The 120181-nt window shown below is 39.9% G+C and overlaps 4 protein-coding genes and 1 long non-coding RNA gene across 7 annotated transcripts in view; 4 read left to right on the top strand and 1 right to left on the bottom strand.

Annotated features, from left to right (window-relative positions):
* NUCB2 (nucleobindin 2) overlaps positions 1 to 15983 on the bottom strand; it is a 29139-nt gene extending 13156 nt beyond the window's left edge. Inside the window, exons 1-4 of one of the 2 annotated variants that reach the window (XM_017812336.1) lie at positions 15855 to 15983; positions 4263 to 4406; positions 3517 to 3636; positions 2138 to 2264 (exon numbers count right to left, since the gene is read on the bottom strand). In XM_017812336.1, the coding sequence (XP_017667825.1) occupies positions 2138 to 2264; positions 3517 to 3636; positions 4263 to 4406 (391 nt within the window). In that variant the 5' untranslated portion in view covers positions 15855 to 15983. The remainder of the gene's footprint in view (positions 1 to 2137; positions 2265 to 3516; positions 3637 to 4262; positions 4407 to 15854) is intronic. The other variant, XM_017812345.1, reaches the window with a different exon arrangement.
* Positions 15984 to 16281: 298 nt separating this feature from the next.
* Positions 16282 to 27109, top strand: LOC108493637. The gene is made up of 3 exons (XR_001873549.1): positions 16282 to 17720; positions 19245 to 19313; positions 26632 to 27109. It is a non-coding gene; the product is annotated as an uncharacterized LOC108493637 (long non-coding RNA).
* Positions 27110 to 34023: 6914 nt separating this feature from the next.
* Positions 34024 to 85458, top strand: PIK3C2A (phosphatidylinositol-4-phosphate 3-kinase catalytic subunit type 2 alpha). Of its 2 annotated transcripts, XM_017811586.1 has the most exons (33): positions 34024 to 34113; positions 45335 to 46503; positions 52316 to 52416; positions 54091 to 54248; positions 57140 to 57260; positions 57987 to 58098; positions 58676 to 58755; positions 58860 to 58923; positions 61394 to 61537; positions 63514 to 63556; positions 63644 to 63857; positions 63940 to 64062; positions 65607 to 65774; positions 67938 to 68046; positions 68798 to 68940; positions 69458 to 69646; positions 70117 to 70210; positions 70475 to 70569; positions 70894 to 71074; positions 71653 to 71757; positions 72371 to 72463; positions 72792 to 72921; positions 74413 to 74549; positions 74974 to 75143; positions 76261 to 76417; positions 76832 to 76941; positions 78145 to 78352; positions 80140 to 80264; positions 80670 to 80787; positions 80880 to 80961; positions 81394 to 81503; positions 81742 to 81867; positions 82412 to 85458. In XM_017811586.1, exons 2-33 carry the CDS (start codon positions 45415 to 45417, stop codon positions 82592 to 82594), a joined length of 5082 nt encoding a protein of 1693 aa, XP_017667075.1. In that variant the 5' UTR covers positions 34024 to 34113; positions 45335 to 45414; the 3' UTR covers positions 82595 to 85458. The 2 variants fall into 2 exon arrangements, with proteins under 2 accessions (XP_017667075.1, XP_017667082.1); XM_017811593.1 differs by lacking the exon at positions 61394 to 61537.
* A 95-nt stretch (positions 85459 to 85553) lies between these two features.
* RPS13 (ribosomal protein S13) lies at positions 85554 to 89735 on the top strand. Its single transcript, XM_017813478.1, has 6 exons — positions 85554 to 85653; positions 85909 to 85957; positions 87540 to 87618; positions 88391 to 88560; positions 88924 to 89024; positions 89657 to 89735. Exons 1-6 carry the CDS (start codon positions 85631 to 85633, stop codon positions 89688 to 89690), a joined length of 456 nt encoding a protein of 151 aa, XP_017668967.1. The 5' UTR covers positions 85554 to 85630; the 3' UTR covers positions 89691 to 89735.
* A 27302-nt stretch (positions 89736 to 117037) lies between these two features.
* The window catches only part of LOC108495475 (pleckstrin homology domain-containing family A member 7-like), a 176492-nt gene continuing 173348 nt past the window's right edge, over positions 117038 to 120181 (top strand). The window contains exon 1 of the mRNA XM_017811219.1: positions 117038 to 117044. The gene's annotated coding sequence lies outside the window, so the exon portion shown is untranslated. The remainder of the gene's footprint in view (positions 117045 to 120181) is intronic.

Genomic DNA, 120181 nt, shown 5'->3' on the forward strand with positions numbered 1-120181 from the left:
AAAAAAAAAAAAAAAAAAAAACCCACAATTTCAAAACTGTCTGTTTTACATGGAATGCTGTGTTTGTATTATCACAAAACAGCAAACACTGGCCAGGGCAGATTTCAGCCATCATTCCTCCTTGGTGAGATCATGATTTCTGTTGAAATATATGTGCCTTTGCCTGGTTTTGAAACATTTTTACAAGTGTAATAATAGACTTAAGAAAAACAAACAAACAACAAAAAAACCAGCCCCCAAACCGATTTCCCTCCATTTCTTATACTTAGGGGAAAAGGTTCATTTGATTTGACAATATTTACTTGCCACATTACTGTATTATCTGAGATCCAACCCCTAGCATTCTTCTGTCCTGTACTGATTAGTCTAGTAGGATCTTGGTGAAAATATTTAAAAACACATCTGGATGAAGAACTGAATATATGCAGAATATAATCTCAGATTTGTTTGGGATTTCTTTTTATAAACCTGATCCATCTGAGAGGGAAGAAAACATGGGAATTTGTATGCTTTTTTTTTTTTTCTTTTTTTTAGATCAGACAGAAGACTAAGCTATTAAGTGGTATTCTAGGGCAAAGATTACCAGAACAAATAAAAGGAAATCAAACTGTTCTGCCTGCTGTTATTACAGAATGCTCTTTGTACCTATTCTAAGATGTTGTCTAGGCATGTGGATGCAGCTGTACTTTGTAGGTAATCTGGCCATACTTCTTGTATATGATGCAAAGTACTCATGGGCAAAGCTGACTATAAACTTTACAAAATGTTTTCACATCTTAGTAGTCACCTGAATATTCTGAACTGCAATAATCTGTTCCCAAATTTAAGATCCCACACTTATTTGGTAACAGATCTGAGCTGCTGGGGGGAATTATTTTTCTAAAGCACATTCTGTTAGTTACTATTGATTTATGACAGTAGAGGGGGCTAGAAGTAATCAGTCCATCAAACTTCAAAATACACAAAATTACTATGCACACAACCATTAAGTGCTGTCAGCTGGCTCACTGTGAATGTCACCAGGATGCAACAGGAGCAACATCCCCATAAACACTTATTTGCACTTGCACACTTCTTCAGTCTATCTCCCACCTCTGAATTTGGCTTAGCCTGGAAGACGGATCTTCATGCTTGGAGTATTTTAATTTGATACGTTATGGATTCAATTCCATGGGATCCTTCCCCGTGACTTGCAAAGATTTTTAATAATAAAATAATCTGCGTAGGCAAATTGAGACTTTTTTTATAAGAGTTTCTTTGTGAAAACACCATTTCAGAAACAAGATCATGGAGTCCATCATTAGGATCTTTGTTTATGAGCAACTAAATCTCTTTAAAAAGAAACCACTAATAAGAAATTTACAGAATTAGTTCTAAATGCATACTTTAAAAGTTCTTCAGTAAAAAGAAATAAAAAGGGATAGCACCTATTCCCAGACAAACATGCAGCAACTAGAATAATTAGAAACTTGTATACTTTATTCACTAAAAGAAACTGCCTGAGTTTGTAAAATTTCACTAGAAATTAAGCAAATGAGCAAATGCTATGGAGAATTTTTTCACTCCAAACATTTTTCCTTATTCAGGAGCTTAAAACTGACTCCAAAATAAGAAAAACAATCCTCTAAATATAAATATTTAATGTTTGCTTTAAATCTGTACAATAACTCCAACTAGTGGAAAGGGGGCTAAAAGATGTCAAAGAGGAAAACTTTCATGTTAACTGACTGTCCAACAATAAATTTTCTACCCTGCAAAGTCATGAAACGCTGTGTCATGTGTTCTTAAACATAGTCCTACTATGTTACTGCTCTCAGTGACTAATTGTGAATTACAAAATAGAAAAGAAGTTGAAAAACAATTAGAAGCATCTAACAAATTTATTTATAAGTATCTAATGTATTTATTTATAAATAACTGAACTTGTTTCTGTCAGTGAAAAATCACAGATGGCTCTTCTCTTATCCCCAGTTTCCTATAAAGACAGGTCTTTACTGGCCCTAGGCCAGCTCAGAAAGGACACTCACTTTCAGCTTAGTTATTATTGTTGACAACAAACAAAGCACAACTAATGGACTTTGGCATTTCTCCAACACAATTGTCCCACAGCTCACCTCGGTAAATTTTGTATTCTTACCTTGAACAGAATCCATTTTAGCTTTAATTAACATTCTTAATCTTGCCACCTCTTGTCTTTTTAGTTCATCCAGCCGTGTTCTCACATGGTGGCTTACTAAATCAAGCTCTCTGCTTAGCTTTCCGCTCTGTTGAAAAACAAAAGTTATGTATAAAAACTGGAAGAAAGTAGTTTTTAGGCTTAGACATGAGCTGCAAGACTGTAGCAATACTGTAGCACTCACTGTAAGAATCTCAGTATTTTTCCAAAGAGCAGATTTAAAATTTTTATGCCTATGGTTACAGAAACAGAAAGGAATCCTATAAGCTTTCTGAAAAGAGAATTTCTATCTTGCTCCTCCAAAGAGCAAAACCATAACCTTGAAGGAGCAATGCCTAATAATGTTTGTGACAAGTTTCTTGATCAAATGTTCTCAACTTAGTTCACAAGAATTGTGAGAAACACACAAAGTGCTGTGTTCTTCATCCCCTCGATGAGGGCTGTAAGACTTCAGGCAAAGTACAAGCACGGCAACAGCCACCAATGTGTATTCAAGAACCTTGACATGAACAGCAATATTCAAGGGTTACACTAGATGGAGCACAAAAGAAGCTGAAAGCTGCCAATGCCAACACGAGGGATTAAAGGAAACACAAAAGGCAGGATGTCCTCTTTAAGTCTGTCACTTTAGACTGTTTCCTACTCATCCCTTGCAGAATTTCTAGCTTATAAAGGAGGAATGCAGAACAGCCACCACCTAGAGCCAGGAACCAAAGAGTAAAAGACAACAGCGAGGTGAGGTTTTGGACAGAGTGGTATGTGGATTGGCACAAAAGATAGGACAGCAGCAGAGAAATCCAGAGGTCTGGTTTATTCCTATATACACTGACTTTACTTCTAGCACAACTCCTCAGTATCCCCAGATGTTAAAATCTGTCTTGTAATTCTTTTCCACGTCATCATATACATTTGTGAATTACTATCTTAGTCTCAGAAAGCAAATATACCTCTGTGTTCAAAACAGCGTTCCAAATTACTCAGCAAGCAACTACACATGAAAGCTACAACTGCAGCAGTTTTGATGTACATGAAGGTTCACCTATCTGCATAAAGTCTGAAACTAGCTTTTTAGGATATAGGCAGCAGGTAGAAACTATGCATTCCAGTGTATATTGTTGCTAGGGTTTCTTATGCTATGGAATATTCTTTAACGAACAGAAGTTCTGCTGTCCCTTGACTACAGACAAAGATCTAGTAAAATACTTAATTAAATAAAAATTACATTTAAGCTCACAAAAATTGAGAGGAGTATGGAAAAAAAAGGAAGAAAGAATACAACATACATGGCTCAAGATGATGGATTTACTTAACCTTGATTTAACTATTTTTTTTGAACCTACCTTTATTTCCTCTATGTCAGCAGTCTGGAGTTTCTCCCTGAAATGTTTATCAGTTTCCAAGACATCTATCACTTGCCTGAGATATTCATCATAATAAAGTCCTGTATCCTTCAAAAAAACCCAAAAAGTGAAATTGAAAAAAGAATATACTGCCAAACATTTAGCCCTGTTTTAATACAATTATTGAACTGACACACTAATCTCAGCAACACAGGCATTATGCTGTTTTACATCTCTTTGTTTTTTCCTATTTGCATCACTGCCCTATAGCAACTTATGATTCATTTGTTTCAGCAACTGACAAGAGGAGAAAATTGTTTAGGAACCCACCACACAAACATCTGTCTTGTTAATATAGTGTAGCTTTTTTAAATCAGTGCAATTCATTCATTACTGTTCTGTTTGAAACACGGAATTGGAATCAGCGAGCAGAATTTCCTAGGCCACCACCCAGTCCTTTGAAATAAGTCTCTGTGGAACAGTAAGTTCTTCCTACTGTAAACTGGGGAATCCCTTCCACCTGCCACCTCACCTTTAGCAGCTCATTGAAAAAAAAGGGAAAAACAAATTTAAGCAGAACCTCCCCGCTGTAGATGGCAGACCCTGTGACAATCCTGGCTAACATTAGTTTCCTTCCTGGAAGTAACTCCAGTAAAGAACATGTAAATTCCAGAAAGGGAGTTTCCTACCCCCAGATTACTGGCAATTAGGAAAAACTCTTGGCAGATAAATTTCTTTACACTTACTGGATTTTCTACCTTCTCTCCTTCTACATGGCCTTCTCCTTTGACTTTTGTCTTATCTATGTCTATAGGTACAGCTTCCAAGGCCATTACGAGACATGTCATCAGCAAAAGACACTGCTGGGGCAGGACAGATAGCCACTTCATCTGAAATGAGACCAAGTCACAAAAATTAATATAAATGATGTTATCATACTGTACTGATTAGAATTGGTTGACATTCCTACACAGATACCTGTAATAACCCCCTTTCCACATGATGTTCTGCTCTTCAAGGAACACTAAAACCCAAAGAATTAAATACAGCTTTAATTTTTAAAGGCCATTATTATGCAAACATACTTCCTCAGATTAGAGTTGTGTGCCAAACCTAAGTTGTACTGTAAATGCTAAGAGATTTGTAGCATGTGGAGGTATTATCAATAACAGGTGGGAACACCTGTTTAGGATGTCCAAGTCTCACATAACTAATATTGACATTCCTACTCTGATCATGTCTTTGCTGAATTTATTGACAAACTCCTAAAGAGAATCATCGACACGGAATCAGATCTTAGTGTAATAATGCCAGTGGTTTTTATGTTTCAGTAATGGAGTAGTTTGCCTAATTTGGAGTCAAGATTCCTTCCAAAATTTATTTGCAGGAATAGTATTTTACAATCCATGTTATATTCGTATTTCAGGTTGACAGACATTAGTGAAAAGAGTATTGCTGAGGCTGGGGCTTTATTCAGCCAGTCTCTTCTAGACTTTGTTGTCTTATATGGATCTAATTCACACATAGTTTGATGAACATTGAGCACTCTGAGTTCTTGACCTCTGTCTTCTTTCCCTCCATCAAATCTGGTTGAAAATAGCTCAATTCAGCCAGAAACTGATAAGACGGAATACTTAAATGGTGTGAATATAAAAATCCAGGTAAAAGAAGTAATGATGGTGATCCAGCATCTGACAGCAAAGTCAGGCTCTTGAGACGATCTGGCCAGTTCAGCCTGTGACACTCCACGGTCTCTGGATAATATATAAAAAGTTTGAGCAAACTCCAGTGCTACATTAGTAACATAATTCACCTCCTGGAACATGAAACTTGCCAGTCAAAGACTGTCTAAAATTAGCTTAGATATGCCAAAGAAAAGGACATAACATTCAAGAAATGTGCAGTCAAATCAAAAGTATAACTGCTACAAGGCGAATTTCTGTACAAGGGCTTTAGCTGGTCATGCAAGTAGTTCTGTCAAAAGTACTTATGTCCACCAGCAACAAACCTCTTTTTAGGAGGAGGGGGGAGAGGGACAAACTGTAATTACAGTGTCAGTGCCAGTTTCCCTGACTACATGATCTGGTACTTGACAGTGAAACATTGCTTTTGCTTGGATTTACTACAGCAACAAATACACATAATGTTATGTATTCAATATTAAGCATTGCTGACACCCTTTATTCACCCTTATGCAACTGCTAGGAAAATGAAAGCACTCTTATAACAAAAAAAAAATAGAAGAGGCATACAAGATGTGCAGAGATACTCTTTCTTTTGTTAGGGATGAGGAAATAGCTGGAGATAAAAATATATTCACTTATCCATCTATTGTTTTATATGTCAAAGGTTCAAGAATTACAACAGTTCCCTGAAACTGTTTTTTCTTAATCGCATCTTCAGCAGAAGGAGCCTAAATGGATTATGCTCCGCAAATACCTGTTACTTTCATTTAAAAAATGACTAACATCTGCTCATTCCCAGATGGGACAGCAGGAGCTATTGTTGCTGCCATATTGAGCACATGAGATTCAGCATCAGCACTACTGTCAGATCCACAACAAGTCTGATTAGCTTTGCCTAGGTTATGACTTTACAACAAGCACACAAACACAAAAAAATCCAGACCCAGACTGATTTGCTGGAACTGGTAAGGTAATTTCTATACTTCTACACAAGCTGTTGGCTTGCAGGGACTTACAGAGCTGATGAGTGAAGGACTTATTTACTCACTATTGCTTTTAAAGATGCCAAAGTTCCAGTACTTTGGATGGTTTTAATTACAGAGCATTGTATAAATGCTGGGCCTAGGTTTGTTAATTTCAACAGGATTTATTCCCAGGAAATGATAATATCAACTAACAAATACTAGGTTTTCAAGTCACCTACTCTTGATGTAGATGCCAAGACTGAGTATTTCTGAGTACCAACTGGATAACTTTTGTAAATCAAATTGCCAAGTTAACAGACTTGTCCAGAAGTCTCAGGCCAGGCCAGGCTACAAGGGCAGATCAACAATGCTGTTGGAAAGTCCCAAACTAGAGCCATCAGTTGAGTCTGTATCCATTAGTAGCACAGCTCATTTTATGTATGGATAACAATAGTGAGTTAATATATCTTATGCAGGCCCTCAGTTCTTTCAGCTGGCAGACAATCATCAGCCTACTGTCACTTAATTTCTTCTGTCTTGCATGGACAAGATCAATTGATTTTGACCTCTTTTTTCCAAAAGTAGATTGACTCTGACACCAGACATTGCATTCTCTGAACACTGATGCTTGTTATTTTATCCTTGCCAAGGCATGTTGAAGTATCTGTCAACATACAAACACAGCTAGATCACCACATGGGCTTTAATACAATGAATTGAAGTGGAAATGGCTTAACTTGAGCAGCAGGTTGGATAGAAATAGATAACAGTGTTTCTGTAACAGACTACCTATAACATAATAAGTATGGCATGTAGTTGCACAGATAACACATGTTGTGTAAACCATCTCCTCTCTGAACCTGTCATCCATTTATCTCATTCAATTACCCCCTTAGTTTTTGTATTGGAAAAGATGTAAACAATTTATTCTTAATTACCATTTCCATATAATAGCTCTCCAAGAGCAATCAGACATCAGCCTAAAGCTTTTACGAAAGCTTTTCTGTACCTTTGATCATGCTTGTTACTCTTCCCTGAATCTTTGCTGGTCCTTTAATGCCTGCTTTGAAATAGAACCTTGGGTGGCCTAGGCTACGCTACAGATTTTATTGGAGCACTGTTTCTTAAAAAAAGTTTATAAACTCTATAGGTAGGACTAAGAATATTTGCAAGGTGATGGTTCCCTTTCAAAGCAGACTGAGACGCAGTTGTGAGGAAGCCATTGCACCTTTCAGAGGAAAGAAAACAGGAAAAAAAAGTAAAAGTGAGGCAAACAATTCAGTATCTGTCAGCTCTGTATATTTAGAAAATCAACAGGAGATAACTGAACCTCAAAATCCACTTTGAAAGATTCTGGATGAGCAGCCTAGGTAATAAATTCAGTAGACACAGAGCACCACAGCCAAAAAGAGGTGCAGGAAAAAATCCACCTTGCTGAAATTCTTGAAGACTATGAATGGGGCAGTCTAGTAAATTGTAAGTTAAAGGCCATAAGCATGTATGAAGTATAGGCAATGCATATGAAACAAAACTAATAAAACTCAAAATATTTATAAAGTATGTGAGTATAATAAATATATACTCAGCATTTTTAGAACCATTTTTAAAAGATTATGTATATTTGAAGTATTCCTTTTTAAAAAATAATAGCCTTCTGATAATGCTAAAAATTTGGACCCCAATAGATGGATATTTTTCCAACCAAACTATTTTCATATATACAAAATTATAGTAATAAAAGTAATTTAATATTATTATAGACCACTCTAGTTATGTAAGCTGTGTAAACAGTGTTTTAGAAAATCATTATGTGGCTATAAAATGAGCATGCTCATTTCAGGTAAGACCAACAGGTGAGATGTAGTGAGATGAAGAGAAGCCAGAAACTCAGGTGCTCACCATTGTTCTGGTGTTGACTCATTCTTTGCCTAAGGCAAGTACTAAAGCCAACACTCTCAACAATGACACCCAGCCTTTGATCCATTTTAAAGACATAACTAACCTCTTTAAAGCTCCTGACCCACAATTTCTAGTAACATGAACAGCTGTGGAGACACAGACTCCTGGTTTAGGCTGCAGGGGGACACACTTAAATTTTTAAGACTTTTTCCCTTACAACTCAGGAAACCTGATATATAAAATGTCCGCGCTCAGTGAAACAACTGAGATAAAAGTAACTGTGTTGGTCTGCCAAACCTCATATGAGGGAGCACTGATCACCACCAAATTTAGGATGGGCAACTGGAGCTATATCATCCTTAACTACCTCTGCAGTAGAATCAACAGAACTTATCTATCAAAAGCCCTAATCAACGTGCCATTGGGTCTGCTGACTCTGTGAAATATATGCTCATGGGCAATTTGGGTTTCCTTGCAAATACCAACCTTTGTAATTACATGCTGTCGTACATAATGGGAAATACTGGATGATATCACAATATGTTCTTCATATCTATTTGATGTAATAGGCTGCTCAGGAAAGATTACATCAGGCAGTTTCGTCTCAGGTTTTGCATAGGGTGTTTTTACTGCAGCTTTTTTGATAAAACGGGCTAAAATTTTCACACATACCAGGAAGAATTAAAAGCAGAAGAGTCCAAAATGGATAAGTAAAAAATATCTCTCTCATTGCAGCTGACTTTGCAAACTACTATGCCTAACACAGGATTTCCCACAGTATTTTGAGGAACCCAACTGTCATGTAACAAGTAAATTGGAAATACATTTATTAGAATAAAAAATAATTATCTAGTGAATACAGAATTATTGTATTTAGGTACCTATTAGTCCAAGACTATAGTCATCAAAATTGCCTTAAAAGCAGGTGACTAAGATTTGCATCAACTTTTAGAGTGTGACAGTCACAACTGAGTCACTGAGCACATTCTACTCTGACCTGTATTAGAAGACAGAAACCAGGCCCATTGCAAATTCTAACATTAATCAGCTGCCAGAAAAAAAACCCAGCATGATACTCAAATTCAGCAGCTACAGGGAAGAGTGAGGAAAGGCAGGATGAGAGGAAAATTGGGGTTCCAGTTTTTGTTCCACTAAGCACTTTACTATTAAGAGTTCATTCCACTCTCAGCCTGCTACCAGCTACCTTCAAGAGTTCTGGACTTCTGAGAAACCCATTCCGTGATGCCCATCCCTTCCCAGGTATTTTGAGTGCATCCATGTGTCTGACCCAGGAATGTGGTTTCCTCTGTACTAGAGACACCAAGTCAATGCTGGTGCTGCAGAAGAGAAGCAGTTGTCAATTTGCTCATTGCCATAAGTGGTACATAAAGCACAGCAGACACGCTCCTGCCCTGCCATGGGGAATGTTATTACTATTCTTCCTATTCCTGCACAGTTTAATAGAAATATAAGCAGTTATGGATCTGCCCAGCTAACTAGTTACTTTCCTAAAGACAGATGGAGAGAGTTAATGTTACAACTGTCATCTAGAAAGTAAGTGATTTTAGTCAGACAGGTAGCCCACCTGGATGAAAAGGTAGCACAACTGTAATCTGCTGGTATCAGAAATCAATCTCATCTTTCCAATAGGGACAAACCAACATTTCTATTTGTAATACATAAAGAGAACTAATCATAAAAGTAGTGCTCTAGAACTGACAAATACTGTAGTTTATAAACAAGGGCAATATCATAAGCTTTCAGAGAAAAGCAAAAATAAAAACTTCTCCGACTATAGAGTATTTTAAAAAACAGACCGAGAGCCAAAAGAATGAGACAGTCAGCAGAAAACAGAGACACCAATGTACTTGCATGAACAGAAAAATACAATTGAAAAAGGAAAGCAGCAGGCTGTCTGCCAGCAATCTTGATCTTGATCCTACTAAAGTTAATCACAAATTCCTATCAACTTCAGTGGAATAAGATCGAACATTTGAATTAAAAAGAGCTGCAGGCTTTGAAAGGTAACTACAAAATGCTGCTTCTAAAGTTTGTTCTAGCAACATTAACACAAGCTGCTAAACATAGCATTAGCACACCTCTTTTATATGGCTGCCAGGCGTTACTAGTACAAACCCCAAAATTTACTTTTCATTAACACCTATTGCCCAGAAAATAACATAATTTTGGTACTGACATCTCCATCACCTTCCAAAAACATATTTGTGCTTTGCAAAGAAGTAACACTCCATGTCAAATTTTCTAAAATTGAGATATGCAAAACCATATAGTGATACCAGGGTGCATATGTAGAAGCTCAGTAAGGTGAGTGATTATGAAGCAAGAATAGTGCAACATTGTAAATGTCATATTGCACACTTGCACTTGCCAAAGCCATGTGTACCATGGTGGGCAATGAAAACATAAATCCATACTGACATAATGCACAAATAAGCCTACCTATTAAAAAAATATTACATATGCCTGCTATATCTGATATGGAAGTAATTAAACCTGTGTGAGACACAGTGCAGACGTGCAGGATGACAGCAATGTTCTCTGTGGTCATGTACTGTGACTTCCTATTTTTATGCTGTAATTCAGAGAAATGAACAATCTTCATAGGCAGTGCAGACTAAAAAAAAATAAAGCCCAAACAAGAAACAGATAAAATAGATCTACTGATTTTCATCTTTCTAAGAATATTCTAACCTCAGTACTAGAATGAGATCTGAGCTATGTAATGTACTCCTTCAGCAGGCTGAGCCAGCAATGTAGCACCTTGAATCTGTTTTCACCTCTCTGAATGATATACCTGCCCATATATCACAGTTTAAACAGGGAATGGTTATTGATACATGGGCTTTTCCTTTTCTTTAAAAATTATTTGCAAATATATAAACCGATTTTACATTAAATGTTTGAAATTAGGCAGAAACAGATTATTCTTCTGCCATATTTTCTGTTTGGAAACATCAGTGTTAGTTCCTCCCAGTTTTTTCAGGAGAAGGAGTTGCCACACACACACTGTAAGCTATCATACCTTAAGAAAGGACAAAGTCAATGAATCAATAGTTAATGCATTTTCTTCACACTGTTTGTCTAATGAGTTAATCTGGCACTAGCACAGATGAAATGTGGCAATAATTTTGAGAAGCAAGTGGAAAAACCTGTTTCTGCTCACAATGTTAAGCTAAACCTCTGGCTGTGGTGAAGGTGTCTCTTCACCGGGTCATCAGTCCATAGATCCAGGTTGCTCACTGAAGACATGAGCAGCAAATGACATGAAAAGGGAAATGGCTACAGGCTGCAGTAGTTTTCCCTTTACAAGTTAACACTCAAAATACAGAAACACCTGCATACCTCCCTTCCCAAATGAAAACTCATCCTTTAATAAGTTAATATGCAAGCTATTAACTATTACAAGCTAGCTATTATTGCTATATAATTAGAGTATTTCATTATCCTTCAAGTATTATTTTCTCTTCTGTCAAAGTTGTCTACTAACACTATGATTCAGATGTTGCTTTTTTTTTTTCTAGCCAATATCCAACAGGTTTCACACTGGACATGCTGTCCTAATCTTTTGTTTGAGCACATCCCACTCAGTTCTCTGCACCAGGAGACATTCCTTACTTTTTCAAAGAAGCATTTTGATCTTGCATGTAAATAGTTTTATATAAAACAGTACCATTTAAGTACATAAAGGCAGCAAAATCCTTTTTTCTCATCCTGTTTACTTTGCTTAAATTCTTTTCTTTTGAACTGGAATTGTTGTATTTTTTCACTGCACTTCAGTTGCTTCATTCTCTTTACAGCTAAAAGCTGGCTGATGATACAGCTTCTTTTTTCAGCTTCCCAGAAAAGAGAGCATGCCTTGACCATGCCCAGTACAACGTTTGCTGACAGAACCTCCCTTTAAAAAATGCACTTCAGCTGCTTTATTAAATGAGTCACCCAAATGCTGGGGGATACTATATAGCAATACAAACTATGACTGCTGGAATGAGAAAGAAGCAATTTTATGTTGAAACAACATAACAATGTAAGATAATATCATGAAACAATACAACTGTATGTCCAAAACCAAAGTGGCATAGAACCAAAATGTACATCTGCTGCTACATGTGCTTAGCTCTGTGGTAAGTAAAGTCTGAAAACTATTTTTCTTCTTGTTGCAGTGTTAACTGTTTATTCTTTAAAAACCTGTGTGCACGCACACAAATACACATACACATTTATAATAGCACCTGCCTCCAAGGAACTTCCCTATCCTTGCTTCAAAAAAACCAAAACATCAGCGTCTACAAAGCTGCCTTACTAACTGAAGAATGATGAAATATTAGTTCTTGTTTCTCAAAGCAACTTGCTTGATTTTATCAATTCTTTCCAATAAAGTTGGCTCAGAAAAAGATTTATGAAGCCATTAGTCAAGCAGAAACTTGTACTGAATTCAATACATACTTGATAAAAATCTTATCGACTTCAAAAGCAAATAAAAAAATATAAATTACTGGTAGAAATACAGCTTCCTGCACTATAGTTTCAGTTCCCACACAGAACATAATACAGCGGCACACCTGGAACATCAGAAATTCCTTTTTCATAAATGCAAATGGCAATTTTGTCAGTGCTGACGTAAAAGCAACCTCAAATATGCTACTACATGCAACCAATGTATTGGCTCAAACTCTGTCTCCAATCAAAAAGTATTTCAATTATTCTAACAATATGCATTTTGCTCTAGTCAACAACAAATGATGATGCTTAAGTAAACCTTGAATGCCCCAGGAGTTCAAGGTACTGTTTTCCCCTTCCGAAAAAAAATACAGAATAACTATCCAGAATAAATCTTGATCTAATATGGAGCCAGATTTTAAAAATATTTAGGCACTTAATGATAGCTGCCTAATGAGATTTATGTCTGCAATTTGCTAATTCCCATTGATTTTCGCTTGCTTAGGAATCCAGATGCACATAAATGTCCCACTCTTGTTTTATAAAGAATATAAAGCAGGAGAAATGCAATCATGAAAAGGGTGTATATATTTTATGAATTACCTATGGTGAAGAATAATATTTACAACTTAATATGATTAAAATGAAACGTTCTAATGAAATGCAGTTTCTTTCATTCTTCCAACTGTCAGATCATGTAGAGTACGTAAGAGCAAAAACTGTTGAAATGAACATGAATTTTGCCTCTGATTTCATTCGGTCTGGCGTTAGCACCTGGTCATGATTTTAGCTACATAAAAGCACACCCCTATCCAAAGGGCTTGTGTCTACTATGTATCTAACAGGAACTTCAGAGAAATCTCTTCTGCTTACTGAGCAATCAAACAGCCAAGAGCACAATACCTCACTAGATAAAACACCTCTGTGCACAAGAGTTCAAATCACGGCAGCTCTGATAGAGGCTTTTAACTTAACAGTAAACGATTTTATCTTTCTTATGTAAAGTGCATTTGTTTAGTCAGCGCAGCACTAGAACTGTGCATCAATATTTCCACATCTCTAACATTTGAGTCAATGTATTTTACATTTTTTATTTTCTCAGAGGACTACTGCTCTCCCCTTTCATGGCTAGCATTTCATTTACATATGTGTCATTAGGGGGGTGCAGCCTTTGACAGAAAGCCTTTAACTTGGCTTATACGAACAGAAAGTTTACGTCAGCAGCACTGCCAGTACTGTGCAGCCAAGGTATGAAAACTTGGCTTTAGTCTTATTAGAAGAATAATTCTTTTTGTTCTTATTGCTTGGTTTTATTTGCCCGATGGGGTTTTCTGAATACAATTTCAGATTCCAAATAAATGTAGCTCAAGCAGTATTACAGCATCAAACAAATTTACACCGCGTGCCTTTTTATCCAAGTACTAATGTAAGTTCTAAGCAGACCCAATGGGCAATATTAATTTATAATTTGGTTTCCCTGGGGTTTTTTATTTGTGTTAACTATCTTGGCTAGAAGTGAATGAGATTCACATTGTTCTACACCAACACAATTTGTTTACGGATAGACTTATGCTACTCTTTTTTATATAATTACCTTTCTTATCCTGAAATAAAATACTGCTACCATCCAAGAGATTACAGTGGTGAATAAAAGGTAACCACGGGTAGGAGGTAGGGTATGTAATTAGGTTAGTAATCTGCAGTCATGGTGGACGTGGCACTATGACTGCACAAGACCATTGTGTAGCAAATGACAATTAGAGATACAACTGAATCCTAAGCGCTCACAGAAATGCAGGCTTCTCCCATAAACTATCCATAAAGGTTACAATAAAACCTAGGTTCAAAGTTTTTGAATGGCTCTTCCCTTCCTACCCAGTGTTCACAGTAGGAATCTTCCCTGTGCTGCTCTGTTTGGTTGAGAGGGATGGTCACTTAGGAATTCAGACTAGAGCTGCACCAATACTGAGTCAACCACAGGACTTTTCTTCAGAGTGGGAGAAAACAAAATGACCAAAGAAAAGCCCACAAAAGCTCCACAGTGAAGTTGATCCCATGGGTGCACAGGTGCTTCATTGTTCATATGTGATGGTCTCGTGTTGAAACTACTGGATGTTATCTGTCCACAGCAAATACTTGCAACTCAAACAACAGAGGCTTTTTTCTCCTATGGGCTTCCTAAAAAGTGTTGCCAAACACAAACTCTTTTGAAAACCTCAGACATATTCATTTCATCCAAAAAATGTTACCTGTCTATAGCCATATCTCAACTTTTTTTCCTCTTCTGGAATATTTTCTGAGTGCAGTGGCCAGCCTAGCACTGGGGTATTTTATGGAACTCCTCCAGTGGTATTACAGTAATAGTACAGTAAGACATTTAGCTTTGGGGTCCCCAGCACAAGGTCATGGATCTGCTACAGCAAGTCCAGAGGAGGCAACCACGATGATTAAAGGGATGGAGCACCTCTCCTACGAGGAAAGGCTGAGAGAACTGGGATTGTTCAGCTTGGAAAAGAGAAAGCTTTGGGGTGACCTAATTGCAGCCTTTCACTACCTGAAGGGAACCTACAGGAAAGAGACAAGGGAGATGTATTTACAAGGGCATGTAGTGACAGGACAAGGGGGAATGGCTTCAAACCAAAAGAAAACATGTTTAGATTACATATTAGGAAAAAATTCTTTACTGTGAGGTTGATGAATCACTAGAACAGGTTGCCCAGAGAAGCTGTGGATGCCCCATCCCTGGAAGTGTTCAAGGCCAGGCTGGATGAAGCTCTAAAAAACCTGGTCTAACTGAAGGTGTCCCTGACCAAGGCAAGGGGGTTGGAACGGGATGATCTTTAAAGTCCCTTCCAACCCAAACCATTGTGTGATTCTATGACAGTAACGCCGAAAAGCTCTGCCCTTTCTAATGAAATCAGTCGAGTCTCCTGCCCAAGTTTCCCCTGCGGTTGTGGAATTACCAGCCACCCAACATTTTCCCGCTGCAGCTGCTGCCGCTGCCAGCTCTGCCTTCCTTTCCCCTGGCGCTCTACATCGCTCTGCAGCTCACCCACCGCCCGGATCCGCGGGTACCTGCGGCCGCAGGGATGGAGCGAGGGATGGAGGGGACACACACACACATCTGGAGCCGCCCGGAAAAACTTCAGCTGCGCTGCCCCGCACGGGAGGCAGCCCCGCGATTTCACCGTGACCCCCCTGGCTTCGAACCCGGCAGGCGGGAGGGCGGCGAGACCCCCGCGACACGCACCCCACCCCGCCTCCCACCTGGCAGCCGCCCCGCCGCCAGGGCCTCCGCCACCGGCGGGGGCACCGGGACGGGCGGCGCTACCTTTGGGTCCCGCTGCGGCGGGAGAGGAGCCGCTGCTTCTCAACGCTGAGGTGCCTCCTGAGCGCGGGGGCGGAGGGGCGAAGCGTGCCCGGGTGTCCCCCGAGCGGCCGCGGCTGCCGGTGCGGTGCTCGGTGCGGCGCTCGGTGCGCGGCGCGGGCGGAGCGGTGCGACAGCCCCGCGGCGGCCCCGCGCCCGTTGCCATGGGCACAGCGCCCGCCCCCCGGAGCGCCGCCATTGGCCGGCGCTGACCCCTCGCGGGCGTCGCGGAGCGCCCCGATTGGCCCGGCCGGCCCCGCCGGCGCGCCGTGACGCGCGCGCGCCGCCGAGCAGGGACGTGGCGGGGCCGCGGGGGCGGGGCCGGGCCGGGCCGCGCGCCGCTGACGTCACCGGGGGCGGGAGACGGGATGAGGGATATGAGGGATGAGGGACGAGGGAGGGATCTGGGTGTTCGGTGGGTCCCCTGTATCCTCCGAGGCAACGCTGGCACTGTCCTTGCACCTCGGGAGACAACTCGCGCCTTACACCCCGTAGTACCCTGTGCGAAGCTCTCCGTCGCAGTAAATCGCTGCTGTTCCCTGTCCAGGCGTGAGCTGGGATGTAGAAATTCGAAAATGTATCTTCGGGCACACTTCTTGTTTTTCCTGTTTCTTTTCACTCATTTGAGCCTTCAGACCTGGTTTTCCCTTCCTCTTAGGGGAGAAAAGTCTTAAGATCCATGCAGATCAAACAACTTAGGAAATTATTTTCAGCTTGCACATTTGTGTAAGGTTTGATTCGTGTATTTCCATTCCTACCTGGTTTCAGAGTATGGTATCTGGGTGGGGTTTTTTTGGCAATTGTTTTCTGTATGCTCTAGGCGTTTGTTTTGCACTAGAAGTGCTCAGAAAATACTCAGAAAAGTTGGTTTTAGTGGGTAGGTAAATGGTAGCTGTGATAGCAAATGCACTGCACTTCCTATGAAATACCAATTTCTGGAATAAGCAGTGATGGTGTCTCAATACTGTGAGCCATTTAAAGAGATGTATTGATATGTACAAATTATTGAAGAACTTTTATCACTGTGCATTGTATTTCTGTTTCTCTAATTTACAAGATAAGCATCTAGAAGTTAATTTTTTTTAAGAAACTGTTGCAATAGTTTATACAAATCAGAAGAAAAAATAAATTATTGTGGGATTTACTCAGCCTAGGGAAGAAACTCAAAACTGCCACAGGGTTGAGACTTAATTATAATGGGTCCAAAGTGGTGGTTGAAATTTTAGCTTCTGGGTTATGCAGGTAAAATAAAATGGGGCTGTAAACTGTCTATGATGACATCTGTGGTAACAAAGCTGTTAAAGTAATAGGGCTGACACTACTTGGATGTTTCCCTCTCTCAAGAAGATACTGTTACAGACTAGAAAATCATTTTCCTACCTACAGTTCACTTTAGAAACAGTTTTGGGGTCAGTCAGCATTCTTTACCAGTTTCCTGACTGTCATTTTGGGGACCTGGAAGCACTGGAATTTAGTCAGCTGCAGGCAGTTTGTGGCCTGAAAGATGCCCCGATGTGGGAGAAGGACGAGGATTGAGGGGGCTGAGGTCCCCTCTCTTGGGTCTCGCTCCCACCTGCTGTGCTGCCTGTGTGAGACTGGCTGTCCCTTGGGCACAGGGACCACCCCCTATCTCTCCTCAGGAGCCATTGGCTCCAGCACCTTCCTCATCCCATGCCTGGGGTCCCCTCAGCGACACCGTGGCAACAACATTCTGAGGGGGTCAGGGGTCCTCAGTGACACCCCTTCGACACAGCATCCCGTGCTGGACAGTGGATGAGAGGGGCGAAGCATCCGGACATGCCACTGGAGAAGGGAAAGAAGGAAAGGGAGGTGAGCACTAGAACTGCCGATTGCCAAGCATTGCATGGACTCTTCTTCCCTGTGCCTCGGCTCCGCCCTTGGAGTGTGGAGAGCACAAAGCCCGAGGGAGAGGTGGGCACCTGGGAGTGGGGATGGGTTCGGTCAGAGGTGCACCCTTACTCTTTGCCTGTATGAAGGACAAAGCTTTTGTGGCCTCTTGTTTGCCCATTCCAAAAAGGAGCTCTCTCTGCCTTGTTGGAAGAATTGGAGGCAGGTCCTTTGTGGGAACCTTCCAGCAGGTTTCCAGGAAGAACCTGCCCTTCTCAGACGCCTGCCAGAAGGTGGCTTGAAGGCACATTGCAGGGCAAGGTGACATCACTGAACACCCAGCACAGCTTCCCCAAGGACAAGCTGTGGCAGGACCAACATGGGCTTTGCTTGGAGGAATGTCCTCATGGGACAAGGGGAGAGCAGTGACAGCTGTTTACTGTGACTTTAGCAAGGCTGTGACACAGCCCCCCACAGTGTCCAGGTGGGTGAGGCACGGACAGGAGAAGGGGACTCCTGTGCAGTGTGCCTTGTGCTCAGCAGAACAGATTGTGGGAAGTAAGGACAATGGTGCGCACAGCAGGAGGGACAATTTTTTTCCTCCTCCCACTGTTCCTTGGTAACCTTGACCCTCCCAGCCTTCCCACCTGGGTTATGGTAGGGTGGGATGTGCTTCCCAGGACCTGGAGCAGCAGGGCACTGGCACAGGGAGGATCACGCTTGGGACCCTGGAGGTGACATGTTGGAGCTGCTCCCCTCCATGCCTGCAGCTCAGCATAGTTTTCCTTGGATGCTGCCTTTGCAGAAGAGCTGGGAGATAGTTAATACAAATGAGAGATGTGGTTCAGGCAGGTGGGTGGTGCCAGGGGGCTGGAGCAAAGCCCTTCTGCTGGTGGTGCCAGAGGTTTTGAGGCTGGTGTAGTGCACGCGCGTGCATGGCCAGTGCAGCGTGTCCGTGTGCAGGATGGGTGCAGTGAGGATCAGGGTGACTGTTAGTTGGTTTTCCTGGAGATGCAGCTGTTCTCCAGCTATCTGTCTTCTCTAAAATAGTTGGGGTTATTCAGCCTGGAGAAGGGAAGGCTCCTCAGAGATCTTACAGCACCTTCCGGTGCCTAAAGAGGGCCTACAGGAAAGCTGGAGAGAGACTTTTTTGCAAGAGCAGGTAGTAGGGTAATAGTAACAGGACGAGGAGAAATGGCTTTAAACTGTAGAAGGGTTGATTTGGATTTGAAAGAAGAAGGAAGTTTTTTACAATGAGGGTGGTGAAACAGTGGTGAAACAGATTGCCCAGAGTTGTAGATGTACATTTAGATGTAGAGGTCAGGTTGAATAGGCTCTGAGCAACCTCATCTAGTTGAAGATGTCCCTGCTCACTGCAGAGGGGTTGGACTAGATACTCTTTAAGGTTCCTTCCAATCCAACTCCTTCTATGATTCTGTGATTTTGTAGTTTTAGAAACAAATAACCAGCTCCTGAAAGATAATAATTTCTTTTTTTTCCTCACAGGCCCCATGCTGTTGTCAGGCCTGCTGCTTTAGTGGAGAAGATTTCAATCACAGCTTTAACTGTTTTCAGGTTATTTTCACCCTCTCCCAATCACAAGCTGAGAAGCACTGTAGCCTAGTTAATCCTGCTACTTATTTTTCTCTCTCCAAAAACTATGTGGCTGTTTCATGTCAGGCTCCTTTAACTGCTTTAACTGAAGGGTGGAGAACCTCTGGGTAGGGTGGATCCCCAGCTTTCTGGGGCTGTGTCAACAACCCCTCCAATGATGGTAACTCTTAAGCTGTGCTAAGGCACATGGAAAATGAGGTGATTGCTAACAGCCAACATGGCTTCATTGGGGCAAATCATGTCTGACAAAGCTACATTAGTAACACAGAAGGAGATGTATTCAGAGAAACAAGCACAATCTTCCTCTAAAATACTTTGAGTTAGAACTGGGGCAAGACCCATAATACATTCAGAAGGCAAGTATAGAGTAAGTTGAGGGAGAACTGTTCTAAAGGTGTAGAAAAGTATTAATGCTGGTACAGGACACGAGGATAATTTTAGACTTGAAGCAACATGGAGAAATCACAAAGAGAAGACAGAAGAGGAATGATATCTTGTGTAAGAAGGAGGTAAGACTTGTAACTTGGTACAAGCAATTTTGATACTCTTAACTGAAGAGAGGGTGCCTTGAAAATGAGATGATAATAACGGACACCAAGAAAAACAGGAAGTAAAAAGTAGGGTACTGTGGTTGCAGCAGGAAGTGTATCACTTACAGCACTTTTTTGGCTTCTCATTTCCAGTAATGGAAATACTCTTCAAAAGTAGAAACAGAAAGTCTTGTGGTAATGGACATATAGGGCATATGTATGACACAAATCTCACATGCAACAAGAAATAATAGAAATGTCTCGTTAAAGGAAAAGGTAGCACTTGATTTCTGATGCAGTTTTTATTTGATTTCTCATGCAAATCAATATTTCTTTACATTTTATTGTATTTTTTTTTAACTTATCTGCAGTTTCTATAACGCCATTCTCTCCACAAAGCAGATAAGTAGCATCTGAATTTTTGGCAAAGGCTAAGTATCAACCAGATATTTACAAAATTGTGGTATTAATTTTAAGAAATGCCTGTCTTTTAAAATTATATCTGCTTCTGTCTTGTTGTAATTATATGCGTGTGATTATCACTCAATTATTGCAGGGCGAAAAGGAGCAGTCAACATGTGGGCTTTATTCTTGTGATGTTTAGGGGTTCTGGGACTTTATTAACTGTTATTTTTTTATAAACCTTGGACTAATGTGGGGTGGAGAGAAGTCAGCAGTGATGTTTCCCAGGAATTTATGCCAGGTCTCTGTGCTTCAGCGTTATCATAGATGTTCCCAAAGGGGGGTACAAAATGATGTGAGAAAGTTTGCTGATGACAGGGAATTACTTAGAGCAATAACATTGCAAGTAAAGCTTTTACTTTGGATCTGCAGAGTATCTGATGATACTCAGTAGCTGAGTGATGAAGCAATAAATTATATGTTAGTAATGTAAACTGATTTGCCTTGAAGAAATGGCAGTCTTGGCTTTTTTAACCCAAAATGGCAAGCTTTGGACTAGCTCTCTTACTGCTCAGATAGTGGATGTGTAATAAGAAGGTTCTGTGAAAACATTGCTGCAGTGCTTAGTGGAGGTCAAAATAGCAAGTATTAGGAGGAATGGAATTGCTAGGAAAATAATAGTATGAAAGGAAAAGAATTGTTATATTGTGGCATAAATCCATCGTACATCTCTATGGTAAGTATGACACAAAGGTCTACCCTTGTAAAGGGTAGTAAAGAGTGGTATGATGAAGGTAAATAGAAATGGTCACTATTTTTCATAACACACGAAAAAAGCAATGCAATCATGTGGTAGATTCAGAGGTACATGCTGAACGTTGCTGCCTGTCTTCCCTTTGTATATCGCGTGCTACAATTTCTCAACCATCATCTGCTCTTTGAATTTATCCCACCTTTTGGATTGCAAATCAAAGTTAAAGTATAAGCTTTCTAACTGCTTTGTGGAGAAAGATGAGGTAGGATCTGATTTATCTTTAAGAGATTAAAGTCCAGGGCAGACTTTTCCCTTTCCTATGCATGTTGTGAAAAGTGCAGTTTTGCTCTTTAGGCACTGTGGGTGGAAAGTGCTATTACCTTTGATGCCGTGAATTGTACAAGCCAAAGGTCTGCCTTTTCCTTTAGGTTTTTAAATGTGCACCCTCATTAAGTTCACAGATGACACTAAGTTTGGTGGGAGTGTTGATCTGTTGAAGGGTAGGAAGGCTCTGCCTGCCGTTCCTGATGAGAGTTTATCTTTAATTGCAAGACTTAGTCTATATGTTTTCCCCTGCTACTCTTCTGTGGGGAATGTGCTGAAGACTGAATCTTTCAGTCAAAGGGTAGCAAGAGCATTTTGGTCTGGAAGCCATTTCCCCAGCCTTTCTAGACCCTGCCCAGTGTGAAGCACCCTTTTATCCTCTGTTACATCTGATTACATCTGAAATGAAATGTACGTGTTTGTGGACATCTGTAGAATGGTGCTGACAGCTTTGGAAACTGAAAACAAAACACCCAAGTGTATCTCTGTGCTCAGTGGAACAATGAGGTATAGACTGCATGTGTATTTGTTTCTCACACTGAAAAAGAAAAAAGTATTTATTAAAAAGTATTGTTGATGTCCTTGTTGGGCCCTAATGTTATCTCGTTCCTGAAAAACTTGCTGAGGGAATTTGAATGTTACAGGAATGGGAGGATATGGTTGCAAGTTCTGCTCCATCCTGTGTTGTTTTGGACCCTGGCCATCAGGAAACATTTTGTCTATCTCAGAGATGAAACACTTTCTATTCAGAAGTATTATTATGAGCAAGATGTGTAAATAATCTGTGGCAAGGAGCTACTTTGTTACAGAAAGGGACATCATCCCAACTTTTCCTTTCTTTGATGAAATTTTAAAGAGAGATTTCTACAAAAGATGTGCCAGAGGGGAATTTGCAAGGTTTGCATTGACCTACATAAACCCTAGCTGAACATAAAAGTAGCTTAAAAGTTGTTTCACTCTGTTTCTGTCTCCCTTTGTACTTTATCAACCACTGATCTTTATTCTTTGTTAATTCATACATGTTTAATGCAGCATTGCAAATATTTTTCCTCACTTTCAAAACTATTCATAAAAATAAGATTGGGTAAGAATATTTGAAAGAGCATTGTTTGTAATTTTCTTGCCTCTGCCGAGCTTGTATCTAGAAAATGGAAATAGTCTTCTACCTACCACAGAGGAATGGAAATAAATCATAATGCAAGTGCTTTCAAAAGCAGTTACATATCCTGGAGTAGGAAAACTAACAGATCAGTATAACACTTTGTTGCATGGCTTGAGGTTTATTTCAAAAGATTGATTCTGTGTCGACATTTGCTTTTGTATCTTAACCAGTAATTTTACCAAATGTATCTAATTTGGATGAAAAGTTATGTGGTTGGCCTGATCGATTCCTGGCATGGGGAGGAGGGAGGGAAAGCAGGAGAAAGACGGTTTGAAGCAAAAGGAACAGAAAACCTTGTGGAGAAAAAAAAACCAAGATTGCCATATACTTCTGCAACTAACAGTCTCAAGAATATGTTTTTGCAGAACCAGAAATTAAATAAGGATAGAAAAAGAATAGTCGTGCCTTTAAAATAATTTTGGAAACCCAACATGAATTAACTGTGCAACTAAATGACCATCACAGTTTCAATATTAAATATTTTATGGTGGTTAGTGTTCATACTTAGTTTGTGAAATAGGGAAATATTAAGCCAAGAGTTCCATAGATTGTGAAGCAAAGAAGTTATTACAGGTTGTGGAGCAACAGCCACACTGGATATAAAAAGCCAATAAAATTCAAAACCTGTTGATACAACGTAGAAGTGGAAAAACTGCTCTGGAAACCAACACCTAAGATCTTCCTAGCATTGGTTAGCTACATGCTGCCCAGTTTTGTGGTATTGACACTGGATTAAAGGCAGCTAATACAGCCTTTCTTTATGGCATTTGCTGTGGTTCCTGCGGTGTTTACAGTTGTGAAAGGGAGTGGAGATGGAAATACCTGAGAGACAGACTGAGCTGTAAAATAGAGGAGGACAACAACAATAATTCTTCTGGACCTTGTTTTCTTTACTTATGTTGTCACATCTTCTGGCCTCACTCCCACATCGTTCCGTATTTTATCCCCTCCCCCAATAAAAATGTAACATCCAAGGTAAAAGTTTTCATCAGTCTATCTGAAAGCGCTCTGCAATTGTTCCTTGTTGTAGAAGTGTTATCAAACTCCTTCTGTGAGCCTCAAGATGCAAGTGTATAGTTTCACTTAAGAAATGGCCAGTACCAGGGGACTGAAAGGCATGTCTCGCCACAGTCCCTTTTCATCTCTCCTCTGGTGTGTCTGAGCCTCTCGCTAAAACTTCTTGTTCAAAGGAACACAGGGAGACCCTTCAAACCCTTCTGAAGGGTCATCTTTCCCCAACCTACCCAAAAAATCATGCAGTCTCCATGCCGAATGGAATGACTGACTCTACATGCAGAGATGGAAACAAATATTATTTCCTATGTTATTTTTAAATTAATACTATTCTATGATGTTTTAAGAAACTTTACCAACTGAAGAGACTGCACAAATTTGTTTTAGATACTCGCAGTCTTAAGACTTCATCATCTGGTAAAGGTGAAACTTCCTTCATATTAATGACTGCAGATATAGGGTCCCTCATAGGGCTCAAATTTTGGGCAAGAATTGATGTCTTGCATCAAAGTAATCTGACTTGCATACCACTAAGTGTGACCAGTAGACTGCAGTCAAGTTATTTATTAATTTCAAGGTTTTCAAAGCCAGTGAAGATATCAGCATCAGATTCTTTTAAATCCTCCTTTACTACAACAGTCCAAAACATTAATTTCCAGTGCTTAATGATCACAGAGGGGCATATGGTTTAAACATGGCTTTAAAAAAAAAAAGCTTTCAATACAAGCTTTACCTCTGTCATCACATCTGTCTGCCTTTTGCCATTAGGCAGACAGTGTATTTACCTTTGAAGTCCTAAGTTTGCAAAGGTGCCAGTCATGCTCTATTAGTACTCCCTAATCTCCATGTGTGCACTTAGTTGAGAGAATAATGCAATATTTGTTCTGTAATTTTAAACTAATGGTTTCTAATGAGTGGCAGGGTCTTCAATGTTGTAAAAGCCTGTTTTCATCTTAAATGACTGAGGCCAAGTCACTAAAATGGTAGATGGTGAAATAACCTAGCAAGCTTATTTCAGTTTCCCTAACCTATATAATTAATTAGGAGAGGGAAAAAATTAAAAATGTGGGAAAATGTTATTCACTAACTCCAAACAGTGAATTCTCTGAACCGTGATATCTGAAAGGATTAAAGTATTTCTGAAGTAATTTAGGGTTAAAAGGGACTTTCTGGAGACGATCTAATACTTACAGAAGAGCCTGTGGGAAGCTGAATATCTGAGCTCTGGTTTTAACCACATCCCACCGTGTGGCCTGGTTTTTAGGGGCTAAATATACTCCAGGGTTTGCTGCAAATCCCCTTTATTGAGTGGTCAGATGGAATGTTTACAAATTACATTATGATACCCACTGTCACAGAAACAGATAGTTTAAGCTTTTTGCTCTGGTTCTTTCTGTTCAATCTTCCTTCCTTCCTTCCTTCCTTGTTTCCTTCCTTCTTCTGAATGCACCATAATACCTTTTAAGACCGGCCATAACAGATTCCAAACTCCCAGGGATGTTTTAATTATCCATGGGATCAACGCTGTCAATTTTGGTGCTAGACTAGAAAATGAGTAAAGCTTCATTTCTACTAAAATCAGATTAAAGAAGGATTCTTTAAATGCCTTCAGTGTAAGCCCTCTACAGCTGTAAAGCTATCTGTCCTTTTCCTTAGAAAACAGTGCATTGACTCCAGAGCTCACGAAACTGTGATGTGAGAATAGGATTTTTAGACTATTTTAGCCAATTGCATTGCATTTGTGATTGCAATAAATTTAGGGAAAAAAAGAACCCCATCTGTTTCACATCTGTACCTTCTCCCTTTAGTGAAAGCTGTTATGCATACTTAAAAATACCCAGGGAATTCTCTAAAAGGCTGGGTATGTTTCATATATTTTCGAGGTTGAAAAAAAGTCGACTTCTTGTCTGTCTTCAGAGCAAGCTATTAAAGTCTGTCTCAACCAAAGAGAGAGGTCAGGGATGATCAGTACTGTGTGTTCTCTGCTGCTCTAGAAAAACGTTCCAGAACCACTGCATGGTTGGGCCATTTTATAAGACTAGCACGTTAATCATTTTTCAGGTTTTAAATGTCACCAGGTTTTAGAAAAATACTGGCTTTTTTACTTAAACCTTGTGGATTTTCAAAGGTTTTTAATATTAGATAGGAGGAGGGCACTTTACTTCACAGTCTCACGACTGAGAGTTGGACTTGTTTTTTAATAATGTGAGACTAAGGAGGACAGGATGCCCTTGCTAACAGAGAATGCACAAATAGCTGGAGGATCTAACTTTTCATTAGTGTGGTATTTTAACACAAAGCTTTCACGAGTTAGGGATTCATCCAGGAACCTTTGGGAGATGCCAAAACACTGCAGGTGGATTCCTCCATTGGTTTTAGTGGTAGGAAGCAAAGATAATTTGGGGGGTTTAAGGCTATGCTTTCAGTGAAACTACAGCAGAATTTCCATTGATTTAAACACAAAACCAAGATCATGCTTAATGCCATGCTTAATGATGGATTCCTGACTGGAATGATTAATTTCTGCTCTCCCAAAACACTATACAGTATTCTAAGAGAAGTAGTATTTGCAGGTGCCGTATACACAGTTTAATATTTTTTTTCTGAAGCCTTTTTTTCTGAAAGGCTTGGGATTTAGTTAAATATTCACTTCTATTAGAAGTAATATTTGCAAGTGACATATACACAATTAAATCTTTTTTTTTCTGAAAGGTTTGAGATTTAGTTAAAATGAGGTAGCTAAAAATGTTTCCATTTAGTAATTTCTAACAGTCATTAGACCATTCTATACTTTCACCACACGCACATTAACTTAAATACTTGCTGCACTGTTAGATTGGTATCATGGGCAGAATTACCCAATGGCACTTCTGAAATGTCATTCCTTTATCTATATCCTTCAGCTACTCTTCAGTATATTTCTCAAGCAAAGGCCAATTAGTATTCAAAACTTCATATTACAATTATATTTGGAAAATAAGCAGTTTTCTTAACATTAATACTTCCGATTTCTTCAATACTGCCTGTGCTCTGCTTACTTAGGACAAAGTGCTGTATTTCTCTGTAGCCTGATGTATCACTGTTTCATTGCAGAAGGATGACTGTGGATCCCAAAAAGGTTTGCTGACAGGTGATTTCTCTGACACCTTGGAAGACAAGAAAGGACATTCCCAGCATGTTCTGCACACCTACACCTGGGCGCACAAGCTCAGTCCAGACAAAGTTCATTTATTCTGATGGATGGAGTATCCACAAAGACTGGGTTTGTAACGAGGCCAGAAATGTGTGGTGTGACAATCAGCTGTCCTCCTCCTGGAAGTTTCTCAGTGAGCTGTGCATGCATGAACACACATTTCTTTTTTTCCTCCCACACACAAAAGCTCTGTGTCAAGTTGTTTGAGTGAGTTGTGACACGTATTAATGTTGTTGGCTCCTAATGTTGTTGGGTTCTTTCCACTGGGGGCTGACTACTGCAATCCCATTGGAAAAGTTTTCCACCAAACTCAGAAATAACTTTCATTAAAACTCTATCCAGACACCCTCAAGCATGAGTGTCTTTCTACTCATGAATGTAAGCAGCAAAGAAAAGCAATAAATCCCTTTGAATAATGTGCCAGTGCTCTACTGTTATGTAACTGTCATTCCTAAGTAAAAGATGCCTATTTACCAATTAAAAAATAATGGCAAGGATTTAAGGGATTTTTAATTAATTCTGCTGCTTCCAGAATATCTCAGATAAAATCTGTTGAATTTGGATCATTGACCCTTAACTTGAAAACTGTTTTTACAAATGTTCTCCAGGAAATACATGGAGTACTTAACTTCCCCTATGAAAACCACAAAAAACTGTATACCAAAATACAAGGATTAAGGGCCAGAGCCATGACAGATCCAGACTTGGACGGGGATATGAAAACACCTCATTGAATGTACTTGATAGGATAATTTCTTTTCACCAATATACACTGTTTGACTACAAATAAATACAGGACATAAGGAATTGTTCAATATTTTTATAATAGTACAATATTTCCATTGTCTTGAAATGCTTAAAGAACTGTTAAGTTGTGTTACTGATGAACATAGGGTTACTACAAGAAGCTTCACGCAATTAACTTATACAACAAAGGAAACACCAGCTTTTGTCAGGGAGGACTTGGATCTTCCATGGAGTTGCAGAAATTTGGGCAGCTGGGAGAAGACCCTGTAGCCTCTTTCTTAGTAGACTTCCAAAGAGATCACCGTGGAAGTCTCTTGTGTAAGACTCCTGCAGGTAGTGCTGGTCTGTTTGTTTTAAACTCTTTGATACAGGATAATTCAAGTGGGTAGTCAATATGAAGTTTTATCATCTTCTGTCCTTGGATGTCTCATTAAGCATGACCTGCTGTCATTGGGATTTTAAATGCCAGAAGGCTTCTCAATTACCTCAATTATCTTTGCCCAAGGAATGATTGCTATTTCCAGGCACGCATCCTGTTGCCCGCAGTTTCTCACTCAGGTTTTTCTGGCATCATTCTTACATTAATAGCCCTTACCACAGCATACATCAGACTAACAACTATCCCATGGTACCTCCTGAGCACACTGCAGCACTGACACAGTTCCTGCATGTGTTCTCTAACTCTCCTGCTTCCACCCTATTCTAGGAACTATTGGAAGCTTCATTTTATTTAAACCCCTCAAATTATAGAAATCGTGCATATCACATAGAACACATTCTATCCAAAAAACATTTATTGAAATTTCTTCTCTGATTAAATAGACCATCTGTAAAAGGGAGTTATATGGGGGGAAAAAAAGTAGATTAAAAAGTTATCACAAAGTATTTACAGAAAAACAAGGAGTGAAATGTGTCAAATTGTTTCTGTTCAGTTCCCTGTTCTAGTAGCTCATCTGGACATAACTTATTTGATAAAATATGGGTGAATATGAAAAATATTTTATGAATTTCAAATATAACCACAGCCTAATTTTTCTTTCATTCATTACTAACACTGATATCCCCTTTCTCCCTGAAAGAAATTCACAGCAAAATATTAATAGGAACATACTGTTGACTAAACATCTGCGGATCTAAGAGCCATCTAAGCTTGGATAAACACTGACACAAAGAAAAAGAAAAGTGAGTATTAGAGTTCAAATTACCAAAAAAAGGCACTGAAAGAGTAATCTAGGAAATTATACTGAATTTTCTAAAGTTGTCGTTTTTGAGGAAGCAATACAGTCTTTTGCTTTCTTTAGGAGTAAAAAAGAACCTGTCTCCCTCTGCTGGTTTTTAGAGAAAAAAAAGTTTGTAGATACTAAAAAAGTCCTAGCTGAACTTTTGGTACAAATCATCAGTTGTTCCAGAATTAGGTCTTAAAACTTTTTGCCTTCAAATACATGGGGGTCACCTTGAGGACATCAGTGTATTGATTAGCTGAGGATTGGTAGACTTTTGTAGTATTTTTTCTGGTTAACCTTAGTTTCTCAGTATATTTAACAATTTCTTTATATGTACATCTTTAAGAAAATATAATAAGATAAATTTAAGCTGTTTTGCCTTTAATTCAAACATCCTGAGGAGCAGTCTAACACTGGAGTCGTAGTTGTAGACACATAATTTTCCTTTCCTGCATTGTCTGGAAAGGACTTTACAATTCAAGTAAAGCCTTTCTCTTTCACATATGAGTTTCTAAACTGCTCCATAGCTGTAAGTCACAGGTCATAAGGCTTTTGAAGACCCCCCCACAGAAGAATGGCTACAGCACTGAGCACAGCTCGCTGGCTGTGACGAGCGCAGGAGGGTTCTTTGGGATTGCAGTGCTGAGGTTGGCTGCTCCCTGCTCCGGGGGGTGCTCACACCTGGCTGCCACGAAGCGATGCGCTCTCCGCCCCTGCCGAGCTGTCACCTCGCCGTGCCATTCCCCCAGACCGCTCCACGAGGCCGTGAGACACCCACACGTGGTGTGTGCCACGGAGAGTGTATCAGCAGGTGAACTTTGTGTTGCAATCTGCATCCCGATGAACGAATGCTCGGGAATTTCCACGCTGCACAAAGTGAGCACCACGTTCTGGAACACGTCATGGATTCTGCGAAAATGTTTTTGTCCCTGGTACAATACGCTCCGTCTTCCTACTGCCAGAGGAAATGTATTTGTCCTTTAAGAATCCCTGTGCTCCTACAAACAATTTCTTGTTCAGAAAAAGGATACTCTAACATTAGACATCAAGTTTATTCCTTCGAGTTAAAGGCAAGTAGCAATTCCAGTAGTTCAACTGAGGCATTCATCTGTTAAATCTGAAGAGCTTACCTGAAAGCATTTTAGGCTGAGAAGAAAATTAAGGAAATTTTGGGTTTAAAGTGGGTTGTTTTGGGGTTTTTTTGTATTGTTTCTTTTTGTTTTGATGGGTGGGGGCTGGTTAGTTTCTTGTTTTGTTTTATTTTGATTTTGTTTTTTATTGTTATTGTCACCAAAACACATTCGTTAAGCTTTGTTGTACATAGCCATCCTTTTGGTCTAGGTATACATCAAGCTTCCTTGTATCCTAAGTATTGTTTTAAAAGGCATCTGCTAGCTGCAGTTTGTTGCATTTCCAGTTAATGCCAGTGTCAGTGTTGTTAGTTACACAAGTTGATTTGATTTTTGCATATGTTGTGTGGGAATGCTTTTGGGATGTTTGAGTATCAACACAGTGAGCACGGTGCTTACTTTCTCCAAATATTTGACCAAAGTCTCTCGTTTATTCTGCCTGCGTTATGCAATATAAATTTTCATAAGAATGGTACTTAGTAACTTGTGGGTTTTTTGCAAGATATAGCTTTACCCAGTGTCTCCTGAGAGCTACTGTGGCATTTGGTCAGTGTATCACAGACAAGACACACAGTAGCAAGGCAGTGAGCCTGCTAAGACACACATATTGTGCACTTATTTTACACGGGTGTATTAATAACTTCCTGTATGAGAAATACTTTAAAACTGATGTCATGTTTGCATGTGGGAATGTGTAACTTGTAATCATCCATTCCTAAGCAAGTCTGCAGGCTATGCCATTGTTCCCTTCCTTGACTCAACTCTCTAGGGTATAGAGTCACTCTACCTGGAACCTGAGCTTCCAATGCCAATCAATTCTCACTTGAGAGTTATTTTGGCAGAGTTATTTTGGCTGCCCAGCTATGGAGAACACTGCATGGCATCTGATATACAAATGCTGTTTCTAAAAATGGCTGGTACTGGCTTTGGAGTGCACCCAGTAATCGGTACCTATGTAATGTGAATTTAACTGAGAAACAATGAAAGCAGAGGCAAAAGTACTGATGCTGGGGTTGCTCTTCAGTGTAAGGTGCTGGCCTGTATCAGCACTAGGGAAGTGATTGCCCGCTGTACTCGGCACTGGTGAGGCCACACCTGAAATCCTGTGTCCAGTTCTGGGCCCCTCAGTTCAGGAAAGACACTGAGGTTCTGGAGCATCCCCAGAGAAGGGCAACAGAGTTGCAGAAGGATCTGGAGCACAAGTCCTATGAGGAGCAGCTGAGGGAGCTGGAGGTGTTTAGCCTGGAGAAAAGGAGGCTCAGGTGTGACCTTATTGCTCTCTACAACTACCTGAAAGGAGGTTGTAGCCAGGTGGGGGTTGGCCTCTTCTCCCAGGCAACCAGCAACAGGACAAGAGGAAATGGCCTCAGGCTGTGCCAGGGGAGGTTCAGGTTGGACATCAGAAAGAATTGCTTCACTGAAAGGGTGGTCAGGCATTGGAGTGGTGGAGTCACCATCCCCGAAGATGTTCAAGAAATGAGTGGACTTGGCATTTAGTGCCATGGTCTAGTTGACAAGATGGTGATTGGTCAAAGACTGGACTTGGTGATCTTGGAGGTATTTTCCAACCTTAATGGTTCTGTGAAAGCAAATGAAGGAACAGCACATTCAGTTTGTGTTCAGAACAATAAAAGGAAATCAATACCTATTTAACATAAAGTATCTTTAGAACATTTTGAAAGAAAAAAAAAGGGATAATGCTAAAAAGCATGGGTTTAAATTATTAAAATAAATGCAGAATAGAGGAAAAATTTCTGACAAGAATGAAATAATTTCTAAGGAAAGACATGGAAGGTTCTTACAGTTATTGTGGCACTGGGAGGCAGGGTTGATAATAGTCTAAAATTCTGCACTAATCCACAGAATGAACCAAATCATCTTTCCTATCTCAACTAGTACAATTCATATTTGACCTGCTTGTACTGTCACATATTAGGTAACCTTATGGATAGTGATCAGTCAAAGAGTCATGATTGTAGAATCATAGAATTATAGAATGGCTTGGGTTGGAAGGGACTTAAAGATCATGTTAGTTCCAACATGATCTTGTTGAAATTGTTGGATATAGCAGCTGCCTTTTGTTCAGTCTAAGCAGATTAATGCTCCTTTGGTTAGAGATGGATGAAACATCGACAAATGGTTGTCCCAGGGCTAAACCATGTGGCCAGTGAGTTGGAGGTATAATTGGGAGCAATTAATGTGACCTGCATGTGAAGGGGAAAGCAGCATAAGCACCATGGTACTGATTTGCACCAGGAGCTGCTGATCTTTGACAATTCCAGTAAGAAAGGCACTGGGCCTCTGTGAAGTATCATTTGAATTGCTATTTATTACAACCAGCACTATGAGGAAAGAGAGGATAGCACAGATAATCCTACAACCCTATACATGCTGGGAACCCTCAGCTGTGCAGCATCAAGTGGGCACAGAACCCATCCCTGGAAAAGAGTTTCCCATGTCAAGTGTTACAGGATTCTCTTGCAAGACAATAATTCTGTCCATTATTTCTACTGAGGAACGGAAAGGGTGTTGACATGGGAACATCTCGCTGCACTTTTGGATAAAGCCAAGGACCTGCAGATGGTGCAATCACTGGTACCAAGTGGGAGCTGCCTATAAACTCTCGGTATAATGGGCTACAAAGTTTATCCTGTGGCCAAGGGAGTTTGACAAAGCAGGTCTGAAGGCCAGGCAGCATATCACAGTCTGATTGTTATGTAGGTCGCTAACTCCTCCAAACACAGTGCTCTTGGGGCCAGGATCACCACAGGAGCCCAGCAGAGGAGGTGGCAAGGAGACATGACTGTCAGGAGAAAGACTCTAAAATGCAGTCTGAAAAGAAGCTATATTTGGACAGACAGTCTGGAAAGAAACCTGGAGCTTGAGAGAAAAGTAGTTTTCTTCTACTGTATTCAAAACTGGAGCAGAACTGGCTTATTGATTGTCAGTACTGGAATGGCACTAGAAAGGATTGATATCTCCTCTTAATAACTGACAGCCTGAAAAAAGTCTGATCACAAGGGTAGTAAGAACTCTGGTAATTTTTTAATCTGTGTAATTAAAGAGTCATGCCTATGGTGCTTCTCCAGGAACACATTTTGTGTCAGCCTTCCAAGTTTACATTTTGCTCTTGTTGAAATCACCTGCAAGGTGATTGGCCTTACTGGTGCCAGGTCAAGATTTATTCAACAGAGAATGCTTAGATGCTATAATGGTGGGGCTTATATACAATCACACAGAATCACAGTCAGCAATGTATTTCTGACTAATTTTTGTTAATTCATTTATATGACATTTTTTCATGTGTCTTCTACGCTTCATTAAGTGTTTTGTATTTTTCAGAATTTCGGTGTGCTAAAAGTGCTGAATAAAATACTGAAATCTTTGCTTATTTTCAGTAGTATCCTCTGAGTGGATGGAATATAAAGTTATTCCCTCTGGAACTCTTTTACATCTACATTACAAATCATATTGTTTCTTTTAAATGCCCATGACAACTTTTAATTTGATCTTATGAAAGGCCCATTGTCTAAACTTTGTATAAAATCCCACATGCAATACTTTTGGGCATACCCAAAGCGTTATGTTCTTTTGAAGCTATTGTGAAGGTCAAACCAAAATATTTGGTCTTTTTTTGAAAAGCCTTGGTATGTCAAGAAGGTTGGAGCTGACAACCGGGATCTGCCCGTGCCGGATAAGAAGTTTCATAAGTTAAACCAAGCAAAATTCTGTGTAGTGGAACAGAACAGAACGCAGCGGAACAAACCACCGGGGTCGGCAACTGGCGAGCGGTGAAAGCATTTATCCCTCCAGCCAAGCCCCGTGTGCCGGGGGCTCCTCCAGCGTCACTCCCCGGCCCCGCCGCGCCCCGGCCCTTCCCCCGCTCCCGGCGGCTGAGGAAGTCCATTGTGTCCGCGGCCCCCCCGCCCCCGACGGACATTTCTGGTGCGTTGAGCAAGTTCCCAGCCATGCCGCGCATTCCTGGGAAGATCGGGCGATAAGGGGAGGAAATGACGGAGAGTCACCCCAGCGCCACCACCCGTCCCCCGCGGCCCAGGGGCTCGGCCGCCCCCGCGTTGGGGCAGGACCCCCGGGCGGGGCCGGGCGGGCCGGGGGCGGGGCTGGCCCAGGTGAGGCGGGGCCGGGCCCGGGGCCGGTCCGAGCGCAGCGCCCGCCCCCCCGCGCGCCCGGCGGAAGTGAGCGCACGGCGGCGGGGCGGGGGGAGCCGCCCGCAGCCTGGAGCGCTCCCGGCGGGAGCCGCGGGACCGGGGGAATGGCCGAGGTAGGCGCGGGCAGCCCCCGCCGCCGCGGGTCGGGCCGAGCCGGGGACTCCGCGCTGTCCCTGTCCCGCCCCGCCGCGCTCCGCTTTGCTCCCCGCGCCCCGTGCCCCGCGCCGCCCGCTCCCCCCGGGGGTCGCCCCGCCGGGACCCTTCGGCCTCGGGGCGCTCCCGCTGCCGGCCTGGGCTCGGCCCCGGCCCCGGCGGCGGCCGGAGCTGCCCGCGCTGCCGGGCGGCACCTGCGGGCGGCGGGGCCCGGGGGTTGCGGTCCCCGCACGGCCCGTCCCGTCCCCGCCGCTCGGGGTCTGTGCGGGCTCTGCCTGCGGGACGTGCTGCCAGCGGGGAACTGCGCGTCTGGAGAGGCGCCGCTCCGGGCGCGGAGCCGTCCGGGGGAGCTGCCCGCGCCCCGCAGGTGCCGGAGGTGGTTTTTGGACCCGAGGTGAAGTCTCCGGGGTGCGGGGAGCTGTCACCGGCACGGGGCAGGGAGCCTGGGGAGGCTCGCCCTGCATAGGGGGCACCTTGGCGGTCGCTGGAAGAACGCACCAGGTTTACATTTCCTTTTCTTCGTCTCCTTGTTGGCTTTTGAGGGGGTTCGCTTGCCCCGGGTTGGTGCGTTACTGTGGTTTCAGAGAAGTTGGATGTTTACAAAGCTGATCCTTAAACAGCTCTGCTGTTTCCTTCGGGAGCTTTTCCGAATTACTAGTGATGGATGAAAGTGCGTGACTGGCTTACTGTTCTTGACTCGATGGAGTTTATTATTCTGCATCAACACAATAAAAACGGTATACCTGCACCTTTGTTAGCACAAGTAACCTCCCAGTCCTGCTATGCTGTTTTTGGGAAAAGGATGTGGCGTAAGATGCACTCAAAAGAAAAGTTTGGAATTAAAAAAAGATGGTTTTCCTAGTCATTGTATTACTTATTGTAAGTGTGATGCTAGAGCATAGCACAAACTGATTTGGGGTAGAGGAGAGTTGCAGAGGTTTTAAATAAGAACCTTGCGTGTTTAATGCAGATCTCTTTCCAAACGGAACTGAAAATTCAAGAAAAAACGTGTGATGTTTGTACAAGATATTGTGCAATATTCGTTTAGAATATAATCTGTGTTCAGGAGTGGTAGTGGTGGATGATTTATGAAGAATCCAAAGGGGAAGCAGAAATGGGGCAGGGGAAATGAAATCAGACACACAAAAGTATTTTGTTAGTTGGCTTTGTTGTCTTTGAAGGCAATTGTGCCCTTCATTCCCCTGACACTGAGAGTGGGCCTGGAAAAAACTTTTATTATGTATCTGGGAGAAAGAGAAGTTGCTTAAATTGAGATCACTTAAATTGGAGATCACTTAGCATATTTGTGGGAGGGGGGAAAAGGGACTATAATTGCCACCAAGTTCTGTTGTTTGTGTTTTGGGGTTGTGTTTTTTGTTCTAAAAGCGAGTTGAAGCAAAGCTAGTAAGAGAAAGTGGGCAGTGAAAGAAAGTTGCATAGAAGATAAAGGCACTGAGAGAAAACACGGAGAGACTGACAAATACTTGAAGTAAAATACCCTTTTGAGGACAGGACCACAAACTAGGCAACTAATAGGTTATTTAGAGTCCCATCTTCTTAAATGGTGTACTGTATTTGAATTTTCTTTTATGTTCAAATGTCCTTTACATTCTTTTACATCTCTTAAAGATGATTGTTTTTAAAAAGTACATGGGAGATGTCAAAAAAGATTTAAAATTTTGACTGATTTAATAAAATAGATTTGCCCTTCTTGATTACAATGCAACAGTAATCCTGATTTAGATACTTGAGGTTCCTCTCTCCTTTGGGTTATTATTGTCATTGTTTAGAACTCAAACATAAATGTTCATCAGTATAGGTAATCAGTGTATTTAAATTGATTATTTAGTTATTTTTATCTGATTTGAGTATCACTCTGTGTCATAACAAAGATAATTGAATGCCTTAAGTAGAAAATGATGCACTTCAAAATGTCAAGTAAAAAAATATTTTCCGAATTTGCGTTCCTTTGTTTCTTACTTCTCAAACTAAGTTGAAACTGATGATATTTCTTATCCGGTGCTGCTATTATATCTGCTGTCTAGCTGGAGAAACTTGGATTACATTGTTTTAGAAATAAAAATTCTGAGATGATGTTTTGGAGCTTTTTTTTTTTTTGTCGTGTTAGACTTTTATGTGGGATCAAAACCAGACCAGTATGGGATTATTTAGAAAAATGAATGCTAGATTTGAATTTTATTTGAGCAGGATTGTGTATAGTTTGCCTTTAAACTCCTAAAGTATCTTTAGGCTGACTTATGGGAGCTTTAAAAATTGCAGTAAATTAGTACTGGTAGGTAGGCCAGTGTAAATATAATGCTAACATGACTAGAATTCATAAAATATAGTACATGTTTTAAGGTCAGCCTTAATGACATTCAGATGATGACGTTCCATTTTTTTATTTTAGAAGTATTGTCTTTTAGTGTTTACAGTCAGTGCAGAAATTACTTGGTATTTGTTTATTTTTAGAATAGTACAACAAACTTAAAAATGAGGCAGTACAGCACAAATGCAAATTGTTTGCTTCGTGGAAGTGTAATTGTAAACATGTTGCTCCATGTGAAGCAGAAGATGTGGATGTGTGACTAATTACCAGAACCAGAGTTCAGTTTTTATCAACAGTGGTCAATAAAATCAGTCATCTAAAGAGCATCATCCAGCCTCTTTGTAGGCGAGGAGGTCACGGTGAAGTCAGTTTCTGCAGAAGAATGATGAAGTTGTTTCCAGACATGGAAGGGAAGGAGGAAATGTTTCAAAGCGTTCCAGTAATGATAAACCTCACTCAAGCTATAGAAGTTTCAGAATAAAATGCTTTCCTCAAAGCTCACATTCAGAAAAAGCTATGAGAAATATTACTTTAATCTGTACCTTAGTCTGTACCTTAGAAATGCCACCTGACATTATTTCCTTAGATTAAGTTTAGTTTGTTCCAAGCGATGGTCACTTGTGAGTGCTTTCATAGAAGAGATTGAAATCCAGGGCAAAGGTATGTTTGCATGTTTCATGTAACTTGTAATTTGAAGTTTACAAACAAACCATCACTTACAAAAGCCCAGCCACAGTTGGAAACTTGCAGTACGTAGTGTGTGAGGGCCTCATGGTATTTGTGCTGAGAGGATATTCCTGGTTCCCGTCTGGAGATTGGGCAGTGCATGATGATCTAGAGTAAATAATTTAGCTAGTAGGTTTCGATATTGTAGTTGATATTTTTAGGAGGTGCATTTAGAACAGGTCATCAACAACTGATGTGATTTTCTGCTTAGATTGTAGTCACAGTGAAGAGCAGAGCATGGTGGCAGTGCTGAGTTATGAGGCGAGTGCTGAAAGTTTAGATGAGTTCAGCATGCGGCTGGACAATTTGTGGATGAAAAAGTTCATCAGGAGTCTTAATCTTAGAGAAGTTACCTCAGGATTCAGGAAGTACTTCAGTGGCAAATCAGTGGGGACTAGAAGGGTATTTTGAGGAAGTGTCATTACATGCTTGTCTTGGTTTAGGTTTTTCCCATTTGCATTTCTGAAGCCACCCTTAGAGACAAGATAAGGATGAGATGAACCTTTGGTCTGACAGGGTGTAGCCACCCTATTCAGTTTTCTACCTGCGTATTGTTAAAAAAAAAACCAAACAAAAACAAAACCCAAACAAAGCCCTGTGATCATTGAATCAGTACATGTAATAAGCACTTAGTATTTTCTAATGGATAAAGCAAAAAGGTACATGTGAATTGTGTGTTTGTTCTGTCAATTAATAATCAGCAATTCTGCTTCATAGTTCTATGAATGCGAGGTTTGTTGACTGAGAAGCATCTGCTGGTTATAACTGAAACTTTGCAAGTTTCCTGCCTGAGGGGAAACTCATCTGCTGAAGCAAGTGGTGGAAATAATTTGGCTACTGCAGCAGAATCGCATTTGGTTAGACTGGTAGGGTGATACTAATACAGTGATACAGACTTAAACCTGGGCCAGAGCTGTGGTGTCAGTGTTTCATCTCAGTGCGTGTTTTTGATTATGTTTGGTTGAAGGTGTGTACTATGCCCTGCTGCACAGGGAGTAAAATTGTGGTGGAGGGTTGTTTTCATCTCCCTGTGTTAACAGCCACTGTACCTTGCATCATGAACTTCCTGCAGATGGCTGCATTTTGAATGTTTTGTGACATCAGGAGGATATCTGCAGGGCTTACTTCAGCCATGTAACTTAAGAAAAAATGTGTTTTAACATGGTCCTCTGTCTATGCTGTAGAACGTTATAAACCTATATGAAAGTTGTTTGGGCATTGCTGCCTGGATAAAGCCCTGAGCACCCTTGTCACCTTCTCATAGCTGACCCTGCTTTGAGCAGGTAATGAAACTAGAGACCCCCACCAAGGCCCCTCCCAGTCTTAATTGTTCCACCAAAGTGAAATTCCAGAATAAAGTTACTTTGCAAATCAGGGATTACTGCACCGATTATTTAGCTGGGGAATCAAAATATTTAAATAGAAATGGAAGAATAGAAAAAACCAAAACACCTAAGCCAGTAGCTAACGTTGACTCTGTATTAAATATTTTGTGTTGCGTGAGTGTTTTCAAGAACCCTTTGCAAAGAGGGGTTGGTGGGAAAAATAGGGAATAGTCAGGGTGACATGGAAAAAAGCACAACTTCAGAGGTGTCTGTAAAGCAAGAGAACCAGTAAAAAGTTTGTAAAGCCAACTTTTGAAACACGGGGAGTGCAATTGAAAGTATTATTCTGTAAGGAGAAACATTGCAACAGTACTAGAATTCTTAGCCTTTGTCAAACAATGCTGGTAATAAGCTTGGCTGTAAGGCATGGAAAAAAAAAATCTTGGCCCAGTACATCAGAATGAAACAGCCTGAGATGCCATCAGTTTGATTATTGCTTTTTTCTGGTACCTGCATCAAGACAATACTGGGCAGGAACAGAATAGCAGGTGTGCTGCTAGAGAGCTGAGAACAGAAGAGGGAGAAATATAGGGAGGCAAAGGTTGATGAGAGTTCTGCAGCTGATGGAACTGATGCCAAGTTTCCTGTTGATTTGTGTCTTCACAAATTGGCTTTAAGGACTTCTTACCACAGTTCAAGTATTTATAAAGATTATCCTGCTAATAAATCTGCAGTGTCCAGTAATATGAGCACACGCTACAGTTTTCTTCTAGCTGTGACACCCAGTGTTCTTGGCGGAGTCTGGCTGCTTGCTTTTATAACACTTATATAGAATTTAAGACCCCCATCTCTTTAACAGACTTAAATGAAATGGTGATTGGATTCAGAATTTGAGGGGAGGAGTATAACAGCACAAATATGCTGGATAAGCTTGCAAACCTGCGGTGGCAAATCTGGATGTATCCACATCTACTGATGGAATGGCTTGCAGGGGCTAATGATGCAAATGCCTGGTTCCAGAAGGGGAAGAGTACTTTGTGGCAATGGAAAACACATGATCTGTAGGTAGCTGTGGCTGCCTACACTGAGGTTTGGCTGGAACATCATGACAGATGCTTGTTGGAACATTGATCAAAAACTCCAGATTCTACAGTTAAAAAGTATGCCATATAAAATAATGGTCCTCTGCACAGTGTCCTGCATGAAAATCGATTTCAGTAGAACACTTCATAAGCTTTTATAAGCACTGAAAGAGCAGGGGGTGTATTTTTCAAGGGATTTGCTGCTGATGTTGAAAGATCTTGAAGTTGGAGGCTTCCTGTTCTAGTGCTAGAAACATCCTATTCTTGCCTAGCCTTCAAGATCAAAGGTTTTGTGATGAAATTTCAAAATCAAAGTTGAGAAGCAGTTCCTGCTTTGGTATTTATGAGCTGAATGATTTGAGTAAAACAAATGAATTGAGTGTTGGTTCAGAGTTTGTGCCCAGTTAAAAATTGCACCTGTATTTAAGCTAGTGAAATTTAATTTGAAGGTTCTGTAGATGTGACATGAAACAAAATAGATTCAATCTTCTGGTTAACTGTCTTAATCTCATGTGTAAGGGGGCACTTTCTAATTTTTCTAAATGACTGGATTAAAGAAGCTACTAAGTTTTTAGTGGAAAGATAGCATGTTAGAACTATATAGCTTAAACACTGATCTTTCGGAAGTGCATGTGTACACATGATTGAGAAACTTCCAATTTACATTTAACAGTATTTTAAAAGAATAACAGCCTTACTTCAAGAAGTCATGGCATGAATATCTGTTCATTTTTTTTTCTCTGTTTGTAGCAATTTGAGTGCATCTGGCAGAGAGGGCTTTTGAACATCAAAGTGCTTCTGATTTTTATTTTTTTTTCTTGCTAAGGAGTTTTCCTGCTGTGGCAAATGTCTCGCTATGAATTCCTTTGCAGATGGTTAGTACTTTCCACAGTATATTACTGCTGTCGTAGTTTGCTAAGTTTTCCCTGGTATCCCATAAAGCTGCTGCTGTCTCTGGTATGCAGGCAAGATTTGTTAATTCTTAAGTTAGCTGTCGTTCCATGTTAGGCAAATGCCTCAAATATTTTTATTTTTTTTTGTAAGTAATGGCAAAATAACTTCAAAGTTACTGTGAAAATTGCACTTGTTTTGAGGAAGCTTTGGCTACTGTATGCCAGGGCATTACTTTATAAGGAATGCAGGAAATGGCCTGACTTGTTATCGTTGCTTCTGTATTTAGTGCTTGGACTCCAGGGAATTCATGTGCACCGATTTGTGATAACTATAAAGTACTTCTTGTGAATAAATTACCAAATAATATGTTCTGTTCCTGCATAGCACTAGAACAAATTATAAATAGAATATTACAAGCTATGGGTTTTTTTTGAGGAGAAAATTGTGCAACTCATCTTAAGTAGAGAAGAATGTTAACATGTACATGAGCATATGGTGAGATTACCTCTGCTTAAGGTAACAGGATTTATGTCTAACAAATTCATCCCTGGATCATTAAGATAGGAAACTAATTTACATTTTGGGAGTCTTTGTCCTGGTAGAGGTGGAATGTCCTGTATTGGTTCCCCTGAAGTTTCTTACCACAGACCTATAAATTCCTTATTGGGAAAAAATCCATTTTATGTATTTGCTAAGTTAGTATACGTGTAATTTTTTTTTAATGTAAGCCACTGTAAATGAAAATCTGGTTTGAAATTAATTACCATTCCATGCAGAGGCTTTGATCTGAAGGAGATGATTGGACATCTTGTAGTTTCTTGGTTCTTGATATTAATAAAGTTTTGTTGCTGCCTTTTTTTTTAAGTGCATTTTACTCCTTTGAAATAACGAATGGTGTGCAATACTCAAAATTACATAGCAATACACAGGTACTTGAGTGATATAAAATTAACTTTAGACTCTAAACACGTTTATCTAATATTGTCACCAATTTTTTGCTTTTATGGAAACTCTGCTAGGCTGGAGCCTGTAAACTCATGTCTGATCACAACTGGTCAAATGGTTAAAGGAGAATTTGCCTGAAGTTAATGAAGTCTCACTGCAATAGACAGATTATCCTTCATCTAGGCTGCAGATAAATTGGGTGGTTGAGATTTTAGACCCGCTTTTAAACAAAGCAGGCAGTATTGGTGAGGTATGGCTAGAGCAGCGTAAATGTGGTGACTTCATACAAAGTATGAATGTGTCTGTTTAATTTCAACTTTAGGGGAGAAATATGTGGTGTAGCAGATTATAACAGAAATTCATAAGTGATAAAACAATCTCTTCAATTGCTTCTGGCTTTCATTGAAAAGAAATGAAATGTTTCTCACATTCTTTGAGTGCTTGGCAAGAGTAGTGCTCTTGAAGGTGAATAGATTGGCAGCTGAAAACTGATTATTACTGTTACTTAAAATAGCGTGCAGCAGTCGAGATGAGAACAATCCTGACTCTCTAAGGATTACTGCTAGGTCTTCTGATGACCTCCACTTGTTGCAAACTTCTGATGAGTTCCTGTGGCACAGTCAGTAATGGTTCAGGCTTCTGGAATTTGAACTGAAACATAGTCTTCTGAGTGAGAGGAGTTCCCTGCTGATAGATGGTCTTAATGGAATTTGCCCTTCTGTTTGCAAATATTGGAGAAGTTTAAATTCTACTCACTCTCTGCTTTGAACTTGGATGGCTACAAAGTGAGAGGTTCAAAGCTAAGCTGAACTTACATGAAAATGTTAACTGGCGAGGTGTAGTTAGCATTTAAAAGAAGGTCTATCGGTATTTTAATCATGCTTATGCCTAGGGAGGGAGCTTTTCTTCTTCTGATGTGTTGTGTGGATTTACTGCTTAAAACTGGCATGCAAATAGTTTTTACCGAAACTATTGCAATTTTATCAGATTTTTTATCATTTTTTAAAATCTTCGAAATGTTTGAAAAAACCTGCAGTCTACTTATAAAATGTGACAGAAATTTATACACTGATTTGATTCTAGAAATTTCCCAAGGACAGGACTTAAATACAGCAATCAAGTTAAGTATATGTATGCTGATGAGGCTGCCTTGCAAAAATAAAAACTAAAATCCCATTTTTCAGATAACCGCTAATAATAATCTTCTATCTTGAATGCTGGAAGCCACTGACAGAAATACAGCACTGTTAATGTAAAATTGTCAAATAAACAAGCAGTTGTTGAGTGATTGGGATTCTCTGGATGTTATGAATGAATGTGCTGTGATAGCTGTGCACCATGTTTCTGAGTGCTAAGGAATGTATGTTTATCTGCAGTTGTGACTTTGTGGAACAGTGACTCCTTGTGAGTAGGAGACTGCTTGGCAATATGGAGAGCAAGGCTGTTGATTTCAGCACAAAAATAAGGCTTCCTAATTTTTTAAAGACCTGGTTTTTGTTGTTGTAATTATCAAGCAGCACCAGAATGCACTGATAATCTTCAGAGTTGTGGCCCAAACAGTTCTAAATAGTCTCAGAAAGTATGATCCTATTTTAGTTTTTTAAATAAAATTCAGAAAAATGTCCCACTGCTATTGAGAATTGTTAGGCAACAGCAAGACTATGAAAACTGCACTTACCTCATGCTGCTGCTTCTTGGAAAAAGCAGGTAGGAATTATTGAGAGGACTTCACAAGTCAGGGTGTCCTTGCATCTGAAAATTTGACATAGCAATTTTAACCATCCGTAAGTTAATAAAGAGATTAAAGCCTGCTTGGCTTTCTAGGCAGTCTGGGAAGTTGGTGTCAAGTATATTAGACTTCTTGTTAGGATGTTATCTGTGGCTAGTAGGCTTAGACCATCTACAAAGTGTTCTGTATATCTTTAGGAGGAGGTTTAGTATGACTGCCCTGCTAACAGGAGCATAGTAAATAATTGAAGGCCACAGCTGTGCTATTAATGGGACCAGAGATCTGCACTATCTATAAAGGAACTCGACAAAAGGGTTTGGGTTTTGTTTGGTTGTTTTTTTTTTTTTTTTTTTTTATTGATTCCCTGATTGGGTTAAACACTCAGCTCTGCAGATAGCCAGTAGAGAGAACTTCATCCTAAAGGCAATATTTATGGCTTAATGTTTGTCAAACTCTGCAGCTTAGTATATTGTTCAGAAAGAATCTGGTGTCTGCTTTTTTCTGTAGACTTAGTCTGTGTTGAACATTTATATAATTATCCTATGGCATGGATACATACCTGTGACCTCCTAAGCTTCTCATTAAGACTTTATGCCCCAAGACTTCAGCTGTGTGATTTTTCAGGGTTTTACTTTGTTAATCTGTCATTGTTTCAGTCTTTCTGGAGACACCCTCTTTGGTTTGAATCTTGTCTTGGTACCTGTAATATCATTTCTGTTTTAATTTTGCTTTGTGAAGGGTTTCACTTGATTATGTCTTCAGACTTAGCTGAAATGTGTAGAACTTCTTATAAACATGTCTGTCCTTCACACTATGAGCCATTGAAATGAAGCAGATAAAACAAAAACTTGGCCAGTCTTAAAGAATTTAGAGAATCTGTTGAGAATCTTGCTATCCATGTGGGGAATACAGAGAAATACCATCACTTTGTTTGAAGCACATATCTCTGATTTGATTCAGGGAGGGAAAAAAAAACCCAGCCCAAAATCCAGACCCTTCTGATGGGTGTGAATACAAGGGAGCATAAAGAGTTTAGTTATCTACATTGTTTGCTGCAGAGAACTCTTAATTTGTAGATCATTGCATGACTTAAAACTCAGGATGATTTGCATCTGTAGGGCTCATCCAATTCAGTGAAACTGTGTTTTAATGAGGATTGCTGATTATGTAAGCCTCCTAGCAGAAACTCATTATTCTTGATTTTTATCTTGCTACTTGATATGCACACTAGCTGTTGCTGAAGACATCTTATCTCCTGGGCTCAGCTCTGACCCAACTCTGTGCAAAAGCTGTACAATAAAGCAGAAGTAACACTGAAAAACAACACAGTTCTTGTGGTTATCTCTTACAAGATTATTTTAATAAAGAGGCATAGATACTGTGGTGAATATGGGAAGTTTTATCGTAGTCCTAAGCACAAGACTGGAATTGTAGAAAGGTAAGATGTCATTTTCGTGGTGGTGGCCCTAAGCAAAAGTGACCTTTCAGAGTTTCTTCCTTTACCTAGTAGTGAATGACACTTCCTTAAGGGGCTGTTAAAGAGATTACTCAATGAGCAGCTCTACTTAAATAGCTCCATTTGCTTGTCCAAGAAATAGCATTTCATAAGCATTATTTTTCTTGTTAAGAGGGTAAAGTACAATATTTTCCAAAGGAAGAGAGGTCCTTCAGTGTCATTATGACCATTATAATCATGGTACAGCAGTCTGAAAGGTCTGTTGTTTTTGTAATCTGTTGAAGTAAGCTGGAAGTCCTCTTGATAATGTGCTTTATCAATGCTAGATATTTGTATAGTCTTTAGAATGATTTCTACTTCCAAGATTGCACCTGTGTAATTGCTCAAATCTGAAAACCACTAGGTACCTGAAGGGGAGCTTCTCTGTTTTGGGTTTAGTGGTGCAAAAAGAAACCAAGTAATTATTAGTATTTACCAGTGGGTAGAGTAAGAAAAATAAATGGGTCTTGCATAATTCAAAGACTGTGGATTTACTTCTGTGGCTTCCTTTTAAGTTTGACACCCCTCAGACAAATGAAAATTGGTCTCTTGAAAATTTTATGTCCTGGGTTTCTGCAGGGCATATGCGGCCTTGTCAGTTGGTGATGTATGACATGATTTCTTCTCTACGTTTCTAATGTTTCATTTCCTTTTAGGTCTGCTAGATCTATTCTGAAGCCAAGAGTAGACAACCAGGGGAGTGTTGCTGCCTTAATTGGACACCTGCTCTTGCGGCATGGCCCAGATATCCAGCAGCAATGGGTTCAAACAGCGCTCGTCGCCTTCTCTGTCGGCCGCAAGGTCAAAAGACGTGGACAAAGAGGAGGCATTGCAGATGGAAGCTGAGGCATTAGCCAAGATGCAGAAGGAAAGAGGTGTAGCTGGTAATAAACAAACCTTTCATTCGTTAAGCAGCCCCAGACAAAAAGCACAGCCTCATAACAAACAGGACCATGATCTCATGGTGTTTCCAGAGTCTGATGCCAAGAGCATGGAAGATAAACTAAGTACCATTGACATAGAGAAGCTTACACATGCTGAACTAGAGAAACTGCTGCTGGATGAAAATTTTGAATCTAGTAAAGTACCTACATTACCAGCAAGTCCTATTTTGAGCCCATCTTTGTCTTCGCAATTTTATCTTGGGCCTGCGGGTCAGAGGAGACAGTGGACACCTGGGATACCAGCACCTGTGACATGCACTTTACCTCCTATTTACACCTCAGCTTCTTACACAAAACAGACTGGTGTCTTTCACAACGGATTCCATCCAAGTATGTCGTCCTATCCCTCCAGAGAGCCTATTTATCTTGGTCTTCCAAGACAGTCACAATACATTTCATACCCATTGGCAGCTACCACACCTTTCCATCCACAAAGAAGCCTACCTATATATCCTCCAGTACTCACACCAGAAATGGCAAAAGTATTTGACAAAATTGCAAGCACTTCAGAATTTCTGAAAAATGGGAAGTCGAGCACAGACCTGGAAATGACTGCTATAAAGTCTGCAGTTTCTAACCTGCCAGCCTCGGAAAGCTGTGGGGATGTTAGTAAATTTGACTGGTTAGATTTGGATCCCCTAAGTAAACCGAAAGTGGATAGTGTGGAGACTTTAAATAAAGCAGAGAATGATGGAGAGAGGGCTTCAACTATGACTGCTGAAGATCCATGGGAGGCTGTGCTGTTAGAAGAAAAGCTGTTAGTAAATTGTCACCTGGAAAGAAAAGTTAATGGGAAATCTTCTGGAGCAACAGTCACAAGGAGCCAGTCCTTAAACATGCGAACAACTCCACTTGCAAAGTCACAGGGCCAAACATCACAGGTATGTAAATTGGTATCTTTAAATTGCAGTACAGTAGTCAAGATTAATCACAATATTTAAAGACACTTTAAGGTCTGGGTTTGTTTTGTTACTTGGCTTGAGCAGTGTCCAGATACTGTGATCTTATGGCATATGTATTAGTGCTATTCAGAAAATTGAACGTTACTACTGAATTATCTCCAAAATAACTCTGCCCTTGTGTAACATTTCCACGTTTACTGAGGAAATTGCTGTTTTTCAACACACTCCTATAAGAAATGGAAATAAGATTTAGAACAATTAAGTATTTAAATCCTATTGATAAATATTTAAATTTTATGAGTAGTTCACCTGATACTGCAAAATAAAAGGATGGTGAGTTAAGAACTGAAAATTTTATCTTGAGCAGCCTTTATTTTGATTTTGAAAAAAACAAAAATTTTTTTTCCTTATATTTGAACCTTTCAGCATTTTTTTTGGTTTTATTTTATTTTAGAAAAGGTAGCATGGATAGGTGGCATAGTCAAAGATCTTTTCTGCTTTCCTAGTGTCACTTGCAGCCTTTTACGGGACCACTTTGGTAGGCAGAAAGCTTTCCTTCTGTGCAAGAATGCTAGAGAACTTTTTGGTTATACTGTCTTGGATGGTGGGATGCCTGTTGGGTCAGAAACACTGTACTTGTGTTCTGGAAGAAGGGAAACCATCTTTGTGTGATGTTACTTTTATCAGGCAGGGCAAATAGGTGACTTCTGCTCTAGGATCAGGATCACTTCAATGAAATATTCAAGACAAAACTGTCAACAGGGGCTTTAGTTATGACACTCATATCTTTGGACATTGAGCAGATGCAGTTTGTGTCAAAACTAAAGTGTGTAGCAGGTGATCAATACTGTCACAATCTCATCTGGTTAATTATGCCCCCATAAGTGCCTCCTGTTGTTTTCCAAGTCCAGTAAATGACTGTAGATTATTTAACTTTTCCTATATTTTTAAATTCTTTCTGTGATAATTCCATCATAAAACAAGACATTAGTCAGCTCACTAGAGAATACTTCTGGGGTTTTATTTGTTTGGGTGTTTTTTTTGGTAGAGAGAGAGTAGAAAGACTGAAGGAAAAGACTTCAGTGGAAGAGCCAGCACCCTGGCAAGGATGGTAATGGCAGAAAAAAATTGTACTTGTAGAAGCTGATTAGAGAGGGAGGAGTAAACTATTTGTTTGCCTTGGAGACGTTGGATTGCAGCTGTTTTGAATCTTAGGTATTGTCTTTCTAGGTGTTTTTAATAGGCTAGGGACATGCCATAAAAAACTCAAATGTTATCAGTCAAGGATATTTTCCAAATTACTCCTTAATTCTTCCCTCCCCACCTCCAAAGTGGAGGAGGTTTTTCTCAGAAATACGAATATTTACTAGACTTTGGCTTAAAGGGCTGTCTGAGTTTCCACTGGAGTGAAATTTTTGGCCCCTTGTTTTAAGGATTTCCTGTTTTTTCTGGGTTAGTTGTCACTATCCTGGCAAAAGTTTAATAGGAGGCTCATAGAAAAGGACCAAAAAACCCCCCTAAACCCAAAAAAACCCTTTACCTCTGTTTTTATGGGATCACATTTTTAGCATTGCATATGTGTAGATCTTGGGTGTGACTTAATTTTGCTTTTTCCCCCCCCACTCACAGTTGAACTGTGATATATTAACTCAGTTATTTCCTAGTATTTGGAAAGGCATGTAAATTTGGGCTCTATAGCAGTTTGCTTCTCAGTTTGCTATGTCATCTGGTGTTATGTTTGTCAGTTTTCCAGTGGTGTTTGGTTGGTTGTAATGCAGCTGCTGATGGTAATAGCTGGACTGTATTGGATCAGAGTTTCTGAGGTGTTGTCTGCAGGAAGAAGTATTTGACTGTTGCTGAATGAAATCTGGTTTTATAAATTCCATTTTTTTTTCAAGAATGCAGGTTTTAAAAGGGGCTCTCCTGTTCATAAGGTCCAGTCTCCTGCTATTTGCATGTCACATAGGAATTGGTTCATAAATAAAGCTCAAGCTCTGCCTTCACATGTGGTCTTTTTCCTCCTGCCACGTTTGATTTAAAGGCTGTTCTGGACCCTTACTGTCCTAATCAGTCATCTTATTTTCAGCAGAGTGCATTTGTAACTAGCTCTTAGCAAATGTTCTTCTTTCAGGGTAGATCAGCAGGTATTTAAGATAAAAGAATCATTTTGATATTTACCTCAATGTGCTTATAAAAGATAGTGACTTTGTCAGCTTTCACTGCAAGCTCTGTGTGAGAGCTTCCCTTTTATGTCATGTTTTTTTGAAGATGGCTTATGAGAATTTTAGTTCTCTGTGTGAGAGCATAGTGTGCCATCTGCCTTGTGCAGCAGCATGAATAAATGCTCATTACAGGTAGGGACATCCTTCTTGATACACTTCCATTGTATTTGCTTTATTCACCATGGCATCACAACAGCCCATATCAATCTTGTAGTCAATGAATCTGATTTTCTGAAGCCACCATCTCTTTCAAACAAGTTCTTAGGTTATGGCAGATTTCTGAAGTGAATGCCCAATTGAAGGTTTGAGATTTACTTTCCACTTTTTCTCCTCTGGTCTCTGATTGACGAGTTTTGGCACCAGACTCCAGTTCTAGTCTGTATTACGAGATTAGCTGATGATACAAGACTATAAATTAGCATGGTCATTTCTGCTAAGTTATTAAGGAAGATAATTAATAGATTTAAAGATGAGTCTCTCAAATAGATACCTTTGCAACATAACCTGGCTCTTGTATCTTTTGCCTATCCCACGCTTCTACTTGCTTTTCAAGGTTAAATATTTTTCCACCTACTATAGTAGGGAGCTGAGTTATGTAGCCCTTGTTCTTGGCACCTCTCTTGTATTCTATCCAATTTACCCCAGGATTCTGTGTTCTTCAAAGTGTATTCTGAAGTCTTGCATCTTAACTGGTCTGGATCATTCTCCCCCACCCTTTCTGAATAACTCGGTCTCACTGCCCCTTTAAACAAAACTATTAGTAAAAAATTCTAGTCATATATTTTGATTCTATCAAAATGTATGACTGCTTAGTCTCTCAATCAAGAGATTGCTTTGATCAAATAGAAGAATCTATTTGTATCGAGAATCATATTTGTTATGATACAATTGATGTATCTATTTCTATTTGAAGTATTCCCCTTTAAATACTTCAGTGTTTGTTACTCTTTCTGAAAGCAGAGGCAAAAGTCATAATTTTGTTGTATTTTATGTCCTGTGTTCTCTTCCTTTCCACAGAGCTGAAGAGTCTTGTGAATTTATATACTTGTGGGATTTTATTTAACATGACTTTTGGTAAATTACTGGATTTTAGGTTTGCTTGTCATTGTTCAGAGTAATTGTATTTACAGACGTATTCTATTTTTGCAGCCTGTGCTGATATGAACTATCTATCTTACTTGGCCTGAAGCCCTTTCTTACAAGTTATTTCCTGTTTGACTGATAGCTTTTGCACCTCTTAGACTGGCTCTTCTGGAAGATAAAGAAATTAAACTCCTTCTTGTTGCTCAAAACCCGTCTGAGTCTAGTGGATTTTAAATAGAATTCTTGGTTTTTCAGAGCTTGTCATCCTGAAATCATTTTCCCAAAAATGATCAAAACTTAGTATTGAAATTCAACTAAAAAGCAAGGAGGTATTTAATGTTCTTATTTTTCCACCAGGAGATATTGTCCATCATTGCATATCTGTAGTAACATTAGGTTTCTCTCGTTAGCCAAATGTGACCCTGAGGTCACCCATGGGGAACAAAGTCTTTTTTTTCTTTGCTCATTAGATTAGAATTTATTGTTTACCCTGGCTAAACTTGCATGTGTTCACATGCCTTGCAGTTCCCCAGACTTCATTGAATTTAACAGTAGAATAGCCTGCAGATTTTGCTCTAAGTATTCAAAAGTGTCATATAGTGGCATGAAGTGGAGATGTTGCATCACTGGTGTGACTTTAAGTATTCCTCTTCTGTAGTACTTTTATGCTATGGTTGCATAGTGCTTTGTGTACTTATTTGCAGTATTCTTTAAAAAGAGTTCCTCAGTAGAATTTCACATTTGTAATAGGCAGCTACCTGGTTTGAAATGACTGAGTTTTGTCTTGAGTGCCGACCAACAGTTAGTTGAACTTTTATTCAAAGTGTTTACCTTTCCCTTGGTCACCTTCCTGTTTCCTTGTGTGATTTTTTTGTATTGTTATTGTGTAATTGCTTAGAGAGTATGTGTACTAGATAGAGTTGCATGGGTTAGTCAACAAGTGTTGTGCAGTTGCCTTAAAGTATTTTTATGTGACAGAACTTGTCTGAGATGTTAGAATAGAAGAACCCTTTTAAATTTAAGGTATTATACGTGCTTGTGAAGCTCATTCCAGGTTTTGTGGCTTTACAGCTTCCTGCTCTAATTGCCCCCTTTGGTATTGCTAATCCCCAGTTATACAGAATTTATCCTTTTGACTGATCACTGTTCATGCAACCAATATTTTAGCTGAAATAACTAGGTTTAAATGCAATTCAAGAGGCAATTATAGGTTGTATCTCTTCCAAGTTTGTGTAACAAGTTAATTTGGAGGAAAAAAAGTGCTAAAAGGAAAAGACCTGACAGTCCCTAGCTCTGCATGATTTGACCCCTTTTCTGAGACTGTCTAATTAAACTATATTATGTGATATGCTCTAATGACATTAGTTGCCTAGCTGACTATTTTGGCTAATAATAAATAACCCACTTACTAGTTAAGTAATTAATCACTACTTCAAATATAAATAAGTTGTGATGATTTTTAGAAAAATTATCGTGCAGTCTGCTTTGTTTTTGGAGTTGTGGTTGAATTAAAGGTTTCTATAAGCATTGTAGAAGCTTTGGGTGAAAAAGGTAACTGATCAGAAGCCTTTATCTTCTGTGTGCAATGAGACTGGGTTGGACATGAGCAAACTCTTCAACTTCTTCCAGGAAGTGTCTGGCTGGAGCTACATGAATCCTTCAGGCCAGTGGTGGCTGTTAGACTATGGACAACTGAGTTCCACCTCAATCCCACTGGTTATTCCAGCTTCTCTCTGCTTTTTGTTCACTCCAGCAGTTCTGTGGCTGTGTTGTGAATTGGACCAGAAAAAGATACAGATTTAAAAACTGCTGCAGATCTCTGTTTGTGGTTTTGTTGGATTTTTAAAGTTTATTAGATTTTGTTGTTTGCAACTTCAGCTCTCTTTTAGCAGTTGTTTTTTAGATTGGATAATTTAAAGATTGTGGTTTGCAGCTTTGGGAGATGGTGGATGCCTGTGGTATAAAGGATAAAAACAGCAGTAAATTGATACCACGAGATTAGTCCTGAATTTCATGTTGTGAGTGCTACTTCCTTGCAGTGTGTAACTTCCTTCCAGTGTACAACTTGTGTTTTCCTCCTTTGTAGGGAAAGGTAATCGTGGGAACAACTGGCTTGTAATGGCTCTTTCTGGAACTATACTGAAGGCTGAATTGGAGAAGTGGAGGAAAAATATTTGTCTGTCTTCCTCCTCTGGTTCAGTCAAATCTAACCAAGTTCTAATGCAACAGGTCTCTGCTGAAAGCTCAGGAACTGTTATGCTTGCAACTTAATCTTAACTGATAGTGGTGCTGTAAATAAATTACCTTCTGTCAAGGTCCAGTGAATCTTTACTTTTCAACTTAGTGATTATATACATTTTTCTCTATATAGCAGTAGGCACAAAAATAACCTTAGACTTATGAAAATTTATTATCTACGTGGGGCTTTGCTGGCTATAGAAATATGTTTGCAGCTGTTTAAATACTGTATTATCTTTGAGTTGCAGAAAGACAATGGGACCACTGGCATGCTGACAGAAAATGTGCTTCTCCAAGCAATTGAAGGACAGAATCAAGAGCTGTCAGCTTTTTCTCAAGCAGTTATGAAGTAAGAAATTACTGAATACAAATGAGCTTTCAAAACAAAGAAAAAAAGCTAAATGACTCATTTTCACTTAGCTTGACAGGGATAGTCCTACATTTCTTTTTGCTTGATGAGGCAGATTTCAGTATGTGCCCTTTTTCCTTTTCTTATCCCAGTTTTTCCTGGTTTTGTCCTGTTTCGTTTAAGAATGCAACAAAATTGCTAAGACATTGGGTACTAAGGTTTTTGGATTATTGCATGACCTCTTTATTATTTTGGTCTCATGACTTTCCTCTCACTTTTTCCCTTGTTTTTATAACACTTCTTTATCCTCAAACTATTTTTCTGTATTTCCTTCTGTCTATTTTTAATATAAATTTTTTTTGCATGAATTTAAAGTATTTTTTTTTCCTTCTCAGCTGATGCACCTCACTAAATCCTGGCTTTCCAACCCTTAAATGATTTCATTTTTATTGCTTCCACAACTGGAATACTTTAACACATAAAACCTTCAAACTTGTCGCTGCTTTGATCAGGTGGTGAAGTTCCTTAAAGGCCACACCAAAGAAGATGACAGAATGCTCCTTCTGTGGTTTTTTTCTTATTGCCACAATTTAATGAGAGATTATTTTTTTTGCTTTCTTCCTAGAGAAGACAAACTAGGAGTCTTGCCTTTCTAACTTTCAAGATCAAATCCAAGAAATAATGGCGGAAATAGAGATCTTTGAATCTGAAGGACAGCAGCTATTTATTAAAATGGGAATGTTTATAAAAGCAAAAGCAAACTCCATAAAACCAATGAGAATTCATACACTTGTGAAACTTACTGATTAACAACATTAAGAAAAAGCTCATGTAAAATAGGCTTGTTGCAACAGTTTCTAGTTAAATGTAATTGTTGCCTTTTTCAAGACCCAGTGCTAAAATACTGATGGCTTTTTGACTGGACAATTCTTGCTAGAGGGTTTTGGGTATTTTTCCCATTCTTGCTTTTGTTAGGAATCAAGATGATGAAATAAATGACCCTTATGGAGGAGTTGTGTTCTTAATGTCCCATAATACCACTTTAATGTTGATAAAAGTTTTGAGTTAAATTATTTTATCCATGTTAAATAGCAGAAAATAAAAAGCAGCTATCAAAGTACTGTCTATTCACAAATAGGTGAATGTTTTATACTGTTTGTGTCCTAAATAAAAGCCATTCCCTTAACTAAGGCCTCTTTCTCAACTTCCACAACTTGGAATAACTACCTTCTGCATAGCATCCAAATTCAGATTAGACTTCTAAAAATTGAAAGATGTGAAGAGTTTTATTGTCTTTTCTACATAAAAGAAATTATTAGTTTTTAAAATTCTTTTTTCGTAAATGATGTAAATTACATTTTTAAAAACTGTTTTAGAGCTTAGCTTCTTCAGAAGATGGATATATCCTGTAAGCATTGACCTGTTAAATATTTGAAGCTATGTGGAAAACCTGCCTAATTATAAGCTAGGATTTTTTCCTGTCTAACTACTACTTGTATAATTATTGTGGGCAGTGTTCTGTGGAGAGCAGAAAAATTAAATGGTGTTTTGTACATACAATTTAAGTAGAGGGCCAAAGGTAGTCTTTACCTGGCTTGTGGTTATTACCATGTTTTTTTGCTTTAGCCTTAGACTTCTCCATTGCAATGTTTCATATACCTTTTTTACTTTCAGATTGAGGACCAAGTTTCCTTATTCTAATCAGCAAACAAACCCAGGCTTTGTGCTGAGTCCAATCATGCTGCAAAGAAATATAAGTGGGGAGAGTGCCAGTATCAAGGTTTCCATAGAAATCGAAGAATTCCAGCAACCAGTAACTTTTACATGTGATGGTATGTTTCTGCTTTTTAAACTGGAGTTTGCTTGTTAAGACTTACAATGATGGGTTAAGACTGTACACTGAGCCTAGGCCAGTGGCTTTCACTTTTTCTAATCCCTGTGTCTCAGATGCATGGATTGTTTGTGGGAAATGTGGAAAAGGTAACTGAGGAAAGACCTAATTCTGGGTCAGTGCCTCCATTAGAAAATATTTAGAAGTTGACAAAGTGAAACATTTAGTTTAAAAAGGGAAAGTCAAGCAGACCAGAAGCACTATTCTATCCACAGCTGGATAGAATAAAACAGTTTTTCAAAACTTTGACCTACTTCATAGTAATTGAGGGGACGACGACACCAGGACTGGGATTCTTAATGTTCAGTTTTTTATTTCAATACTCTTAACTTATTTTTAAATAAACTTCTGTAGCCCATCTAAAAATTCAGACAAATTGCTGCTGGAAAATAAGAATAAGCACTAAAACTATCTGTTATTTGACTTCAATATATACTTATGAACACAAACACTACAATAATACTGTCATGATGTGCTGCAACCTGCTGTCCTGGTTTCGTGGGTAACCAGGAATATTGGTTTGAGGTGGACCTTTTAGGTTTCCCTTGTACATACATTCATATATTCTGTGCAGTCTTGACTTCATGGCATTTGTATTCAAGGCTGTAACTCTGCAGGCTGTCAGCTTCTGGCAGTTTTTGGTGATAAAATATATGATAATAAATTACCTCAGGAGCGACCTCCTGACAGTGGATCTGTGCTGTGATGTTTGCTTGTCCTTTGGTTCTCGACCTGTAATGGTGTAGATGCTTTAGAGCTGGTTGTTCCCAAAAGATATGGAGTTGCTGTATTACTCATGTAAACTAACTGCTCTCTTGGGAAAGGAGCTCTCAATGCTTTCATCCTATATTGATTTGCTGGACCTTTTATTTATTCTGCTGTGATGTAATAATCTTTGGTTAAGAAATGAGGGAGATTGTAAGTATAGCCTAGGAAGGGTTTCTGCTCTTAATCTTTAAGATTATACTTTTCTAATATAACAGGCTTAATCCTTTCCTACAAAAGGCTTTGTTAGAGTAACTAAAATGTTAGGGCTTCAGCCCTTTATTTCTATTATTTTTCTGACTAGCTTGGAATGTGTTTTGAATTCTAACCCCACATATCTTATTCTTTGTGCTCTCTGTTCTCTTCCTTTTTTTTATGATGCTGAAACTTATCACAGTAGAACTACTTGTCTTCCATAGCTGATGAAAGATGGGTATGTGACTAGTAATAGGCGTATTTAAAGTTATTCTCTACCTTTAATTCCTTCTGTTCTTGGTCAAGTTATTACATACCTTAGCATCCTGCTGCTTTGCTTTAGTATGCCTGTCAGTCTTGCTCAGAAGGAACTGCAGCCTTTCAGTGCTGTGACAGCTCAGTGTGTAGAAAGGACCAGGAGGGAAACAGATGAACTTTAGAGCTTATTTGGATTCATTTTGTAGTCATTTATTAGACTTGACGTAGAAGTACAAGTCTATCTGAGCAATCATCGTGTGTCAGCAAGAAATGAATGTCTTTGAAGTAGGGCAGGGAAAAGGTGGTACCATTATCTTTGTCTTACTTCCCTGGGCTTTCCGGGGCTGGCAGACCTTTGCCAATGCTTCCTGTGATTACAACCCGTAAACTATCATTGCATCTTTTTTCTCTTCAACTACCATGTTCTCTGCTGAAGGTATTACAGCAGGTTCACTCTAGATTAATTATAGGTTAAACAGTCTTAATGAGTTAAATCATGTTTCTGAATTCATACTTCCTTGCTCTTGAATTTCACAGTCATTTTTCATATGCCATCAGATACCTCTGTGCTTGTAATACCAAATCATTTGTTAATTGTATGAAGCACATGTGTTATCTTGTGGAAAATACTGTGGCATTACCACTCTGTGTCCACCATAGCAGTAATATTTCTTTCTAAAAAAAAAAATAATTGAGAAAATTAGGAAAGTCCCTGGAGGGAAAAAAACCAATCTGAACTAAGTTGCTTTTATACAGTGTATTTTAGAGGATTTTGAGGCACTTAGTGATATTGTTTGTAAACGACTTACAGGAGATTGCTGGAAACTAGGGAGAGAGGGCTAGAGAGCATTTTGTATTTAATCATTTGTGTTATTAAAACATATCTGTGTATTTTTCATCAGTGACAGCTGGTGGGTGTGGAGGAATGGATTTGCGGTTTGACTGGGATTATTTCTTTTGCTCTGTAGTTGCTGGATAGAAGAGAAATTATTTTCAAAAAAAGCATTTGGAACATGATGTGAAAGTACTGGTAGCTAAGAGTTGCTTTTTGCAAAGGCTTGCTGATGCTGAGATCTGCTCTGTCCAAAGTGGAAACTGCACTAGACAAGCAGAAGGGAAAAAGTAAAAAACACTTTCAGTAGGATTTGCCTCAGCTGCAGCTGATATTCAGTTCTTCCAAAGCAGAACAAATAGAAGAGTTCCACCTCCAGCTCTTCAGATAATGATTTTTAAACTTTAAGTGCCTCTGGGATCACTTACCTATTTGAAGTCCTTGCTAAATATAGCAAATTTATAGTAATAATAAAAAAAAAGGCTATCTTCAGTCCTGCAGACTGGGTTTGTACTTCTGGACAAGTGACTGCACTATATCCTAATTTTAAAAAATTTATGGGCTTTTTATAATGACAGGCTAGTTTTATGGGATATCTTTCTTTGTGAGAAAAAAGTGAACATCTCAAACTATGACATTTAGGAGACAATAGAAGCATAAGAGTCTTTCCAACAAATATAAACCCCAATTTCATTAAATAACTACAATTTGTGAGTGAATAATAGTTAGTATCACTCGCTGTAGATTTATATTTAACTTTTAGATGTAATTTCTTTAAACAGTGAGTTCCCCTGTTGAGCTTATAATAATGCAGGCACTTTGCTGGGTGCATGATGACTTGAATGAAGTGGACATTGGCAGCTATATCCTGAAAGTCTGTGGCCAAGAAGAAGTTTTACAGAAGTAAGCAAACTCCTTTTCATTAATATTTAATTTCATGCTTTTTCATGACACAGTTACTGGAAAGTATATCTCTAGTGATTGTATGTATGAAGGCAGAAATCTTAAAAATGTAGAAGAGTCACTCTTTGCACAAAGATCAGAAGTCTTTTGAGTTGCTCTGGGATACATCGAAGTAGTTTCTCAACACCTTCCTAAAAATATGTTCTAATCTGCCATCTGTTGTGTTGAACACAAACAGAGCATATTTCAGATGCGGATTTTGAGAGCATTTCCATAGATGGATCTTGTAGTTTTCAGTTGCTCTTCAAATCCCAGCAACCAGGAAAAAAATCTACTGTTTTCTGATAATCTGGGGGTTTTGTGGTTTGTGGTTTTTTGGTTGTTGGTTGGTTTGGTCTGATTTTGGGTTTTGGTTCTTTAAAAAAAAACACCACAAAACAAAAAAACCAAAAATAACTGATGGTTTACAAAACCCCATTAGTTTTCTGGGTTAGAATATTTGGTTTGTGTATTACTCACTGTAGGTAAGAGCCTTAGTAAAAATACAGGTGTCTGTAATAGTGTATCAAAACTTCTGCAGAAGTGAAAATCAGATCAAGCGTGGTGTGGGAGTTGATTGACCACTTCCTTACTTTGAGGCAACAGGTTGCCTTAAATATTTCATGTGAGATTTTTAAAAGGCACTGCATATTTCTGTTGTGACTTCAACTTGCTTTTGTTTAACAGTAAGCACTGCATAGGAAGTCATGAATATATCCAGAACTGCCGGAAGTGGGACACAGAAATCAAACTGCAGCTCCTGACCCACAGTGTGATCTGCAGCGATCTGGCACGGACAGTAAGTACTTGCTAGTCTTTGAGAGGTTGGGAGTGTGCATCAGAGTTGGTGGATCTAAGGTGTAACCTTCTAGTGTTACTAACAAGTTAGTAGGTCTGCTTGGTGTTGGGAATTGTGTCCTCTCGTACTAAGAGGAAGTGAAATACATAACTGAATTTTCACAGGGCAGGTAATACAAATATGGGTAATGTCACTTATTAGACTAAGTATTATATCTGGAAAAAGTATGCAAACATTTGGACTAAACTTGAGGCCTGAAAGGGAAGCAACAAATTTCAGAGTTAACTAAAAGTTGAGAACAGTTTTTGAGTTTAATTAAATCTGTATCAGACCATCAAAGAGGAAGGAGGAATATTTGGTAACTGTGTAGTTATGCACTTGATGGCTGTCTCTTCCCTCTGTCCCTGTGTGTACACATATCATAGGCTATTAATTAGTTATTTCTTTTCCCCTTTGAAGAAATCACCTTATATCTTTCCCCTGCAACTCCACAGGTATTAGTAATTAAACTTCTAACACAGTATTACAAACTATAGAAAGGCAAGAACTGGACTTAAGATCTAATATTTTATTGCAGGAAGATGATGACAGAACACCCATTCATCTAACCAAACACCTCTACAAAGTAGAAAAGCCTTTCAGGGAACCTATTATAAGGTAACGTTTTGTGGTTATTTCAGTAACCAAGTGCAGATCACTGCTGAACTCCTGACTTATGTTCTCTTCTTGCTCTTGTGTTCAATAACTATTATTTCTTGCAGGCCTTCTATTGAAGAGCTTCTTGATGTGTATCATAAGCAAGTTAACATAGCTCTTAAGAATGAGGTAAGGTCATTGTAAATTATTGCTGAACCAAAAGTAGCATGAGAAAGTTCACTAGTAAGGTAGCTGGGAAAAAGACTTGCAGGTGTTCTTGGGAAAAATGAGATCTGAACAAACTGTCAAATGTGAATTTGGAATAATGGATTTTTAGATTTCTCTTCTTTTCTTGCAAACTAACTGTTACCTAATCATCAGAATTAGAAATCTATTTTCCAAGTCCTGGGGTGAAAAACAGCCTTTTCCTGAAAAATGCTTGAAGAGATAAATTCAGGGGAAAAGGTCTGAATCCTAACTACAACCATGATAGATATATTTGGTAACAGATAAAAATCTACACAATAACGAGCAGTAATAGCTGTGTACAATGGGAGTTATAACTGATGCATGTTTGAAACGTACACTTTGTGTATGTTTACACTTTGTGTAGAACTTATTCTGCATTATTTGATTAACTTGAAATACCCTGTCAAAAACATTGTCTATTTTGGTGTATGATAGGTATCTTAATGAAGCTTGCATGTCAAGTAGTTTAGAGTGATTTCCCTTATGCACAAGGTTATGGAAGTAACCCGCTTTTCTCATTTCCCGAAGGAGAAACTGCATTTAACTCCTGATAATAGTGTAACTTGGAGACTTAAATGCTTAAACATTAACCGTGTTTCTTAACCCGTTTCTGTAAGAGCAGTCTTGAAACTAATTACTTAATTGCAGTACTTTTCATTTCCACTATGTTTGTTTGCCTCTCCAGGAATGCAGGTCTGAACAAGCTGATGTCCACTATTCACATACACCCTTAATAAATTTAATTTATGGTGATTCACCATATTCTCAAGGGTAGTTTTGAACACAATCATTTTGTAGAAGAGGGAGTTGTTGCTGCTGCTTAATGGTGGTTTTGTTGCTTTGCTCCTGCAGCTGCTTCAGCTTGTTTGTTTTACTGTGATTTCACAGGCTGAGATGAGGAATGCAAAACATCTCAATTCAGACTTATGTTCTGCTCTTTCTACAGTCTTAGGATAGGAGATCTAGTTTGTAGATGGTGATGATTAGGTCCAAATATCAGCAGTTGCTGTATTTGAAATTTACTTTGTGAAGTGAATTCCTGTACATGTTCAGTAGCTGAAGCTTCCTAATCAAAGTGAAAAAGCGTAAAGTAATCCATAAATAATTTGTACGTAGGCTTTGACTTCACATTATTGAACACTTTAAAAGTTATCAATTGTCTTCTTATTGAGATTGAAAGCCTGTGAGGAAAATAGCAATGGAAATTTTGTTCTTCATGACTAAAGCAGCTGTTAACTTCAAAGTGTTAGCTTTTAAAGTAGGACTTAAATATTTACAGTGTCCTTTGACTTCTGTGGTTGTTTTCTTACCAGGACAGTTAATTGGTGCCAGGAAACTCTCAATTCAAAAACTTTCTGATTCAAATGGCTTCTTTGCTATCCACTTGTAGGAAAACCATGACAATATGTGTGAGAGGGTAGGGGTTGGGAGTCAATTTACATCTTACCGAGAGGATATTGCACTAATAATCCTTCTTATTTAGTTGTAAGTGCTCAGAAGTAGTTGTGAAAGAAACATATACATTATGCTCTTTAAAAAGTGAAATGTTTTCATTTTCTACATGCATTCTTTAAAATTGGGTGAAGACTTTCCTTACATTAAAAAACAAAACCCAAGAAACCTAGGATAATTTAGATTTAACTCAAATGGATTTTCTTCTGTTGAAAGAGCAGAAGGAGGAGACTGTTAGGAGCATCTCAACTTTGTCTTAAGTAGCCTACCAGCATATTCATTCTCTGATTAGAAGCTGATCTATTCCTTTCAATAAAGATTCATATTAAGCGTGCAACACCCCTTCCTTTCTTACCTACTCCTAGATGACATTTTGCAGTTGCTTCATCTGGAAGAACCATTTAAATTAAATAGCATTTAAAGCAAAAGTTGCAACAAACTTTTTTCAGAAGTATGTTAAAGCGAAGTAAAAGAGATAAAGCTCCATTATGGAAGCATTACTGTAATGTAAGCAGTAGTAGTGTAAGTGTAATTTGAACCTGTATGTTTGAGAAGACTCAAGTTGAAACACTGCTTCTTTAGAATTGCTTCCTCACACTAAGTGAATAGCCTTTTTTTAAACTACACTTTACTTTTATGCCATGAGGGAATTTGAGCTTAGTGTCTCAATAGAAAATACTTGTTTGCCAGCAGCTTAACAGAAAAATGGTTGGGAACGTCCTAGTGTTTCCTGGGATTTCATTCTAGAATCCATACTACTGTGTTTTTGGCATTCATAAGGAAGTTCTTGATACTGAGGTTTTTCTTTAATCAAATTGTTACACCACAGTTGAATGTAATTGAGATACGCATCTCCTAGTGAAATTTTTGTGGCAATTCATTAAAAAAAAAATTAAAGCTCTACTGGGTTACACAATTGTGATCAGATCAATCTGTTCTCTCATACATTCCTTATTAGAACCAGCATAAAGCAGTAGATCATGTAATTAAGACTGTCAGAAAAATCTGTTCTACATTGGATTGTGTAGAGACTCCTGCAATAACGGAATCAGTGAAGAAGCTAAGGAGGGCTGTTAATCTTCCAAGGACTAAAAATGCTGAGGTAAACTTTCACACTATAAACTGCATTTTGAGGTACTCTTTTTAACACTGATAAATAGTATTTCACGATCTTTGGGAGCTGGAAATACCAATAACAGTTCTGTCAGGATCGTTTTGGGCTTTTTTTGCTGGGTTTTATTTATTTATTTTACCTAATATTTTCTATTTATGTTGATGTTTCTCTGCTGTTAATGCCTTAATCACTTGCTTGTTGAATACTTTCCTTTTCTAAATAGTGACTTTTTAAAAACTAGTTTTAAAGTACTGGTTTCTGGTTCTGTAACTAGAAACTTGTGTCACAGCAAATACCATTAAATCTGACCGAGGGGAACTGACAGCTAGCTCATGCTCTTTAAAATCAGTGCAGTTATGCTGAGGAGCAATTTACATCATGCATTTTCCCAGTAGTGTTTAAATGACTAGCAATAGCATCTTAAAACTAACTATTCGTGCTCCTGCATTCCTGAGCATATGGACAAACCCAAAATCTCTCAAACATCACAGAATTTGATGCTTATATAATGCAGCACCTTATAATGAATGATTCACTTGAGCAGAATTGGTCTCAAGTCAACAAATGGAGAAGTGTGCAAATAAAAAAAGCTAAATAATCTTGTAATGCTGTTTCTGTTGTCCAGCTGCCTTATTAGAATGGCGATTCATGTGATGCTCTGTTCACTTCTGGCTTCATTGGTTCAGTGATGTATTTGTAATACTGAGCAGAAGTCTTGCAAAGTGCACAGACAAATAAATATAGTTGTCCCAAGAACTAAAATTCTTGCAAGGAAATGCAAAGACATTTAGAAAACAGTGGAATACAGCATGTAAAATATTTTTTCAACATTTGCTTTTTGATAGGAGAAAGCTGTAGAAATAATTAGATTACAGTGTAAAAATAACTCCCAAAAATAACACTATTCCACTAGAGTTTGAGATAGATGGGATTTTATCAGTAAAACAGTGCCTTTTTTTTTTTTTATGATGCACATTGGCTTACACAGTAACATGCATGATGGCTTATAGGATTGCTTTCAGAAACAAAATTGCTTTAAAGACTGGAGAAGGTGCATCCAAACACTTTGAAAGATATTGGTTTTTTGGTTTTTTTTTGTTTTTTAAGTAATTCCTTGTGGATGGAAGAAGTGACCACATTTCTTATAAGAATGGGAAGTTTTTTTGTAGTTCAAACTGACTGTTGACAAGATGCTCAATTAGTACACTAAAAGCGTAAGGAGAGCTTTCATTCTTCAGCAGCAGTTGTTGCAAACTTCTTAGACTTTCTCTGAGGTCTTAGGAGTTCACTGGGTTTTGATTTTAAATCACAGACTCAGTTTTCATTAAAAGCTTTAGTTTTATCAGGAGTTGAATTTGGCATGAAACCCTTCCTGATTAGAAGAGAGTCGAGACTAGACATGGTGTTGTATCATGTTTAGTCTTCCATTTTAGCGGACCAAGAAGCAAACAAATATAGTCCAAAGTAACAGTACTTACTGTTCGGTTTTCTTAGTTGTTTAACATTTTTTTAATTCGGTAAATTTGCAGTAACTCTGCCAGCAAAAGATACCTTAACAAATGCCACAAACAGAACAGCTGTTCAGACTTCAGTTACTCGATAATAGAGCTAACAGCCTCTGCTTTCATCCGTAACAGCCCTGAGCAAGTTTTATTTCTACCTGGAGAAGTTAGGGTATCCTGAGCAATATTCCAATGTGCTGTGGCTTTTAGGAGTTCATAAGGAGTGTCAAAACAGTTGACAAAACATGAACTTTTGAACTTGATGAGTAGTTGCTGCGCAATGTGAAAATTGTGGTGCTGTCAGGTAACTCTTGAGGAGCTTTGAGTGAAAAGATGTGTAACATAAACCTAAATATGGGCCTAAGTCAGATATTTAATAATTTCTGTACAAGATGCTTAAGAGCAATGGAAAATTAGTATGGATTTCTCAGTATTGAATTTTGCTCTAACTTTACTGTCTAGGCGTCCTTAAAATGTGGTGATGACACCAGCAAGAGCTCACCTGGTGAGTAAAGTTCTTCAATTTTTATTCAAAAACTGCTCTCAGGTGGTCGATTTAGGAAAAATGCATTAAAAATAAATTATAATTTAGGTTCACTGCAGCCTGAAAACCCTCTGAAAGTGAGTATAGACCAGTTAACCAGAGCAGTCGAAGCTCTTGTGCGACTCCACGTGAATTCCTGTAGCAGTTGTGCAGCAATTTCTCCAGAAGATGGTAAGAGTACCAAGGAAGCTTGTACTGCCACAGAACATCTCCAGTTCACAGTATTTGCTGCTCATGGAATTTCTTCTGGTTGGGTGTCAAAGTAAGTAATTAATTAATTGTAAAATTCCTCTCCTTTTATAGATTTTTTTTTTTGTTTAACTTATTTTTTTTTCCTTGTCCAGTTATGAAAAATACTACTTGATTTGTTCTCTGACCCATAATGGAAAAGATCTGTTCAAACCTGTGCAGTCCAAGAAGGTTGGCACATACAAGAACTTCTTCTACTTGATTAAATGGGATGAACTGTAAGTGATTTTAGCATGTAAAAATTCAGTAAAATATTTTGGTTTAGCTAGTACCTACCCAGGTAGCTGCTGAATACGGTCATTCAAGCAACTCTTGGTTCTGATTCCATTTGAAGTGTCCAAAGAACAATGGACAGCAAAACTTACTGACCAAAATCAAATATTTTTCCAAATGGTATTTTGCTACTCATTTTGAAAGTGGGAATGGAAATGCTGGATAAGTGCCCTGTGCTAATGTGTTTGTAGTGCACAATTATAGGGAGTTGGGGAGGTTGTAACACTCTTTGTAATGGGAACAGGTTGTGCTGCTTAAAGAGGGATCATGTAAGTCCTGCTTAATTTATGTAAATGGAGAAGAAAAACTCACTTTTACTAACATTAATATTCAATTGGTTTTTGTTCCAAATACATTTGAACAAGTTTATATCTGAATTTAAAAATCTGATTTAGTACTATTGCTATAAAGAGGGCAGATGCAGAAGTGCTTTAGAGTATCAGTCTGTAGCATAAGGGAATGTCCAGTTTGAGCTACTGAACTCCAGTTTCCCCAGGGCAGGGGAAGAGGGTAGAAAGGAGGAAAGAAGGGCATGCAGAGAAAAAATAGGGAGATAATGGCAGCTGGTATTTGATAACTGAGAGGGGAAAATTTTTCACTATCTCTGCACAGCTTACTCCCTCCTACTTGAGTTATCAGGCAGTCTGTCACAGCTGAAGCATCATGGGAGCTCCACTGTGCCCTATATCTACTCTCCTGACTGCTTTTAAAGGTCAGAGATAGACCCTGAGGAATACCCTGAAAGTTTACAGTGAACAAATTATTTCAAACCAGGAATGAGAGTTTCTAGAACACCTGCCTTCAGAGAATACTCCAGCTACATTTTTTTTCCGGTGATGCAAGGGATTAATTGTCAGGTCTTTTGCTTGCAAATGCCAGTGTATTACAGTGAAAGATCTGTTAGTTTACTTAAAAGCTGCTTACTGTAGTGCAGTATTTTATAGTGATATGCTACAGAGAAATCAAAGAGAACATTTTACGCAGTAAAAACAGTGTAAACAAAAATGAGAATTCGATGGCTCAGTGAGGTGTATATTCCTGAGCTGCTTTCTTTACAGGTTTTGTACCACTTGATTTTAACTTTCAACACTTCTTAATAGATTCTTTCATTGTCAACTGACCCTTTAAATCTGAGAGATTAGGAGGTGGCTAACATGGAATTGTGTGTGTCCTCCTAGTGAGTAGAGCAGGAACACTGGTTGTGCTGAACAGGTCGGTTCTGTGTAAGAAATGGGACTTAACAGACAAAGATTAAAAACGATTGTTCCAAATCTGACTACAGTGCAGAAGTACAATTTAACAGGTTTTACAAGCTATTGCTGGGGGAAATGGAGTGAAATATGATTGCATGGAATTTTACCACTTGTTCTTCAGTGTTAATTAACTTTTTGAAAGCAAGAGGCATAAATGGATTATATGGATAAGCCTGTAACTTACTAACAACTGCTTTGCTTCTAACTGACTTTTTTTTAATACTTTTATTTTGTAGAATAATTTTCCCTATCCAGATTTCACAGTTGCCTCTGGAATCAGTCTTATGTCTGACTTTGTTTGGAATCCTAAATCAAAGTAGTGGGAGTTCTCCTGACTCAAATAAGCAGAGAAAGGGCCCAGAAATTTTGGGTCAGGTTTCTCTACCTCTCTTTGATTTTAGGCGGTAAGTATCCAAAACATGGGTAAGATTATTAATATGATTTGCTCTGTATAAAGTGTACTCCACTCCCATTACTATAGAAACTGCCTCTCTGGCACTGAATATAAATGGCCATGGTAAAGGTAAAATTGTAAACTATATTGTTACAGAAATAAAACCTTCCATTAAATAGGGAATAAAATACAGTCCTATGTTACAGGATTTCCATCGAACTGGCTGAAAAAAGTTACCTGCTGAAGGAAGTTTAATATTGTTTGGATTATTATGTCCCAGAATATTCTGAAATTATTCCTTTTGATTCAGAGCTGAATTTATTTAAAAAACTTAAAATAAAGGGATAATTAACAACGTGTTAAACTTATTACATAGTTCTAGTTTGAATTGGCTTTCCATCAAGTACAGCTGCTGGATCCTATTATACTTTTTTCACTAAGAATGAAAAGCCTACTGTAACTTTCCCAGGCTAAGTGTTTCTGCACTGGTTCAAGTTTCCTTGTCCTTCAAACTTTCATTCCAAAGTGCATTCCAAAATGCTTATCACTTTGGTAGCTGCTCAGTGAGACACTAACCAATAGACTTGAACCACATATGCCAGTTCAAAATAGCTTCAGCATTTATGCTTATGATTTCCTATTTATCTGTGCTCTGACTTCTAGGTCTTACTGGAAGCTTAAATTGACCACCACGGCTGCAGAAAGACAGCCAAGTCTTTCCTGGAAAGTTACTGCTGTGTATTGCTTGTCTCTGTTTCATGTGCTTTATGTCCTCTGGTTCTAGGTTTGACTTTACTTGTCCTGCTTCCTCTTTTGTCTAGTAATGATTCCAACAGCTTGAGGGTGTTTAAGATTTTAGGATTTCCTTCATTGCAAAGATGGCCTGCAGCTGCTTTCAGTCTCCACTTGAAACTTGGATTTCTTTTCATAAATGATGCGTATTTCAAACTTTTGTTTAAATGTTGCATTTCAGTCTCCTATCTAAATACTACATCACACAGTATTTGAAAACATAGCTTTTGATTTGAATTGCAGATTTAGCTTGTCCTTCTGCTTCATGGTGTTGTCATAGTAGTTAGTTTTGGGAGAAAACTGGATTTTCTGTTTATGCAGAGCAGTACAATAGAATGTGTTGTGCCAGAGTTCGCTCAGTGGCCTGTATGTAGCAGCTGCAGAGATGTTTAGTGGTCTAATCCACTTGCAGTCCATGTAAATTAAATTCAGACCTAGGTAAAGATACTACACAAATATTTCAGTTACAGTTGAGAATAGCAGCAACAGCAAGCAGGAGCTAAAACTTGTAGCTAAGTAAAATGTAGGAAGAATAAAAATGGTCATGTATGTGCTTTGGAAGAATTCACAGCCAAGTAAAAATCCCTTCAGCTGAAGTGTGTCTTAAGAGTGACTTAAAATGTCATTATTGGTATGGCAAGTGTATTAAACTGGAGAATTATTAAAAAGAACAAGCTGTTCAGTTGTGCTCTAGTGGCACGATTTAGTAGCTTTTATTGGCATAATAAGCTCCCAGTTAATCAATATTTACATATAACAAACTGTTCTTTATTTGAAATACATATAAACCCTAAAACATCTTTCAAAATATACTTAAGGTTTGGTCTTCAAGCAGTCTTTTGAGACAGCATTTTGATTTTTAAAGACTGATAGAACATTTCTGTACCTAACGTTCACCACTTAACTGATTTATGAGGTGTCCTCAGTTGTTCCCTACTATGATTGGAAATGGTATTAATATTGGAAATACACTGGCAAATGCAAATGTCATTTGATATGCACTTGCAGAATCTGGTAATGTGGGAAGTCCAGGCAGATGGTAGTGTTTGTAATATTCATATGCCTGGACCTTTTCTCTGAGAAGGTAAGAAGAGTGTGTGTGTGTGTGTGTGTGTTCAGTTTATTTGTCAGAGGCCAAAGTATTCCTTTTCTCACTTAAGGAACAGGCAGCACTTAATTTATCTGTGTCAGCTGTGTTGACACTGAACATTTTCCATTGCCTTTTCCACCTAACGGTTGTGTGCAGCACTTAAAGTGATAACCCATTTACCAGCAATCCATTGCCACAGACATCCAGTGAAAATTAAAATAATTTGACAACTAATATCTTGGTGAAGTAAACAGATTGTGATACTAATACCTGTACATGTTTTTTTCTCAGATTGTTAACTTCTGGGACAAAGCTCTTGCAAATGTGGACCTCATCACATCCGCATCATGCGCCAGGGATGGCCACTAAGAAAGGAAATATGGAAAGAATAGTATTGCAGGTTATACATAAATCTGACTTGCTCTGACTATGTGTTTTTTGAGTACTGTGACTTGTAAGTCTTACAAGAGTCGTAATAGATGAATGTTTTGGAGAGAGGGTAAATACTGCTAAGTCATATTTCAAAGCCAGTATAGAATAGTGATTACTTAACTGTAAGGGGAAAGAATAGAAAGCTCCTGGAAGTCCATACAAATCAGTAATTGAATAACTATTTTGAAATAAGAGAAATTGGAGGAACCTTGGCAGTACATCGTGTCAGTACTGGGAAAGAACATTTTTGACAGAAATCCATAGAAATGTGTGCTGAGAGTTGCCTAGACCGAAGCACTAGCAATTCCAGTTCCTTTACAGTATATAAGCACCTCTCTTTCTAAACTCAGAGTATGAATTTCTCTCCAAAGAGAAGGCACCTTACTAGGCATGGCTTAGCAGTCCCAAAACATGGTCTGAGTTGCTGGTTGGGTTGAAACCACTGGTGTGAATATGAATAGTTCTGTGATTAGTCTCCACTCTAAGCACTCTCACTTCTCTACTAAGGTGCTCCAACCACTGCATTGTGCAGCAACAGTTGTACATTTAAGGACCATGTAAGAGAATTGAGATGGAAAAAAACCTTCAGGAAACAGTATCTGAAGACTTACATGTAGAACTAAAGAGTTCAGATGCCTAAATCTCTGAGGTTACTGGAAGAGTGAGCTTTCTCTCTGTGCTTAAGGACTTGCATCATCTTTTTTTTTTTCTTTTTTCAGATTGACTTCCCATCCCATGCATTTGATATTGAATATAAAATTCCTGAACCTGCGAAGACTACTGTGCATCATTCTATAGAATCATTAGAAAAACCATTGAGAGAACGTCTCCTTGCCATTCTGTCTAAGGATAACACTATTGGGTATATTCATCCCTTCTAGCTGTGGTCTCTTTGCACATGACAATTTGTGGCTAGTCTATGGAATGCTTATATATTCTTAAGTTTCTTTAATACTTTTTTTTTTAATATATATTGTGAAGACCTATAGAGACTTAAACAAGAGATTGAATTAAACACCTGAAATAATGGTACTGACTTGAAGAATTTCCTTTTTTTCCATGGCTCGTGTTATAGTGATTGCTGCCCCTTTGGCTGCTTGTTACAGTTGCCTATTCCTGCTTGGCAGTTTCTGTTACAGGAGCAGTGGCTGTTCATGTGCCATGGAAGCTTTTCTGGCAGGCTTTCCTGCTCATCTGCACCAAACTGATATTAACATTTTGGTTTATTTTAGATTATACTAAAACTTAATCTTGTCCTGCCCAAATTATAACTTTTAACAACTGTTTCCTTAATTGTTTGAGGCTTTGACTTCTCGTTTTGAGTTTTGCAGAGGAAATAACTATTTCAATGTCATTTCATTTTGTGCTGTTGTCTGCAGGCTGTCGAAAGAAGATAAAGAGTTTTTGTGGGAGAAAAGACATTACTGTCATAGCCATACTAGTAGCCTACCAAAAATACTGGTTAGTGCCCCTCACTGGGACTGGGCAAGTCTTCCAGAAATATATTCTTTACTTCAGAAGTGGCCTCCTTTGTCACCCTTAGCTGCACTGGAACTACTTGATTCAAAGTAAGGAAAACAGTGTTAAATAAATTCTGTGTGCGTTGTTGAGCATTAAGTGACTTTTCTTTGGTAGCAGATCCTGAATGGTGTTCTGTAGAAAAATATTGCTGAATTTCTTGTAGCAAAAGCTAAGTGTTCTTAAAATCTTAAAGAACATGTGCTTGCTTTATTGATGTAGGCTTGACCAAGTTATGTAGTGAAAGCACAGTAAGAGTGGTTAGGATTCTAATATCTACTGTGTGACAGGACAGGAACTATAGAGCCACACTATCAGCACTAAGTTTTGAGAGGTTACTGTGCTTGTCCTAAACATGCACATGTGGTTGCATCTTATGTAATGAAGGGCCTCACAGTTGTAGGTTTTTTTAAGCTGTTAAAGCTTATATATTGATTCTTTTCTATCTACCTGATCTCAAAAAAAAAAAAGTCCTATATGAACAGAGATAACTAAATATGGATTTGTGGTGACTTTCTAGGTTTGCTGATCAGGAAGTACGAAATACAGCTGTGAACTGGATGGAGTCATTAAGTGATGATGAGTTAACAGATTTCCTGCCTCAATTTGTACAGGTAAGAATTTCTGCCTACACGGAAGTTTAAATTTTTATTGCTCTTGAAAACCCAAAGGAATTGCTGATGACTAATAGCAGAAATGCAATTGCATGCCTCTAATAACTTTAATGCATAGTAGGGAACACAATTTGAGTAAAAAAAAATCACTTTGTGACTGTCTTAAAGATTTGTGGTGATTCTGCCTGTGCATTAGTCATAAAACCTCAGTCTTCATCTAGAATTAAATCCAGACCTGATTTATTTCATTTTCTTTGTATTTAGGCACTGAAGTATGAAACCTATCTCGACAGTGCTCTTGTGAAATTTCTTTTGGCTCGGGCACTGGGAAGCATTCGAGTAGCACACTACCTGTACTGGTGAGAAGTTCTCTGTCCTGTTTTTCACGGACCACAAGATAAATATTTCTGAAAAAAAACCCTTCGTAATACTAATATAACAATGACTGTTATCAGTGGTGATAATACAAACTGGACATCTTTTTGGGAGTTTTTTAATGAAAGAAAAGATAGTGCCTCTACGAAGCACAAACTTCTTGCCTTTTCCATCCTATATATATATATATATATATCAGTAACTTCAGACATATGTAGAACTGATTCTTTAAAATATTTTAATGTCTTAACATTGCATCTTTTGGTGTATTTTCCTTAGGAAAATTTAACTTATGTGCTTTATTTCAGGCTTCTTAAGGATACACTGTATGATACGAAGTTTGGTGTAAGGTATGAGCAAATTCTTGGAGCTTTTCTTTCGGTCTGTGGAAAAAGGCTGAGGGAAGAGTTGGAGAAGCAGACCAGACTAGTGCAGCTCTTTGGAATGGTAGCAGAAAAAGTAAAGCAAACGAGTGGATCTGCTCGGCAGGTGTGTATATATTTTTAATATTCTTTAGGAAGATTAGACTGAGTATACCCTCAAAACTAATCCATTCAATTGTCTTTTTAGTCTAAGTTCAAAATATTATGTATAATTTATAGGAAGATCTGTGAATCTCTTGCTATGCATTTTAACAAATTAAAAGCGTAATGAATGTGATGTTTTTTGTCAAGTTTGTTGTCATCAGAAACATAAGATTGTGATACAATAGGACGGTTTGTGTATGCAATAAATTGGAAATTAATTTAAACCTATTACTGCTGAAGAGTGATCCCATTATACAAAAGAATGGGGTATCTGCTTATGTGCTAATAATACAACTTAGTTTGATAGAGTGGGATGCTATCTGCTTCAGTAAAAAAATCACCAAAATGCCACGACATTGTGTGATTAGTGTTATACTGCCAGGCTTATGTATTTTTAATAGCTAAACCAGCAGTTATAGTTCCTAGCATTCCTTTGACTCTGCAGTTAAAACATTTGTTTTAGGATAACTTTGTTCAGAAGTTTTCTGTAGATGCTCTAGTTAGGAAAATGTCAGCTGAATTTTCTTTTTTTTCCTGTAGGTTGCCTTGCAAAATGGTATGGAACGTGTGCAGTTATTTTTCTTGAAGAACAAATGCCGTTTGCCACTCAATCCCAGTCTTGTGGCAAAAGAGTTAAATATTAAGGTACTGCACATTCAGAATTCCAAAACCTTTTTGTAGAAATTAAATCTAGGCAAAGCTAGAATGTAGGAGAAGCAGGTAAATGATGTTTCCAGAACTCTGCAAGGTTTGACAGTATCTGCTCAACCACAGTCTTGATTATATCATCATGCATGACTGAAACCCTAAAGGTCTGTTAACGCTTGAACTAATCCTGTGTTGGAGAGGCAGTTCATCTTGCTTTCCTTCTCTACTGTAACTATTAAATTATAAGTATGTACTTGAAAGCAGATAAATGAGGAAAAATACTGTGAAACACGCACTTTTTTTTTTAATGTGTTTGTATCTTCTAGGTTTCAAAAAAAGCTACTAATAAAATATTTATTCATGTTTTATCCACTCTTCCCTTCAAAATGTATAAAACATGACTGTGCAGTACTATTGGCTTTTGTACAAGAATGCAACAAATAACAGCCAAAGGACTCGTTATTCAAAGGAAGCACGTATTCACCACAATTGCAGTGTTAAAAGTCTGAATAGGCACATTGTGTGTCAAACCTGCTTGTTGTCAGAATGTCTTGTTTTCTGGGCTAGCAGGAATAGCCTTTTTGACTATTAACACTAAATCTACTTGCAGGCATGTTCTTTCTTCAGCTCCAATGCAGTACCACTGAAAGTTGCACTGATAAATGCAGACCCTCTGGGAGAAGAAATTAATGTGATGTTTAAGGTAGGCCTTACGTGTGTATTGGAGAAAAGAAGTTGAATGATAATCACTATTTCATTTCATTGGTGTCAATTAACTTTGGCATAGACCAGTAAGCTTAGTTTTTGGGAGTTTGCTCCTGTGTGTGTAGAAACCAACATCTGAGCAGGTTGTAAAACGTAAGTCTATCACATGTGAAAGCTTAATTGTAGCCTCTCTTTTTAGCTGTGTAACTATGAGGAAGTAGCATAATGTATCCCTTCCTAGAAATGTAAACCAATTAAAATCTGTGGTGTTCGGTTTTGCTGAAAGCGTATTATGCCTCTAGTTAACTTTTATTTTTTCATTTAAGGTTGGAGAAGATCTGAGACAGGATATGTTGGCCTTGCAAATGATTAAGATCATGGATAAGATCTGGCTGCAAGAGGGACTGGATCTGCGGATGGTTATCTTCAAGTGTCTCTCAACTGGAAAAGACCGAGGTGCAAAACCAGATGCTGCTTTTAATCTTTGCTCCCCCACTTCAATTTCCTGTCATGCTCATAGTGAAAAACTTCAGTACAGAGGGAACCAAAGAACAGTTCCACTGCAAGGAACTTCAGTACTGGAGAGTACAATGTTAGATTGTTCTGAATTTCCTGATGGCTGAGTGGTACTTAAATGTGTCTCTTGAGCATTCTGATGTCAGTGAACAGTGGTGCAAACACATAAATACAGTGATAAAAGCTAAGGTTTCTCTTGATGCTCTTATTGCAACACAAGAAAATAATGGGGCTATAGCAATCCTTATTCTGAAAGTTTAATTATGGTGAAAGAAATATTCCAATCAAAACCAAAATTCCAAAATATCTGGAATCTGCTGCAGTGGAGTCAGGGAGTGTCATTCACGTACTGAAATGTGCAAAAAGAAGAAAAATTTAAAACGCTCCCTGCCGTGCACACACACTATCCCCCAGAGTTAGTGTCGTATGCGGGTGAAAGTTCCTTGGCAATATGAGGCTGTCTCTTGGGTTTGAAAGTAGGTCACAGAACTCGAGTGTAAATACTGCCCTGCACCTTGAACATGCTTTTTTCTAGTTTTAGCTAATTCTCTAGAGTTAGCCAATAGAAACCAAAGATATTTAAGAGGATAAACAATAATTTAAATATTTCTTTGGTCAGATGCTAGAACAACATGACAAAAACTCTTGAATACATGGAAAAGTTGGAAATTTAGGTTGGCAAAACTAAGCAAAAAGCTTCTATTTATGCAAGACTTGCTTTTTAGAGAAACAGATGGCTTTTCCTCCTACTCTGAATGATGAATCGATCTGCATAGCATATTTTTTTCTTGCTGCTAATATTATTGTGTCCCTAAAGTACTCGGAAGGATTAAAGTGGGAAAGTAAAGTGGATGTAAATTAGATTTACCTGTAGTAGCTCTTGCCAAGGTGGAAGTAAAATTCTGTTAATCAACTGAATGTTTTCCTTTTATGATTTAGCTATACAAATATTTTTAGTAAATTGTATTCCCAAAATAAGACCACATGTAAAGCTCACTGTCTGGTCTGCTTCAACATTTGACAGCAGTTTAAGTTACTAGATTACCTCAGTGTCAGCTATGAGAAATGTCAGCATCAAAATATTTTGCAGTTACTGCTTATAGACCAATAATGGTTTATGTGGTAGAAAGCAGTTATTCAGAGTATAATTTATATGTTCATTCTAGTGACTGTAACTAATTGTAGTAAAGTAAGCTAAGTTGGAATGCTACATGTGTTTCATGGTTTGCTTTGTAACATAGTCTGTGAAATTGCTTAGTAGACTAATACAATTATTTTTACATCTAACTGGGTTTTGAAGAGGTTAGTCTAAGATTATAAAATTCATCCTCGTCAAGAAAAGTTTCTACTGAATAATGGAAATGCAAGTATAACATATGCAGTATAACATAAGGAGATGGTTAAATACACTTTGTTGTGTTTTATATAAAGGCATGGTAGAGCTTGTTCCTGCTTCAGATACACTTAGGAAAATTCAAGTGGAATATGGAGTGACAGGTTCTTTTAAAGACAAACCTCTGGCAGAATGGTTGCGAAAGTATAACCCTACAGAGGAGGAATATGAAAAGGTAACTTATCTCAGCGTTGTTCTTATTCAAAGATCTTTTAAAAGGAATAAATACCAACTTATGAAAGAATGAAGTTCATATTTCAGGTCTTCCATTGAAATTTGTTTTGTATATTTAAGAAACACATTGGAAATACAAGTCTTGTACCCTCTTCTTTGCCAACATAGTTTTGTGATTTGACTTCAACTCTTTTTCTCTTTCATTTATATAAAAAGCAAAATAACAATTTTTGCTGAAAAGTGTGATTTCTGAAGATTTTTGCAAACTTATCTGTTTAGAGAACAGTATTTGGGGAAAAAGCAAATTTTAGGGCCTGTCTTGCCTGGCTTGGATTTTACACTTATCAAGATTGACAGTTTAGTGCATGAATTATATTTTCCCACTGATATTTGGTCTCAATTCACTTTTCTCCTCTTCCTCCCAGGCTTCAGAAAACTTCATTTACTCTTGTGCAGGATGCTGTGTAGCTACTTATGTACTGGGAATTTGTGACCGCCACAATGACAACATAATGCTCCGAAACACTGGGCACATGTTTCACATTGACTTCGGAAAATTTTTGGGACATGCACAAATGTTTGGTAGCTTTAAAAGGTATTTTCTGGGTTTAAGCAATCTAGAGAATGAAGTGATGTTTTTAGTTTCCTTTTATAAGCGTTATCATTCCAAGCATTCTCTTTTAAATTCCTGTTATTTGCTGTACTCATTATGAAGCCAATATCTTCCAGTTTAACCAGAGAGTTTCCAAAACTCATTTGAACTTAAACATACAGAATTAATTTGGAAAAGGCTCCAGTTTCCTATTTCCATATTCTGATCTCTGGAATGCTTTTAAGGCAAAGCACACAGGCATAATGTTCAAATAAAATTACTGTTCTAGCTACTGGTAGATGAACATAAGAGATTTGGTCTCCTAAACACTATTTAACTTCAGTGCTTCCCAGCTGCACTCACTTCTTAAGAACGTTGTTCTATACACAACTGACAGATTTCAGTGGCAATTTCTTTTCAAGCCATGGAAGCAAAGTATTTTGGTACAGAAAAAGATTAATATAACTTTTTATTGATATTTTGGAGTCTTACTTCTAACACAGATCTTGGTGTTATACTTTTCCAGGAATATTGGATAAAGCTGTAGTGTAGTTTGACCTTGATAGCTATTGTCATGCCATGTATGTATTGCATGCCTGTGAGGTGAACTTTACCAATGGCTGAGAAATTGAGTGTCAGAACCTTTACATCATCTGAATATGAGTGTGAAACAATTGAAAGCAGACTCTGGATCATAAGAACAGTAGTGAATGTCAAGATTATGGAAAAGAGTGAACAGCAAATCTGTATTGACTAATCCTCTGTGTAGGGGAAGATAATCAATATCCAGGATAGAGGAGTTATGTTTTAGTCTGGTGATAATATAGTCATTAAATTTGTTTAAATATGTTATGGCTTCCAGAAATGAGGGAGGGAAGGCATTGTAAGGTAACCTGGCCTCCAAGTGTTGATCCAGATCTACTGTAGGTCCAGTACCATGTGAATGTGCCAGGCAATCTGAGGTAGCACGAGGGAGCTGAACCCAATTAAAAAACATGAAATGGCATTAATGGATTATTTAGTATCATTACACTAGGGTGGAGGTGGAAGGAGGGAGCAAGCACATGACAAGGAATAGCCCTTATAATTAACTTACGAATTCTCTGTGCTTTTTGGACAGGGATCGAGCTCCGTTTGTGCTCACGTCGGATATGGCTTATGTCATCAATGGTGGGGAAAAACCCACCATCCGCTTTCAGTTGTTTGTGGATCTCTGCTGCCAAGCTTACAACTTGATAAGAAAGCACGCAAGCCTCTTCCTTAACCTACTTTCATTGGTAATCATTTTTCAAATTCAATTGAAACTTGATAGGTCTGTCATGCTGGGTTGTATTAAATGCTATTTGTGCTGCAGAAACTCTTAATGTATGCTTTTAAAAGCCAGAAACATTCAATCTGCTTTTTGGGAAGGTTTATTTGCAAATTTTTAAGCTTTTTTACTGCCTACCTCTTTCCTGAAGATTTAAAACCAAGATGATACCATGAATGACACTGCGTAGTGTTTTTAACTGCTTTTAATTCAGCAGAAGTGGTGAATAACTGCTGTTATAAAAGTAACTGTTTGCTATCGCTGTTTGAATTTGGCAATTTAGTGCATCTACAAATGAATTTGAGAGTCTAAGTTTTAATCATTTCACTATAAAAGCATGTTGTTTCATTTCATTAAAACTGTAAATTTTAATTTCCTGCAGATGCTTTCTTCTGGGTTACCAGAGCTAAGTGGGGTTCAGGACTTGAAGTATGTCCAGGATGCTCTCCAGCCCCAAACAACAGATGCAGAAGCCACCATTTTCTTTACAAGGTACTGGATAAAGTGAAAACTAAAATATCTCCCAGCATCATTCTCTTAATGGGAGGTTTCTGCTATGAAAAAAACATATGAAGGATGTTTACAAACATATCTGTAGAAGTCCAATAGTACACTGTACAATCATAAAATATCAGTTAACTATGTAAGATCAGTTTCATATAAGACTAATGCTTGTGGTAAAAGACTTTGCTGTCTTTAGGAGTAACCTAAAACCTGGCTGTTTGAGACTTGCATTTTGAATACATCCTAATTTTTTTAATAGGAGTGTATATGATGTAATGCATTGTTAAGAAGTTCTCTCTTGGAGAAGTGCTTTTGCACACTGGGGAGAGAGGGATGATGTTCCAGTGTCGTGAGTGGGGGTGTGTATATAGTATAACTGAGTAGTTGCTGTGTGTTAGAAAATGTGTTACTGTTCTTCACTTTAAATGTACAGGGGAAACTGCCGTAGTATGCATGCAACTTAAAATTGCAGAACAGTTTGGGTTGGAAGGGACCATTAAAGGCCATCCAGACTAATTCCCCTGCAATGATCAGGGGCATCCTCAACTCTACATCAGGTTCCTCAGAGCCCTGTTCAACCTGGGCTTGAATGTTTCCAGATGTGGGACATCTACCACCTTTCTGGGCAACCTGTTCTGGTGTTTCACCCCACTTGCTGTAAAAAAATTTCTTCCTTACATAGAATCTAAATCTACCCTCACATAGTTTACCCTTTGTCCTCTTGCAACAGCTCCTGCTAACAAGTTTGTCCCCATCTTTTGTATAAACTCCCTCTGAGTACTGCAGAGCCACAATAAGGTCTCCCTGGAGCCTTCTCTTCTGCAGTCTGAGCAACTCCCACTCTCTGACTGTTCTTATGGGAGAAGTGTTTTATCCCTCTGATAATTTTTGCAGCTGTCTCCTGGACGTGATCCAACAGGTCCATGTCTTTCCTGTCCTCAGGGCTCCAGAGCTGGATGGAGTACTCTAGGCTTTTTAGCAAGTCTGGAAAGCCTTCACTTCTTGGATAAAATGTATTCCAAAGTTTGGATACTGATGCTATTTATATAGTCCATTGATCACACATAGTTTAAAAATGTTTTCTTTGTCAGTAAGAAATTGGGGGGTGTTGTTCTTATACTTCAGTCTGGTTTATTGACAGAACCCCTTTTGTGTGTTTTGATGTTGTTTGTTTGTTTGTTTTTTTTCTAGGCTGATTGAATCCAGTCTGGGAAGTGTTGCCACAAAGTTTAATTTCTTCATTCACAATCTGGCTCAGCTGCGTTTCTCAGGTTTACCTTCTAATGATGAACCCATCCTCTCATTTTCTGCTAAAACCTATTCTCTTAAACAAGACGGCAGAATCAAACAAGTGTCTGTGTTTACATATCAGAAGAGATACAACCCAGATAAACATTATGTAAGTATGTGGAGTCTGTTTCCACTCAGTGAAGATACTGTTTTATTTTCTTCCAAAACACAGCAGAGGCAGTTGACCAAAACCGTCCAAGAGATATTCCACAGCATTTATTGTCACACTCAGCGATTAAAAACTGGGGGTAGAGCAAGAAAGCAGGGGACAGGAGGGTGTTGTCATCCAAGGCGGCTGTTTGGGAACTGGCTAAGCATGGGTCTGCTTGTGGGAGGTGGTGAGACGTTTTCTTTGCGTCACCTTCCCTCCCAAGGACTGTCTTTATCTCAGCCCACAGGTCTTCTTGCTTTTGGTCTTCTTCTCCCTTCTGTCCCACTGGTGAGGGAGTGAGACTGAGCAAGCAGCTGTGTGGGTGCTCAGCTGCTGGCTAGGGTAAACCAGCCACAGGAGTGCTAGAGAGTGGGTTTTTTAGCATCCCATAATATTCTTCAAAATGAAAACACCTCTTGAAAAGGATCTAGAAGGAAGTAGAAAGGGCAGAAGTAGTGTTGGTGGAGATTATTTTAAAATATGGGAATTTGAGTCATGGGCTTCTGTAGCCACCTTCTGTAAAATGGCTCCTTCCTGAGTAGGAGTCTTTAAGTCAAGCACTCTGTTTTGGTCTGACCTTCCATTAAAGTTGTATTTGTTCCTCTTAAGTAAAAGCATCATTTCCTATACTAATGCATCTACATTCCTGTCAGCCTTACAAGGGGCAGAAAGCATTGCAGTTTGCCCTCAGGGTTTTTATAGCCCTTGGTTGCATTTTAAGATGTAATATTTGTATTCCTGTGCAGATGTGCAACTCTCTTCAATTATTTTTTTTACTGTTTTATTTATGTGCTGCTATTTGCTGGGCTGGAATAATCAGCTCAAGTTACATTTTCCTGAAGTTTTTTAAGAAGTGAGCTCTGTTGATAGATGCAAATGTACATCTCTTTCCAAGTTGTATTTGCTGTAAATGTCTTAATCTGGTAAGACACCATCTAGGGAAGGTAGAGCAAATCTGAAATATGCTGGAAGTGAAGAAGAGCTTTGTGCTGAATCACTGTATAATAAATGTATTTGAGTACTTCCAGTCTAAGCCAAAACAGCCTCTTACCTTCCAGGAAGCTGTTAAGGCAGTCTAGATTCTGTCTAGATTTTTAAAGTTAAATTATACATTGTACATTCAATTCATCTGTTCATAAAATGAGTCCACTGTGCAGCTTCTCAACCTTCATTTCCTTCTAAGAAAGTGAGTAACTGTATCCTGGGACTGTACCCCTGCTGTTTTTAAAAATTCTTTTTGTATAATGCAGTACACTTATATCTGCCCACAAAATTATCACTTTAGAAGTGGAATCTTTTGGAATCTTGAGGGAATTAAATTGAAAAAAATTACGTTTGAAGGGTTCTGTGGTAGTCCTGGTCCCACAGATACATGTTTCCATGTAATCCTGCACCGATGTAACATTTTGTATACCTATACCATAGGTGTATGGTATGACCTTACATTAAGGCTTAAAAGGGAGAGTGCAGACAGCTTAGCCTTAAATACCTTCATCCCCCTGTCAGCTGTGGATCTACATTATAGGAAGATCATGGAATGTTACTTTGCATTACGGGCTATTTATAATTCTAACTCCACTATAAAATGCAAATGCTGGATGTGGGATATAATAACAGGATATGTATTCAGGAGAAGGATTACCACAGGAGAGAGTTGATTGTTAAGAAAATTATATTGTTAAGTCAGTTCTATAATATTGTTATATAAACTACTTTTATCTTTGTGGTTTTTGTGTTTTGGGCAGATCTATGTAGTGAGAGTTTTGAGAGAAGGGCAAGTTGAGCCAACATTTGTCTTCCGAACATTTGATGAGTTCCAGGAGCTCCACAACAAACTTGGCATTCTCTTTCCTCTTTGGAAGTTACCAGGGTATGTTCCTAACTCGCTCATCACTATTATAAAAGCAACAAAACTGCTCCCAGCTGGGTGAAGGAAGAAATTGCTTGAAATGGAGACAAAACTGCTGAGGGGCAAATTAAGACCTCAGAGTTGGCCAATTAAGGGAGAAAACAGTTGTCTCCAAGTTTTAAGGAGAGGAGCCAGAGAAACATCTCAGTGTTTTGGGTCTGTGTGTCATATCACATATAACAATTGCCTATAAACATTTCCTTGCCTTTCTGTAGTGTCATAACCTGTTGGCATGCTGTGTTCCCGCTCCTGATTGGCAGAAAATAAAATGGATGTCAGCATTTCAGGATGGAAACAACAATGAAATCGAACTGTACTTGCTTCTGATAAATTAACTGAAACCCCAATTTTGCTCTTCTCTTGTAGCTTTCCTAATAAGATGGTTCTGGGAAGAACACATATAAAAGATGTAGCAGCTAAAAGAAAAGTGGAGCTCAACAGCTACATACAGAGCCTGATGAACAGCTCTTCAGAGGTGGCAGAAGTGAGTAGAAATAATTGAAATGAAATGCAAGTTTTCAGGTTTTGATGCTTTTTAACACTTAAACTAATATGTAACATTTCTTCCAAATTTAGTGTGATCTTGTTTATACTTTTTTCCATCCATTACTTCGTGATGACAAAGTGGAAGGAATAGATGGAATAGCCAGACCTACAGGTAGGTAACGTTTGGGTGGTGGCTGGTTTATAAATTGTATAACGCCTTTACAATGTGAATTTTTTAAATCTGGTTTAGTTAACTATAGTTTTCCCTCATTAGAAAATGCATCACTGTCTGTCCAACTGTGCCTGCATACAGTTTCAAGGAAATACATACCAAAAATTGCAACAATATATGTGATCACTTGGAGTTGTTCATGGCTTGACTAAATTATTCAGGTTTTCATTCTGAACCTTGAAGCTGGTTCTTGCAAGAGAACGCAAAAAATCTTTAAAGCCTATAGCCTTGCCCATATTAGGGAACTAGAAATAAAGTCAGAAACAGAGCTTGGTGTAAGGCTTATATTTTTTCCTATTTGTAGTAATCGAGTGTAGCACTGATGAAAAACATACAAATATTACAGAAGAAATAATTGTCTTATTTTTTCAGACACAAGTCCATCAAGTCCTACCTCAGGCAAAGTGGGAGGAGAAGTGAAGCTGTCCATATCCTACAGAAATAGCACTCTGTTTATCATGGTGATGCACATCAAAGACCTGGTAAGTACAGATGCTGCACTCGCTGCCAAAAACTGGTTCCATTTGTCAATTACCATCTTGACTTAGTTCCACCATTCCTGCATCAGTCTTTCTCTCTCCCTCCAAATTTTCCAAGTGCCAGCTTGATTAATTGCTGCTTTTGATTAGCTTGATTGGAAAGTCTAGATACTTGAAAATAAATATGCAATTAGTTATGCACTAATTAGTTTTCTAACTTGTCTTGTTTATTTGACTGTAGGTTACAGAAGATGGTGCAGATCCAAATCCCTATGTAAAAACATACTTACTTCCAGACACGCACAAAACATCCAAACGCAAAACCAAAATCTCCCGGAAGACAAGAAACCCAACTTTCAATGAAATGGTAAGTTAAAATGTATGTAGTAACTCCCTATGGTTTGCTATTATCTCTTATTCTAAGCATTAATTAAATATTGTCTAAAAAAAATAAATCTGTGAAGATATAGAAATGGAAAAGAAAAAGGAACTGTTTTGAAAAACTTTGTGCCCTGTTTAAAAATAAAACAAAGCAACTGAGTAGGTCAGTGTGCTGTGACAAGTAGGTAGAAATTTTTCAGACTGACTGAGGAGAGATGGGGAGAAGGAAAGGAATCTTAACACTAAAGACATCCCCTGCCCTGGATTCACTAACTCATGATGTGGAGAAAAATAAATTCAGAAGTCTTGGCATGTAAACTGTACTTCAGTCAAAAAACACTAGTCCTTCTAAACACTTAACACTGGGAGCACAAAATAAAATAGGGATGTATGTCAGCCCATTCTCTGAGAAACAGATGTACTGAATGGTCATAATGTCCAGTTAAGACACCTGTCAGTGGCTGGCAGTCAGAAAAAAGGGCAATCTGCGTAACATATAACCAAAAAATTCTTGACTTGTTACCTTCTAGCTCGTGTACAGTGGATATAGCATGGAGACTCTGAAACAGAGAGAACTTCAGTTAAGCGTGCTCAGTGCGGAATCGTTACGTGAGAACTTTTTCTTGGGTGGAATTACACTCCCACTAAAGGACTTCAACTTGAGCAAGGAGACTGTTAACTGGTATCGACTAACTGCTGTACCCTATCTGTGAACTCATTTCTACACCTGAGTAAGACCAGAACAATTGTATTCACTTGTGCTTTGCGCATCTTCCTACTTGAAGATAACTTGTGCATCTTAAATTTCAAGACTCTCCATTTCAACAGACACGTTGGACCAATGTTCATGTAGCCTAATCTGGAGGACTTCTAGAAAACCTGGTTTATGCTCATGTGATGTTACCAAGGCATCATTTTAAATGTTTAAGAGCTGTGGGTAAAGGAAGGGGTTTTTAAACCATCCATGAAAGCGAGATGAACAGTTTGACCATGCTGGTTGGTTGAACCGTAACTTAATCTTTAGGCCTGTGGATATAGCGCATTTTTGCTTTTAATTTGTTACCGCTGTTGTGTCATCCATGGCATGATGCTGGAGAACATCAAAGAAATTGCATATTTTAGTATTACATCCCCACTACTAACTAGGTATCACAGAAGCAGCGACAGGTAAAAATCTTGGTGGCTTCACACACACCTGTAGAAATGAAGGTTGAAGGGCTGGAAAAATTCCTTAGCATTGCATATAATTGCAGATTCATGCTTCTCTAAGATTTATTGGAGTGAGTGCCAATAATGGAAGTTGTAAATAATGGTGCCTTATAATTCAAATGCTTCTCTTTTACCTCATTTCTGGTATTTAAATATGTATACATATTAACTTTCAGCTCCTTATAAAGGGGTAACATTCTCATATTTGATACCTTGCAGGTCCTACTGGAAGTCTTTTCCTAAAATGTGTTATTTACTTCATAAATAGTTCAACTTAGATACATTTTTTTCTGCCCATGATCTCCAGAAATTGAATGAAGACTGGCTGAATGTGGTACCGTAGAAAATGTGCCCAGCTTCTCCGTGGGTTTTTTGTTGTAATTCCCAGAACTTTTAAATACTGCAGTGATTAAGTGTGAAAGACATTTAAACACTAACCCAAAGTGGCATTTGCACCTTTACCTCCTGGTAAAGGATGGCCTCTAGTTGAAAAGCACCGCTGCTGGATGAATTGCAGGCCAGAAATGAGTTGTGTTAAGTGAGCTTTGAGAGGAACTGGACTGCTTTTTTTTCTTTAACAGTTCTCAGCAATACTGTTTTTCACTCCCAGTAAGAACTACTTCCATTAAAATACTTCATTCCAAGAAGCATTAGATTTGAACTATGTTGTGACAGCAGAGTGCAAATGTCACTATCTCCTGTTAATACCACTGGTTACTTAATAGGTGTTTCTGCACTACAGGTGTCGCCTTTTTGTTCACCTTATTCGGGGTTTAGGTTGTTCATGTTCTGTCTAAACAAAGCTATAAAGTTGCACACTTTTCTGTAGTACAAAATCTTGAAGCGAACTTTGAAAGTGAAATATGCAACTATGAACAAAGACACAATATGGGGAAAGCCTTCTATCTACCCGACACTAAAAACCTCTTTTATAATCCGAATTTCCTTCCCCTGCTACTGACCAATCTCCCTTCAATACAGAAGAGAGAAGTAAACTTGAATCTCCTGGTGCCTAAACTATTCACGGTCCAATTTCATAGTAATTATTACAATTAAAAAGGTAATGCTATCTTGAATGTTAGAAACTGGGCCAATACTAATGGGCGCTTACAAATCCCAGTTGTAGTAGGCATCTTCTGCGTATTTTTCATTTAGTATTTAGCCTGTAAATAATAAACTATATAACTAACTAGATATATTTCCTGCTCACTTGATGCTTTTGAGACTTACTCCATTCCATCATTAGAATCACAAGTCACTTAAAACACAGGAAAGTAGACTACTGTTTTTGTGAAACGTTCCATTGTGAAATAAAATGAAAGCAATATGGACTGCCTTTTTTGCAGTTTGCTATTAAAGCACAGTGTCTTACAGCACAAAATACAATTAAACTAAAATCATTTATAAAATGATTTGCAGTTTTAACAGTTGTCTGGACTGAAAAAAAAAAAGTGTAGTACTGTATTATTGTTAGCACATGTCCTGACTTCTGATTTAATCTTCTTCATAGCTTAACTCATTTTGTGCCTTTCCCTTCCTTTTCAAAATAGTCACTGGCTGGAGCTTTCTACGGTCATGGATTTTATGTTGTCTATGGGATCTAGCCTTGGCCTCTCCTCATGTGTAGAGGACCAGCACCAAGCTTGCACCTCTTTGCACTATTCTCAGTTAAGAAAAAAATCTGATTGTTGCAATAAGAATTTACCGTGCTACATACAAAACCCAAGATGGATGTGAAAGAGGGAAATATTTGATTGGGATGGAATTTACCATATACTAAGTAGCTTGAGAAATGTAGTTTTAACAGCTTTTTGTATCTTGTTACATGAAAAGAAAAAAAAAAAAATCTTTTATGCACCGTTTGACCTGCAGCCGGAAGTGTAATTGTCCGTACAGACCTTGTGTGTTGGTATCCGAGAGCAGCAGCTTGCGCTAGGACCTCCTTCCTTTACTAACCTACAACTTTGCACTGAACTTTTTATTACTGCCTTTGTACGACCTTACAGCTGCCTGTCTCCGGACGCATGTGCGATCTCTGGTAAACGCTCTTTTCTCTATTTTTACAAGTGTTAGGGTTGTGTAGAAACCCCCGTCACCTGCCTTAACGCCGGGGCTCCCCCGGGGCGCGCCGTGTCCCCCCTTCCCGAGCGCTGCTCGCCGGGAGCCCGTCCCTGAGGCGGTGCTGGGGGTGAGGGAGGGCAGCGAGAGCGGGCGGGGCGCCGCCCTCTGTCTGTGTATCTCTAAGAACCAAATACTTTTAACTAAGCGGTAATAAAGATGTACAATGTCGCCCCCGCGCCCGTGCGGCGGGTTCAATGTGACTCCGTAACTCTCCTGTAAGTACATTAAACACTATTCTGGAATAAAACCCAACGCGTGTCCTGCTCTGTGAGGGCGGGGCTGGGGGGCGAGAGGGTGAGGAAGGGGGGGGGCGAGCCCCCTGATTGGCTGCTGCGCGGGGGGGCGGGGCCAGGCGCGGGCCCGACGTTTCCTGCGGAAGCGCGCGCGGAGGCCGCTCCTTCTCTCCCTCCGCCGCCATCATGGGTCGCATGCACGCTCCGGGGTGAGCGCCGGGACCGGGCTGGAGCCGCGGGATAGGGGCGAATCGGGACTCCTCAGAGGGATCGGCGGGCTCTGCGGACCGCGGCGGGAGCGGGAAGGCTGCTGCGGGAGCGGCGCGGCGCGTGTGGGGCTGGCGGGGGAGGCGCGCGGCCGCGGGAGATGGCGGCGGGGTGGGGAAGGCTCGGGCCGCGGCCCGGGGTCCTGGAGCTCCAGCGCGGCCCGCTCCGCTGAGCATCTCATCTGCTTCTTCCCACAGAAAGGGCCTGTCCCAGTCGGCCTTGCCCTACAGGCGCAGCGTGCCCACGGTGAGTTCTTTCCGCAGCATCTTTTCCGGGCCTCACAGCGCAGCTCAGGAGTGCCCACGGAGGGAAACGAAACGAGAGAGCTGTAATTTGTGTCATCGCTTTTAAATTATGGCCTGGTAAAAGGCTGCCTTCGCCTATGATGAATCGGGTTGTCCAGGGAGGTTGTGGAGGCTCCCTGGAGACACTCAACCACCTGGATGCATTCCTGTGATCCTGCATTGGCATGTGCTGGCCTAGATGATGCCCAAAAGTCTTGTCCGTCCCTGTCAATTCTGTGGTTCTGTGATGATTCTTACGGTGCTGGAGAAGCAAGTGTCCTGTCCTGGCCAGACGATTCATTAGGCAAAAAAAAGTTTCTTTTCCTCTTTGTGTGTCCTTTTACTTAAGTGCTGCTTCAGTTACTTCCAAGGGTCTATATGCTGGTAATTCCTTGAGATTAAATTACTCTTCACACTCGAGTTTGGCCTTCTCTGTTGTGGAATAAACCGCTTACTCTCAAAAATATTTACAGCCAATTTGTTGGTCAGGGAGTAAAGTAAATAATTTTGGTGCACCCTTAGTTCTTTCAGGTTACTTGTACTTAAAAAAGGGCTTTCTCTGTCCTTTGGTTGCAAGACTATTTCTTGGAGGATCTGTTTTGTTGACAGAAAGAACAATTTGTGGTGCATGTGGAAAAGCATGGACTGGAAAACAGTGAAATGAGAACATAATTTCGTATTTTGTGCTTTGATTTTAAGCAGATACAATTTGAAGTAAAATAATATGAAACTACTCGAACTACTGCTGACAGTAAACGTTTTGATAACAGTCAGGATGATCAAATGTTGTATTTGCTTTAAAAAATTGTGTCTTTTTTTTGCTCAGTTTTATTTATATTTTGTTTTAAATTGTAATCTTCGGAGCACTTCCAAATTTATTTTTGCTGTGCTTTTCAGTTTCATACTGTGACAGTATTAAAAAGGACAAAAAATCAGGAGCTTCTGTAGCTCACTGAAAGTGAGGATTACCTAGCTTGTTGGTGTTGTCTTCCCCTTAATAACTGTAGAAGCAGTGGCTTTATCAGCACAGTTTAACATAGAACTGGCCTTTTAATTCTATCTCAGTAGATCCATTTGTTTCTTTTTTTTTAATTAATGTACTTAAAGTCTGATTTTTCAGTAATCTCTGTAGGTGGTTTACTAAGAGGTGGCTAACTGGGTCTCAATTTCGTATTTCTGTCAAAAGGCCTAGTTTAAGAATTCCTTCCCAATGGCAGTGATTTTTTTTTTTGTCTGTAACTTTGTGTTTCTACTTCTGGTGTGGCAATTGAAGTGAACTGATGGTAAAGCAGTTGGTTTTTACAATGGAGCCTCTCATGTTTTACTTCTGCCTTCCCTCACCACATTTCACCAGCACTGTAGGTATATTGTGTGTCAAAAAAATTCTGTATTGTTAAAAGTACAATTTCAGTTCTTGATTGTTTTTCAAGCACTACAAAGCACCTATTTCTACCATTTATAAAAAGCTTTCATGTAGCTAGCCTGTGCCCTCTGTATTAAGCAGTGTTAATCAGTTTGGGGGTTTTTTTTCTCATTTTCTTTAGTGGCTGAAACTCACTTCTGATGATGTAAAGGAACAGATCTACAAGCTGGCTAAAAAGGGCCTGACTCCGTCCCAGATCGGTAAGGATTATAAACCACTCCTGAATGGGGACAAAACCACATTTTTCTGACTGTAATAATGTAATTGTTCTTTCAACCTGTGTTAAATAACATGCTAAGAAAACACTGCATATCTGGTGTATCTGTGTGTGTTCACTGTGGATAGCACTAAGAGCCATAAAGTAATATCCTGAGTTGGAAGGGACCGATGAGGATCTTGATGTAACATTGTGTGTCATAGGGAAGTTTAGTCTGCCCAGTTTCCCAGAGGAAGTTTTCAAATATTGGCAGCCCTTGTGCTCAGGATTTACTGAGCAAGGCACTGTAGCTGCATCATAGACCAGTTCTCAGTGGTTTGGAGCCTTCTAGAGATGAAGTGTTTGCATGACGGCTTTATGTGGTTATGAGCTGTGTATACAGTGTATGTGTAATTGGGTGCTGTGTAAATGAATTATCATAATCCCGAAAGTGATAATAATCCCTCTTAGAATGATAATTCATAGAGTGATTGAATACATTCCTTTAATGAGCCCTGTTGAAAATTTTCCAATAGTACTGTAGCACTTCATGTACTACCTGTGTAAGAGTAGTGGGTGTGTTAGTTGTGTTTTAAGATTTATCATAAAGTGTTTCAGCATTTGTAAGTTGTATTTTGCTCACTCATTGTCTGCCATTTCTTCAGTGTCCACTAGAAAGGTTTTTAACTTGCAGAAGACGTTTTTTTTGGATAGCTTGTAACTGTAAGGTTGGTTTCACAAGATTTCTTGGTGTAAGATGTGAATGTTTTTTCCAGGTGTGATCCTGAGGGATTCCCATGGTGTTGCCCAGGTTCGCTTTGTTACTGGCAACAAGATTCTGAGAATCCTTAAATCAAAGGGACTGGCCCCAGACCTTCCAGAGGATCTTTATCACTTGATCAAGAAAGCTGTTGCTGTTCGCAAACATCTTGAGAGAAATAGAAAGGTGTGTGCTCATTGGATAACTCAGTGTTTGTGTTTTTAAATTATACAGTAGTTTATGTACAGCTTGACAAAGCAAAGAAGCTTTGTGTACTTCCTGTTAGCTCTGCTTTGAGTAAATTTAAGGGGTTGGGGAGGCATTTTGGTCAAGGAGGATGGTATTTGTCTGTGAAAAGGATTTTAAAAGCAGCATTTAAACCACGTATTTCTGGTCCTCTTCTGACTTTACGGGATTCATCAGGCTTTGGTAATGGCAATGTGGAGTTTGTAGCAGTAGCTGTGGATTTTTTATTTTATTGAAGCACGTCTGAATTGTACATTGAGGAATTAAAGTAGTGCTTTGTTATAATGTAACTTTCTTTTCAAGGATAAAGATGCCAAGTTCCGCCTGATTCTGATTGAGAGCAGGATCCATAGGTTGGCTCGCTACTACAAAACTAAGAGAGTGCTGCCACCCAACTGGAAGTAGTAAGTCTTTTGCATTCCTATTGTCACTGAAGACTCAAAGGTTTTGTAAACTGCTGGGGCTATTACTCAAAGAGTGAAAAGTGTTATGATCAGGTGTGTAGATAACCCAGGCAGCAAAGAACTGGTATTTTTATAAATATTAACTGCTGGGTAAAATGACCATTGTAACATTTAGAAACACTTAGTGACCTTGTTTGTTGAGACAATGGTTTTTTTTTTCGATCGACTAGATAATTTTTATAAGAATACAAACTGCTGTCTTTGTTCTCGCTCGAGATACTTCTATAGTTGATGTTACTTTCAAAAATTTTTGAGAAATGGCTTAGTAGGTATGGCAAAAATGAAAGTCATTTATAGTTTTTCTCTTGAAAGGCAGCCACCACAGGCTTAGCCTTGCTTTTTCTAAGAAGACTTAAGTGCAGCTATCCAGGTTCTTGAATACATGGTTTTGTGCTGTGTTCCTAGTATTTATATTTTAAAAGGAAGAGTGAAATCTTATGCCATAAAAAATTTTAAACAGGCAGTGATTCAGCTCAAGACTGGTAGTTAAAGCTTTGAACTGTGTGACAACTAGTTTGAAAACCTGCCTCTGCAATTGATATTTCTCTCTTTTCTCTCTTCTCTCTTTTTAGTGAATCATCGACAGCTTCTGCCCTGGTCGCGTAAGAGCTGACTGTGACTTAATGAAAGAATAAATTTTCTTTATCTGAATTTGTGTTGTCTCTAAATGATCGGTGTCTTAGAAGCTTCTGCTTGTTTCAGGAAGCTGCTTTTAAGTGGGAAGTTTTCCAGGTGGAGCAGGTGTGCAGCCATGGTACTGAGTCATTCACTGCTGATGCATTTTATTCATATCAGGCTCTGCCTCTGTGTCCTGCAGGAGGAACTGGGGAAGAAAGCAGTAAGAGGAGGAAGACCTGGAAATTTAGAAATTGAAGAAGGGATTATGCAGGAGATGAGGGGTTGGGGAAACAAAGTTAGAGAGATTTATTCATTAATTCCAGGTCATGTAGAGCTGTTGCTTGTGCAGAAAGCTTAAGTAGACCTCAACCAGTTCCTGATACTAAATGTTGCTGTTTGTAAGTAATTTTAAGAATAATCTTAGGAATTTGGACAGGTACAGACAACAGTTTAGCTCTCCCCAGTGTGTCCTTACTGAGGTAGTTTTCCCTAAACCCAAAGGGCAGGAGCTGTTGTAACTGTTGCCAAGGTTATGCCTCCAGGTTCTGATTGCCTTTACTTGAACAGTTACCTTTCTGCTGGAGAAACGTGGAGAACAGAGTGACAGCTTTTTCCTTTTCTAGGAGGAAATATATTATAAACGGAGTTACTCTGGGTAGTTACTTGGATTCTGAGTCTTGATGCGTTACTTAGCTTTTGCCATATTGCAAACTTAAGTGAGTTCAAATAAACCCTGTCATTTTTGTGGAGTGTTGTAGCTAATTTCTAGATCATAACCAGTGGGACCTGGTAACTTCTGAATTTAATTTTGCAGAAAGACAGGAATCCTTTGCCAAATTACAAAGCTAAATATAGGCATGTGATTTTTTTAAAAAAGGATTTTAAAAGGGAAATACTTAATTCTGCTTTAACTAAAAATACTACTGTTTCGTCCATCTTAAATTGCAATCCTCTATCAGAAAAGCACAGGGACACTTTCTCTGCTCCTCGTTCCCTGATGCCTGTATGTAAGTAGGGAAAGCACCAGGAGGTGGCGCTTGGAAACAGGAGTTTCCTATTGCGAACAGCGCCACCGGGCGGTCACATGCTGAGGCCGCTGGCCCGAGCCCGGGAACAGGTGAAGGATTTAAAATCTGACGGCTGATCCAGTGGCCTTGGGCATGTTGGAGCTCACACAGTTCTTGTATTTCGTGCCACTGGGGTGTCTTGGTTTGAACACATTCTGTACTGTCTTTTCCTGGCACTGGTTTGCTGGAGGGGCTGCAGGCAGGCTGTGCTCACGTGGCATTTCACCCATCCAGAGGTGCTGAAAGCTGCTGACTTGGTAGGAGAAGAGGGAAAGGCAGGCATTGTTACAGTGTTGGGATCTGCCTCACAGGGGTGCAGGGGAGGAGTACCACCAGGTCAATAATTGCCTTGTGCTGTACTGTCAGGAATGAAAACACATCCTAGGCTTGCAGTAAGATCAGATCCAGGTGTTGAAGGTACTCTTAAGGATGGAGGAGAGGTACCCCTTATCTCTTATTTAGGAATGGTAATGGTATTGTGATTGTACTGTTACACACATGGAGTCCTGCTGCTTGTCTTGCTGAAGATGCTGTATTTCCTGGAAACATACAGGCTGGCTTAGGTACGTTGTCTCTTTTCAGTAGGATTAATCACAAAACCATAGAATGGCCTGGGTTGGAAGGGACCTTAAAGGTCATGTAGTTCCAACCCCCCTGCTCTAGTTGGGGACACCTTTCATTGGTTGCTCAGAGCTCCCTCCAACCTGGGCTTGAACACTTCCAGGGATGGGGCATCCACAACTTCTCTGGGTAACCTGTGCCAGTGCCTCACCATGCTTACAGTAAAGAATCTCCTCTTTCAGTTTGAAGCCATTTCTCCTGTCACTACATGCCTTTGTGGAAAGTCCCTCTCCAGCTTTCTTTCAGGCTTCCTTAAGGTACTGGAAGGATGCAATTAGGTCACCCTGAAGCCTTCTCTTTTCCAAGCTGAACAATCCCAATTCTCTCAGCCTCTCCTCACAGGAGAGGTGTTTCATCCTTCTAATGAACTTAGTGGCCCCCTCTGGACCTGCTCCAAAAGGTCAATGTCCTTCCTGTGCTGGTGACTCCAGAGCCGAGTGCAGCAGTCCAGGTGGGGTCTCACCAGAGCAAAGGAGCAGAATCCCCTCTCTCAACCTGCTGGCCATGCTGCTCTGGATGCAGCCCAGTGATTGTCTGTCCTTTACCCCTTGGGTAGCCAGAACAGGAACACTAGGAGTTGAGCCTACTTGCCCCAGGGCACGAAGGTTGTCTGTTCAGCAGCTGCTGTGCCCCAGGGCAGTGGGTGCCTGGCAGCTGTAGGAACAGTGGAGCCAAGTGCTGACCCTGGGGAGCAGAACCCTGCAACACATGATACTGAGCAACGCATCAGGGGGATGTGGTCCTACAGCTCGTCTGGAGAGGAGGGTGGGACAAGGAGGAACGTGGTCACGTGGAAGCATCAGCATTTGGGGCTGTGGTACTGGGCTGTGCCTGGGTGAGGGTGAAACTTTCAGGTAGTCTCTTAAGGCTTCTGCCATGTTAGCTGAGCACCAGGATTGCCCCAACAGCTCAGGACTTCTGATCCAGCTGCCCAGGAGAGTTAGTGGAGTCTGTCCTGCTGCTCTGCATAAAAGTACTGTAATTTCCTTTGCCTGGAGAGATATGATGATGGGAATAAATCCAAATCTGCAAATAGTTGCCCCAAATGAATTCTTTTTAAAGACCAGCACAAAACTGTCCCTGCCCCATGGTTATGTCCAGGCACCACACTGGCTTCCCTTTCCACAGCAGCCTGGGTTGTTCTCAGGCTTTGGGCCCCACTGCCCTCTTGCTTTCTATTGTCACGATGTCACATCTCTATGGCTTCTTTAGCCTTGATTTAGTCTTCAGAAGGTGTGTTGCTGTTCTGCCTCATTCCCAGCAGCCTTTTCTGAATTTCCAGTGTTGCTTTTCCCTCCTGCAGCACTTTTTGCTCTCCCAGCAGGTACAAATCTGAACAGTGATTATTTTTTTCCATATTCCAGTGTGAGCTTTTTCCTGTGTTGTGACAAGGCACACCTCAGAAAGGAGCTCCCAGCCTCTGCCACTTCCAGCTCTCTTGGTCCCTCTGGCACAGTGAAGCCTGCTTTTCCTTCTCCAGGGAGGTGCAGCCACAGGGCTGTGCTTTGACAGCAAGGTATGGTAAACGGGGCCCCTCAGCAGCCACATGGCCACACTGTGCTCTGCAGGTTTGGTTCACAAAAGCCTTCCACTAGACTTCAGTCCTTGCCAGCTCTGCAGCTCTTCCAGGGTGTATGGCAGAGGCTGCTTCCCTTTGGCTCATCAAGAGCTGGGTTTGAAGGCTGGCTGCAGTGGCACCCTTTCCTCTGGTAGAGCCCTCCATGGTTGCCTGCAGTTTCCCAGGAAGGTTTGTTCTAGGGTTTTAGGAAGAAGAGTGATAGTTCTTGCAGTCACTTCTGGATTGCTGAGGGTGGTAAGAAATGGTCTCCTTAGGTCTGAAGAATTGAGTTCTCTGATGGATGTCGAACAGGGAGATGGAACAGGCATTCTTCAGGTTTGAGGTTATTTTTTCCACATAGATTTTTCTAATCCATTTTTTCATGGATTAGAAAAATTGATTTTTTAATAATCAATTTTTCTAATTCCAGGCAGTCCTTTCTAATCCATGCTTTTTCTTGGGAGTATGAAGGTCCTCCCTCTCTTGCCTTTCTTGGGCCTTCTCCCTTCCTTCCCCCAGGTTTCTGTGTACTGCTTGCCTTGACACTTCTGGATGTGTGTCCAAGCTCTTGTTAAGGAATTTACACCCTTTTTTGCAAATCAGTCAAGCCATTTTTTTTCCATTCCTTTAGGTAACCTGAGTTTAGCCCACCCTGATTTGGGTCAGCTAAGGCAGCATTCAAATGTATGAACACAACATAATGTTTTCTTCACTTGTGCGGTTCAACCTGGAATGGTAAGTCCAGAAAGGTTAAGTCTTTGGTTAAATCAGTAAATGCCATGTGCAGTTTCTACCTTTGTTTCCTGGAAAGCATTTGAAAGGTGACTGTTAAGTATGAAAAGGATTAACCTTTACAGGGATGTAAGGGAAAGCTTTGATTCAGTCATGGCCAGAGGACTCTCGAGTGCTAGGTATCTGTTCATTCTGAAGGATTTGGTGATGTGCAACTGGTTCCCTTGTGGAGGCAAATAAACCATTTTTTACCTCTACCTCTCTGAAAAATAAAAAATCCTTAGTAATTTATTTCAAGTATGGAAACTTAAACAACAGTTATTCTGCTGCCTCGTCATTACTACTGCTGGAAGCCATGAATTTCTTTAGCTGAAAAGGGGCAAAAAAAGTACACCAAGCTATAGTAATAACAATCAAAAAAGGCAAGAAATTATTTGGATTTATAAATGTAAAGCTGTAAATGTAGGCTGCCTTGCTTTTTCTGGAAAACAGCTTCTAAAGTGTGTTTTCAGTTGCATTTTCTGCCAGTGAGCAGTGAGCTTTTTAGTTTTCAGCTCAAAATCATTGCTTGCAAGTTAATACCAAATAGCAAAATGTGAATGAAATGTGCACCCTGATTTTTTTCTGAGCAACAGTTTGTGTGTCACTTTCTTCCACTGTTTTCAGTGTCACTTACAGATGATGAAAAACAATGTAGTTAAAAAGCACCTCACGTGTTTCTCCAGACTCAAGGACCAGTTTCTTTACCCATTCCCATTTAAATAAAGAGCAGTAGGGCCTATGGAATTCTCCGAAGGCAGGTTTGGTACTCCCCGAGCTCTGGGATAGCTGGTGATTCTGGCTTAGGCTAATGCTGCTTCACGTTCATGGAGTTGTTTTGTTTCCTTTTCAATGCTGGGATCAAACTAGTGAAAAAATGCGGCTGTTGCTGGGAAGTCCCTTCAATAACTCGGCACATTTGCATGACAATATGTCGCTGTGCCCTGGTAACCTCCCTCCCTCGCCAGCACATATCTTGGCAGCAGGAAATGGTTCCACAGTGTTTGCTGCACTAATGGGATGTCCGTGAATGTCCTTTTCTTGCTTCCAAGGATTTCTGGACATAGTTGCAGTTGGATAAATGAAGGCTTCCCTCTTTCCTCTCCCTCCTCTCCTGCATTTAGGATAAATTTTACCTCTGGTTAGAAATCCATAACCTTTGTAATGAACAGTGTTGCTGACTGGTGTGAGTGCTTTCCTGTCACCACAGGATTTATTAAAGATGTTAACCATCACAGATGGAACTGTAACTGGAGCTGAATCAATATGAAAGGACAATGTTAATGGCATGGCAATATGTATTGGATGTGAGGATAAACGGTAGCATTGTGCTACAGGGCCTGATGACTAGAGAAGAAGCACTGGCAGTCGCTTTCTTGAGGTTTGCTCAGTGCTTGGGGCAAAAGGAAGTGAAGCACAGGCTGTTACATCAGCCCCTGAGCTGAGATACTGGGTGGCAAGTAATTACGTTGGCTGTGCCTGAGGCAAGAAGTGTACCTACATTAAAAGATCACCTGAGTTTTCTAGTGAGTGTTGGTTTTACAGGCTGATATTTTATTCCCTTTGAAGCTGCTCACTCAAGACTCCTTTTCAGGTCAGAATTCTCCTTCTTCAGAGCCAGGAAGGGGCTTTCAAGTTTAGTGCACCTGTCAGGGATCAATCTCTTTTACAGCTCCTTCAAGTTCTTTATGATGCAGATGAATAATTTCAGTAGATCCTGACTCCTGTGTTGTGCCAGGATGGGAAGAGGGTGGCTGGTGTTTTGAACTGTAGAAGCTGTTGACTGACTGGGTGAAAAAACAAGTGACACCCATTAAAAATTAATTAGGTTAAATGAACTTGGGAAGGATCCAAATCTCAGAGGACCTGTTCTGATGGTGAAGGCATTTGAGGTTTGCAAGACAGGGGATGGAAACCTCTCTCAGTATAATATACTTTAGTGGACACAGGGGCACACTGAAAGTTGCTGTGAAATACAGGCTATAAAAGATGCTGTTTCCTTGCGAGTTTGGGTTTTTTTCCTGTTGTTTTGTTGTCCCAGAAAAACACCATACATCTTCTTTTTTTTTAAAGTAAAGTCCATCCCATCTTGCTCAGCTCTGCCAGTCTTGGTTAAACTAGGACTACAAATTGATAAATTTTCAGAAACTGGTGATGAAGCAATACTTATCTTTTGTATTGGGTGTTCCATTTACAGCTCAGACTCATGCTACAGATACCTCCTTGGACATCACTTCAGTAATTATTCCTGCTAATGTTCTTCAGCAGTAGAATCAGGTCTGGATTCTCTTTTGGTTTAGTATTCTGTTATTTCCAGCATTGTATTTGAAAAGCAATACAAGAATAATATTTAAAAACAGTATTTAACTACTCTCAATCAAGATAAGATCTAAAAAACCTATAAGATTAACAAATAAAGCCCTTACTACAAAAAAACATTCCTGTAACATTCAAGGATGTGACTGTTTCAGTGGTCTCAAATTCCAAGTAAAGGTTATGTAAAGACCTAGGAATAGTTAGTTGCTGGAGAAAATGTGTAGTTTCCTGGAATTCGCCAAGTGAGAGTGTTGCAAATTTGATGCTCCGGGAACACCATTTCACTGATGTCCAGCTCTTACGTGGTACTTTTGACCCATAAATCTCCATGGTTTTTGTGAGAATAGAGTAGACTATCCTCCAGCTTTGCAGGGAGACAGAGGCATAAAGCAGTGAAATAATTTGTCTGGGGCTGTAGGAGAGCTCAGCATTCAGCTCTGATGTCCTGGATCCCAGTCTGGTGTTGGGCCTGTGAGCCTGTGATGGTTGCACTTCAAACAGGGATGGATGTTTATATGTAAATGGCTTGTGTGTAGAGCCAAGCATGGGGGCAGTTCACAGAGGCTTCTGGGGACACAGACTGTGGCACTGACTCCTGGCACAGGATCCCATAGTGTGACCCTTGATGGACAATAGTTGGTAGTTACAATAACCCCTTTTTGCACTGATGTATGTGCAATGTTGAGAGAGAAGAGAACAATTTCCCAACCTCTCCCTGCCCAGAGAGGGGTGTGGGGTGGACCTTTTTCCTTCCCTGACAGAGCACCAGGGAAATGGAGCCAGGTTTGTCTCAGAGGTTTGTCCACCTGACTGTGCTCTTGTGGGGCAGATAACTCTATGCTCCTACCAGCTCAGAGCAGATCTTGGTGTGGTCTGCTGCTGTTAGCTTGTCTTTCTGTGTGTGGCAACTTTGGATATGGAAAAGGAGGATATTGGGACAGTTGGGACACTGTAACGTCTCAGTTTTGAAACTTCTTCACTTACAAGTTCTGTGGTATAATCCTTACAATAATCTCCTCAATTAAGCTGCCAAATATACAGGATTTTCCTTAAAACATAGGAAAAGCCTATGTTTCAGTGATCTCTGGAAATAGCATATCCCCTTCTTAACAAACATCAGTACCTTCTGCAGCTGTTTAATAAAACTCTGAGGGTCGCAGATTAGTCGAGTAAGAAATTCTATTTCATAGAGGGATTCCTGAGCCTTGCTTCTAGTCTGATCCAAAGATCCAACTAATGGGGTCAAATCTGAGTGCTTTAATGAAAAAATGTTATGTAGGCAAAGCAATCATGTCCTGCTGCAGTATTGTTTGGTATTAAACAGCAGTTAGATTTGTCTCCCCAACAAAATTGAAAAGCTCTTCTGAAAGCAGCTGCAATCGGAAATGTCATACTGCAGATAGCAATGACAGATATGGTCTAACAAAACACAGGCTTTGGCTGCAGTTCGTCACAATGATGGATAATCCCACGGCACACAGCAGTTTAGTACTGTTTATGTAGCTTGCAGTTTAGGCTGAGATTATTCATTTCACTGCCACGTACACGCTCAAGTTTTTCTTTTTCACTCCAGCAGGCCATGTGACCAACAACCAGGTTAAAGTGGAGTGTTTTGCCCTGTCACTTACTTTGTAGTGAAGATCAAGTGAAGCAGCATTTGGGATGATGAACCTGAGGTTTACTGAGTGGTACTTGCTATAAAAGCACACGTATTGAACTCCAGCCTGATCTTTTTGCAGTGGCTCACTCTGGAAGCACAAGAAACTAAGCAGCAGTTTTGGAAAGCTGCAGAGGTGGGTCATGCAAAAGTCAACACAGACAGTGAAGCTGATGTGCTGAAGTGCTGATTCAGAGGAGTGTTTACACAGATTTTAGAGATATATGACTGGATATGGTTCAGCAGCCTGCATGGGAAGTTTGACAAGGGATACTTTGTGGATTGCACAAAGCTCCATCTCCCAGATTCATACAAATTTACAAGAATTTTTTGCTTAAAAAAAAGACTAGAACATGTTGCATGTGTCTTAATGCAACTGTCAGCCAGTCTTAAAAAGCAAAACTTTTATTTGGCACAATATCCTGAGTAATAAGCCTCCCTCCAAGCATCCTGACTTGTAATCCTTAAACATCTTTGTTAAAAAAATATTAGAAATGAAAGAAAGCCATATTAGCAACAGACTGCAGAGTAGGTACAAGCACACTAAATGTGTAAAAGAGCTGATCATTGGTGTATTTTTAGTCTTAATATTTCCTCTCCTGTGAGAAGGGAGACAGTAGGAAAATCCCTCTTGCTGTGTATTTTTCATGGGAAGATATGAACGCTCTGAAGAAGTGTTGAGGTGTAGTTGCCTTGGAGGTCTGCAGCAGTAGCATAACTCCATGTTTTTATGTCCACAAAACCAGTTACAGACTGTGGGTTAGACTGTGCTAGGTGTTTCAAACAGTGTTTATTTTTTTTCTGCTCCTTAGTCTCGATTACTCCTGCACTTACTAAAACACAGAAACTCACCAGGAGTATGTTCAAGTGCCTGGAGTCCTGATGTGTGTTACTTGTAACTTCCTCTGATCTGTGCCATGGAGATACAGCTGGGGTAGTCTGAGTGCTGTCTCTCCCATCACTTCCCCTCCAAACCAATGTATTCTGATGAAGACACCTCCTTTCCAGGTTAAAAGCCTTTGCCAGAGGTAGTGGTGCTGGTTCCATATTACCTCTTCTCAGAGGGCACAAAAGGGAGCCCATCTGATTGCTGCACTTTCCATGGGCACTGCATCTTTTACACACACAGTGGCCTGTTCAGGTGCAGTTTCATTTCCTGGGTCCATTCAAGATACAAGTTAAGAGCTGGATTAAAGAGAAACCTGCTGCCCAGTCAAGTTTCAGGCATTTACTCCTCATTTCCAAGATGTTGCTATACATTTTGATGCAGGACACAACGAATTGCAGGTACCTCTCTCGCTGAAGGAGGAAGGGGAAACAGATTTGCCATATATTTTTTTACCTCTGTTTCCCAAGCAGGGGAATGGGTTGCCTTCCAGCTATCTGCTTCCAGGAGGGCTCCTGGTGCTGGAAACCTTCTCCAGTTCCATGGCTTGAGAAGAGCCAAGCCTCATGTCTGTTGATTTAGGCTTCAACTTGCTCTAGGGGTGTCTTGAAGAACAATGTGTCCATCTCTGTGTACTTGGGATATATTCCCCGTTCACAGGTGCATGGCTGTTTTCTGTCATCTGATCCTTTTCCCCCACTCCTGCCACTGACACCTTTGGTACCCCTGTTAAGAGAGCACGATGATAAAGTTCTCTCAGTAGCTGTGCAGGAAGCAGTTTACTCCTTGAGCAACGTTGGTGTAGCAGCCTGCTGCTGCTCAAAGCGCAGCCCAGTCTGCAGCTCAGTCTGCAGACACTAGATTGGACATAAGGATAGAGGCAGCACGGGAGTGAGAGTCAGAAGAGGATCCCTCTCAGTGTGTGGCTATTTGTTAAATGCTCTTTGCTGTCATGCTGACTACAGGTTCAGCTTTGCCTGACAGCTGGCTCAAGGCAGCACAGAAGTGAGTGGGTGTGCAGGTCATGCAGCTCGCTCCGTGCTGGAGGAGGCTTTGGCATATCAGCAGCTTTCCCTCCATGCTTGAATGGTGTCACCAACCCAGCAAATCTGTGAAACTGCATGTGAGATGAGTTTTTGTGGTCCTGGTAGCAGGACGCTGCTGCTACCAATGCCTTTTCTGGGAGACTCTCTTCCCCTCCCTGCTATGTGACCTGCATAGGTCTGTGATAAAATGGGGAAAAGCCAAAAGAAAGGAGCTGTGGCACAGAGACTTGGCCCTGTGTGGATGCAGGCCACAGTCCAAGCAACCCCATAGGGGCAAGTCAAACCTCAGAAAATTAGGATAGTTAGTTTTATGTGTAGCATTGTCATAGTTCCTCTCAGAGGGGCTCCAAACCTCTCCATATAATTTTTTTCCTGTTTTATGATTGTTCAAATGTTTCCTTCCTCAGTCTTGAATTACTCTGAGTGCTTTCCTTGTGTTAGAGGTAGCTCTGCCTTTTTACCCTTCAGGGTAATTGAACAGTCATTGGGCTTGCTTTTTTTTTCTTTTCTCTTGATCTTTCAAATAACTACTAAGCCATTGTCACTTTTTAAATTAATTTTTTTAAAACATAATTATTTTATAGTTCAAGCCTATTACAAAAACAAGATTGAAATTGTGCCTTTCTCTGTGGAGAATGATGAGTGTGTCAGGTAGAGCTGCAGTTTCTGCTCTCGATACCATAACTCCAGTAGCAAAGACATCTTTCTTCAAAGTACCTTCTTTCAATTACGCTTTTATTTTTCTTTCTTTGCTGATCTTAATAATTCAGTATATGGAGCTGAAGTCTTAAAAGAGAAATAAATGCTTTGCGTCCTGTTGTCTTTGAGCTAAAATTCCTTTGGTAAATGCAGTCCATGGTGTGTGGTTGGGCTGTGGTGTGGCCTCAATAACTCTGGAGCATTAAGTGCAGCCGGATCATGCTGCCTTAGGAAACCCACGAGAAGACAGTGCTGTGTGTCAAGGCCTTGGAGCAGTTTGTCTCCACTTTTTAGATTCGTTTATCCAATCTCCTAGGAAAGCCTTTTAGTACTGCACTGTATGTTATATCGCCTGCTTTTCCTGTTAAGTAAGGAGTACTTAGGGAAAGCAAGGGAAGCAGTAGGTTTTGCACAACAGTAATTACTTCAGGCTTCAACACCAGAGACCTTTTGACCTAATGCCACTCAGGCTGATTCTGTCATGTTCAATCCCTCATGCCCCATCCGTCCCTGTCAGTCTGCAGACGTGTCCTGTTCTTTGGCCTGAGCCAAACAGCTTCTGGATACTTACATATAAACATGGTCTAAAAGGCAAAATTCATGTGGTGTTTGAATTACGCACTGAACCCATTCAGGAATTGCTCTCAAGCTTTGAGCAGAAGCCATGCTTTTGTTGGGAGGTTGAGATTGGCTGGTGGTTAAAGTGAAAGGCTGAGATTATGGATTGTTTCTGTTCTGTCCCTTGCAGGTTTGCCTGGAGCTGGTTGTTAATTGCTGTGCTTTTGAAAACAGTTTAACATTTTGGCTACATGTTTTTGTTTCCTCAGGGCTGGCTCTGGCTAAATAGCCCCATTTAATCATTGTTTAGTTTCCAGACTGAATGCTTCATACAGGTGTGGGTAGACAGTGGCTTCCTTTCTGGTTGGTAAAATCAGGCTGTCTGGATAGCCACTAATTTTCATTTCTTCATAAATTCTGGGTGTAGAAGTACGGACATAAACATGCAGAGTGTTAATTAAGAGTCTTTTGGCCTTATTATTTAGTTTGTCCTTGGATTGGCCCACTCCTAATTACTACCCGGTTACTATTGCTATTATTCTTGTTTAATGAGATAATCCAAATAATCTCATTTCAGTTTCACAGATCATTAGATCCAACACACTTATTAATAAGGCATTTGTGAGCTCTTTATGTCCACTCAGCTGTTTTCAGTCCTTCTCTTATCCTCTACGATGGAAGGAAGAGAGATGCTGAACATTTTGTAGTTGGGTATGTTTGCTTAAAATATTAGCACTTGTCACTACGTATTGTTTGAACAGCTGCTTCTTTTTGTTAACTGCAGTAATAAAAATGTTGTACATCTTGGACAGAGGTGTTGATTGTGCTAGTGAAGGGTGGCTCTTGCAAAGAGGGAACTGCTGCAGCCTGTGTCCTGCCAAAAAGGGTCACCTTTCCCAGGCAGGCAGTAATGCACAGCAGGTGTGGGGCTACTCCGCTCCACTGGCAGTAGGATGAGAGCGAGCAGGGACACTCTCATGCCAAGTTCCCAGTGACAGCCAAAGGCAAGGAAGCACTAGTGGGACCATCCAGTTCATTGCTTCCTGATCTTTTCAGCAGCACATTCACCCATGCAGCCAATTACCTGTTCTCCACAGGTCTCCCCAGAGCAGAACGTGTCAGTCACGGACGTGTGCCCCATGCCTTATTGGCTGTTTGTAGGTTCCTTGCTGGAGAGCTGGGCTTCTGAAGCAGGGTGTATGGATCAGGAACATCTGGTGGGGTGACAGGGAGTTTAGGTGTGCCCTTGGTTGAAGTATTTGCAGTGTCCTTTTGCCCTGCATGTCTCCCACTGGTACCAATATCAGTGTGCCCTGGACACCAGTGCTTGGATTCAGCTTTGGCTGAGAGGTATTTGGATATCCTTTGTTTGCTGGGACTGTGTTATTTAAAACAATGAAAATTCCCCAAAAAATTGAAATAAACAGGTGTGTGTGTCAGTGCTTTTGTGCTAAAAATGAAAAAAATTAATTTTACACACACACACACACAGAAAATTAAATGCAAAGGGCAATACATGCTTCACTGCTTTTGATAAAGCAAACCTCTGACTCTAGAGGACATGTACTCTCCTGGTCATGTCAGTGGACTGCTCAGGGTGACAGCCCTGGCACTGTTGCTCTTAATCACTGGAGTTTGAAGCCGGGCACACATTGCTGACTCGGAACAGTGATCCAACAGTGAAATGACAAAAGGAAAAGGGTTAGAAAAATCAACCCTGTTTCATCATTGGACAAACTGGCACAGGCCGCCTGGGCATCTGAGGTTCCATCTATTCTGTGAGACTCTTCTCCCTGCTGTGTCACCCACGTGTGTCTGTGATAGAACTGGAGGGAGAGCTGCTGGAAAGGGCTGTGGGCTGGAGGCCCAAACCGTGTGTGGCACCCAGACTACAGCCTGTGGGTCTTTTAAATCTTGAACTTGCTTTAAAGGCAAGAGCTAAAGGATGCTGCACTGAACAGCTGATGAATTCTTAGTGCCTAGGGAAGCTGTTCTTCACAGTGGGGGAAAACTCCATCTGCTCCACTCATGATCACTGTGGGCCTGTTTTCACCACTGTGAAGTCCAGCTCAAAGCCAGGCTACTGACTTAGCCTGCACTCACATGCGGAAGTCTTTAGCCTGATTAAGTGTTAACTCTTTGTAAGGAAATGTGCGTTGAGGCTTGCTTAGTGCTACACTGGGGATAACACAGGCTGTGGATTTCTCATGTGATACCAGCCCTGCTTAAGCTGGATTTAGCAGTCTTCCCAGGTCCCTCTTTCTACCCCTCTGCCCCTCCCTGGGTGTTGTCAAGGATGTTGCTGTGGCAGTATGGTGAGCTGGAGTGAGACAATAGAGTTTGTGAAGGAAACAAAAATCATAAAACAAGTAGGGGCTTTATTTGGTTGATTTAAAAAAAAATAATTTAAGTCTTTTCTCGGATTTGTTTTGCCATGTCACTGCACAAACACTCTGAAAGAAGTGGAGCAAAGGCAAAAGCAGATCTCTGCCCCAAAAGCGACAGGGATTGCATAAGGTTTGTTTTTGTGTTTGATGGCAGGGCCAGCAACAACGCTGAGCTAATGCCATCTGTGCTGATGCTACAGTGCTGTCACCCGGGTTCTGCCAGCGCAGCTGGCTGCAGGCTTGCACTGGGACTCGCTCAGAGCTGCTTCCCGGCACAACAATCCCATGTGCCAGTGCTGCTGAAACCTCGGGGCGAGCCACCGTGTTGCGCGGTGCAGCCCGGGCAGAGCTTCCAGCTCTCCTTATGTACTCGCTTGGGGAGCAGGGAATGAGCTTAAGGATGGATAATCCAAGCTAACGCTGCAGTGAAAACAAGTACCTTACCTCAAATATCACCAAAGTCTCTTCTGCCCTTCCAAACCTCCAACTTCACTGTCCTTTAACAGCAGCCGAGATTCTCCTGGCAGAGACTACAGCAGGGAAAATTAATTGTGCTCTAATGACAACCCCCCTCTCGGAAACTGGCCTTCTGTTCAGTGTAAATGGAGGGCAATCTGTGGCCTATCAACAGACTGTTTCCTTTGGGGAAACAGCCTCACAGTTCTCAAATGTCCCTTTACGCTACTGACTGTTGGCATCTCTTCCTACCTCAAGATCTTCTGTGTTGCTGCTCAGGGTTTTTTTCTCTTTAATTAATTTCTTTCAGCTCTGTCAGGATAGAGGGTAATTAAATGCTTCAGTATCTTGTCATAAAAATGCCACTTTTCAGAGGAATTGTCTTAATGAGCCTGTTTTTCAGTATAGCAGAGGCTCATCTATTAGTCCAGTGTATATTTTTAGAGCATGGCATTAGCCAGAAAAGCCCATTAGATCGTTATACAAGTGGCTGAATCAGCAAACTGTATCTGCTGCTATTCTGTCAAAGCAATAACGTTAACATTATCAAAATGATTAAAAGCCATTCATTCATTTTGCATCTGGGTTGACAAGTTCATTCCTGCAGAGGCATATAGTGTGAAGCTGTAAGAAAGGAAAACTAAAAGCTCATCATATCCCCCAACCTGAAGATCTACCAGTGTGTGACAGATGCAATCAAAACATGACAATTTAGTGGAACACCGGATGCCTGTGTTCTGTCATATGGTGGGTTGTCACTGACAAAGCAAAATCAGCCTTAGCCTGGGACCCTTTTTAAGGGTTTCCATTTGTATGCAGTGAGTTTAAAAAGCTGAGTGTGCTGGAACAAGGCAGGGTTTCCATCAGAGAAACCCTTGCTGTTCTTCAGCTCTGGGTCATCCTCCTGGGCCTTCAGAGCAATGGTGATGCTGCTGGTCTTTCCTTAGGAGGGGGTTACAGCAGTGTTTGGGCGGTGGCTTTCCAGCTCTTCAATCCCCTTTAGTACCTGTGAGCGCTGGGTACTTCAGTTCCAGTGCTTGGTCTTGGCAGAGGTGTTTGTGCAGTGTTCGTATAAGAGAGCAGAAGTTAGGGGAAGGATAAACAAGTGTGAGCAGCGCTGTCATGACTTTTATGAAACAGCTGAGTGGACAGAAAGGTTCTCTTCCTAGGGGCTGCCTGGGGAAACTGTTCCATTAACTTGTTTGCAAAGGCTGCAGCATGTGCAAATCCTTCCTAGGGATAGGGGAAGATGGTAAAGGGAGTGAGAGTTGGAAGAGCAGTCCCTGTGTCTGAGGCTGGAGTGACACAATCCCTGAGTGGGATATTTGCATGTAGAGGCCTCTGGTTTTGCTAACAAATGTTAAGCAGCTTTGAGTTCTCCAAGTCAAATTGTGTATCAAGGAAGAAGAAAGCAGAGGAGGAGAAGGGCAAGCTGTTACTTGGTAAAAAATTGGCCACCTGCTTCCGTTAGTGATCCCACCTACTCAGTTCTGGTCTGTACCTGAATGTGCTAAATTGCATTAAAAAACAACCCAGTAATGACCCAGTGAGCTATCACACTGGCGTACATACGTGTAGCTGAGTTTTTTCCCACATTGTGGATTGTCTTAATTCTGCTGATGTCAATGTGGCCCTTTATTATTGATTCATTTTAGTGCCACAGGCCTGTTGTGGTGAGGTGTCACTAACACTGCGTGTCTGTTTTAAATTAGTGTCTTGTGATTACACCTGTATTACTGCAAGTGTCAGACTTGTGTGCTGTGTGTGCTTGTGCTTGCCTGTCCAAGGGGTATTTGCCCCTTTAATGGTTGTTGTGCATGCTATGCACAAATAAGTCTTTCCTGCCATGGTGGAGAAAAACAACAACTTTTTTCTTGTCTTTTTTTTTCTTCATTCTTAATCTGCAAAGAAAAAGAAGTAGCAAATCTGCTGGTTGACATTTAACCAGAGAAGAATTGCTCCAGTAAGGCATCAGTGATATTCTCAGAGCCCATGAAGGTAAAAAAAATCCATTAAAACTGTGATTTAGGCACTTTAGTTATCTTACTGTGAACTGCACTCTGGGATTTACTTTCCCATTTGTAGGTATGTGTTTTTAGTCACTTGGCCTCCTGCTCACTGCATTTGTATCCTCATCACACTCTTCAAATTAAGAAAATTAATGCATTTACCAGTTTATTATCTTCACTAGCTTGCTAATATGAATCATGCCTGAGAAACAGTAATTCTTTGTAAATGGTGAATTCAAATCAGGTAACTGTGTGAGTTAAAAGACAGAAACAATGGTATTTCATTTTGAGGAGCGAATTTGAATTTCTGAAAGGTGTTTAAAAATGTACAGAATGGTGGTTTGGTCTGATAAATGTATCTTGGCAGAACAGTTGGAAAAGAGAATTGCAATAGCAGTGCTTTCTGTGCAAAGCCTTGGCACTGATAAAGGCATGAGAATGAACACCTGAATATTTTATAACCAAGAAGGAAACCTTGATGATCTGTTGTTGCTTTTTGTCTCTTTTATCTACCAAAAATCTGAGAATCCATTTTTATCAGTGGTTTGCTTTGTACATACCCTTTGCCAACTGGATTGTGTTAGCTAAATTGTACGTAGAGTGCAGATCAATAATTCCCTTTAAGTGTCTGCCACAAGAGAGCAGTGTTGGTGTAATAAGCTGTGAGAGTGTGCCTCGGGTAGTGGAATTCTTCCATCAAAATGTACACTGAAGTACTGCAAAAGAAATTCAAATATAGTACAACAAATCTTCTGGGAGCTCAGCGAGATTAAGGGATAAAAATAATGAATGATGCCTAATTTCTGGTATTGATATTTAAGTTTCTTAGAGACATCATTGATATGACTGTGGAATCTTTGGAAAATTTCAAGGAGTTTATACAAATTTAATCACACTGCCGATAATCTAAATATGTCTGTTCCCATATTTTCCAGTGTTACTCCATTGAAAACAGTGCTGTTTCATTGGTACCCCTGGGAGCATAATGTGGCAACACACGTATATTTTTGTAGGATACAGCCAGTTTCTCAGATCTGCAGGAAGAACAGCTTCCACCGAGTGCACTGCAAAGTGAGGTTGCTCCAGAATGTTGATCCAGGCTGAATCAAAATCAGTGTGGCCAGCAGGTCAAGGGAAGTTATTCTGCCTCTCTACTCCACCTGGTGAGACCCCACCTGCAGTGCTGCATCCGGATCCGGGGTCTCGGGCACAGGAAGGACATGGACCTGTTGGAGCGAGTCCAGGGGAGGGTCACCAAGATGATTAGAGGGATGGAGCACCTCTCTTACGAGGAAAGACTGAGAGAATTGGGATTGTTCAGACTGGAAAAGAGGAGGCTTTGGGGTGACCTAATCACAGCCTTCCAGTACCTGAAGGGGCCTATGAGAAAGATGGGGAGGGACTTTTTATAAGAGCATGAAGTGACAGGACAAGGGGGAACGGCTTCGAATTGAAAGAGTATAGGTTTAGACTAGATATAAGGAAAAAATTCCTTACTGTGAGGGTTATAAGGCACTGGAACAGATTGCCCAGAGAAGCTGTAGATGCCCCATCCCTGAAAGTGTTCAAGTCAGGTTGGATGGAGCTCTGAGTAACCTGATCTGGTGGAAGGTGTCCCTGCCCATGGCAGGGGGGTTGGAGCAAGATGATCTTTAAGGTCCCTTCCAACCTAGGCTATTTTATGATTTTCAGAGCTGGTTCTAAGCTCTGTGGAGTCACAGACCGGGAGTTCTCTGTGGATATTATATGCTGGGTTGGGCTTGTTAGCACTCAGAGTTTGCTTCAGTTTTAAACATGGAACTCAGTCTACTCAGCTGTGTGCTCTCATAGAAGCACAAAACTACCTCTCCGCTGTAGATACCTAAATCCCAGTTATATGAAACAATTAGGACTGTGCCTAGTGGATTCACTGCCCTCTACACTTTCCTGGTTGGATACATGAGCTGCAGCAGTACTTGAAATATATTACTGCTGATTTCTCCTCAAAAAAAGAAAAAATTAAACTTTTATTTGGAGAAATTTGTATGGATTAGCTTTGAAATAATTAACCTTAATTTGCATGTGGTTTCTTAATGAAAATGTCTTAATATTACAAAAAATAACTGCTTTCAGTCTTGATAATTTTCACTGAAATGCATTAAAAATCTCTATCAACAGAAGTCAATACTAATTTTTTTAAAGTATGTGCCTGATAGTTCCTGACTTGAAAGCCTGGACTCTGATTTTAAAACCGACACTTTACTTGCTGCTGTCAATGATCTGTTTCCATGTGACAGAAAACTTGCTATCTAAAAATGACAAGGCAAGTATGTGTCAAAATGAGATCCTACATAAGCCAGGCTCAGGCCTAAGAAACCAGGATGGATTACTTTGAACACAAGATGTGTTTAAGGGAGGAAAGGATGTAAATAGGGAGAAGTGGGAAGAAAAAAAAAAAGAGATGAAAAATGATTCAGTCATGAAGCAACTTTTTAAGCTTGTAGTAAGTAGAAGACATATAGTAGACTGCATTATCTCTTGGTAAAATAAAATGCTGAACTTAGCAGAAATGGATCAGCAGATAATTTGTTCCATTTGGAGGAGACCAACAAAAAGCGGTTGGGTGAGAAAATTATGGGAGAGCATGGCTGTACTATATCAGGGTATAGTGGACTAGACATGTTGCTGGCCTATCTCCAAGTATCTCCTACTGGATGCTTAAGAAGGGGAAGTAGAAATGCTATGTGAAAAGTTTATGATAACTTTTCTCCCGCTTTACCAGTTACTTTTCGGAAGACAAGTAGGGAGAAAGGGGTCACAGCGTGCAGTGTCTTGTGGGTGAGAATAAGAGCTGGAATAAAGTTGTATCTGAACTGATTAGCCACATTAGTGCACTTGCTAAAGTAGCCAAAACTGAGCTTCATTTTAACTAAAAATAGTTCTCTTATCTAAATATGTCATGTACCCACTATGCCTTCCACTTCCGAAATGTTATCGCAGCTGCAGTGTCCTGCATCCTAAATATAGAACCATTCATCCCACTGAATTTTCCAGTACGGTAGATGGATGCAGCAGCTTTTTTAGAAACTAAAAAATAGAAAAGGTTAAGAATAACATAATGCAGAGCCACCATACTGAAATATCTGTGCTTCATCTTTGGTAGCTATTACTGTCTCCAATTCTTTAAGTAATGATAATACAAAATGCGTGGGGATTTTACAGTGTCTGAATTATCAGAGATGGTTCTGCTCTTTTCTAGAACACTGACGAGTGTCCTTGACACCCCTTTAGTGAAACAGTGTAATTGACTGTAATCTGTGAGTCACACAGGCCATGAACTGTACTGGGTGCTTATTGCTGTAAGTCAAATTTGAATGTGAAATATATCCCTAATATGCAGCAAAATGAGACAAGGACTTCCAGAGCTTTATAGAGCTATGGCTTTTCATGAACCCTCACAAGTACAGATCGTTTGGGATTTGTTTTGTTTTGTTTTGTTTTTCACAGGTACATGCAGAAATAAGGTCACAAAATCTTTTTTTCTCCTACTCATATATGTCAGCACAACAGCCCACATAATGTCTGATAGCCAACACACTTTCATATTTTAGGACTTCCCAGAATTCCTTTGTCTAAATCCAGATTTAAACGAAAAGTACTATTTTTTTAGTTTCTGTTATTAAATGATTGCAAACTCCTCCTTTGTACTCTGTCCAGTCAAGATTTCTCTAAGATATTAAAAAACCCCAACAACTCTATTGAAAGAATAGGTGAGTAAGCCTTTATGTTTAGATTAAGCCTTTATGTTTAGATTGGTTATAATGTTGCTCATCGGCTGATAAACTGAGCAGAGTTCTTGATACATCCTGCATTGCTGTTAGATCTAGTAAAATGCATGTGAAATGTTGAATTTGTCCTAATGTTTTGCCAGTCTTGCCAGATTATGACCTTAAAAGTTTAGTAGTGTTACGTATGAGCGTAAAGTATGACTTTGGAGCAGAAAGTTGCTTTTTTGTGTCTGTCCAAGGATGCAGAAGTCTTGAGGGGCTTGTAGATTAACAGTAAAGCTACTGATTTCCCGTAATATTTACAGCTGTTTTCCTTTTGGAAACTCTATAAACGCTAGTGAGAGTGAGAATCAAGCACTTAAACTGTATTCCTAAGGTGACTTAGAATGTAAAAATCCTATGAATGGTACAGGGGGGAACAAAAAGATATTTTCTGACAGTGTGAACATCAAAACGCAGCTCCTCACAGTGGCCAGGCCAAAGCAGCCTTTAGACTCAGCTATGTGGAGTGAACAGTGCTCAAAGTGGATTTCATGCTCGCAGGTCCTCCTTTGTGTTGGTGAAAAGAGAGGCTCCTGCCCAATGCGGGGCGGCGGGACTCGGATGCCATTCCCAAAGTGGGCTGGCTGCGAGACTGCTGCTCTCCCCAGGCTGCCTGCTCTCAGAGAGAGACAGTTTTGTTGTCATCTGCAATTTCAATGCTTTTCAGAGCTGCAATTCCCTTGTAGAAAAGTTGTTGCCATAAAAGTAATTTTTACAGGGAGCGATGGTAAGATCTTGCAGGTGGGTTGCTATTTCAGTCACCCAGGATTGTGTGGGGCTTGTGCGGGGCTTGTGCAACAATTGGTTTGTTTGTGGAGTCTTTTTAAAATTCAGACTTTGATATAATTTTTTTTTTATATTTCTTCTTATTTTTCAGTTAGGATAAGTAGAAGTAAAGGGAGAGCTGGACTGAACATCTTCCCTAGGAAGTAATGAATTTTGCACCTTAGCCAAGTTTTTCTTATCAAAACTGGATTTAATGATGATTTGCTCTCTGAGTGACCAGATGGGTTTGATGCCTGTCTGAACTTCGTCATTATCTTCTAAATCTCCAGGCGTAACCTCTGACCCTTCTCTGAGGCATCTCTTTGCTGACAAACCTGAAATCCCAGTTGTTAACTACCTCACCTGGGTTGTTTTCAACTCTAATTCCTTAGCTTTCGGGTGAGCCAGTAAAACCTGGGTCCATTTTGCTGTTTTCAGTTGAGGAGGGCACGCTGCCATTTTCCAACAAGCTGGCATTCTCAGCAAGTTCTGTTTTGTAATCACCCAGACTAACACTCTTGAAAACAGATTTGGTCATTTCTTTCTTAAAAAGCAACTCAATTTCTTACCACAATTACCTCAAGTGGTTCTGTGGCAGTTTCACAGTTATGGCAATCATTAAGAATGTTCATTATTTTGTTCTTTATCGTACTTGCCTTTAGTCAGACATTAAATACACATTGCTCTCTGAAATTCTACAGCTCTCTTTGTGCATTGTGTGACCCCATACCTGGACCTTTAATCAGGCTGTGGGAGTGCTCCTGTATCGCACTTCCTGAGGTGAAGAATAGGGCTCTGTAAGAGAAAGTGACTCAGGATCAAAGATTAATAATCACCCTTTCATTGTTGCTTTTGCCATTTTTCCATTTCAGAATAAAAGGCATAAGATTTTAGGGGAGGGGAAGTAGAATTTCAGGCAGCATGATTTATTTCTCACTGTATTTTTAGATTCTTTAAGTATTTTAGTCAGAAATCTAGAGGCTGCTGCAATAAGAACCGTGGGATACCTGCTCACAACTGGCTCAAAGTCTGTTTACAGCAGTAATGTTCCTGCCCCTAAAGGCAGATCCAGAGCTGAACTTTTGCAAAGGTTTGAGGTGGGATTTGATTCAGATTATGATTTGCTGTTACAGCAGCTAGAGGCCCCTGCTGAGATCAGAGCTTCCTTTCGTTAAGTAGCTCATATCAATTAAGAGGCAGATTCACAATGTGAAGAAAAAGGACAGAACAAGAGTGCAAGAAAGGAAACATTATTTTCCTTTGTATATTTGTAAGATGACAACTGAGTCTGAAAATTTATGAAATATTTGGGAACTGAACTCAGATGTTCCAGGCCAGTGTTCAGTCATAAGATATCCTTCCTCTGGTTTGTGTATTTGCTGGATGGTGGGGATGAGAGTAGAGTGAAATAAACTCTGAAGCTACTCTGCTTGTGTTTGGCAGCTCTTTCGTGAGCTTCCATCTGTATGTGCTCCTCTTTGCCCTTGTTTCCCATTCCCATACATTGAAATTTCACTGCTGCAAAATTTCAGTCCTTCAGTAACAGATATTCCAAAAAAATGTCAAGTGACAGATGAAGTAAAGGTTTCTGCCTGACCTTTCAACCTGCCAGAATGTCTGCAAGTAAAATGCAAACCTGAGAGGTTTTATTAAACTTCACTTTCTGCTGTGTTAGAATTGTTCTTACACTAATTTCATCTGTTACCTTCATGGAATACAATCCTGAATTGGATATTGGTATCTTTCATGCTTTATTATGTATTTCATACTCTGCTCCATGCCCTCCACTCCTATTTTTTAGTGGCCTTGAGTCATGAGGTTAGGCCAGACTGCTAGATTTTGTCTGAAAACACAATACTTCCAGTTCTCCTGGGGGTGATTAGGGTCTCAGGAGTGTGAACCTAAGGCTGGAAAACAGAAAGCCCAGAAAAGAAAGAATGCTAGATTTTTTATTTATTTATTTATTTATTTATTTAACAAAAAGATTTTATTACTATTGGTTTTAGTGACTGACCCAAGTTTGAAGAGGCAGGGTTGGTAATACTGTGTTGTATATCCCATCTCAAAACAATGCCCAAAATAAGGGACAAGTGCTGGGCTGCGGCCCCTTTATTTCATAATACCTGGGGCATGAAGTAGGCATTGGGCTTTGCTGGCACATGCCCTCCATACAGAGTTCTCCATCTGAGGGCACTGAACCTTTTCTAGCTGCTTGTGCTTTGTGCACCAGATCCAGGTGGGATGGGAGGAGCAGGAGAGGTGTAATGAGCAAGGAGAGCCTGGCTGTGGTATCTTTAACTTTCCTATGCACAACTAATGAAGCCAAACATCAGCCTAAGGAGGTGAAACTTTGGCTAGACCAGATCACAGTGTTTGTATAAGAATGAGGGAAAGTTGTGAATGTGTGTGTTCAGGGAGTGAATACAGGCTGTGCTTCTTGCCAAGGCAGTAGAAATACCTTTTTTTCCTAGATGTCTTTTTAGGTGAATAATAAAGACAACCTCAGGCAAACGGTTTTTGTGTCCATTCATCTAACATATTTTAAGACTTACTCTTGTGGGAAATGTTACCTGCCTTAATAACGTCTCTTTTATTGTTGTCTTTGTCCTCTCTGTCCCTTGTTACTGAGAGCAGTGTGCCAAGATAATGGGAATTGGGGCATGGATTGCATTATAGATGTCAGTGGGAATTATGAACATGCATCAGAGGGAAAACTTCAAAATGTTAGAAACAAACGTATTCTTGATCTCCAGTACATAAAAAGTGCATTGTATTTAATTTAGGTGGTCATCTCTCATTGTCCTCACATCCTCACAGAGGGCTAAACTCTTCTTTCAAATTTCCCAGCCTAAAACCACAGTAGCTGTGCTGGAAGTGTATGAAACTTGACCTAGAATACCTGCTAGTGTTGCATCTCCATTAGCCCAGTATGTGCTGTATATGAGAGGAGCTAAAGGGTTACAGCCTTGCTACAGGGGAGCTTTGCTTAGTAAAGATTTAGAAAGTACTAGTCTTTTCTCCTTCTGCTTAGGATTTTCCCAGAGGCTAGTATCATGGATTATTGGAGAATACCCTGAATGCATCTCATGTAGGTCAGCAGGTAAACTAACTTAATTTCAGTAAATTAGCTTAGATAAGCGAGAGCAGCAGGCAGTATCCTTTGCTAACCTTGGAGCTGATTAGTATGGAAAATATGTATTCATCTCAGATGGTGCCTGATAAACCAAAGTGAATTCACACCATCACTGTTGAGTAGAAAATAAGATCTTGGAAAGACATTTTGGGATAGTCAGAGGCAGGCTTATTGATAGACAATGTCAATTGAGCCTCTAGATTCATACACATACCCCAAAACTAGACTTTGTGTTATTTCTTCCTCTGACTTGGTGACACAGTCTCTGCAGTTTGAGAACATGACAATTACATCTCAACAGGACACCTCATCAAGCCCTGTTCCCTTAACAAAGGGTTTCAAGGAGATGAAGCCTGTCTGCCTGCCTGCCTGCCTGCCTGTCTTCCACATTTACTGGAGAAGCCAGTGATGTTCCAGTCTTGCCAGTGTCCTTTTAGATGTGTTGCATTAAGCTTTGCAAGGGGTGCACATGCTGGTAGAAAGCTCAGCACTACACAGGTGGAAGACTTCAGCAGAGGAGGAGCTGGATACTTTGCACTTGGCAGCATTAGGACAGTGACCCCAGAGCAGTCTCCTCCCAAACCCAGGTGCCAAGACTCTCGATTTCTCATAGATGCAGACAAGTCAGATCAAGATAATGAGATTTGATGGTGTGCTCATGTTCTGTTGAGAAGAAGGATGAACTCTGGGCTCCTAAACTGATGGTAGAGGTCCACCTCTGAAACATGAGCTGTTATCTAGTCAGATTGTTTCATAGAGAGAGAGTGTGTTTTTCTGATGACAATATGAACTCTGTTTTGCCTGTAGATCTGCATGTCCACAAGAAGTGTTTTGCTGTGACAGTTTCCTGGATGCGTGAAGTGGTTCTGTTGTACAGAAATCCTTGAACCTCCTTGTCTCACAGCACACAATGCTTTATTTTTCCAGTGTGTCTGCACTGCAGCTATCAGCAGCCTGGCTCTGGTCTCACCTTTTCCTTTCCTCAGTCAGAGGGGGTTCTAAGAGTCTCTGTATCAAATCCACTTCACAAAGGCAAAATCGCTGTTGGTTACGGCAAGGAGTTTGCAGACTGTGGCTGAAAACATTCTTGTGACCTTTACTGGGACAAGCTCCTGTGTAGCTGCTCCAAGCCCATGACAAAAAGCTGTTGGCCAGTGTTGGTACATGTTAGTGAGGCTGGACCATAAGCTTTAGCTTCATGGCACACAGTTACTTTATTCTCTCTCCATAAGGCCTGGTGGTGCGATAAATCCACATTCCTTAGTCATCTGATTTGCACGCCGAATTTTTTCACATTAAGCCTATTTTGCATAGGCTTGTTAGAAGCTGCACTTCAAAACCTACTTCTTGTAGGAAAAGAGGATGCAAAAATAAAACTAGTAGCAAATCAGGTTTTCTGAGCTCTTCTCTATAAGGGTCAGTGTGTTCCTTTAAAAACAGACATTGTGAACTTCGGGCATAGGAAACTGGGAAAAATGCCAGTACAGGATAGAATGAAGATTAATGCAGGCAGCTCCTAGGCAAGTTTTCCACATTTCCTTTCCAGGATGTCAATATGCTAAGATTATTTATGAATTTATATAGGATATTATTATAAAGGCTGCCAATAAAGACTCTCCTTCTTAACCTAAACTGTAGCAGTTCTAATGTTTCAGTGTGAGGCTTCTTCTGCACAGAGCTGCTACTGTGCTGAGCAGTGTTCATGTGAAGAGAATACATTTCTGAAGGGATTATGCTGAAATTGCCCAACTTGTTTCCCTTTAGGCTTAAGTGAGATTTAAATTTTGGCTTGCGGATGTGAAAAACAAACACATTGATTTGCTGAATTGCTTCCTGTTCCCAGGAAGCATTTTCAAATAAAGATGATATTCTTTTAACGCTCTTTTGCTCACACCCCTAAATATAAGGGTGCACTCCTATGAGCAGAGTCATATCTGCCACATTAGGATAAATATTAGCACCTCACACGTACCATGTCCCAGTTTCCTACGGATGCTCCAGTTTTTTCATTGTAGCCAATTATGTTTGAAACTAGCAGTTTGTCCCAGTTTCACTAAAATAACACCTTACATTTATGAAGTGTCTATTATCACAAGTTTTTTCCAGCATTTTACAAATTACAGAAATATCTCTTAATACCTATACAAGCCGATGGGAACTGGAGGTGGCAATTGGAAATGGAATTCCAAAGAGACAATAATAGAGATAAGACAAAACAAAGTGTGGTACTTTGAATTGTTAGAATGAATTAATAAGTTTGAATCTACTTGAGTTTTACTGTGTTTAGGATCAAATATTGAGTCAAAGTCCAGAAGAGCAGAATATGTAAAGTTTTTTTTTCTTTACATGCCTGTCAGAAATACCTTTGATTTCAGGACGAAAAATCCAGTGAGCGTTGCCAGGATTCCCTGTGGATTTCTATTACGTCTCCTAGTAAAAATCCATTGTTCTAATGCTTTTTGACTATGGGATTTCTTCACTTTTGGTCGATTTTATCAGCTTAATAAGAAAGCTACTGTTCTGTCTTTATTTGGCAGACTGTGTCTGCCAAAGGAAAGTTCCTCACAAATTAATTAAAGATTATTTCCTGCTTTCCCTGGCATTCCTCAGTAATAGTGCCATTTTTTTCAAAATTCATGCATGACCTTCTCAGTGAAGCTCTGTTGGGAAAAAAACCCACCAAAAGCTTGTCATAAGTGTATCTTTGACTCCATGCTATGCAACACAACACAGTTCCGTTTCTTGTTTTCTTTATTTATTGGTGAGACAGGATTATGCTTAATCCTCTCAACAGCCTCATATTTGTGATGAGCTGGCATCTTTTCTAGGTATTGTGCTCTGTCAATTATTACAGAGGCTATTAGAGAGATGTGTATAGGACATTTCAAATTGTTGAGCTGGCAAATGTTTACTCCAAGTGGCTTTTGATTCCTAAGAAGATTCCAAGGGGATTTGAATTGGTCCTTTGCTCTCTGCCTTGCATGTTAATTTTCTGTTATGGTTTTTTTGGCTGGAGTATACTAAATATTTATGTCAATGACACCTTTGGATGAAAAATGCCACCAAATGTAAATTAGAATGTTTTGCAAAGCAATTTTAGTAAAGCACAAACTTCACAAATAATCCACAGTGCATACATTCTTTTATAGCTAAATTTCTCTCCTATCCACAGAGGAATATTGTTATGCCACTCCACAGATACTGGCAGTTTCAGCTGGCCTTAAGTTGCATCTAATTCTTTTCTGTTCAAGATTTGAAATCTCATTCAGTAGAAATGATAAGGCAACTTGCAGAAGGACTTCAAGGAGGAGGGTTCACTCTTCAGTGAAAACAGCAGAAATATTGCTTGTTTCAAAGCAAGAAGCTTCTCCCTGCTTTTCAGAATGTCTGAAATATCCAAGCAGGTTTTTAGGATGAGGAAAACTGTTGTTTCTCAGAATTAATACACTATTATCTTCCCTTTTCCACCTCCAGGCCTATGGAACACAGTTAGAGTTGTGTAACTCCCTCCGGGGGATGTCAGACCCCTTTTCCTACAAAGGCTGGGTTAATGTTACATCCTCTGCAGAACAAGCCACATATTGCTCTTTGGTTCAGAGGTTCTGTGTTGTTCTGCATCTACCCCTGGGTCCTCATACCCACCACAGTCTCACTGAAGTGGATTTCTGCTGAAGTGGATTTCCACTTAGTGCGTTTTGGTTTGAAGAATGTGAGGTAAAGGGCAGGAAAGTAAGACAGAAGGGTTAGGCACTAGACAGGGCACTTACATACATTCAGGAGGCTGCATTTGCCTCTGGTGGATGTTGACTCGCCATTTTGATAAATTACTTTCCATCTCTTTTCTTGTTTTGTGTCTATCTTGTCCTTTGAAAGGCATCTTCTCTTCCAGGTAAGAATGATATCAGCACGTTTTCATGGCACACTGTCAGTTGTACCTTGAGTGCAACTGAGGTCTGTACAGCACCATAAGTAATAGCCTGTTCAGTCTGTCTGCTGCTAGGAATTGCGGATGCATTGCCATCCCTGAAAATATTATCTCCCTTCTCCCTCTTTTTCCAAGATTGCTATGTGTCTGGGAAACAGGGTGGGGATGGAGAAAGGCTACTTTTTTATTTTTTTCCCCCATTTTTTTCCTCCCTGTTTTGCAATATTTTCTTATTCTGTGTTGCAAAGGAGCTATTATGTGGCAGTGACTGCCCTGGCCCTGTTGGCTCATGCTCTTCTCTCCGGGAGCTCCAGCAATCCAGCCACGGAAGCCACGTGTGCTGGCTAATGTGTAACTAGTTTTGTTCTGCTCTTGTTCTTTCTGAGGACTGGCTCTTTTCTTTTTTTTTTTTTTTTTTTTTTGCAAGATTTCAGTGCATTCATTTTCTTGTTTACTTTGAAATATAGGGCCTTTTGGATCATTGCATCCAGCCTCCTGCTATCACAGGTACAACAGCATTCAGTTTATTTCCTAAACCTGCCAAGTTCTGTCTTAAAACTAGTTGCAATTACACCCACTGGAATGCTGTTATAAAACCTGCATATCTCACACTTGTAAGTATTATTAGTTTGCCTGCGCTGGTGCAGCCAGGATAGAAGAAGGCCATATGGAAGATGCAGCATGTCATACAGGGAAATTTTTCTGCTGGGCTTATTTCCCCACTTCCCTGGAAACCAACAAAATATTCTGTAATTTTGCCAATGTAGACACAGAAGATAAGGTTTGGATTTCTTTTCACATTCTTATCTGACAAACTATAGTATTAAAGCTTTGTAGGATACACTGGGCCTTATCTGCAGATAACAATTGTATGTTTTGCAACTGCATTGTTTTGGGAAGCTGCTTCAAGGTATAGGTCAAATCTGGAGGCAGGATTCACTTCAGGTCAGTTTAGGGGAGGAAGGAAGGGGATAAGGGAGAAGAGAACTTAGGTCACTGGCAGGTGGAAAGAGTGAAATGTTTGAGTGCCCCAGGTCACCTGCAAGGACTGAGAAATGCCACACAAGCTTGGGGAAAGGACAGCAACTTTTTTTCACTTACAGGTAAAGTGTAGATGCTGTTTAGCCCCCTAAATCTTTTCACCATTGCTGTGCTGCTGGCCTGGGCACTTTAATCATGTGATTTCGGTAACAAGCTGTACCTGTGCCCTTAGCTTGCCTCAGCTGTTGATTGCACTGCTGTCATAACAGCAGTTATGTCCTCAGTCATGTGCCCTTCCTCTTGGTAAAAACAATACCCCTATTTTTTTAGACTGTCTTAAATTATCTGACATGTTACCATAGCAGGAGTATAGCACTCTACCAAGTAAGTTGCTGAAGGAATTTAATTACATTGATATTTATTTATGTGAACAAAGCCTTAGTAGGTGCTTAAGTTTAAAATTTTCTAGAAAACATTGACTGTGACCTTTGGTATGCATCTGATTTTTCTTGTTCCTTGAAAAAGCCTTTCTTAAGGGAAAAGGAATGCAGGAAGTTGATCAACAAGTTTTCTGACATTGATTTGCTGCCTCTTTAGGTGACAGCTACTTTCACTGACTGACTTTCCTGCGGGAGCTCAAAAGGAGGTGCTAGGAATGACGTTCCTGCTTAGGCAAATGTCAAAACAAGAGGATTTTTAAACTGTAGAACAAATTCAGGACACGTAAAACTAGCAAAATTCAAAGAATGTTGGAAATCTGTCTGGATCCCTGTTTTGTCAGGGAGGAGCTGCATTTCTGATTCTGCTCCCCTTGTCCTCACTTTTTGCAATGTACCTGCTCTTTGTCCGCAGGTCATCAGGCACCCCTGGTGAGACATGGTTACAGATATTTGCACTTCTTGTGCCAATATATTGCATTAATCACTAGGGAGACCCAAGCTCGCGTTAGAATTAGGGGAGGATGCACCTTGAAAAGCACCCACAAGAATGAACCCTGGACACAGAACCAGGTTCTGTGCTGGTATCACAAGATGCTTTCAATCACCACGGGTACTGAGATTGTCCCAAATACACATAGGAACTTAAATGAGTAACCTTTAGCATGTGCAAAATAGGCGTGAAGTTCTGTAATTCGTCCCCCACGCACTACATAGCTCTGCCAGCCATGGCCAAATGTTTTGTAAGATGCATAGCACTGATTTTTTATCAGGAACAGTGTGGCCAACAGGTCCAGGGAAGTGATTCTTCCCCTGTACTCAGCACTGGTGAGGCCACACCTCAAGTACTGGGTCCGGTTCTGGGCCCCTCAGTTCAGGAAGGATATTGAGGTGCTGGAGCAGGTCCAGAGAAGAGCAACGAGGCTGGTGAAAGGACTTGAGCACAAGTCCTATGAGGAGAGGCTGAGGGGTTGTTCAGCCTGGAGAAGAGGAGGCTCAGGGGAGACCTCATCACTCTCTACAACTCCCTGAAAGGAGGTTGTAGCCAGGTGGGGGTTGGTCTCTTTTCCCAGGCAATGATCAGCAAGGCAAGAGGGCATGGTCTTAAGCTCTGCCAGGGGAGGTTTAGGTTAGATATTAGGAAGAAATTCTTTACAGAGAGGGTAATCAGGCATTGGAATGGGCTGCCCAGGGAACTGGTGGATTCTGCTTCTCTGGAGGTTTTTAAGATGAGTGGATGCGGCACTGAGCGCCATGGTCTGGTAACCACGGTGGTAGTGGATCAAGGATTGGACTTGATGATCTTGGAGGTCCCTTCCAACCCAGCTGGTTCTATGATTCTTGTAGGAGAATGGAATTAGGTCATAGAGCCCTTTTTATGTATGCTGGGAGACAATT

This window comes from Lepidothrix coronata, unplaced genomic scaffold, assembly GCF_001604755.1.
Source record: "Lepidothrix coronata isolate B3197 unplaced genomic scaffold, Lepidothrix_coronata-1.0 Scaffold1, whole genome shotgun sequence".
In the NCBI taxonomy this organism is placed as follows: domain Eukaryota; kingdom Metazoa; phylum Chordata; class Aves; order Passeriformes; family Pipridae; genus Lepidothrix; species Lepidothrix coronata.

Bases quoted from the DNA above. Each gene is read 5' to 3' on its own strand.
- PIK3C2A (XM_017811586.1), top strand. From the start codon at position 45,415: ATGGCCCAGATATCCAGCAGCAATGGGTTCAAACAGCGCTCGTCGCCT. The intron at 61,538-63,513 runs GTAAACTTTCAC...TTTACTGTCTAG, and splicing joins CAAGGACTAAAAATGCTGAG to GCGTCCTTAAAATGTGGTGA. The intron at 71,758-72,370 runs GTACTGCACATT...ATCTACTTGCAG, and splicing joins CAAAAGAGTTAAATATTAAG to GCATGTTCTTTCTTCAGCTC.
- RPS13 (XM_017813478.1), top strand. From the start codon at position 85,631: ATGGGTCGCATGCACGCTCCGGG. The intron at 85,654-85,908 runs GTGAGCGCCGGG...TTCTTCCCACAG, and splicing joins GGTCGCATGCACGCTCCGGG to AAAGGGCCTGTCCCAGTCGG. The intron at 87,619-88,390 runs GTAAGGATTATA...TGTTTTTTCCAG, and splicing joins CCTGACTCCGTCCCAGATCG to GTGTGATCCTGAGGGATTCC.